Source organism: Frieseomelitta varia, unplaced genomic scaffold (assembly GCF_011392965.1).
Source record: "Frieseomelitta varia isolate USP_RPSP 00005682 unplaced genomic scaffold, Fvar_1.2 scaffold_860, whole genome shotgun sequence".
Taxonomy (NCBI): domain Eukaryota; kingdom Metazoa; phylum Arthropoda; class Insecta; order Hymenoptera; family Apidae; genus Frieseomelitta; species Frieseomelitta varia.
Window position 1 is genome coordinate 34884 of NW_025110657.1, and position 143129 is coordinate 178012.

General features: G+C 34.9%; 12 protein-coding genes, 2 long non-coding RNA genes, 1 other non-coding gene and 1 pseudogene across 25 annotated transcripts; 9 read left to right on the plus strand and 7 right to left on the minus strand.

The window, feature by feature from the left end:
* Positions 1–20448: 20448 nt before the first annotated feature.
* Positions 20449–22190, minus strand: LOC122536652 (protein YIF1B). Of its 2 annotated transcripts, none has more exons than XM_043669153.1 (4): positions 21971–22190; positions 21569–21672; positions 21176–21493; positions 20449–21106 (listed from the first exon to the last, which is right to left on the minus strand). In XM_043669153.1, the coding sequence occupies exons 1-4, from the start codon at positions 21999–22001 to the stop codon at positions 20576–20578; spliced, it is 984 nt and encodes a 327-aa protein (XP_043525088.1). In that variant the 5' UTR covers positions 22002–22190; the 3' UTR covers positions 20449–20575. The 2 variants fall into 2 exon arrangements, with proteins under 2 accessions (XP_043525088.1, XP_043525087.1); XM_043669152.1 differs by having other exon boundaries at positions 21176–21496.
* A 470-nt stretch (positions 22191–22660) lies between these two features.
* Positions 22661–22732, minus strand: Trnac-gca. The gene has a single exon. It is a non-coding gene; the product is annotated as a tRNA-Cys (tRNA).
* Positions 22733–23275: 543 nt separating this feature from the next.
* On the plus strand, positions 23276–38662 carry LOC122536646 (ankycorbin). Of its 3 annotated transcripts, none has more exons than XM_043669140.1 (15): positions 23276–23466; positions 27929–28261; positions 28795–29129; positions 31107–31383; positions 31680–31928; positions 32889–33313; positions 33440–33698; positions 33872–34923; positions 35118–36026; positions 36083–36465; positions 36639–36977; positions 37055–37131; positions 37325–37479; positions 37811–37894; positions 38147–38662. In XM_043669140.1, exons 2-15 carry the CDS (start codon positions 28056–28058, stop codon positions 38194–38196), a joined length of 4800 nt encoding a protein of 1599 aa, XP_043525075.1. In that variant the 5' UTR covers positions 23276–23466; positions 27929–28055; the 3' UTR covers positions 38197–38662. The 3 variants fall into 3 exon arrangements, with proteins under 3 accessions (XP_043525075.1, XP_043525073.1, XP_043525076.1); XM_043669138.1 differs by having other exon boundaries at positions 37824–37894; XM_043669141.1 differs by lacking the exon at positions 38147–38662 and having other exon boundaries at positions 37811–38107.
* Positions 38424–45098, minus strand: LOC122536655. 2 transcript variants are annotated; one of them, XR_006308448.1, is made up of 2 exons: positions 44980–45098; positions 38424–39521 (listed from the first exon to the last, which is right to left on the minus strand). It is a non-coding gene; the product is annotated as an uncharacterized LOC122536655 (long non-coding RNA). The 2 variants fall into 2 exon arrangements; XR_006308449.1 differs by lacking the exon at positions 44980–45098 and adding an exon at positions 39604–39708.
* On the plus strand, positions 39820–49345 carry LOC122536651 (cyclin-dependent kinase-like 1). 3 transcript variants are annotated; one of them, XM_043669149.1, is made up of 6 exons: positions 39820–40123; positions 44991–45180; positions 47149–47496; positions 47803–48069; positions 48736–48894; positions 49083–49345. In XM_043669149.1, the coding sequence occupies exons 1-6, from the start codon at positions 40056–40058 to the stop codon at positions 49227–49229; spliced, it is 1179 nt and encodes a 392-aa protein (XP_043525084.1). In that variant the 5' UTR covers positions 39820–40055; the 3' UTR covers positions 49230–49345. The 3 variants fall into 3 exon arrangements, with proteins under 3 accessions (XP_043525084.1, XP_043525086.1, XP_043525085.1); XM_043669151.1 differs by lacking the exon at positions 39820–40123 and adding an exon at positions 41577–41856; XM_043669150.1 differs by lacking the exon at positions 39820–40123 and adding an exon at positions 43858–43971.
* Positions 48980–50079, minus strand: LOC122536654. Its single transcript, XR_006308447.1, has 4 exons — positions 49982–50079; positions 49673–49920; positions 49279–49366; positions 48980–49209 (listed from the first exon to the last, which is right to left on the minus strand). It is a non-coding gene; the product is annotated as an uncharacterized LOC122536654 (long non-coding RNA).
* Positions 50080–50286: 207 nt separating this feature from the next.
* On the plus strand, positions 50287–52674 carry LOC122536648 (DNA polymerase epsilon subunit 2). Of its 3 annotated transcripts, XM_043669145.1 has the most exons (5): positions 50287–50455; positions 50604–50835; positions 50946–51489; positions 51588–52271; positions 52347–52674. In XM_043669145.1, the coding sequence occupies exons 2-5, from the start codon at positions 50768–50770 to the stop codon at positions 52620–52622; spliced, it is 1572 nt and encodes a 523-aa protein (XP_043525080.1). In that variant the 5' UTR covers positions 50287–50455; positions 50604–50767; the 3' UTR covers positions 52623–52674. The 3 variants fall into 3 exon arrangements, with proteins under 3 accessions (XP_043525080.1, XP_043525079.1, XP_043525081.1); XM_043669144.1 differs by having other exon boundaries at positions 50287–50835; XM_043669146.1 differs by having other exon boundaries at positions 50287–50785.
* Positions 52665–66779, minus strand: LOC122536649 (egl nine homolog 1). Of its 2 annotated transcripts, XR_006308446.1 has the most exons (6): positions 66386–66779; positions 65456–66153; positions 55858–55977; positions 54604–54814; positions 54035–54167; positions 52665–53207 (listed from the first exon to the last, which is right to left on the minus strand). XR_006308446.1 is itself a non-coding variant. In XM_043669147.1 (5 exons), the coding sequence occupies exons 1-5, from the start codon at positions 66777–66779 to the stop codon at positions 54136–54138; spliced, it is 1455 nt and encodes a 484-aa protein (XP_043525082.1). In that variant the 3' UTR covers positions 54009–54135. The 2 variants fall into 2 exon arrangements, 1 of the variants encoding a protein (XP_043525082.1); XM_043669147.1 differs by lacking the exon at positions 52665–53207 and having other exon boundaries at positions 54009–54167.
* LOC122536647 (tetratricopeptide repeat protein 30A) lies at positions 66778–71546 on the plus strand. 2 transcript variants are annotated; one of them, XM_043669142.1, is made up of 9 exons: positions 66778–67011; positions 67875–67940; positions 68015–68353; positions 68422–68557; positions 68649–68813; positions 68899–69167; positions 70432–70839; positions 70928–71312; positions 71382–71546. In XM_043669142.1, exons 1-9 carry the CDS (start codon positions 66778–66780, stop codon positions 71513–71515), a joined length of 2136 nt encoding a protein of 711 aa, XP_043525077.1. In that variant the 3' UTR covers positions 71516–71546. The 2 variants fall into 2 exon arrangements, with proteins under 2 accessions (XP_043525077.1, XP_043525078.1); XM_043669143.1 differs by lacking the exon at positions 66778–67011 and adding an exon at positions 67290–67788.
* On the minus strand, positions 68751–70300 carry LOC122536653 (nucleolar protein of 40 kDa-like). Its single transcript, XM_043669154.1, has 2 exons — positions 70080–70300; positions 68751–69970 (listed from the first exon to the last, which is right to left on the minus strand). The coding sequence occupies exons 1-2, from the start codon at positions 70194–70196 to the stop codon at positions 69305–69307; spliced, it is 783 nt and encodes a 260-aa protein (XP_043525089.1). The 5' UTR covers positions 70197–70300; the 3' UTR covers positions 68751–69304.
* A 160-nt stretch (positions 71547–71706) lies between the features above and the next one.
* On the plus strand, positions 71707–72734 carry LOC122536643 (26S proteasome non-ATPase regulatory subunit 9). Its single transcript, XM_043669136.1, has 4 exons — positions 71707–71864; positions 72000–72099; positions 72178–72356; positions 72434–72734. Exons 1-4 carry the CDS (start codon positions 71754–71756, stop codon positions 72659–72661), a joined length of 618 nt encoding a protein of 205 aa, XP_043525071.1. The 5' UTR covers positions 71707–71753; the 3' UTR covers positions 72662–72734.
* A 41-nt stretch (positions 72735–72775) lies between these two features.
* Positions 72776–73740, plus strand: LOC122536644. Its single transcript, XM_043669137.1, has 3 exons — positions 72776–72988; positions 73064–73405; positions 73497–73740. Exons 1-3 carry the CDS (start codon positions 72908–72910, stop codon positions 73533–73535), a joined length of 462 nt encoding a protein of 153 aa, XP_043525072.1. The 5' UTR covers positions 72776–72907; the 3' UTR covers positions 73536–73740.
* A 1355-nt stretch (positions 73741–75095) lies between these two features.
* LOC122536656 lies at positions 75096–77396 on the plus strand. The gene is made up of 6 exons (XM_043669156.1): positions 75096–75160; positions 75913–76085; positions 76447–76532; positions 77055–77098; positions 77187–77254; positions 77336–77396. The coding sequence occupies exons 1-6, from the start codon at positions 75125–75127 to the stop codon at positions 77394–77396; spliced, it is 468 nt and encodes a 155-aa protein (XP_043525091.1). The 5' UTR covers positions 75096–75124.
* Positions 77397–81433: 4037 nt separating this feature from the next.
* On the plus strand, positions 81434–83612 carry LOC122536642 (probable methyltransferase-like protein 15 homolog). The gene is made up of 2 exons (XM_043669135.1): positions 81434–81660; positions 81920–83612. The coding sequence occupies exon 2, from the start codon at positions 82195–82197 to the stop codon at positions 83362–83364; it is 1170 nt and encodes a 389-aa protein (XP_043525070.1). The 5' UTR covers positions 81434–81660; positions 81920–82194; the 3' UTR covers positions 83365–83612.
* LOC122536641 (C-1-tetrahydrofolate synthase, cytoplasmic) lies at positions 82245–89256 on the minus strand. The gene is made up of 14 exons (XM_043669134.1): positions 89150–89256; positions 88530–88595; positions 87602–87937; positions 87105–87197; positions 86751–86892; positions 86523–86634; positions 85685–86250; positions 85212–85515; positions 84915–85132; positions 84370–84833; positions 84038–84290; positions 83765–83950; positions 83614–83703; positions 82245–82702 (listed from the first exon to the last, which is right to left on the minus strand). Exons 1-13 carry the CDS (start codon positions 89173–89175, stop codon positions 83614–83616), a joined length of 2856 nt encoding a protein of 951 aa, XP_043525069.1. The 5' UTR covers positions 89176–89256; the 3' UTR covers positions 82245–82702.
* A 36934-nt stretch (positions 89257–126190) lies between these two features.
* Positions 126191–127821, plus strand: LOC122536645 (annotated as a pseudogene).
* The last annotated feature ends 15308 nt before the right edge of the window (positions 127822–143129 follow it).

A 143129-nucleotide genomic window follows, 5' to 3' on the forward strand; every position in this document is an offset into this window, starting at 1 on the left:
TCTTAAAACAATTGTCCATACGTGGGCAAATATAAACATTAATAAAATACGGATATTTTAATGTAATACTTTATATAGTACAATATATGTAACATTCATGCTAATGATAATATAAAAATACTTCTTTACAATAGAAGTTTTATTAAAAAGATGAGATATTAGATGTTTCAAGATTTTCAAGCAAAAGTGTGCATATTCTGTCTGCAATGTGCATTTCATAGATTCTCTGTGAACAATTATGTCTACAAAAATACCGATCGTCGAAAGCGAGCAAAGGAGATCAACTATTGCTATTAAGATCAACGACCTGCTGGCTCGTCACATGCGACCATTCAAGATCTCGATGATGTAACAGAGTGAACTTGAAAATGCATCCCACAGGCATCTTAAATGCCTATTCAAATCTTCCATTCAAATCTTCACTCGAGAAAATATATCTGTACGCGTACACGTACGAGTATAAACGCAATATGTCTCTCGATGATTACTTCATTCCATCGTTCTAAATTTAATTTTCTTTTTATCTCCCGTTTTAATAATTTTATTACACAATAGAGTCTCATTATCTGAGTTTTACTATCTCAATATTTTGTTACTTGAATGTATTTTATTACTCATTTAAGATCTATTTTATTGCTACAATTTGTTACTTTGTTAGAAATTTACTACGCAAACGTTTCATTTCAACATCTGTTATTCAAATATTATACTATCTAAATACTGTATTGTTTAAACTTATGTCGTTCGAATCTTCTATTATCCAAAAATCCTGCTGTCCAAATATTTCTTTATTTAAACTATCTACAGTTTATATACTTTCGAATTATCAGAAATTCCTATTAAATCAGCTATTACAAATTCCCTCGTATATCTCCGAATTATTATTAAAAAAAAAAAATAAATATTTTATCCAATTGTAATAAAATAGCTCTGCAAACCCAAAATAAGACGAGATTTGTTTAAATCGCAACTGATCGACCGTGGGATCGTTTATTTGTTCGGCATCGACCCACGCAGTTACATGCACGCATATAAAAATGAAAGATTAAAAAAAAGAAGCGACGAAAAGGAGCGTCTAGGAAGTTTCTACAAACTTTCTACAACAGGTCTCTCCGTATTAATTCGATCGATCTTGAAAAAGAATACCTATACATTTTAACACTTCGTGGTGCACACTGTCTACCGTTCTGTAAAAGAAGAGGTGGTACGCCTATAATCTCGTGTTTCAACTCCATTAGTATACATGACACTTCAAAGGAGGAAAAGTGTCCTTCAAAGAACCGTGTATCAAGACCTTCTCTTATTATTAGAAGTTCCATCGATTCTCGACATGGTTCACAGGTTGTTTAATTTCCCGTTAGCAGGGTCTTTGTACACACGTTAAGTGTGCCTTTCAAGTAAAGCACCGATCGGCGATTTAGGCGTCGATGCCGAGTGCTCTCAAGATCACTGATCGCTTCTTTTTTTTCTTTCTTTTTTTTTCTTTTTTTTTTTAAGGACGAGGTCGAAAATCCTGATAATAAAATTTTATCGTGCAAAGTATAATCATAATCTCTATCGCCGGCTCTTGAAGATTCTCAAAGATTAAAAGAATTATTCGAATTTGATCAGGGTAGTTGTTAACTACTTGGCTACTTGCTTTGGAGTTTTGGAGCGAGTCAAATTTTATTTTAAAAACTATTTGGATCAAGAAATAATTTATCATGGAAATATTTAAATTTCTTTCAATTTTAAAATGCATATGTTACTTTAAAAAAAATCTCAATAAGCTGATTTGGAATATCTCTGCTATATGATCTGATAATGTTGATCTATGTAAATCGAAAAAAATAACAGTACTGAATCATCGATCGTTTGAACGAAACGTAAAATATATTGTAATTAATTAACATTAATTCAACACAGTTAATCAATTTAACAGTATGCTCTTTTAATTGTTGACAATCATCTGTCATTTTTTGTCTCGATAACTTTGACAAGTTGTTTTTTAAAAATTTAACTAAACGAAAATTTCAATTTACGAAAGATCAAGACTCCCTTCGTTTTACACATTTTCTTAGAAAGCCGCTGTCCAAAATCTTTCTTTTACAAATCTGTGAACTAAGTCGGTGGATGAATTATGATTACTTAAAAATAGAGACTTACGACCAGATCTGTGATTCCTCCGTAACTTACGCTATCCTCAATTCTTGGAAATTTACGTACGTGCAGCATATATAAGAAGTTCTCAGAAAAATAACAAACGAGTTGAAAGCAATTTCATAGTATGAATATTTTAGCAGCTTTTGAGTCGTTATACTGTCACCGTCGACCATGCAGCTATGCGCAGAGCATGCGAAAAATTTTACGAAAGCTCGGATAAATGACAGAAATTATTCCACACGATTATTCGCCGGTCTTTTCTTGAAATAGCAATTATTCCTTTCAATTGAATAGGATAATTAATCTTCGTCGTCCTGCAGATATCATAATTTTACAATATTAAAAAATAAAAAGATTAGAAATATCAAAGTATCAAAAATCTCGTTGATAATAAAACTTTACCAAGTAATGAATATAATTCTACGTACAGGAATAAATCACATTTTCTCGAACGTTAATAAAAGAATTTCCCAAGCAAATTTACGACTGAACATCTCTCCTCAAAAGAATTTTAATAAGAGGATCGTAAACCACGACACCGGGATAATATTCGAAAAATCCCATTTACAAATTTTCGTTAAAAATGTCACCAAGAAAAATAAAGAAAAGGGAACAGAACAAGCACGCGGATAAATGTAATTTCACTTTGTTATTATATATTCCAACAAAGAGAGTGAAAGATAATCACAAAACCGAAATCCGTCAACGTGTAAATTCACGTTGCGAAATCTCATTGAAAGAACAGAATAAGGCCAATCTCGCCAAGCGACAAGTTTCCACTAAAAAAAAAAAAAAAAAAGAAAGAAAGAAAAATTCCGCTTGAAGGGAAACGTAGAGAGGTAGAAGCAAGAGTGAAAGAAGGATGGAACGGTCTGTTCCAATTATACAACAGTGTAGATACATCGGAGATATACCCGGGCAATTTTCAGTCAACCCATCATCCGCAGATGTGTAATTTTACGATGGAAGGTGCGGAACGACGTCGCGGCCCATTGGCTCGGAGCGAATGTACAACTGTATCCGCGCGCGAAGCCTTTCAATGACTTTTTGCACACATCCTCCGGCAGTGCCAGATTAGGCATATTACGATAGAGATAGGTGAACGGTAGGCGTATCAGAGTCATTTGCATAATAACGACGCAGCTGCTTGGCGGGCGAGAGTCCGCAAACTGTGGCTCGTTACGTGGCTTGATCGAATGATACCGAATGATAGTCGAGCACCATCAAAATTTAGCTGGTCTAATGCCTAATGGACACGTCGAGATCCGAAATGATTCTCCACGCCGCGTTATCAACGACAATCTCCGATTGTTAGAGCGAATTGTCAAACTAATGCCAAGCCATTACTCTTTCCAACACGTGACACGTGTACGTGTACGTACGTACGTACGATAATAATACTCGAGAGTATTACATTTATCGTCGAAAATGATCAGTTTGACGATTGTTTGATGTATAATTTCATCGTACGTTCAATTTCACAGTGATCGACGTATTTTTATCAAATTTCAACATACCGATCTCAATATTTCATTTTAATATTCGAATCTCGAGGTTTTGTTTTAATATTGCGTGAAGTTTGAGTGGAAATGCATGGCAATCGTGTTAACGGTAGAAATTTATATTACATCAATATTCTGTCTCGTAAATTTTGCCTGGAACTAGCTACACCTTAAGTACAACATGTACTCACAGTAAGATTTCAAAACGCTCTGAATTTCCATTCATCGCTAGTTTCCTTTATTTTATATATATTTAGCTGCTGTGCAATTACAATTGCTTGGAACACTTCGTTTTATTATCAGACTGCGGCATTTTTCACGCATTTTTACATTCTCACGATTATCGTTTACACAGTCAAAGAAATGAATTTCACTTTCATTCGACACTTGCGTACAATAAATAAACAGCGGTCTGTGAAATGTTTCGTAGCAGCGCTTAAAATATTTCATCGTTCGTAGAATTTAAGATTCAATCCGATCGATATTCAATTTCGCAATTACGAACGAATGAAGAAAAATTAAACCCACCTCCGTGATCAAGAATGTATCTCAACTATCTATCATTCTCTACCTTTGATCAAACTGTATCGGAGCAAAAGTTTTCGACGAAAAGGTCGTGTTTTCCGCGGGAAAAGATTTCCACGGCTGCCGGGCCACCTTCCGCATTGCACCAGATCAGCGTTACGTCACTGTTTCACCCTTGCCAAGCACCCAAACCTCGCTCGGTTTTCCTCTTAAGCCGAGTTCCCAAGGTTCGGCGGCAACAGTTGCACGAGAGCCGCTGCAACGAGAGCTTAATTACGCCGAGTGTGTAACCCTTTCGTCGGCGTAAACAGGCAAAACGAAACGAACGAAACGGGACGCACTGTTTTTCGAAGCGGTAAAACACGACAGAATGGGCATTTGACGAGCGAGTCAAGCTCGAAAAACTAGCGTTTCCTTTTTCTTTTAACGTCACTGCGAAGAGATAAAGTTCGAGCACGATGACTGCGAGGCCATAAAAAAGCGATGATAAATGCTTGGCATTTCAGAAGCGTGCTTAGATAATTATCAAAAGTCGCGCGTCATCGCGTGCTACTTGTAACGATTTACCATTGTCTCGTTTTGATTCCGCTGGATAAACCACTTTTGCGTAAAAACCTAATCGATACTCCTTTTGATGGAAATGGACAATTCCAAGTGCGTGAATTCAGCTTACAAAGCAGAATTTCAATTTCGATTTTTACGAAGCTGAAGTCGCAGTATTTTATATTCATGAAAAAAACTATATTTCGTATTTTTATCTTTTCCTCTTTTCCTCCACGTTGTTTATACAAAAAAAAAAAAATAAAAATAAAATGTTGAATATTTTTAACTATACTGTTTAAAATGTAATATCCAAAAATTGCAAAATTTTTACTAACACGACAGAAATGTTAAATTATCGATTATCCATGTGGAGCAAGCGATTTACAACAATGATGAATAATAGATCGCAGTAAATCAAACGTTCAAAGTAACAGCGGTTTCGATAATCGATACTACCGAATTGTGTAACGAAAAAAGAAAAACGGCGAATCGATTTTCAAGTTCGAAACTATAACTCTGTTAGTAATAAGTATTCGAGCTCAAAATATACACGAAAGCGTGAAAAGATATTCATGGGTACTTTTCAAATAAGAATAACGAGAACAAGAAATTATTCGACAGAAAGTATTCGGAAGCTACAAAAGCTATAAAATACAGTCTTCTACCAACGAGCCTCGATGCTCAAAGAGAAGATTGATTTCTACAGAAACATTCCCAAAGTGTTTTGCATATTTTACGTAGAGACGGTTCAAATTTATTGCGACCGCGATTTATTTTACTTACAAACAGTTGCAATGTTTAGAATAATCAATAATATGCAGCTGTTGGCGTAGAACAAGAAATACTTCAAAAATACCCGTATCTACTGCAGTTACTAAAATAATTCTGTTCGATCTGATCCTCGCATATGATAAAAACGAACCATTATTACTTTAATCTTTAATAAATACTTTGATCTTTGTTATATTTATTTCTGTACATTATTATTATATATGTATTCTGTACCTACACATATTTTTACCACCTACGTACAGGTATTTTAATCTTTAACTCAATCATTTGACAATGATGAGTAAATTTTTCTATGATAAAATTTCTATGAGTAAATTTCTCTATGATAAAATTTCCATTTTACGAAATACATTTCTCATTTTTGTAAAGAAAAAAAAAATACGTTTGTACTTCTCCAATTCTTAAAAAAAAAAGATCGTAAATTATTAATTTTAAACACAAGAAGAATTTATACCGAGAGTTTACTCGTATGTGTAATTTCAAATAGAAAATTCAACGCTGAGAGTCATACAGAGTTTGACGAGATTAAATGTGAATTGTACATCGAATATCGCAACATTTCTGAAAGGAAGAACAGAACCGATTCGCGGATGTTTCGAATAACAATCAACCGTGATCAACATGTATGCAAAGAAAGATTTGGCCGTTTCCAGTGATTCGTCAAAGTCTTCGAAAGAATGGAACTCGACGTTTTGTAACACAGCGCTTTTTATATCTTCATTCCGGTGCTTTGGAAACAAAGAACGAAGTACAAAGAGTTTTGATTTTCAAATGCCTTTGTGAAATGCTGTCTATTGTCTCGGTGTGTGTCGAATCGATTCCGTAAAAGTGCTCGAACTTCTGTTAATATCGTAGCACTTTTGCGTCGCCGCCTCATAAAGGAAGAAAAAACACAATCTGTTTCAAGTCCGTTAATTTCAAGTTTCGCGGCAACTGATTGTAAATGAAGTAAAAAAAAAAAAAAAAAGAAGAAACAAAGTTTCACGAAAGAAAACCTTCGTTAGAAATTTGATAAATATTACTTTCTTGTTCTTTCAATACTTTGCAATTATTTTACTATTTTACAATTTCTCTATTTTTGGTTTTAACACACTGTCATTAATTTCTATTTTTGAAAAAGCCTGGCGGTTTAAAATATAAGCCAAGCACGCTAAATTTCACAAAACAAAGTCGAAATTTAACAGATAAAAAAAGATAAAAAGTATTTTAAAATAAACACTGTTAATGCCACGTTCTTATTGTGCAATTATTACTAAATACAGGCAGGAAAGATAGAAAACTGGAAGCTCGAAACTTATCTTATCAGCACAATCATTATCATTATGAAATGATTCAGAGAGTGTTGTAAAAATATATGATTTCAATGAGATATCGAACGCAGATTCAATCTGTCGCGACACCACGCATATAACAGAAATAAATCAAAAATAAAATCCGTATCCAATTGAAAGAAATGAAAAAAACTGCAACTTTTTGAAGTAACTCCGCAACGAAGTCAGAGGTTTGAAAACTTTACAAGTACGATCACTCCGAGTAAAAAGTCGTTCCTTTTTAAAAAGTTGCTCTAACTCGCAAAGATCACAATTTTTTCTCCACATTCGTCGCTCCTTTCAACAGAGGATCGTTGAAACTGCGGAATTAAAATCACCGGCAAACAGAGGTGGCAATTTCTTCAAATAACAATGAAATCAGAGAGAACGAGAATTCGTAGGAAATTTTTTCGCCCGTCTCTGGAGCTGAATTTTCCCCGAGAAGCGAACACGTCACATTCATATTTCACGAAACACTCTGAATAATGGGACGCATCATCCACGGGCGAGTTACAATTCCGCGAATAATTCATGAAGCCTCGCCGAACTTGGAAAACGAAATATTCCAAATAAGAAGAGTGCCCCTTATATCTCGCGTGTCTCCTTTTGTTATTTCGTTAACGACTAGATAACAAGCGCTTTGAGAAAAGTCTGCGAAAAACTCTTCTAAAGTAAAAGTTCGCCCGGAAAGTCGACGTTTATTACGGAAATTTAAGTCTCGAGAGATGCTTCCGCTTCTTTTCCGAAATACGATCGACGCTTGGATCAATTTATATTTATAAATATACTTGGCGAATGCTCGGACGGAGAGCAAGAGAAATTCCTCTCTCGGATTGAAAAACTGGCGAGACTTTCGAGGCTTCGTGAACAAGAGCTTTCCACCGCGGGGATAATTATCGGGGAAGGATATAAATAGAAAGTGGAATATTTTGACGATGGAAATGGCTTGATTAAAAGAAAATGAGAACTGAATCTGAAATGCAAATTATGAAACAAAGTGCGCAGCCTTCTGCAGCATAAATCAATGAACGGGTAAGTTTCATTTTTGCTGCAGAGATTTTTAATTTTTTGTAAATTTCAATAATAGAATAATAGATTTATTTGTGTCAAAAATTGCCCCTTTAAACGCGAAGAAAAGGAAATGAAACAAACGAAAACTCGCGTGTAAGGAAGAGGGAAAAATATGAAATACCCCGAGTGATAGCCAACAAATTTATGAATTGCTTTATCGTCACGTATAGAGAGCTCTACGTACTTTACAGTCGGAATAGCATTTGATATTTAATTTTAACTTTCAGAAACCATTCAGAATTAAAATCATAAAATAAATATACGTGTTAGTAAAAATATACGTAGTAACATATTTTCCCTTGGATTGTTATACATTAGAATAATTTAAAAGGCTTTAAGATATTCAAAAAAAAAAAAGAAAAATTAATGTAAAAAAATGAATACCAAATACCCAATTATTTGGCTAAGCCACGAATATATGAAACTACCCCGTGTTCGAGGGTTGAAAAGTGAAAAGAAGTTTACTTGATCAGAGCCCTTTGCATAATAGTTCGTACGTCATCTACTAAAAATCATGCGGCTCTCGTTCACTCTTGGAGAATCGCTGCGCAAAACCGTAATCCAGATGCTCGTACTACGCTTCGGTGAGTTCGACTATCGCCGCAGATAAAGAAAGAAACCATTCGTTCAAGCGGAAAAAACAGAGGCAAGTAAATCGACAGGATTAATCGATAAATCGGTGACCCGAATCGATCCCATCGCCGCGACTACCCGTTAATTTTTCGCCGCTTGCGGTCCCAATACGCATTATATATTGCTCTATCGATTCTAGTCATTTTCTCTTCCAACAGAACTGACCAACTATGAGAGAATTCTAAAATTCGCATTATCGGCTTTCACCGGTTTCAAATGAGTGAATTTTGAACAAACGTATATAAAATATCCAAGGTAAACACAGCACAAAGTTAATTTAACGTATAGTTTAAAGCCTAATAGACAACTTTATCTAACTCCCATTTTCTTTTTTAACGAAATTAGTAAAAGTATAAATCTAACGAATCAGACATCCGTGGACGAGAGGTTTCCTTCGAACTTGATCAACTTTTTATATATAGATAGAAAGGCACGATCGAATCGAAAATGAGGCAAGGGGTTAAGGCAGCGGAGTGAACCGTTTGCAAAAATAATTTTATAAAATTATCTCCAAACGACCCTGATCGTCCATCCTCCTTGTTCACCCTCTTATTCTCATCCCACTTGGTTTATCCCGGTTAACTTATAACGTCACGATCGTCCTAGTCACGTTTGTTTAATATCGAACAATTGGGTGCCATCGCTCTTGTTATCTATAAATAACCAGCGCTTTTCTGACGTAATACACCAAATATATATCACTCGGAAAAGACCGGGACGGTCAAATTGACATCCTAGATCGAGTTTTAAAAAATTCGACGCGTGAAGGAAATACACGTGAAAAAAAAAACGCGAATCACCGATGTACTGAATTCGAAAAATTTCATGATCCCCATTACATTTGACATATTTGAGTTGTTATTACAAATATGTTTACAAAGATATATCATAGATTATTAAACTGTGCACTTGTGGGAAATTTGAGGCTGCAGAAATACGTAAAATATCAAAAATATTAAAATATTATAGTTATGTTATAATATTTAAGAACTAATAGATATGTTTCTACTAGAAATATACCTATTTATATTTATGATTAGGGTCATTTTCTTAACTGTGTCCACGAAACTATATCAGAAAAATTGTAAAATAATTCAAGTAAAAAATTCTATTCTTTCAAACAAAAGAAAAGATACGTACTTAGGTACATCGTCATTGACATTTACGAAATTTAATTTAGTATTATAACGTACTGTAATCGTTGGCTATGAAGATTGGCAAATGTTATAATTAAACTTATATTATTTTCGCGAATACAATTAAAGAAATAAAACACCTGAGCAAAGATTTATTTCGTCTACTAAATCCTATACAAAATAATTTACATATAATTACATTTACATTTTGTAACTGCATCGATATATATTGATCCTACACCAGAAACCTGCAAGTATCCCACAGATGCATCAAATCGTCGCAGTCTGCTTGCAACGATTCAACGAAAAAAAAAAAAAAATAGTTTACAACTACCAAACATTGCGTCAAACCATGAGTTCAAACCGTGCTCGAAGAGGAACCAGATTCTAAAATTTATTCGCTCTAACGATCGCAATAAATTCCAAACGGAGCAGGAAAGTACAACGAAGCAGACAGAGAGAAAGAGAGAGAAAGATTCGTTTATGAGTGGTTAAAATGCTTGTTTTGAACGACGTCCAATACAATTCGATTATCGGTACTAACGAAACCGTGACCATCGCGCGGGCTAAGAGTGATCGAACATGCCAAAAACAGGCGAGTTTACCACGTTGGCTCTGGTGTACACTTCCGAGCTTGGTTTATTATTAGTTTAGGTTTATCTCGTGTGCCGTACGACGAGTTTGGCCTGCGTTTTAATGAAAATTCGAAAGCTACTTACGTCCTGACGTATTGGCTTGTTCGTTTGATCGTTCGCCAGACGAGCCTGAAAGGAGACTGTTTCGATCAAGCTACGAGCTGTGGCGTTTCTCTGATAATACGAATGCGGAAGGAACGATCGTAGAAGGACGCGACAGGTCGATGGTTTTTTTTCTTTTTTCGTTGGAAACATCGTTACCACGAACGTTGTTATCAACGGTCACGTTCCGATGAGGGCATGTTATTGTTATTGATAACGAGAGCGTCGACTTCGTCGCAAATCCATTTCTGCAAATGGTTATACGAAGCAACGCGTTACATAATACATGATATTACTTTAACACTAGAACTACCAGAGTGGTCATCAAAATGACCAATTTATAATTTTCTATGGAAATTTTATACGTTTACAACAAGTTTGCATTCTTTATAATTTCTTCTTGTATCTTGCACTTTCATTTCTTTGCCACAAATATTATGCGTCGTCGGTAGTTCTAGTATTAAAATAATGCGGATGAGTAAAAGAATTTGCAGATGAGAATACAGAGCTTCTTCGATACGTTGACTGGAAATTTTTATTAAAAATTAATAATGCAATGAAAGCCTAAAATCGTCTGATTTTCTTTTTTCTTTTATTTTAATCAATATCGTTTCTCGTTCTCGTTATTGTAAGAATAGAAACTAATGCGAAATAATAACTGACTTTGCAAAAGTGCAAAGAATGCAAAAATATACATAAAATATCGGAAAACGGATTTATATCTCTGCTTACAATATCTAATAATAGAAAGAAGTTTCTGCCGAGGTTTCGTTTCGTAAAAAAATGAAACTGCATGAAGTGATAACTGATACACTAACATACGATAAGTAGTACTATTGAAAACTAGCATATGAAATTTATTCGATAAATTCAGAACGACAGTCGTAATTTCATTTTAGAGAAACTTGATCACGATATTAAATATAGTATGTCGTAATTGTTAGTGAAATGATTAATGCTACAATTTATTGCCGATGAAATCATTTCGTCAGTTATTTTGAAGAATCATTTGTTCGAATCATCTGTTCGGAAATGACGATAACACACGCTTTATCACAGCTAAGAGCAATTTTTTTTAATAATAAAATATCAAACAAACATTTTGACATACACTTCCACGATCGTACATACCTATGTTTATAGGTATTATAAATAATTTGTACAATGACGAAATTCATTACGTAACACGGCGCCAAGTTATATCCAAGTTATATACTGTTCATAAATATACCGCGTGCAATGCAAAAATTAGCAACGACGATATATATCGCGCGAATATCACGAAAATAAATGGCATAGAAATTTGATCATGCATTACATTCCGCTGATACAACGATGAGTTTCAGTAATGTTATCAGAAAACGGAGCAACGATCAACCAGTAAAAACGTGATCGTATCTATGTGTGTATAATTGCGTTTTTTACTGCAATCAAGGTTAACTTAAGTATTTCGTATACACGAAGAAATCTACTATCTAAATCATAGGCAAGTACATAGAAACTGAAAAGAAGCAAAGGTTGACGATTGTAAAAAAAAGTAGAAATTTAAATTCTCTCGTTAAATTTTACCTGAAGATTTGATTTGGAAGTTTTCACAAATTTTGTACGTAATACTAACAAAAAATTTTATTGACAGAAATTTTTTAACCGATCTCTTTCATTCCTTTTCTCTGAATCGATCGACTTCTTGCAAAATACATACGGTATGACGGAGGTGAGCAGCCAGCAACATCGCAACAATGAAATATGTACTATTACAAACAAATTCCTGCTGCTGCAGAAAATAGAACCAGACAGATAAATCAGCTCGCATTTTTGATTGTGAAAATTTCTAACTGAGGGAACGCGACTTCTGTTTTTCTCTGATTGCGATTACATCGTTACCACGAAATGGAATATACTAAAATAATGGATAAACTGATGACAGACGTGTTAAAAGCAAGTTATGAGATAACTATAATCAAAATGTTATTATTATACTTTGAGAATATGTCACGACGTTCCGTGTTTGCCAACTACTTTCCTTAAATGTTACTTTTAAAAGCTTTTCAGATCTTAGCTAGTTTTACTGTTCCTCTTACGATCTATGCCGGCTACCCTTAAGAATATTCGCACATACATTACTGCTACAATTCACTTACTTTGAAGTACTTTCCTACATTCATATTACCTACTAACCGTACTATCTACTAACGTCGGAAGTATTTCTCTCAGTTTAGATTCATAGTCCAGAAAAATTAAAAAATTTAACGATTCACAATTTCAATTTAATCGTGTCGCAATACTTTATTATACTACCTGTAACGTAAAGATTTATTTCCCCCACTAATTGCAAGTAAATTCACCAAGAATGTTTTATACGTTTCGTTCAAATGTCCCGTGAATCCGCAATCTGATTGTACAAAATCAAATTATCGATATTCGATTTACTCGTAATTTTGTAGGAACAAACACGTACCCAGATACTCTTGAACGACAGTGTACTTCCTCAATTTCCTCCGCCTGTATCTCTCTCTAAAAAAAAAAGAGAGAGAGAGAACTGCTTCGCTTCACTCCTTTCATCCCTTAAAAACCACCCCTTGTATCCTTCCTATCAATCCATCAGTTTCAACTCAGTTACCGGTATTTCCGCGTTTCCCTTCGAATTTCCTGCCGCAGGAGCAAAAAAACTCGTCGTCCACGGGAGAAAGAAACCCGCGTCGCAAGTATTGACGTCAACTTCCGACCGCGAGGTGGAGACAATGGAGGAAACGCGGGCTACGAGCCTGCTCGTTCGGCGCATCGATGACGAATCGATTCGACCACCGCCAATCGAATCGAGCTGCTCCGTTGAAAAAGTTACGCGGAAGGCGAGGAAAGAGGTCGTGGTCTGAAATTTTGCAGGCGGATGCGACGCGAGGGATGCAACGTGACATATATTCGCGAACGTGCGTGTTCGCGTAACGAAAAACGTGAATTTATCACTGAAATTATCACGTTTATTTATATATATACTTGTAACACGAGCAAATTTTAAAATGCAAATTTCAACGTGTTTCCTGAGTCACGATTCTTGATTAAAATATTAATAAATATTCCCTTGGAGCAGACACTTACACGTCCTGATAAGGGAACATCTATTTTCTTTCGAACAGAAAGAGAGAATATAAAGCTTAATAATAAGGCTAAAATAAATATCCTGCAACTTCTATATATGTACATTTTCAGATTCGTTTCGTACTACACGTTTCATTGCAATGACATTACAAAATATTTCGTACTCCTTCGAAACTTTTTTAAAAAAAATTGTACGTCCACATAGTACTCTGATTTTGCTCTGTTCTATCATCCTTTCCGCAACGAGGTCGAGTAACTCCTGTTCCATTAATTCAAAACTTTTGTTCCTTAATTTAAAAATACCACGGGCGTGTACGTATATGTATTTATCTTCGAAAGATGTAACGTGGAGACTGGAACGAAGTCGTTACATAAGTCTAATACCTCTGGTGCAATCAGTCTCAGTACACGGAACTATGACCGCGAAATGTTCGCCGTTCGTTATGAATATTTCGCGTTCAACTGTGGGATCCTCGACGCGTATCCCCCATTGTCGGATGGCGATTTGCGATTAGTACACTCGTCCGGTCTGGGTAAACGTAACCGAGGCGAGGTCGCAGCGTATTCAATACGATTGCTGCGTGCTCCGAATCGACGAACGGTGTCGGTCGTCTCCCGAGCAGAAAGAAGAGGAAGAGAGGTCGAAAAAGTTCCTAAGAGAGGAGAAAACGCGATCGCTTTGTCATTTAAATGAACGAACGCTACGGATTGACGAGCACAGCCTACGGTGGAACGTTTTTTAACCCTCTCGTGACACACGTGAAAATTTCTTTCCAATTGTGCAATAATTCAGATTTTATATTCTGTTTATATCCTGATCCTCGAGAAAGAAATTTACTTCACACTTTGGAATAATTCTGACTTAGTTGGAAGGACAATATTGTAAAAATGATATCTCGTCATTGTTCCCTACAGTCTGTTCTTTTTATCAAAATTATGCGTTCAGCAAGCTTCCAAATGATTTTACCGCTTTTCCTGAAAAATTTATTCGAGAATTCTATCCGAGATACACGCGCGACATGTGTAAAATGAAATTTAAATCTAGCGAAGTATAATAATGAAACGTTAATTCAGATGTCCTGGTTAACAGAGTGCGATCGAAAAATATATTCTTGACGTTGTAGAAATATAATAAAAATAAAAATTAAATGAAATAAAGAATGGAACGTGGAAAAGTGATCGTCAATTTTTCAAGTAATCGTGAATTTGATTTTGAATTTTCATATTATAGTAAAATCAAGTTCGCAAACAGCAGAATTAAAGTCAATAGTAGTTAATGGCAAGTTGGAATTCTTCGCGTTGTAGTTCATTTATATATTTACACCGACTTCCAGTAAGATCTGGTGTTACAACGCCAGACACTTTCATACATAATTCCACAATTATATGCAAGAAATGCAATTATCTAACCCTCGCAGATTACTTGCGCCAGAGGATTACCAACAATGTACGGGGCTAATTAGAATTCAGATGAAACGCCTGATCCTAATAACGACGGTCAACCGCAGAAGACGATGTTCACGGCACGTAAGCCTTTTAAGATTTCCATTAGAATTGTAAATATTTTTCAAAGACCGGTGCCTCGCGAACACCGCGTGAAAGCTGGAATCCGTGAATAATTCAACGTTAAAAAAAAAAAAAAAAGGAAAAGAAAAAAAACGACACGAGACCGATCTTGCATCCGGATAAATGCGAGGAATTCGACACGTATACTTTCATGTTTCAGTATGTTTCAACCCTCTGCGTCGTTTGACGCAACGTCAGACTCATGATTTCGCAAATTTTTCATAGGAAACACCATCTGCATTGTTCGACGCGTTTTACAGTGGAACGATTCTAAATCGTTGGAAAATCGAACGAAATAGGAATTTTTAACTTTAAATTTTGAAGAGACTTGGCAACAAACTGTTAGCATTTTCGTAATTATGTTTTTAATTTTGTGACACTAGCCAATTATCTCCATTTCTTTTTTTTTTTTAAGCTACTCGTAAATTTTGAAATTTTTCCAATTGGAAATTCTTCTAGTATTTTCTTATTTAACATGCGTATCACTATCTCCAGTTATCGAATAATAAATGAAGATCGCAAGAAAGAATCTTTCCCTTGATTTTAAATATCACACGTAAAAAAAAAAAAAAAAAAAAAAAAAAAAAAAGAAATAATTTTAAAAATATCCCCCTCAACAAATCCTTAAGAAATATTCAACCTGCTTCGTTCACCTGACAGTTATTTGACCGATGCCGAAACCTTCTACTCAACTCGCCTCACCGTCCGTCCGCGCTTTGAAATTGCAACGATTCACGAGACGATTTCCAGAGCAAATGTATGTTTCGTCGTTTCAGTTAGCTTGTTTAAACGGCAAGCACCCGCATCTGTTGGAAACCAACAGGTGGACCACGTTCATTACGACTATTCTGCATTTGCCACAAAGCAGAGCAAATAATACTTCGTAGATCTTACGAAACATTGGCGAAACTTGACGTATCGACGATTTATTCGACCGAAGATAACTGCAATCTATGTTCTCGAGTAATTTAAACAGAGTATCAATTAAAACGACAAAGGATTAAATCTAGAGATCAAAACTCGTATAAATAATTGAAGAATCGACTACCCGAACAAACTAATCGATATCTTCGAAGGTTTCTTGCGTTATCACGTGTAAATTAAACGTACCAAGCGATATATTGAAGTAGTAAATAATAATAATTTATGATACGATATTGTACAATGATATTATTAATTTATAATATGCATATCACGTATATTACGCGTGGAAATGAATAATTCTCTAAACTGAATGAACGGCGACGATGCGTTTAATTAATTATAGTAATACAGAGGAAAGTTCACTTTATGCAAAATTAATTATACAAACGACACAATTTGTAACGCGTCCGACACGATGCATTCTGTCGACTGCCTTATATATTTTCTCGCATTAAATTCTTAGTTGAAAGAACACATTAAAAATTTTTCAAAAAGAAATTCAACAACTACTGAAACTTCTTAAAATTTCCTCCAAAAACTAGAAATAACTAAAGCTAATAACTAAGTTGCGGATTTTTATGCATTGTGGGAAATTGGAAGATACGGACATGCAATGTGTAATATCCAAAGTAGAATATTTATTATAATATTTTTCTACAGTAATATCTAATATTTAATGTAATTCTATATTAAATTCTCTAATTACGCTCCAAAAAATGTAAAAATGCACGAAAATCCACTAGTCAACTAAACCCTATTTAGAGATCGATGTGATCTTATACTTGAATTTAAAAAGAACATCCGACTTTTTCTAACCAACTTACGCTTTTCTCAGTACGATGTATTATTTATGATAACTTTTCCTACTGGATTTATTCCATTTTCATCGAGATTTCTCGAGAGACAACAACCTGATAAAACTGACAATATCTAGCTCAAGGATTAATGAATTTATTCTAAATAACTTTCTCCTACGAACGAAATAAAATTTTTCGTCTTATCTCCTTCGTGTAAACGCTGGTATTTATAAAGAAAGCAGAATAGAACAGCAAAGAAGAGGCACGGTGAATAATACATCACTTATGTACGGCGCAGATTTATACAGATATATATATATACAGTGTCGAATGAAAGAGTAAACTAGACGCAATTACGCAGATATAAATTACGTCTTAACAAACTGGCAGGATGAAGTGATTGATACGCAATAAGAACGCCTTTATCGCGAAGGCAATAAGATCTGTAACAGCCGGATATCATGTAGTTAAATTACTAAGTTATTGGATATCTTCGATCGATTATCCCGACGTCCAAAATACATCATGTGAAACGAACCACCTTGAAGATATCGTACAACCTTCCAAGGAGAGTTTATACGAAAAACTGAAATTAAAATACGCTCGACACGACTCGACGATTCAATGTTAATTATCAACTGACGAATTATAAAAGTAATTATATAAATTAACTAACTATAATATATAATAGTACGACACGTGAATGTGATTTTTATCGTTCACTGAATCATGATATTTCCACGAAACTTCAAATTTTCTTTGAGTTATGAAATTCCTTTCAAATAATTTTTACGTATTCCTAAATATGTTGAAATTTTTGACATCAAAAAAAGTTACGTAAAGGTAAAAATAATTCAGATAAATAACAGTAATTTTAACCTCCGTCGATACGTGAAATTCACGGCTGCCTCGTTGAAAAACAACACCAATGATTATTCAATAATCTTGGATTATTTTCTTGGATTCGCGCATTATATAAAACAATATTTCACAACAAATATTTGCAACGAATATATCTTCACGATCAAAAATTCTACTTTCTGAATAATTCAGTATTATTGGAAATTCCACTAAATTTAAGATTTTTTGAATTTCACGTTCGAAAGAAAAAAAAAAAACATTTCATATCGTCAGCACAGAATAGCTTTTCACGCAAAATCTTTCATAAATTTATAAAAATGCGGTTTTTTATTTAATCCCTTTTGCAAAATATAACTGTGCAATCTTAAAATAGTTACGTGTAATATTTAATCTGAATTTCCGTTTTAGTTACGATTCTAAGACTGTACGTACTTTTCTATTATTAATTTTTATCCTGCAACTATTTAACGACAACTGCAAAATATTCAAACTTCAGGCTCAAAAATTATATTCTCGAAAATAAAAAAAATTCTGCATGTCTATATTTCCAGGGATTTTTAAAAATTTTTTGAAATATTCTTCGTAATCAAATTTCCAAGTGAAGCTTTCGAATTAAGAACACACATAACACAGTTAATCTGAACTACTGTCGCAATGAAGTTTGCGCGCGAATTGGTGTGAAATTAAAATGTCCCCTCCATTAACATAATTGAGGCACACTTTTGCAAATGAACGTTAATATTTTTTCGTACGAAAACGTACGGGGAAGTTTCACGAAACGACAACATGAATTTCGTCAAAATTCAACGAAACAATTCACAATGTTTAAATAAAATTTCTCTAGACCATTTAATTAAAACCTCAATGCCGATCAAAAGAAATAGTCGCGCGAGCTCGGATGAAAATTAAATTTCAAAACTAATTTTAAATTGTACACTTCGTTTGTCGCCGTGGAACGAATTAGAGCAATTCAGCATACATTTCAATACATATATAACAGATTTCAATACATATATAAAATATTAATTCGAACATTATTTCTTTTATAATTTAAATGAAGAATTTAAATTATATTCAAATTAATATTTTATATAATTAAAAATACTTTTAATATATAAAATATTAATTTGAATATAATTTAAATTCTTCATTTAAATTATAAAAGAAATAATATTTACGAATGAATAACCTTCATTTATACTCGTGTAAAGATATATGTTATAATATATATTTCTGCGAATCGTGTAATTTCTTGTAAAATGTCTATAGAAAAAAAGGGATCGTAGATCGTAGATACGAATTTTGATTTCTTCGATGGAAGATTTTTACGAGAATCTCGTATGGAGGTTGATTCAATTCCAATTGAATATGTATCAATTTAATTGCGCATTACGTGTACACTATGTGAATGGAGGCTTCTGTTTACTTTCGAATGCCCATCAGCGTATAAAAACACGTAACGAAGAAAAAAAAAGATTCAGTGAAACGTTACATTGTGAAACGGTGGCTAAGGTCGAATTAACTCGCCCGTGAAAACGGACAACCATGACATTCGAACACGATATCCTAGTGCACGACAGCGAGAACAAGTTTGGCGAAACACACTCTAACCTAACGAGCGTGTACACGCACAATCGGCACACGGCTGTTTGTTTGACTTGTTTATTCGTTCGCGCCTAAGCATCTACCACGACTTACAACGTCGCAACAATTCTTCCACGGTAGCAATGTCGCTCATGGACTCGGGCAAAACTTTGAACTTTCCTTTTGTTTCTCTCTCTTTTTCTCGCACTCACTTTCTCTCTCTCTCTCTCTCTCTCTCTCTTTCTTTCTCTCGCTTTCCGTGTTCGATCTTTTTTTATTTACTTTTCGAACCGAACCGTGGATACGAACAAACGAAGAAAAAAAAAAATGGAGAATCGCCGGTATCGAAACGATATCGACCGAGTATCGGTGAAATAAAACCACTGTGAAGATCGAGAGATTACGATGCACGCACGTTCGGTGATCTGTCACATCCGATTGACAGCTAGCATCCTACAATGGGCAGAGCGCGCCACGCAGTCCCAACCTGACACGCATCCCAAATAACCTAACTGGTGTATGTTATAAAAGAAACACGTTGGTCCGACGCGAGGTCGGGGCAGCGCGCGAACACCGGTGCCCCTGGGGCAAGGGTGCGAACAGAAAAACGCGAGCGATCGTGAAAAAAAGGGCGTGTGAATGTCCGTCGAGTGTCTGGCGTCCACCAAGTGACAACGCGACGTTACAACGCGAATATCGGCGCGTAACACGGAAGCTGTGCGAAAGAATTAACAATCAATTATCGATTACCTGGGTATACAGTTCGGTGCAGTGCAATCCACTTCCCAGGAGGCAAACAGCTTCATGGGAACGGGCCGGGTGGCCGGGGCTGTCGTCTTCGTACGCTCCGCCATTTTTTGGCCCGTCGGCCCCCAAAAACACTCACTACACCTTCAGCGGCTCGCGGCTGACTGACTGACTAATCCCGCTCGTGGCGCCATACGAACGACCGTTTCACGAATCGACGAGCGGTTACGGAAAAGTACGAAGACACCTTTCGGCGGATAAACGAAGTAAACGAACGCGCAAGTTACGTGGAAGTGGCGCCTGCTAGGTAATCGCTCGGCCGATAACATTTCTTGGGTTAAAATTCACTTAAAATTGTTTAATATCGATTAATAAATATCACGAGACTAGATCTATTCAAAAACTAAATTTGTAAATTAATTTACACTAAAGTAACAAGATTCTGCATTAAACAGTAGGTTCGTTTAATAAATAACTGAAAATATTTGGAAGGGATTTTTATTACAAAAATGCACATACGATGTATGAATAATCAAATAAATATACCTCGTACATATTTCGTTTCTCATTGAAACGCATTTTCAATTTTTTTTTCTGTGTGATTATTACTTAAACCAAGTGATACGATAACCACCACATTAGTACAGGTTGAATAGCTGCTACAAATAATATGAAGTAGAGTCTCCTTTTATTGCCAGAAGCTGTGTACGGGCTATGGTTTTGTGGAATGACTCTTAATTTCAACGACCGCATTAGGAAAAATGCTAAAGACGCACTGCAGTACAACCACACTAGATAATAGCCAAATTTTCGAAATACTAATGAAATCAACAGGGCTGCATTCATACCGACGTATTTGTAACCACAGTAAGCTAATAAATCTAATGTTGAAAGACTCGTTTCAAGGTTCATCACATAAAGAGTTACAATGTGCACGATTAATTCTATAACTCCCCACGCAAGAGCAGTACTAGCCAAAATACTTAACTGTTCTGGGGTAAAACGTTCCTGAGTTCCTGAAACTAATACAGCTGAAACTACATATGTCAAAAATGCCATTGTTGGAATATACATGTCTGGTGCATTTGTTTCAAAACGTGGTTGAAGTGGAGCATCTTGTTCATACTTCACAGACCAGTCCTGTTAAAATAATTAATCATTTACTTCTATTTCACAATTAGGCTCCATTTACTAAAGTCAAGAACTTACTTTATGCGCGAACGGGAAAAACAACAGAGCTAGCTTCGCAATAACATAGTTGGTGTCAACAGCAAAATAGTATTTCAAAGCTGAAACTGGCACATATCTTTCAAATTGCTGTTTTCCAGATCCGACCAAAGCATTTCCATATTGTACAGCCATGTTTGTAACCATTGGCTGTGTCAATAATTGCGTAGCAAATTGTGGTGATGCATAATCGTCACCAAGATTTTCAGGAGGCTGATAATGTTGCATTGGTGGTGAAGTATATCCATATGGCTGAGGCTTAAATCCATATTCAGGTGCCATACCATTATCCATAGGAATTTGCTAGATAAAGGAAAAACTCAGATTTCTCATATACTATAACAAGTTGTAATAACTATATCTGTTAAACTTTACCTGCTGGTTATACATATAAGGACTTTGAGGCATTGGCATTTGCATTGGCATTGGTGTTGATGCAGATAAACCAGCAGATGGATCAATTAATCTCTTTGGCTTTCCTGTTGGAAATTTTTCATTTAAATTACATTATAGCAGATATTATTATAATAAAAACATAACTATTTCAATATAAAGGTTAAAAGGCTATTGAGTATGGTAGTCTTCAAGGAATCATAACCTCAATGTAATATTTCATAATATTATGTTGTATCTTACCAGGTTCTTTAAGAAAATATAAAAATATATAAGCAAATATTGGCTTCCTTTTTATTAAGGTTAAATCATTACGTCGTTAAATCTTACCTTCGAATAGATATGGATTAAAAAAATTAAACATTTATAAATCAACAAACTTACCTCGTCGTGGGCTTGAATGATTATAATTCATGATTTTTTTAATTGAATTTCTTGAATTGCTTATTCAAAAATACCAGATACTAATGAAAATTCTATAACTTGCGGGCTGAGACCCGATTATTTTCACAAAGAAACATAAAAACAATTCATGCTACACGTCCCTATACTCCGTCATTCGTTGCGAATACTCCCACTCTTGATATATAGTGATTTTATCATTCTGCAGCAGCTGTTTTTAATTTATTCTAATTAAAATAATAATTTACACTATGAATTTTACGACTTAAATAATTGAATTTGCATAAGTATAAAAATAATTCTTTGAATAAAATTTCTCGTAAAAATTGCTTATTCTTGTATGTTTAATCAATTTACCGATTAAACTTAATATTAAAAAAAAAAGAAAATAAAAATTTTCTATTTTACATATTACAAAAAATATCAAAAAATTATAAAAAATTATCAAATATTTTCAAAAAATTAGTTAAATATATAATTCAAAATATACATCTATAAAAACATATAACGTTTTCATAGTTGATTGATAATGTAGTTTTTATCATATTACGTGAATTAATAAATATCTTTGCATATAATATCGTGTGTAACAAAATGCAAGTATAATATCTTATAATATATAACAGGAATATCAATTAAAAAAATTAAATTTAAAATAAAAAATAAACGCTCAGGGGGCACCCGGGTTTGAACCGGGGACCTCTCGATCTGCAGTCGAATGCTCTACCACTGAGCTATACCCCCTGTTACAATGTGTTTTTTAGTAGTTTTATTAATTGCAGTGCTGTATAAATATATCTTATTTACAAATATAGTTATGTACTTCATTATTCTAATAAATATATCATGTAATTATTTCTTTTATTTTATAAAACAAAAACTCATCTTTTTATTATTTTTTTCAGTAGAAAATAGATCATTTCTTAATAACATTTATTACTAAAAATGTTTGTAATTTAAAATAAAAGTAATACATTAGAAAATAACATATAGAAGAAGATGATCATGATAAAATAAAATAGAAAGTAGGTGTTTATGTACGTTCCACGCATGTTTTTAATTAACAATTATACTGAATATTATTTACAATCTAGAATTAATCAGTATCATATCTTCACTGTTAAATTTTGTTATCGTTGGAGAAATTAAAAATATATATATCAATTCTATTAAAAATATAATTTAAACTAAATATAATAATAGACCAACTATGAAATACTAAGATCTAATTCCAATGACAAATATAAATGTTTCTGCCTCTGTTGATACGTTACTGAGACAGTGGTAACTAAGCAACCCTTACATTAACTAGCCCTGGTATCAAAGGGATGTCAGTGCGCGTCCCACCCTCGTGTGGTGCGTTTCAAAGTCTTTAAAACATATAAACCTCGTGGACTAAATCAGTGGCAAATAAGTCTTTCAAGATTATATCTCGCGATGGAAAATAGTCAAAAACTAACAGCGCAATTTTTCAGAGAGTAAGCTTTAAATAAAACAACATTTTATTCACTCTTCTAACACTCTCTGTTCGATTCAAATAATTATCATCAACAATGAAACGCACGTGCAATGCTTGGACACGTTGGTTTTCGTTTTGAATAACACGTCAATTCAATAGTATAGTAAATATAGATAATATATATATTTTCATACACTTCATAATTTCTTTTAAATTTCGTATTAAAACTTTATTAAAAAATGAAGTTAAATAATGTAATTTACGAACAACGAAACGACTATTACACTGGCAGATATGTATTTATTGTATAGGAAGCAGAAGTTTACACTGCTATATATTAATCACATACATTTTTTATAATACATATAAATAATGCTTATATAAAATAGGACATAGGATAAAAATATTAAAAAATTAATATTCATTAATCTTTATCCTTTATGCCACTACATTTTTTTTTAATTTTCCCGCATTTAATACTTATATAACACAATCTGTGTTTATAGTTTCATCAATCTGTGTCAATACTTTTTATCAACAATTTTTTCTTCAAACTAACACTTGTCACACGCTAAAACTGCTTGTCACACGCCAAAAATAATCGCATTTTCTTCAACGAATTATTCTACGCGTCATAAACTTAGATAACATATTCATCAATGAAATACGCTTACGATACGAGGCTTATCTGAAGAGGAGCTACTCGATTCAGTTGAAACACGCTAATACTACTAACTCACATTTATCCTCATTAATTTTCTCAAATAAGCATGCAATGAAAGGAACGAATATCAACGAAACGGAAGATAAGTCTCGGTCCTACTCTTATTCGTATTCCAATAGATAGACCAATTATATTTTTTTTAACATGAAAAAATCTCGTGTGATCTTCACACTTTAACATCTCAATTTCATTTTTTGCTAAAACAAGAGCGAGACGGAAATGTGTGTGTATACGTTTTAGGATCGCAACAGGACGAAAAATTCCTTCTTTTTTTTTCCTTCTTGCATCCTTCAGACCGATTTCATGGTTTCACGGTTGTTCAGACAATCGCGATCGTTTTCACTCTGCTTCCGAGCTACGATCGCGTTTATTGATGATCAACTTGACCATCAATAAACGCGATAAATCAAACGTCCTCATAGCGTTACTTGCGCAGCGCACGTAATCTCACGTGAAACTAGAGATGTTATCATTAAATATTAACGACGCGCCATCACGAAGGAACGAAGGCCTCCGCGAATTATTAAAGGAGCAATAACGATCGACGTGCAGTACGGTGAATCAACGAAATAACGATTTTCAGTCATCGCCGCGTTACGGCAACACGTGCACGTGGGTTCGTTGTACGTGTGTATAGATATCGTTTAATTAAACGTTTGCCATTTTGCTAAACGCTGATTCAGTGCTCCAGCAGAAACATTCTTGGAATTTAGAATGCACTTTTCTTAGTTTTCACTACATTCGTGCAGTTGTAAAGACATCATGCCTCTCGCCCCTTTTATTCCCTTCAGATTTCTTCTTGGTCAATCGCTTTTCTTTTGTGGAAACATTTGATGCCTTTGCAAAGATTCAATAATTTTGTTTAATGATGGATTCTTTGCAACCTCTTATATCAATGAATTAAATTAATGAAACTTCAGAAATTGCAAGTTGTAAATTTCCAATGCTAATAAATTATTTTTTTATAACCGAAAGAAGTTTGATAATGAAGAAAATATAATTTTTTTGAGACAATTTCACGAATTGTATATCTTAAGAGGATTTCTTTTTTAGTTTAAAGTCAATACGTTGCAATTTGTTGACCGATTAGAAATATAAAATATAATATAAAAAGTCTATTCTTGGCAATAATTATTCTATCAAGTTCTTACGATCGACATACTATGACAAATACACGCACCAAGTTTCAGTGCAAAGCTATCGTCGAGCAATCCTGTTAATCCCCTTAAATGGGAAAAAAGTTTTTGCAATATTGAAAAATGCCCATCTTACTGTTTTACAAATAATCTTTAATGTATTTTCTTATATTGCATATATATTCTGTATAATAATACATTATAATTTAATTATAAATTATAAATAAATCGTTTCATAAAGAACGATTAATCGGAGCGGATATATCCACTCTCCGTGTTTGAAGGATTAATTCATAGTTAATAAGAACGAATCCCGTCGGAATGGCGTAGGATTTTAGAAAAGATAGATCGTAACTTGAAAACTACTATCGATTCTTCTATGCTGTTACACACATTATAAACTGACTGGAAGTCTGGTTCCACGATAGCGTGACACGTGACGGGAAACAGCCAAAGAACGTAGACACCGCTGTTTAAGAACGATAGTAACACTGTTCGAGGTGCAGAGAAAATTGCTTCGATGATGCATACGTTACGTTACGAAACGATTTTCTCCATTTTCAGCGATTTCGATTCGACCCAAGCGTGACAGAACTAATCTGTCACAGTGATCCAATTCGGTAGAAACGTGTTTCATTCACAGCAGTGATCGAAGCAAAAACTCGAAACATCCATCTATCATGAACAGTGTTAAAATTTCGTTTTTCAACGATAGAGAAAAAAGATTCTTCCGATCTTCTACAATATCTGCGATTTATAATAATGTTGCTATAGAAAAGCGTTATTAAGAGCATTCGTGCGGCTATAATCTGTGCCATGCTGTGATCACAATCACGATTGTGTCGGTAATTCGATCGCATTTTGCACTTTCCATAGTCCACTCGAATTAGACTCCCCTATTTCACGGTAAACCTCAAGGACACTCGTCAACACGGCCGATAGAAGCAATTTCGTTTGGTACTACTGTGCCAGTGGCGTGCACAGCTGTCCGTCTTTAATTTCTTATCAAACTTCTTTTCCCTTGGAAATCAATCGATTTCATATCGCTCTATTTTCCACCAGAGCGCATTCCCCCTTTGATTACACCACGAATTTTTCGCCTCTCCACTCTTATTCATCCCACATCCTTCGCTTGTTCTTACAGAGTTTCTTAGCTCACGCAAGAAAATAAGCATCACACAGGCCGTTGAATGTTAAATAAAACGATTAAAATTTCAAATTTTAATATCGATTGTACTAATAGTCTTGCGATAAGCGAAAAGCAATTAAAGCGAATCAAATGAACGAGCTACCATATATATGTTATGTACGTGCTTCGTAGTTGCTTCCTCTCTCTCTCCGTATTCTCTTTTCCCCCATTTTTTCGCGACTTAATGCGACGTTGAAATATTATCAAAAGACAGAAGGAGAATCATTTAAACTTTCCTCGTTGATAAAGTTCATCGATCGTTTCCTTAGAAATCCGATGCTTTCACTCTCGCGGGGACAAGAGGAATGATACGAGGAAGAAAGAAACGAAAATCGGAGACACGTCGACCTTGCCGTGAAATCCGGCATAATAGTTCTCGACGAATGATAGGTGTTGTGGCGTTAGGTTTCTATGGCAGCGAGTGACCTGGTCAATCTACCACGTGGTCAGTAACCGAGCTTTAAATTCGGGTCGAGTTTAGTGATAAACCTTTGATGGGATCTGCGATCGTGCCGACTCTTTCTTGTAAGAACGAGGTCTCGGTGTCAATCAATTAATCATTAACTATTCGCTGTTCTTGCATTAGAAAAAAAACGGAACTCCTTCGGAGACTTTCCCGTACGATCGATATCGGTGCGAGATTCACTTTGAAACATTAAAGAAAACTAAAAATTCTCAGCTTTCTTCGCGTCGTTTCGCCGTGGAATTTAGGTGAATTTAGTTGTGCATCGTTGCTGACGTGCCTGAATATCTCATAGCGATTATTATTGGGATTGCTGTGCTGTACGATGTTCATTGTTAGTCACGCAGTGGCTGTGTTTACTACTGGCGCACAGTGGTTAAAGCGCTTTTAGTCAGACAGTAGTAATATTACGGAGCGGTAAAAAATATCAAGTTGAGAGACCAGACAGCCGGTGAAACGCCTTTATTTTACATTCATTCACAAGTTTTTATTCATAGTTTACTGTCGTACGTCGATATACACGGTCTATAATAACCGACTAACGGAATTATTAACGTTGTTGTTGTTCGTAACTTTTCCTTGTTTCGTAACTTTATAACAATTATATTTATCATCATGTATTTACCTATACGGAATGACAGTCATTTTACAATACCATTAAATTTTTAAATTACATTTCTTTTAGTTAAAACATCAACTACGTTCAACCAAATAAATTGATTCTAATAAAGAAATTTCCTCGACATCAAATATATAAATTTTCGAAATATAGAACAAACTTTAAGAGAGTTAAATTTACAAGCCACATAATACGTTTCTCTCGTTTCTTCGTTTCTCAAGTTTCGTGTACGCAAGTCATGTGTTCAACCAGGTACCGAAGGAAATGATAAAGAAAAAGATTGTGTTGTACCTGTTAAAAAATTCATGACTGCACCAACGAACAAAGTTTGCACTGAATCTTATTCGAAGGGGTGACCCAGTTTACGGGTAGAAGAACCGGACATTCTCTTCGGCGCGATGAATTCGATCCGCCGAGAGGGCGAAAGATGTTTCCACGCGAGGTCAGACCAGTTGTGAACCGGTGCCAGAGACGGGCATGGACACTAAGACTCCACCGATCCCGTTGAAGGTCCAGGAGAAGCCGAAACCGAAGCAGCAGGAAAGTGTGGCCGATGTGTCCTTGCCCCCGCTGACACCATACAAGAATCACCGACTGAAACAGAAAACCCCTGGAACTCAGTGGTCGCGTGATGTACCCAGTGCTACACGGTATCAGGATCATCAGAAAAAAAGGCCTTACAGGTACACTTTCCCCTCGATCGATGCATGCATTTATTCAGCCGCTGTTTGGAGTAGATTCTTACGCGTAAACTGAGGTATCATTATAAAATCGTTACAAGAAGAAGAATATTAGCTGAAGTTATAGGCAAAGTTCGTTTTCTTTGAAATTCTCGAAGAAAGTGGACGTTTATTTTTGATATTTCAATATAATTTTGAGAAGAAACGATGTCTCCAGTGAATATAGAAAACTTTTTAAAATATTGGTTTGCCTGTGTCGAATTTCACATTAAAATATTCAAAATTCTCTTATAATATATAAAAGACCTTATTGAACTCCAAATACAGGATCTTTGACGTTAAATTAAAATACCCTCGATGTTGAAGTTTCTTTGAAAAAAGAAAAAAAAAAAAAAATGCAAGAAAGTATTTAATTCTTTCAAAGTATCTTAATTTTTACATTCTCTGAAATTATATAATTGTAAGCGAGACCGAAGATATTTCTTTCAAATTCTTCCACCGGGTTTAAAAAGCAAAAGTTTATGTAACTCTTGCAGAGTGCTTCAAATCGGCGCGACGCCTTTGATGCACGCTTGTCAACAGGGCGACAGAGTAAGAGTTCTAAGATTGTTGAAAGAACAAGAGGAAACAATCGGGTATAGAGATCGCACTCTGAGGAACGCGCTTCACTATTGCATGGACGCTGGAACCGGAGGTGCCGTCGCTGCGGCGGCACCGGAACTAGTAAATGCACCAGATGCAGAAGGACACACGCCACTTCATTTAGCTGTCATCGCAGGTGATACGCAATTAGTGGCTGTTTTACTGGCGAATGGTGCTGACGTGAATGCCAAGGATCTGGAGGGACACAGCGTTCTTCATTGGGCTACCGGTATTTTCATTGTCACTGATCATTCGCGCCATGACGATTGATGATTACTAGACTGTGGATGTTTTTGTATTGAGTAAAATTAAAAATATATTCAGTTCTCTATATTTTTGAACTCTATTATTACATACTTGAAATTTCCTATAAATGCACAAAAATCCACTGTCTAATAATTTCATCAGTGTCACACGAGTGTTTACTATTGTTAGAAGTATATATGTCGTCGACAGACAACACAAAAATGAATAACATTTCGTTTGTGAAGTGAAACATCAAAGTTTCTCTCGAGGCTGGACTCTAATGCAATTCTAGTGTGATGATTAATAATGCGTAACTCTGGCCAAGGACTCTCGAAATAACCTTATTTGCGGTGTACTCATAGTTGTTTGATCGCATGGTACTTTTACATTGTACATACATTTGAATTACGTATTTTACTGAAAAGTTTAAGCGTGATTCTTAGAAATCATTTAGATACGTACATACTCCGTATGAATCGATCAAACTTAATCTTTACTTTATCTTTCCTGTTCTTTTCTAGCCATTTACATTTAATCTATAAAAATATCGTACGTTCCTTAGGAAAGTCCATTTAATTTTACACGACACACGCACGCAATAAATATTTTATCAAAAATCTTCAGAATTCAAAGATCAAATTCTAAATTGTAAAAACAGAAAGATTTGTTCTAAACAATATATTTCTCCACAATTGTGCCACTCCTCTATTAAATTGACGATACGATTAGTTCTTTTCTCAAAATTCGAGCCAAATTATTTGTTCTATACACTTTTAATTCATCGTCCCTATATTTCTTGTAAATCTTTCAATCACGCGCTACGTAAAATTCCTCTGTAAACCCGAACGCTAATCGCGTTAGGCTCCGCAACGTGCATGTAATATACAATTTACAAATAACTACATCTCGCGTGAGTGGCAATTTTACGGTCGGAGGATACGCCAGCGATCCTCTGCGCGAGATTAGCCAAACTGTCGTTCAAGTCTGTGATGGAAAGTGAAGGTAAATTGGCCGGTTACGTAAAGAACCAGTTTTAATTTTCTTGGACGAAAGGTCAAATTGCAAACGGCCACGAGCTCGGGTAACGATTCCTTAGAATCTGTCCGGGAACTGTGAATTACAGGTCGTATCTTTTCTACCGATCTCCGATAAAATAAGGGTGGTATTGGTCAGGTAAGGTTAGTGGGTCAGTCCTGGTGACGTCATTCCGGTTCGCCAAGGAAAACACGCGAGAACCACGCCGAGATCATCCACGAGATTGACCATAGTCGTCCTTGGTGTATTCAAATGACCCGCGATTTATAGCTGTACACCGCGATCGCCCGAGTTTCACGTCCGTTACAGTGGATTTTCTTTCGCATGAAAAAGAAAGTTCGTATCGACGGGTCGTATCTGTGTAATTCACGGAACGTCCTGAAGTACGGATGCAACTCGACGAAGTAATATTTCGACCTACTTACGTGTCGGTGTCGTTGCTTTATCGCTTGTGTAACGTTACTTGCCGTGTTCCGAATACGAACACGATACCATCTCGCGAGTCAATTATCAGAGACACCCAGGACTCCGATCAAAGAAAATCTATCTTCGTAAAGTGTGTTGAGTCCACAGCATGTACGATTTGTTTGGTTTATATATATAGAACGGATGTTACTTCCTTGTTGAAGATTTTTCCATGAAATCTGCCCGACTTCCTTCTTTAAATCGTCGTTCGTAGAAATGTTAGTTCTTCGTAAGGAAACTATGTTGGTGACTATATAATGTAGCAGAGATATCGAGAAACATTTTTCAGATATTTTAAAAATTTAGACTAGTAATAAAATTAGGCCTGAGGATAAATAATCTAGTTGAGCATATATCAGGAATATTGTTTCCTTTTTAATTGGTTTTGAACGAAAATCGTCACACGAAAAATGTAAGAATGGATCAAAAAAATAAGAATGCGCGTTCGTTTACTGTTTAGTGTGTGGAGAAGCAGAATGTGTTCGCTTAGTGTTAGCAGCGGGTGCAAGACCGTCGACGCCTGATCTTCGTGGCGGATCTCCTCTTCACTATGCCGCTCAATGCTGCGGCGCAGCTGCGACTGCCGAGCTTGCTGTACCAAAGAAAGTTGGTTTAAAAGTTCTCCAGACCCTTTTGGAATTCGGTGCCGACGTGAACGCGAAAGACGAGGACGGAAGACAGCCAATTCTATGGGCAGCAAGTGCCGGTAGCGTGGAAGCTGTGTTGGCTTTGGCTAGGTAAAGTTTGATTCGATTCAAATACACAATTGTTGAATGCCAACGGCGAGAAGCAATCTGTGTTTCGAAGTAAGAATGGTACCTGAAACTTGCCAGAAATAGTAGTTTCAACAATATCTTTAACAACAATAATTCAAGAAAGTAGCTGTTTTTAAAAATGTGTTCTTAACAGTATGTTTTCTTAAATTAAAAAAAAAAAAAAATTACTTCTGGCGCGATTTATTTTGTATTTTCTTTCTTTTTTTTTTTTCTAGAGGAAAAAATGAATGATTCTAAAAGCAATAATTAAAATACAGAGCCGGTGGTTCAGCTGCCGCAGGAGCTGCCGACAAGGATGGTTTGACGGCTCTCCATTGCGCCGCTTCCAGAGGTCACGCTAGATGCGTCGAGACTTTGGTGAATCTCTGTGGAGCTCACCCTGACCACGTGGACGACAATGGATGTTCGGCTCTTCACTACGCTGCCACTCTTGGCCACGCCGATGCCACAGCTTTGATTCTAAAGTTAGGAGCCGATCCGAATCGTCAGGATCGAAAGGGTAGAACGTAAGTACTATAGAAAGCTGGAACGAATATCCGTGGAAACGCAATTCAATTCTGTTAGTTAGAACCTTGAAAAATGTAAATATAATTCATTCACATTCAATAAAGTAACTAATACAAATAATTGAGTTATGATTCGATACGGTTTTCAAAGGATGTTCGTTCTATCTTTCTATGGTAAAAGTTTCGTAAAAAGAAAAAAAAAAAACAGGTTTTGTTGATGCATTTTAACATTTTCGTGCATGACAGGAGTCATGATAGAAGTTGAGATTTTTATTTTATTTTACTTCATTTTTTTCTCTTTTCATTCGCAATTCATCGTCAGTAAATTCTCATTGAATGTAATTAAAATTTTTTATGAATACTTGTGATTAACTCTAGATTTAAATAAAATAATAACAAAATACAATTTTATTTACATTCTGTCTACATTCTATGAATAACTTTAACTTTTGTCCGATTTTACGGCCTTATTGGCTATATCTCTTCTACTAACTATACTGACTATACTGACTATACTGTATCCATGTCAAAATTGATTTTATCGTGTTGGCAATAGAATTAGAATTCATAGGTCACAGAGTTCATTGACACTATTATCTTGCATACGTATACACAATACCAGATAGTCTGTACAGATACCATAGGCAGACTACCATTATCAATAATATACGTGTCATTTGAATGCCGACGTTGCCCGTAGATACTGAAAAGAATTTATTAATTCACAATACGATTAAATTATTAAAACACGGTATAAAATTTTTGACAACGATACTAGATCTTCTTAAATACTTGGACTATTATATATATTCGATAAATGAAATTAAAACATTTCGATGAATCGTAATTATGATAAATTAAAATTTCGAAAATTCAATCAAACATTCTATTATTTAATAATTTTAGAAAATAATTTAAATTTTCGTCTAAAGAGACGAAATTAAACGTGAAACATTTTAGACCAGCACTCTGTGCGGCAGCAAAAGGCCAACTAGAGACCCTGAAGATCCTTGCTCAGCACGGTGGTTCCCTTTACGCGAGGACTATACGAGGAACCGGTGTCGCCCACGAGGCCGTCGCTTCCGGCAGAATCGAGTTGATCAAATGGTTGGCGAAGAAACGGCCAAGCACTTTGGACGTAGCCACCCACGATGGCAAGACACCTCTGCACGTGGCCGCCCTTCATGGACATCTGGATGTGTGCAAAGCCCTTCTGGACAATGGCGCGAGAATCAATGCCGTCCTTCGAACTAGCAAAGGAAATCTGATGACAGCTCTGGACGCGGCGCTTTACAGAGGGCACCGAGATTGCGCGAAATTGATTCAGATGCACGGTGGTACCACGGCGCAGAAACTGCGGATGCAGAAAACTGTACCGAACAAAGGTCAGGTTAGGTACACATACGTTGATTTACAAAATTTTATTACTTCGAGTTTCCCTTCGAAATGATTTGACCAGGGACTTGAATGGACATTTTACAGATCTTTCATTTTTATCGAAACGATTTCAGTGTTCGCGACGAAGCTGCGAATGAGGCACGTCGACAGCAGTACCGATACGGAGAGCAGCCCTCGCAGACGTGATCGTGGCTGTCAGCTTCCGGAATTGTACTACGAGGAACAGTGGATTAAGAAGAGAACGCGACGAAGGGGTAATCTGAGGGAATTAGCACGTCAGGACAGCCGGAGCTTCAGCGAGGAGGAAGTTAGATTGTCAAAATCGTCTTCGAAGAAAGATCATCGAAGAAGAGCTCGCAGTGAATCGGCACGGTACGACCAAATTACATTCTTCATCTACTTTGTGAACTCGAGATTTAAATCGTTGAAATTTTTACGTTTAAAGACATGAAACTATGCAAACGTAGAAATTTGAAACTTTTAAATCGTTCGAGTGCAATTGTTAAACCAGTAACTAAAAAAAAAAAAAAAAAAAAATACTGCAGGTACGAAGAGGAGGATACCGATCGAAAATTGAGAAGGAGACGAAGTAAAAAACGATCGTCCAAGTCCAGACGCGATTCGAGCGAATCGTCCATAGAGTCGGACAGTTACGAACGCGTCGAGAATACATCGAGACAGAAGTTCGACTCGCGAAAGGACGAGAGGAAAATGGACAAAAGCAACGGAACGGAGAGCCGAGAGAATTTGAAAAGGGGCGACGAGGACGACGACGAAAGCGTGAGCGAGGATAGCCTGGAAGTGGTGGTGGTACGAAAATCTTTGGAGAGAAAATGCGAAAAGGTGGTGTCTGGACGAAGATCAAAGACGCCCAGGGAAAGTTCGAAGGAGACGAAATTCACAAAGACGCACAGGAGCACTAGAAGAAAATCGCGGTCCAACAAGCTAAAAGCGTCGGACAATGGGGGTAGCGAGGGTATAACCGATCGAGCACATTCGTTCGACAGGGAGCAAGGAGCGAAAGAATCCGCGCCCTGTGCCGAACGAACTCCTAGAACGTCGATAGACGAAGAGAAGGAAAATGGGGAGAGTATCGTTGAAAGTCGATATCGTAGAGACGTGACCGACAGCACCAGCCAAGAAACGGTGGAGCGTGTCGTTGTGACAGCGATGGTTCATAAAGATCAAGGACCAGACACGCCGAAATCAGTAGTTGAAGCATCGAAAGAAGTCACCTTCGACGATAGATTAAGGACGGAAGTAATCGAGGTGCAAGAGAAGGAAGTCTCCAGGGGAGTTAGTTCGGGCAAGATGGACGACATTTTGGAACAAAGCGGCGTATCACGCAACGATCTTGTGCAGAAAGCTACAAGTTTAAAGAAAGACGTGGAGGAAATGAGACAGCAGGCTGCACAGGAGAGAGTTCAACGGGAGGAAGATTCGAGGCAGAGCCAAGAGGGAAAAGACTCCAAGCAAGATCAAGATGTAAGATTAGACGAGGATAGAGATGATACGAACAAAGTAGATGATACGAGAAAAGATCAGGATCTGGCCGTTATCAGTGATGGGACAGAGAAGAAAGATGAGAGTGAAAAAGGTGAGACTTTAAACGAAATATTAACTACAATTGCAGTTAGAAAAACTGAGTCAAATTTTTGAACGTGAGGCATTGAAACGATTATTTCTATGAAAATTATATTGAATGTTAATTTTTTTGTTAAAGAAAGATCCCTGTCAATTTTCTATTGAAAGAAAAATTTCTGTCAATTTTCTGTAGAATTCTCTTTCCAGGCAGGTTAGACGTACGCGAGACGACCGAGTCGGAAAGTCCCACGTTGGATTCGCGGAGCGAGAAGCAACGACGCCGGAGTCGACAGGGAGACGAGCTCGTTTCCAAATCAGACGGTACGTCGTCCGAAGCGAAACCTGACGAGGAAACTCACAAAGAGAAAACGGACGTATCTGAGTCCACTTTGACGAAAGAGTCGGAAAAGACGAGCAAATCCGAAAGTCCAGAGAGCGAGAAACATTTACAAAAAGGAGATGCCACTCCGAGAACAGCGGTGGAAGACGTTTCACCGTCGGAAGGGGAAGAAAGAAAATCGACATCGGAGGAAATCAAAAGCAAATCGAAAACAAAATCTGGAACTGTAAGGAGGAAGCCGTCGTTGGACGAAAGAAGATCAAAATCCTCGTCCTCGAAGTCGGACGAAAGCCCGAAAAAGAGCGGCGGCGCTCAAAAGAGAAAAGAATTCAGCAAGAAACGCGAATCTTCCGCGAAGAAGATCTCTATGAAATCCTCGGCGGAAAAAGGGAGCAAATTAGGTACAGAGAAGACGTCAGAAGTGGAAAGAAAAGCTGAAGGAATTTCGGTCGACAGCGCACAAACGAGAGAGACGTCGACCACGTTAACGAAAAGCTCGAGCAAGGAATCGCCGGATGAAAAGGAGCAAAAAGCAGATACCGTTCGTAGGAAGTCGGTCGACTTTTCATCTTCGAAAGACTCTGCGTTAGTGGAAGACGATATCGAAGACAAATCGTTGAGCGGTGATACACCGACCGCTACGAAAAGAAAGATGGACGACGAGGAAAAAACTGACGAAGACTCGTTTCCGGCAAAGTCGAACCTAGACGATGAAAAGGAGGAAGACGAGGCGAAAAAAGTGAAGAAACGGCCCGTGGAGGATGCACTGGCGACAGGTGAGTATTGAAATCGTTGCACGGGTTGCATTTCACGTTGTTTCACGTGCTTTTAGAAGAGACGTTTCGATATATCGACGAAAGCTCCTCGAGTTCCCCGAAATCGGCGCAAACCAGACGCTCGAGACCGTCAACGGGGAAGATTAGAAAAACTGGACGACCATCGGCGAGGAAATGTTTGTTCGAAAGTTCAGAAGATCGTTCTCCAGACAGGAGCGCGATAGTGGCGGTGATCGAGAGTCCAGAGTGGGACGAGGAAGACGAGGAGATCGATAAGGAGATCAGAGACGCTATCGGGGAAGATGCGGAACACGAGACGGAACCTGAGGATGATAATGAAATGGGTGTCGTCAGAATGCTGCCAAGCACGAGCGAGGAGGAGATGTCTCGAGCTGGTCATGATGTTTGCAGGACTTCGGCGGCCGACTCGTTACCACAGGTAAATTCATTCTGAAAACTTGTTGTTACAAAAGTAGAATTTCAAGATATTTTAAACTTAAAGTAATTTTATACATCGCTCGGTTTCCTTTCGCGCGGTATAATTGGCAAAATATTTATCCTTGCAATTTTCAAAAGTTTGCTTCGAATTATCTGTTCTCTCTCCTCGCATAGGTGCAATCCAGTACTCGAACTCGTCTGACGCGAGTTCAGAGTCCTCAGGAAAGTAGAACCAGTCGATTGCAAGGGAAACAACGTCGCGATAGCGGCGGCAGGGACAGTGGCATAGAACCTAGCCCTAGGGTATCGAGGATACCGAGAAGAAGAATGATGAAGTGTTGTCCAAACACGGATAAACAACAGTCTCTTAACATGGATACTATAACAAGAGACGTGCAAATCAGTTTACGAAGATATCACCTGGAAAGGAAGATATTTTTTCAGCTGATGGAATTGAAAAGATTACAGATACGTCATGGCAGAGCGAATGAACAAGTTTTAGTTAAAAGACTGGTAATAACTTTATATATATATATATTTCTTTTGAGAGTAATACATAAAATATACATACATATACATATTTATTTTAGGTGGATGCTTTCCACAAGGCGGGAATGTCCGGACCCACACTTGGCGTGGCAAGATACGATCAGCCTCTAACGTTCAGGTTATTGTTTTCTAAATGTCAAGAACAGAATAATGCACTGCTTAAAATAATGAAAAGATTGTTTTCTTTTTTCTTAAATCTTTATTACGGCATCTCACTTGAATAAAATATCTATAATGTGGTCTATAGTGTTTTAAGTAGCGTGTACCTTAATAACTTTCTGAATGAAGAAATAACGAATATTTCTTCCTAGACACTTCGAGGCTTTCTTGTACGATCAACTGAGGAAACTTCAAAAAAGACCAGCGACTCCAGATTTTTGTATGGAAGCGAAACAATGCATCCAGAAAACCCATCGCTGTCACCACGCCACAAGTGCATACACTTCCTTCCCTGTGTACACATATCGTATGTTACATTACCGTGCATTGTCATAGAGTTTCAGGATTCCATTTCAGGCATTTAGACGTGAAACATTCAAATATCAACGATCAGTTTCTTGAAGTTGTATTACATCTTAAACTTTCTTCATATTTGTCACAATTCAATTAATTTTTACGAAGGAGAAATTCTTTCTTAAGAAATATCAAATATACTTTCTTAAAGAATAAAGATGTAACAGTCGTGAAGATTTCAGACATTTATTATCGTGATTAATAATCCTGAAATGGTGTGCTGAATGCGAGAATTCAATCCAAACGACTTTCAAAGGGAATCAGTTTCCCTATTGTGATTGTAGATTATAATTGCAGTAGGTGGAGGCGGCCAAGAACAAGCGGATCTTCTTCCGAAGATAGAGAGCCGTGGAAAGGGACAAATGACGGTAAAAAATTATGTACTTAAACTGAAAATAATTCGTCGAGAGATGCGTGAGTGTCGTGTCACGAATCTTGACACGAGTCGTACTTAATTGGACTTTAAAATTCTATTCTATAATTCTATCTACGATTACGACTCGAGTGTCCAATCGAATCAATTCATATTAAATGAAATTTCGACGTACCCGTCTGAAGAAAAATAGTATAAGTGACGTATCTGTTAAATTACAAAACTGCATAAAAAAATTTTGTCGCAGGTGGAAGTAACGCACGGAGAAGAAAAGCAGATAATAGCTCTTCCAGCTGAAAGATTGGATCGTTCGAAAAAATATTACGTAACGTTTACTGTACGAGGAGAAGCGCAACAAGAAACTGAGAAGCCGAAATCGTCGATCGGTATCCAAAGGAATGCCAAAAGCGTTTAGAAGCGTCTTCAATTATTAACTATATACATATCGAACCACTCCATCTTGGCGATTTTGGCTACGTTTTTTCTATTCGAAGCAATATCGAAAACGTTTCCTACACTTTTTCTACATAATCATCTATTCTACCAATCTTCGTACACGCAACTGTTTCACATTGGATTTTCTACGATTGTATAAATTGTAGTCTCACGACGAAACATTGACTCTCAATTTTCGTGGTAACGATTGTATTTGAAAAAAATCGGAAAACAAAACTGCCAGAGAAAAAAACCAAGGTTCATGTATGTATATACCCCAGAAAATCGAGCAGAAAGTACATATTCTGTACTCCTTCCATTGTAAAAACGTAACGTAGACATGTAAAATTGTATAATGTATTGCATTGGAAATGTTTTATGCATGAACTCTCAATTTTACGATACACGAATTACATTATAATGATTCAACTGTATTTGAGGCAAGAGAAGCGAATTTTGTAAAATAATCTAAGTTTGTTTCAATCCAACTTTGTCAAAAAGGTTCTCTCTGTCTCATTTGAACATTACATGAAATTTTATTCGTAAATGCTGGTCGAGGAAACGCGAATTTATTCTACGTATACAGTAAGAAATATTTCGTTCTTGCAAATGCAGGGACCACGTCGCGACTAACGCATACACGTTCTGTATATTTGTGTAAAGGGAGGCTCTAACATGTAATTCTGTGTAAAATAAAAAAAAAAAAAAAATAAAAAAAGGGTCACGAATCGTGCAACCCAGTTTATGTCGAACTCGGTTTTACATGTCCAAAATCGATAAGTATATTATAAATTTTCATCGTAACAACGTTGATAGTAAACCACTTTTTTAATGACACACGTAGACGCACGTAAAAGGAGTTGAAGAAAAAATATACTCCTTATTACTGAATTAAAAGTAGAAATAAAGAGTATTCATTTCTACTTTTATGGAAGCATTTACTTCCTTAGATTATTACACGAAAGTACAGACGTAAGACGCATTTTTGGTATTTCTTCATTCTAGAAACTCTAAATGTTTCTCTGTTCTTTCCTTGATACAAACAATCCTTGTGATAAAAACAATCCTCAATCTGTCTTTTTACTTGGCTCAATCATTACAAATGATAAAACTTTTGATTTCGAATTTCTATACACTTTTTCTATACACTTCAAATTCCTCGTCGGCGGTATATTATTTCAAAATTACTAAAAGAAAAAAAAAACACAATCAATTCAAAACAATTTCAATAAAAGCAACTAGCCATAACCATTGCACACGAGAAGTTACCATCAACTCGCAACTCCAATACAGTCGCATGTATTACTAAATGTCGCAGAATAAGTAATGCGCGTAATTACAAATCGAAATTTGTCCTCTTTTAGATCCTTTGATTTCCATGCAAACAGGAACACCCGTCACGTAATAGTGTCGTCATTAGAGTGCTGTATGTATAATAAACGAATTGGCAAGCGTAGTTATTCTCGAGTGAACTGGCAACTCGTACGGATTATCGATCAGACTCAGTCAGCATGAGTGACGTAGTTAAACAAATGGTCGAATGGTTAATCGGTTTGATTCACTGGTGAAACGTACTGCTGCCAGTAATACGGCTGGCACACGATCATCCTGGCAATAATGTCGACACCTCAGACGCGATCAACAAGAGTCAGACCGAGGTTCCCGACGATGCATCTTGAATATTCCATCGAACAGACGAAATACCTGTGAGAAACGTTCGCATGGACAAATGGCTTCAAGATAGGAAGCTTTGGCTTTTCGGTAGCACACTACCTCTGCTACCAAGGAGGTAAACAGTTGTTATATTTTTTGTTATATATATATATATATATATTATTTTTTTTAGATACTTTAATGTTTTAACCTTTGATATTTTCGACCTCGTCATTGTGATATTTTCGAAAATATTATCATTAATTGAAAAATGTTCTAATATCGAAAGAATTTTTGCTTTCTTTGCTTCTCTTTTTCTTGGGAGATTAGAAATTTGTTGCTTCGTGATTAGATAGAAAATTTACGACTATTAATTAAATAAAATTACTTTTTCAATTTTCGTCGATCTTAGAAAGTTGAATGAAACAATATTTGTGAAATATTGAATTGCTTCGCAATATTGTAACCTGACAATATCAGTGAATATACTCTTATTAACTATACTCATTTTTAATGGCTAGTATTTTTTAATTTATTTAATTGTTAATTAATCTTAGTTTCTGTTTATTCTGTTCATATTTAATTATAATTACAATTGCACTGTATAGAATTACTTTTCTGTTTTTTGAAATAGAAAATGATAGAAAAATATAAGAAAAAAAACGCCGTGGCCGGAATTTGAAGACTTATTTCTTTCCAGAATACGTAACTTTGACATTGAATCGAATCGATCGATATTTGTTACATAGTTTAAACACGCAATGTTGTATTATATATTATACATTACGAATGCCATTAAATGTGGTTAATGTACAACAAACTTTTAACATTAGTCTCAAAGTAGAATAATTTTCTTGGAGGAAGACAATAATTTGCACTAAATGTTCTAGTATATAACTCCAATAAACTATCTGTGAAAATGTCAGCCGGTGACGTTTGATTGTTTTAAAGATATTGTCAAATATCTACCACCATTATTGTCAAATATTACTAGCTAAACATTGATATAACAGTAATAATAAATAGCACTAGTGCAAAACATGACATAAAAATTGATTCGAGGAAATTTTTAAGAAGAATATTACCACATTTTAAAATTCCATTTCCACGTAATATTGTGTAGCTGGCTTTCAAAAAATAAAATAAAATTTCTGGAAAGTAATTTTTGGTACGATCTTATATATATATAATTATATATACATAAATATTTCTATGATAATAATAGTGAAATCTTGAAAATTTAAGTGACTCTTTTTATAGTTACTCCCCTACTATTGTAGTACATGAATATAGTTACTTTTATATAATGTAAGTGTGTTTAGATAATGTAATTGAAAAATAAATATTTCATGTATTATGTTTTACATATCATGCAATTGGCATTTTATTACATAATCTAATCTCTAAAATTTAAATCGTCTATTTTATTCAAATATTATTTAGAATCATTGCTTTATAAATAATAAAGTATTAAGAAACGTGGTCGTCGCCGTCACGTTATTAAATTATGAGTTCTCTATCTATTTAATGAATTTCTCCTTCATATATATGAGTAATCGATAAACACCATCACCGCATAAATCGTCTTTTCGTGTCTTCAACGAAATTGACAAAGTTCGCTAAACTCGAAGGAAGGTTGCGTAACATCGTCCACCCCCATTTTCATGCTAAAAACAACCTAAACCTGGTTCACGGTCATCATTTAAACATACACAATATGGCAGCTTCATATTGATTGTCAATAATCAAGAGTTCAACAACAATGTAAAGTAGTAAAATAGCCTTTCAGCGAGTTTAGTAGCGCTCGGTATGTTCGACGACAAGGGTGTTTCATCATCGAAATCCTATGAACACTATTCTGGGATTTTTGTACGTATAACAGCTTGAAATTTATTCGTTGAATATACAATGCTAACTTGCTGATTTGTTTGAGAAACTTTGCACAATATTCTAAATGAGGGAACCATGTGAATCAAAGAATTTTCATTCCTGCAATTTCGTAAAAGTATTGTCTAATATTTCACGAACCTATAGATTATAAGTTTAATTTATAATTTACAAAAATTATAAATCATATATTTAAAAATTTCATTCTTACAACAATATATGTAAATCAACAATATATGTTTTTGTCATTAATATTTTTTTATAGAAATATTATATAATACTTTATTCGAATAATACCAGTCAGAGATTTTTTATTTTTGCAATTTTACGCACTAGAATATTTCATGTCAATTTCGATGGTAACAAGTTTATTATTATAGACATTCAATTATTATCACGTTCGAAAAGTTGAATTATCAATCACCTCGAACAACATTTGCATCGTAAATTACCAATGAAAATAAAATACGTGTAATTTTCTGCGAGTCTCATCGATTTCTTTTTATCTACGCTATAATTGTAGGATTCGCGACCGACATTTGAAACAAGTAAAACTTCGCTGTGTGTACGATTTATAATAATATATAGTCTTCGAGCAAATAAAATTCATAATGAATGATGAATTTAACGCGACGCGGAAAAAGGTCAAAACAATCACGCGCTTCCTTCTGCAACTTAATTTCAAAGTATTCTAAGCGTTTTAAATCAATTCTATTACTTTTTACCCGACAGTAACACGCGACTGATTTAATGAGAACACTGACGGTATTCGCCTTATTATTCTTCAAATAGACCATACTTGACGACGTCATTCATATCGACGTAATTTTTCTAAATAGAAAAGGTTTCTTTTAAAGATTTTCTTACCGTTTCTCTATGAGTATTCGACACTTAAAATCTCGCGCTAAAGGTAATAACGATTTGTCCTCTTTAACCTAGAATCTTTTCAATATTAAATTAATTACAGTTGATAAAATTAATATATAATAATTTGTCCTGGCTTATTAACTGAAGTTAATATATTTTAGATTCTCATGACTCGTGAAATTAGCCAATTGAGCACAATGTAATTCCAGGTTGAAGCATTTTTTTTAATTAACATCGTTAACCTTTCTCGATGGCAGCAATGCATTTTCTGCCGATTTAAAGTTAATTCCGTGAATGGTTAACGGTAACACCGCTAAATTAACGAATACCCGGAACCACTGACTTTGGTGACACTAAAAAGACACGAATATGCTGATGAACTGCTTCCACCTGTCTCGATATGGTCAACGATTTAAAATTCGCAAATTATCGGCAGCATGTGCCGTTTTGGTAAGGCGGTTGATTACTCGTGAAACTCACGTATCCTACCCCATAAACTTTCAACGTCTATCGAATACAAAAATATCAAATCAAGAGTGAAACGTTTTCACTGAAAATTTATACGACTAATATACAAGTATTCGTACCTCTGTGATTATAGAATTCAACGATTTGTCGTAATTTTCACTTAGGTATAATATAGTGAAGTGTTATTCACTGAACAATATATCAATCGAATGTTTAATTACAATATTAGATATTCTTATTGGCAAACATTATTTGCAAAGTGTATATTGTTAAGAAATATTTAAAAATATTGTTATTAAATATTAATAATTATGAAGGTAGGATTACTTCTGTGCAAAATAAACAGTATAAATATGGCTCATTGTGTATGGAAAAGTACATCAAGATAACCAAGAGAAAAACTAGCAACCTAAATTTTGCACAAAGACTCGTGAAAAATTACTCGCGAACGTGAAAAATCTAATCGTGGTTTATGAAAGGAAGAGGAAGAATTTGCTCGAATATTCACTGTTCCGAAATAACGCCGAGAGACATTTTGACATGGGTACTGATCACATCAAACTTTCACACAAGCTGGCCGCGATATTACACGACATAAGAGCGCCTGCGCCTGCAGGTTCCGATTCAAATAAAGAGAAACAGGGGAGCTTGACCCTTGGTCATTGGCGAGAATACAGACAGTCTGGTCCGCAGCCTTTACAGTGATAGCATGCTCTTTACGCAGCAGTTCACCTCTTTGCCATGCCTTGCCAAGTATAAAAAGTGGGTACGAGCCCAGATATCGCTAGAAACTTTCGTTTTTTATACTCGCTGTTCCTAAGGAAAATCTCTAATATCTAATTGACAATCGTACTAATTGCATGCAATTTAGTCCCTCGCTTATTTCAATTGCATTTGTATAAGAACCTACGTTTTTTTCTCATATGAGAGTTCAGTGGAAAAGTGCAGAAATTTCTCAGAGAACAAAAAAAAGCATGTTTAGCACAAGCAAATCATTTACCTAGAAGCTTGTTATGAATTTTGAAGCTTTATGTAGTTATGAGTACTCATAGTGAAGCACATTAATGTTTGAAATTAAAAATTCCAGGTTAAAAGATTTTCCACAGATTGGAAATTTTCTACCACTTTCTCTTTGAACTTCTCATTTGTTATTATTCCAACAGTGTCAAAATAAAGAAGCAACTTTTGCTTTTTCTCTCACCTTGTTATTTCAGACATTAACAAGATTATCATCGAACTTAAGAATCATTTTTATTCATTCTCTAATCATCAGTGTACACTTTCTAAAATCGAGAGCTAGTAACTGCGTGCTATGCTGTTGATGGAATAAATGGTGCAATAAATGGAGGAATACGTTTCATGAATCGCGACTGTCATTGCAACCTCAATGAGAACACGCGTGCATTCGCGTGTCACAGAAGATAATATCCGTATCATACTCGCAACTGTGTCATATACATCGTAAAAAATATCCATGTCGCGACACTTTTCTCCATAATGATGCCATATGATCCAAGTACAAATTTCAAATTTCGCCCGATTAAATAATTAAATCACAATATCGCGAAGCAATGAAAAATTTGAAGAGAAAAATTACCTTGGAACATACATACGTGTGCGATCAACATTGTATTACTACCTATCGTTACCTATCGATGTCGACGTTATTACCTTTATTAGTATTTATGTACCGTATGGGATTGTATAGGTACACGATCGTATCTCGTGACCAATTGTACAAAGTGGTGTATTATTTATAAAAGAAATTACCTTTTTTGTAGGTCACGCGCGCCGAGCAAGGCGATGGAACGATACGAACGACTGGCGCGTCTTGGGGAGGGTAGCTACGGTGTAGTCTTCCAGTGTAGAGATCGGCAAACTGGAAAATTGGTAGCGGTGAAAAAGTTCCAGCAGACGGAAGATGATCCTCTTATACGGAAAATCGCGCTACGTGAGATAAGGCTCCTTAAGGTCAGTCGTTGAAAAATAGAAATAATGCGTCAGAAAATGTCCTAAATTACCTACGACGGTATTAATTATATTCTCAACAAATATTTTTAAAACGAAAATGAATTCTTAGATATTCCTTTCATAGTGTTTCATTACTATTCTTGGTTTACAAATTTCTCCTGAAATTTTTTAAGAATTCTAGAAGCATGAGCCATGAAGAAAATGAAACTAAGTCTAAATGTTCAAAATATGAAAAGTAATAGATAATGCGAATTAATTGTATATATTAAAATTTCTAAAACTGTAGCTGTCAAGAAAATAGGAGAAGATTGTATAAAATATTGTTTTATATTAATCAATATATTTTGAACATATTATCAATAATTCTTGAGTAAAAATATTTAAATAATATTATCTTCTATTTATAAAAACAACACACTAGTATTAGGAAGATTTAAGGCTTTCGTACAATATAATATATATACCGTATGGTATCATAGTAATACCATAGAATATAATAGAAGTATTTTTTTAATTCACAAAAGAAAAGATATCAGATCATAAAACTAGACTTGTCGGCAAATTACCGATATTTGTGGTATATTTGTTATTTTTATAAACATAACTAAAGAAATGGAATCCAAATTTGTTTCATCCAAATATGAGAATATAATACATATTTTTATATGGAAATATATATATTTACATATTTCTGAAACCTTAAATTTCTTAAATTGCATAAAAATCCGTAATTTGTTTATCAGACTATCTGAAAAACAAGTTTCGTGCGTCTAGTTCCTTTTACCTCCCACGTGATTCTAGCCCTTTACGTATATACCTCTGGGTGAACGACCCCTTACAACCTGAAGATACTAAAGCTCACACTGGTCACTCTTGAATTAAGAAAATTTCACTCGAAAAATAGCTAGAAACTTTAGAAAGTGCATATTATTAATTTCATTTAGAATATCGACATTAGATTTCTTTTTTTGACTTGTCGAAGAAAAAAATAGATCAACTGGTTGAAGAAAAATTCATAATCTTACAGAACAGTGTAGCAGTATAAATTCACCATCGACTGCAAGAAGTGGCCAACGGTCAATACCGTGGCGGTCAATATCTTAGCGTGTTCTGCTCTCAGCGACCTAGCCTTATCGAAATAATCGGAGAGTTTCCTCCGAAACATATGCGCATTCAAACGAGCCTCCACTCTGCTCTGACATTTCGCTTCAAGGATATTTTCCTTTGTGCATACAATAAATCCGGGACGTGATGCTAATGACTTCCTTACCACGCGATTTCTGATCGCGAACCCCACTCACTGATAACGAGCCGAACTAAAACATTTCGTTCTGAACTTTTTCCTTATCACAGATTACAGGATTTTTTCCACTTTATTTCTTTATTGAACCATTTTTAATAATTTAAATAACAAATCACAGTACATGATGTAACATTTAGTAAGTTATAATATTGATATTAAAAAATTTTCGGAGATGAAATGGAACTAAACTATAGATAAATAATTTTATAGTCGCCAGTTTTGGTTCTCTGGATTATTCAGGGACTTGGAATATATTTATTATATGTAGCATAGATCTATTTTATATAGATAAATTATGTTAATTAGAATTATATTAATATTATACCAGACTTAGACAGCAAATAATTTTCTATTAGCACGCTCAGTAGTGGTTGGATTATAATATATTTCTATGCATTTTTCTTTCTTTGGATATTTCTTATTTTTATACTATTCTTAATGACTAAAGAAATTAATATTATGGATGGGTGTTTAAATATCTTTTATTAATATTTTTAAATTTTTCTGAACTCGACCAATATAATCATCATAATTAAGTCTCAGTATAATGTTAATAAAATTTCGAAATATTTTACATTACAGGAGCATTACATATATATTTATAAACGTAAAAATGTTTGTAAGGATATTATATAATAACTGTAAGGATATTATATAATTTACAGAATCTGAAACATCCGAATTTGGTGAATCTTCTGGAGGTGTTCAGGCGGAAACGGAAATTGCACCTGGTCTTCGAATACTGCGAGTACACGCTGCTGAACGAGATGGAAAGATATCCGAGCGGTTGTCCAGAAATTACCACCAAGCAACTCACGTGGCAAATTCTTCAGGGCGTGGCGTACTGTCATCGGTTAGGTTGCGTTCATAGGGACGTAAAACCGGAAAATATTTTAATCACAGCCGATGGCGTAGTGAAATTGTGCGATTTTGGTTTCGCGCGAATGCTCAGTCCTGGTGAAAATTACACGGAATATGTCGCGACTAGATGGTATAGAGCGCCTGAACTGCTGGTAATTAATAATATAGTGATTAAAACTGCGTTCAAGCATATACTAATGATTTATTAATAGTTTGTGGATGATTATACATTTTTCGAGTATTTAAAGATAAAGAATACACATTCTGTAAAGTAAAAAATATTATTATTATATTTGGTAGATTAAATAAATTTCTATTTATTTTTCGTTTCTTTAGTTTATAAAGATAGAAAATTGCATAATGATCCGCAGACTTCATTAAACGATTAAACATAAGCATTGTTTATTTGTATTATGAGAATTAATTTTGAATTGTTAAGAAAAGGTGTTTTTTAACAGGTTGGAGATACTCAATACGGTACACCAGTCGACGTATGGGCAATTGGATGTGTTTTCGCAGAATTAATACGTGGAGAAGCACTGTGGCCAGGAAAATCGGACGTGGATCAACTGTACTTAATTCGAAGGACTATCGGTGACTTGTTACCAAGGCATTTGGCTATTTTTCAGCAAAATGAATTTTTTGCTGGCATTACACTACCGACACCTCAAACTCTTACCCCTCTTGAAACTACTCTCCCTAATAGAGGAAATGTAATTCTACAGGTAAATTTTTTAATCTTTCTCTATTTAAAATAAATGATTTTAACTCTTTCAATCTTTTTACATTAACTTTTTATATAACCTTTTCTTTAAATTTGAAATGAACAAAGTTATATATATTTCAAGTTATTTTCATTAGGACGATTAATTCATCCCTAAAAGATTCGCATACACTATATAGATTATTCGACATATGAATTTTGAAGTTAAAATGATACAAAATTGGTGCTTCAATTGGACAGATGTAATTACAAAAGATCATAAATTAATCCAAATTTCGAATATAATTTAGGAAAACGTAAATATTATTCAAACGTGTGCTTCGATTTCCTCTATTGAACAAAATTTGTAAATCTTTACAAAATTTGTAGAAGTATTTTTTTTTGTTCAAATGGAACATAAGAAGAAAGCTTAGAGTCTAATTTTGAAGATGCAACTGCAAAAGTTCGTAAATTAATTTTCTTAATTGATTTTTTTTGCAAATGAAAATTTGATCGATTCATAGGCACTAACGCCACGTAGCGGTCAAACGGTGAAATCAATTTCTATTACTTTGTTGCACGCCCTTTGTATAATATACACATATATGTTTAAGTTTAATTATTTATCATTATTTTATATATTATTATTTATGTATTATACATTAATAATCGAGTTTGTTTATTTCAGCTTGACTTTCTTAAAAAATGTTTGGACAAAGATCCTGATGAAAGATGGTCTTGTGAACAACTTCTACAACATTCGTATTTTGAAAATTTTCATTTCAAAATGCCTGAAGTCGAAATGGAGGAATTTGAGAAACTTAAAAAATATCGAGATCGATCACGAGTATGTACAATTGCTCAATAACAAAAATATATAATAATTACACGATATGATAGTAACAAAAAGTATATAAAATTATTAAACTTCAAATGTACAAATTTATTGCTACTATATTAGATAGTATTAAAATATGTCACTGGATAACATAATACATATGACAAAAGTAATAAAAATATCCTACTGTATTGTAGAATAGCAATTACAGTCAAATGGTATTACCTCAACTTCCCAAGGCTGGTGCTTCAGTACATAGTCAAAATGAAAATCGGCCGAAAAGCTCCTCCATGCATCACCAGCAAGATTTTGATCATCTACCTACTATTAAAGGTTGTAATTAAGCTCCTCTGTGATTGTAATATACTTATACATATATACATATATATTTACCTATTTATTTAAACTTTATAGATTTTCATGATATAAATTAATTCTTATTACATTTTATTTTTATTTTGCACGTTTGTCTTTGTAACTTCTGAAGAGATTTTGTTTAATTAGTATGATTTCCATATCATATATACATATTTATTGTATGTATATTGTATGTATATCTTAAAATAAAATTTTATACAAAATAATATTATATACTATTATGTCTAATTGTAAGATACTTATAAAGCAATTATTAATAATTAGCAATTTATTAATAAATCGTTCTTCTTAGAAGTTAATTATAAAATTCAACAAATATTTTTACTTTACCAAAATAACCAACTTTGTGTTTTTTACATATTTTATACAAACTTTATTACACAATATTACATACATACATGTTACCTACATTACATTTAATCATCACTTTTCTTCGTTAAGTTATAATATAGTTTTACGAAAGGATGTTGAACTTGATCTTCTTTTGGTACATTTTTATTTCGTATTTGGTACCAAGCAACATGAATACCAATAAAAGATAAAAAAAATATTAATGTTGGGCTAAAATTGGACATTTTTGGGTTAACTTTTTATTTACGTTTATGCAAGACAGAAACCAGTTTCTTTCATATATTAAAAACGTTTTATATTATCTCCCTGAAAAATTTATATAAAATAGATATATTTTATAAACAAAATATATTTTATTATTACTTACAAAATTTGTTACTAATATGTAATCTGTCGCACATGTTATAATATAAATTATAGGTTATAATAAAGATCCACCATAGACGAGGTATATGAATAGATCAAGCATCTTACAGGATTTCGTGGCCTATGATCTGAAATACCGACATAGTAAAAAAATCACTGATCTTTTAGCGCACTCTACTTTAAACAACGGTAAATTGGGGAACCAGTGAATGCGCTAGCAATATGATTTTTAAAAGCCATTAGATTTTCATTCTAATTTTCATCAATCGCTGATTTTATATCATTATATTTCTTCATTGATGAAGTATCACCACGTTCAATTCAATAAATAATTTTCTAAACACATCTGACAATAATGTTCATATTTTTTTATTTTAATTCTCACCACTAATAGTGCTGCAAACTGGAAAACCTAAATCGGTACAAGATGTGACATGAAAGTGATAAAGAGAACCTAAAAAATCTTCCGAAAAAAGTACATTGTCAAAGTCTATTTATATACCTATATAATAATCGTTATTAATTACTAATTATAATACTTTGTAATTAAGAAATTTTTCATAAGAGAAATTTTTGGATGATTTTAAAATAATATAGATTAATTATATATATACATGTTTCAGTAAAAAAGGCGGGAAATTTTTGTGATAATGTTTTCTAGGTGTAAATAACAATGTTAGAATGTGAAATTGTAATACATATTATTAATGTTCTTTATTAACATTTTGAATCAAGGAGAAATATTAAAAAAATATGTATATAAATATAATATAACGCCTTTATAATAATGGCTGATGAAAAATTGATAAATGTGATACGAAATACCTTTTCATTATATGGACTTATAATTTCAAGGTGTGTACATATATAATTATATTATATAATAATATTTATATAATTAATATTTTTTGACTTTTCTAACATATTGTACGCTAATATATTCTACAAAGAAATTTATTATCTAGGAAACTCAGTGTTTCACTTGCAAAGGAACTTCTAAACGTAGAAGAAAATGAACGTGAAATATGGTTGACACAAATAGCAGAACAAGTTTTATCTCAAGATTTAAGTGATACGCACGTAACTGTTGAAAATTTGCAACTAGCAATACAAGAGTGTATAAAACCCAATACATTAAAGAATACAGAAACAGTATTAAATGTCATAAATGTATTTGATGTTCCTAGAATTAAATATGACTTGTCTAAGAAAAAATTCGTTTTGGAATCTATAACACCAGATTTATATCCTGAAGCACAATATAAATCTACAATTTTTAAAGATAGATTTGAGTTGCTTTGGTACAGAACTTTGAGACATGAATTATTCATTCCTCCAATGCTTGGTGAAAAAAAAGAAAATTGGATTGAATTGGTACCAATTGAATATCTGTTGAGTGAAAGTAAAGAAGGAAATGTATATGTTATGGGTCTTCTGTCTCAATTAGTAGAGGGACAATATTATCTGGAAGACACAGGAGGTTCAATAAAAGTTGATTTGCGAGAAGCAATATCCTTTTTGAAACTTTAAGAATAATAATTATACACATTATTTTAAAATGTAGAATATTGTTATCTAAATAAATATTTTCCTCAATATTTGTACACAATTTTCAGGATGGTTTGATCATGGAATGTTCTATTGTAATAGCTAATGGAGATTTTCATGATGGTGTTTTATACGTGAAAAATTTAGGTTTTCCACCAGCAGAATCATCTAATAATGCACGTGTGGATTTTGGTAATGCTAATGCATTTGGTGGTCCAAGTGAGTTTTCTTTGAAACTTTCGGAAAAATTAAAAACTTATGAAGAAAGTAACAAAGATGGAATGATTGTTTTTGTATCTGAAATGTGGTTAGATGATAAAACTGTTTTACGTAAATTTAAAACTATGTTGGAAGGATATTCTGAATATCCACCTATAGCTTTCGTATTATGTGGACATTTCTTAAGTTTTCCTGCAAAATCATCGAGCGGACAGAAATTGGTAGAGGGACTTCAAAATCTTGCTGATATAATAATGCAATATCCAGATATAAAACGAGATTCCAAATTTATTTTTGTACCTGCCATAAATGATATTGGATCACCAAAAATTTTGCCAAGATTACCACTTCCAAACAACCTTACTGAAGATTTTAGGAACAATATACCTGGAGCAATATTTGCTACTAATCCATGTAGAATTCAGTATTGTACAAAAGAAATTGTGGTATTAAGGGGAGATATTCTAACAAAAATGTGTAGGAATACACTTCACTTTCCATTTCAAGGCAATATTTACGACCATGTAAGCTTTATTGTATTACAGATTGTTATATTTTATTTCATAATTATGTTATTTTATTTTTGTTAAATGTTTTAGTACGCTAAATCAATTATCTGTCAATCTCATTTGACTCCCTTAAGTCTTCCGATGTTACCGATATATTGGAAATATAATCATTCATTACAAATATATCCTACTCCGGATCTTATTGTAACTGCAGACAGATTTGAAGCATATGAAACTGTCTATTCTAATTGTCATGTGATTAATCCAGGATCATTTTCGAAGAACGATCATTCGTTCAAAGTATACGTTCCAGCACTAAATTTAATTGAACATTGTGCTATTCCCAAAGATATGGATAGTGTTTAATTATAAATTGTTTTTAATTTCTGAAAATAAAATATTAACAAGTAAAATGTAATAATAATAATAATTTACTCTATCATCCTTCTATGAACAATTGCATGCTTATTTTGTACAGTATTTATTTTCACATCGAAATTCTCATCAAATTTACAATACTTCAAGCTTTTGTAAGGTTTGTAACTTTGTCCTCAACAATCTTCATTAAAATAAGACCATATTAAGTTACGTTTAGTCATTGAAAATAATTTAATCATACGTTAGAGATATTGGATAATTTTTCGAGTTTTCATATCTAGTAATGTAACTGAAGAATAAGTTATTAGTGATGTTTCAATGACGATCAAATGTGTTTAATATTATCAACATAATATACCTATAACACTCTTCTTTCTCAGGTTTAACAAAATTGTTATATGGGACACAGGAAGTACGCATTTATTTAATTTTCTTTTTTTTCATTTTTTTCTTATCGATTTATATAAATAGATACATACAATATTAAACACATGTGTTTCTACCTCCTCTTCACAATGTACATAACAATATTACAGGTACTGACTGGGCCCCGGCATATCTCAATTCACTGCGCTGGAAGCATAAGTTAATTACTGGCCATTTAATCAAACATCGGTATAAGGATCGTAACTTTATAGAACAACGTATAACATACGAGATGCAATAAAACGCGATAGTACGTTCGCATTACAATTTTGTATTAATAACAAGCTGAACTGCTACCAACAATACCAGCTGTACAGAAGTTAAAGGGAACATATGTAGTTATGTAAATATAATAGTTAAGACACAATTTTTATTTAGCAAAGTTTATGATATATCATTATATATATATATATAATGTACATACAATTATACACATACACGCACGCGCACACACACATATATGTGTATGTATATATATACATATATATATATGTATGTATATAGAAACATTAATTTTCATTATTCAAATTGATTTTTTTCTCTAGCACACACAAACTTTCATTCTTATCCTACATACGCACACATATTTTTTTCATTCTCTCTGTACACTATATAATTTTAGCTTCGTATACGAATTACGAATGCAGCAGAAATGTTTTTTATTCCAAATATTGGAAGCTAGTATTGTATCGATATAACGAATTTTTAGTCGTGGCAAGCGAATGCTAAATTTTTATCTTTTAAATGTTCGATTAGAATGTGAGCATTAATGTTAGAAAAAACAGAGATTAATAATTAATATGTATAATTGTAAATTGTGGGCTGCGCACACTTACTCATCGAAATATGTTACAGTGCCGCTTTATATAAAAAAAGAAGAACGCGCTTATATCTATTGCACATCCTTAAATCTTTATATCTCCTACAATCTCAACTATATCATAATACAGAATAATACATAATAGTTTATATACCAATGCTTTTTTCGTGTAACTATGTACAGGTGTATAAGTTTAGCTAATAAAATTACAATTTCAGTCGACGGACGGTGTAACGGTCCTTCAGACTCCATGTCTCACGAACTTTCTTTCTTTGCGTATAATTCTCCTGAAAAATAAATAGTTAAATCAAAATTTGTAGTCTAGAACTCCTCCGGAACTGTTTCTCCAAAACTATGCAGATCGTTTATTGTTTAATAATTCGTAATAAAGATATAAAATAATTAAACACAGCGATTTAGGAAATAAAATTTTAATAACATATTATGTTTTAAAAAGTTATATTTATATAGATACGTACGTATAGATACGTACACATGAGATTATAAAAATTACACAGAGATTTTTCACATCTTATCTAATTTAATTATCCTTTATATAAAATATACCTTTTTTTAATTATATATATATATATATATATATGTGTGTGTATTATTATTATCTTTTTCGAGTAAAATGTAAAATGTACTATTACTTGAAATACATATGCTTCAAAACTGAAAATGAACGCCTTAATTACAATTAATGTAATACCTACTACCTACTTTCTCTCTGATATCTTCGGCAAGCTTGATTTCTTTCTTCCGCATCGAAGTACCATAGAGTGATTGCATATCTCGTTTTATATGCTGGCTGAACCTCGTGTGGATTTCTCCTGTCAGACCAGAAGAACAATATTCTGTCGAAAAGAGGTTCAATATCTGCTACTTGATCACGCCAGCCTTCTGGAAATATCCTCAAGAGGCCACCATTTTGCTTTAAACGCAAAAATTGTAAAATTATTATAAGTGATGAGGAACCATTGCTTGAAATAATAATATTAAATGAACAAATTAGAAAATATGTATCTTGAGAATTGTTCATTTATTAATTAGATATTTCAATTAATTATTACTGATGATTACGAATACTTATTTATTATCAAGCGTTCATATTAATATTCATAATATGAAATTAATAAAAAATGGGGAAAAAAATAACGATTAAACTTACAGAAGTGTGAATGAAACAAAACAAATCTAGGAACATATATTCATTATTAAAAATTATTCTTATAAGTTTCTCCGTTCTTCAAGTTTATTATCTCTTATAATTCTTTCGTTAAAGCAAAATTCGTAAACATTTAAAGATACAAAAATTCCGGACTCAAAACTTGTTTGTAAAGAGGCCAATAAGCATAAGAATTTTACGCCGGATCATCAAGTTTCTCTTTCGTGATATCCTTGTTTGAAGGATGTATTCATTCATTAGAGTTGAAGGTAACAGGCCCACGTTTTAGTATGAGACATTCTTACACATCCGGTGCTTTTATTTTCTAAGACAGCGTGTGTTTAAACAGCCCCTATTTATCGAGTAGGTCAACATAAATATTGCTCAATATGAGATTCACGTGCATGTGCGAGACGGAAGCGTTACATGGAGCAACTCACGTAGGCCCCCGATACCCTTCGTACTCTATTGCCTGCCCTTTTCCAGAGTGTCCTTACTTTTAAAATTCAAACAATCATGGTCGCACGTGCAGGGTGAACAAGACTTAACAAGGCAACTATAGGAACCAGTACCAGTCGTCACGCTTCCATCGTCATTTTATTTAAGACGAATAAAATATATTTCTCTTTAGGGTGATTTAACTGTTAAGTGAATGAAATTTTTCTAACAAAAATTTTATCTTCCGATTCTTATGTTTGAGAGATACAAATTTTCTTCTTTGCAAATTTCTCATATGTAAATTTGAGAAAACACTGATCTAATTGTAAAAACTAGTGGAACAAAAACGAGATGATTGAACTGATTCTTACCTTGATATCCCAATCTCGATTAAGATAATATATGGCTGTGATGCATCGTCCATCCCGATTTGGATTATCCACATGTTTCACGTAGTGCGAACCGTAGCCAGGATAACAAGCCACCATCGCCTGAAAAATAATGCATCGTGTCATTTTAATCGAAAAAATCGAGTGTCCTTGCAGAGTGCGACTTTACAAGTGCAAACATTTACGATTCGAGTAATCGTTAAGAATATAGATGGTGTCGTAGGATTTTTTATAACAGCTCGTTGGTTTATAACAGAAAAGACGCGTTGAATAATAATAATCATTCTAAATAAGCTAAATAAGAATATAAATCAAATTTAATAATTACTCATCGATGGTAAGTAGCTCTTTCTTTTAAATTAAAAGCGACAAAATAGCGAAGATAAATGGTCTCCGAGATGTAGTAAAACAAGCATAAGATATCGTAGCTAGTACTAATCTTGCATTATCAAAAGATAAATGAGCGCCTAATATATTTATGAAAGACCAACATGTTGAAAGTATTTTCCTCTACTATGTATATGTGTGGCTATATCATGTGTTTTTTTTATGTTCTTATTGACTTTAAATCATTCTATAGAAAATTAATTTCTATAGACAATTGGTAGTTGTAGTTATGAACGTAGGTGAATTGAACTTTCTAATAAAAATAGATCTGTGAATCCATATGAAATTTTGATTTATATTAACATTCTTTAAAAGTCATTATAATTATCAATTTATAAACTTACAATTAGAAAATAAAATTTTCAATGAAATTTATTAAATTTATCATTGTGTTTTATAATCAGCGTTCGAATTTTAATTTAATAGTAATTGTACAATTTTGTTTACGTTTCTACATTGTATATCACGTATATGTATGCAATTCTTGCAAAATATTTTCCGATGATAACGTTATCATTCTAAGAATATTATCGAAATATAATGATGTTATACCTTAAGAATTTTAATCAATTGATTAAATGAATAAAAAATAATAACTACCTGAAATCATCATATCTGTAATGCGAGATGGCCTTATAATACTACAATCACTTTTTACAAGAATAATGCACGTTTCGCTTAAATTTTTTTATCAGCAGAGACTTAAAATCGATTTTCAATTGTATCGATTTCTTGGTAATTGTTTCATTTAATTCTTGAGTAAAAGTAAATTATGTTTCGTGGCAATTTAATTACCAAGTTAAATTTTATTATTTAATTAAATACAGAGCAATAAATGTAAAATTATAAAAATTAATATGGAGCGCTTATTAAAATATTATATTATTTTATATGTGGATAGTTAAGGCATTTAAATTTCATTTGCTTCCAGTTTCTAAAAATATAACTGTGAAAAAAACCGAAAATTTTTGCTTTGTATGCACCTGAATAAATTGTATTATTAATCACAGTGTATGAAAGTAAGTGAGTAGTCACAGTGTATGAAATCTCAAGTAGGTTTCAAGCCTTTCCTGCGATGCATCACGTAAATAAAAGAATTCTGACTAAATACTGAATGACTCATCGCCACAAAAGTAACATCAAAGAATAACAGATTATTTCTGTTCCTTCGATTGATTTATATTCACTTCGATAATAATTGAATGAGTAATATTAAAAGAAAAATAAGGACTTTCTTAAATCAAAAATTGCAATCTTTCGACTAACGATATTTTGAAGCTCAATCTCACTTTAAAGAAAATTAAAATAAAAAAAATCGTATGAACTTGAAAAAAAAGACGAATTTTGGGTTCATCGTAACAATTTTCTACGATTCATGACCATGGAATATTACGCGAAGTCAATGATCTGAATAATTACTAAGCGTAAGACAACCGATCTAGTACCAAGGAATATAGTCAAAGCATATAGTGTAATAAATTGTAAACCTCTTTACACATAAATTCAGATCTAATAAGAACTTAATTCCGTATCGAAGTTAGAAACAATTTAAAATTTTAAAAAACGTTCACAAGTAATAGGTCTTTAATTTTTCGTTTAAACGTAAGATCATTTCTTAAACATTTAAAAAGAACTAAAAAATACTTTTTCTCGCTGTTTCTCACGTATACAAGGCGCAAACTATTTTAATTTATTTTCTATCAATATCAGACGACACTGTGTCTGTTATTGATTGGCACAGATTCACACCAAATGCAGTTTTCAGACAATTATCGCATATCCAGAAGTTGGTTCCAGAATTTTTCATTCCTCTAATGTAATATCAATAGTTCGAAATGTTAGTATATTCTTTTTCTTTTAAAATTTGCAGTTGTACTAACAAATACAGCAATATAAAATTACAATTCAGAATAAGAAGTTACAAAATTAATCAATAAATCAATCAATTAATGTGTGAACAAATTATTGAAATTACTATGAATAATGAATACTGTACACTTTTATGCATGTTGTTCGCATTGTTCGTTAGAATATTTAATAGATTACTTATATTCCATTATTTTATTTTTAAAATATAATTTTGCATAAATATCCACTGTCTAATAATCATATGTATATCCACTGATTTTACACAAATCATTTTATAAGAGATGTATAGTCTCAATTTCAGTAAACTGAGTTTCAATCTAACCAGACATATCAAAGAAGCGTTAATAGTAGAACAGCCAGAAATCTCATAGCGCACGCACATGTACGAAAAGGGCCGAGATAGTCACAAGGTCTCTTTAGAGGGAGAACGTACATATATATAAATAGGGATCACCTTTTAGCCTTGACCTAAATAGATTACTAACCTTGGGACTATATTCGGCAATGTGTATTATCACGTAATCCACGAAACATGTACACACGATTTTTTTATTTTTTTTCTATTGTCTTGTAATGAAAATGTCAGTGTGTGTGTGAAAATTATATCTTCAAGTTCGAAATATATATGTTTTTCTCTGCTCGTTTTCTTTTTGTACCAATTTTTTTAAAGCTTTGAAAATAAATCCTGACAGAAAGTGAAATTCCTGATTTTGTTGAACTTTTAGATGTTGAAAAATGTAGCTCGTACATTTGAAATTTTTAAAAACTTTTTAATAGTCATGAACGATAAATTCTTAATATACTTTTTATAAGAGTGGGAAGGAGATATGAAGAATCATCTTTTTTCTCATATTTTTCATATGTACTTTTATAAATTGTCCGTGAACTTTTAAAGAGATATTTAAGAAGACGAACTTTTATGGGAAGATAAAAACTGTGCTGAAATTCAAGATGATTAAATTAATTAATGAATTATTTGGTTGAAGTACAACAGATACGATAAATGCCTGAAGTAGACATTCTTTTTTCTAAATCTGAATTGAAAATATAAATGCAAACCACGATAAAAATGTACATATATTAAAAATAATAAGATTAGACTGTTCTTGTTTTGTAATACATCTCTTCTTCATGAATGAAAATTAATTTCAGTAAACCATCTTAGGAGCAAATAGTTCATTACTACTGATTAAATACTGTAACAAACTTGCTTTCAGATTCTAGATTAAATTGCAGTTAATTGATATAACTCGTTTTCTGGTAATTAGTCGCAAATAGCAATGAAAACAGAACTTTTTACAAGCTTCCATATTATATCGATTGATTTTTTTTAAATTCCTTTGGTTCTCTACTGTATTGGATAAAAATCTATGTTCAAATAAGACACTCGTGTCACGCGTTCTATAACAGTGATCCAGTATGGCAAATGCCTTTCACCGTACCAACTAAACAGTATACGATACATATGAAAAAGCTGTTCGATAAGAAAGAACAACCTCCAGCTACGTAGATTACGAGCGGGATTTCCGATCGAAAATATTTTTTCTTCAAAGCGTGTCGGCGCGATTTTACCACGTTCAATATTGATATCGATAGTATTCAATAACTATTGAATTGTGCACCATCGAATCACCTTGAGAGATGGACAATTGATACTGAGTTTGACGTCATACACATCGTTTTGTTTTAACGTTAGAGACAGCAGAGAAACATTCGTGCAATCAGTTAACTATTATCTTTCTCGATTTCCGCCGCGTCGATTCAATGACAGAAATTACCCGAAAATATTAAACATTCTTTCCTAACATGAATCACACTCGTATAAATCCAACGGTTCCGAATGTGCGACGTGTACAGCGCTTAAAGATGCGCACGTACCTTATTTGTAATCTTTTTTTATCTTTGCAGATAATTGAATTTATTAACAGACATCGACTGATATGATATAGATAGACTGCACCAGTGAGACAAAACGCTTTGATATCGTACACTTTACGTGCAATTCGTCACGTTCCTCAGATAAGGAATACAACCTGCCAAAAATACATCACTGCGATAATGATATAAGAATCAACGAAACCACAGATTACGAACAGTCGAGACACAAATGTGTGAATTCTTGACGTGAAAACAGTATCGTCTGATACGTGTTTATTAAACCGGAAGTCGAATGGCAGTGTGCGATCTTTGTTCTTTCGTTTGGTACAAATATCAAGAAAGACCGAAGAAATATACTTTCGTGCGGCTGGTTGAAAATAATCTGACAATAAGTTTCGAATAATCTTTCATAGTCTGTGAAATATTTGAGTTTTTTAAAATTTTGTTTTATATGGTTTATGATTAATAACTTATATTCAAAAAGGTTAAAAGTTTACATACATGTTTTGGAACATAGACTATTCAGTCCTGTTCAACACAAAGGATTGAAAAATTTGTATCTTTTTTGGACTTTTAAGTATTTTTTCGTACCTTGTGATGATCTATATAACAATCCTTTCTCTGTGTAAAACGTGAAATATGAGTGAAATTTTACATATTTCTTATAACAAATTTACTATATCAGAGGTCAGACTCATTTATCCTATTTTATGTGCTTTTTGTGTTCATTGTTTTGTTAACAAAAAGTTAACAAAACTTGGTTTAATGAAGGAAAAAATTGTTTTGCATATTTATTACGTAATTTATGACTGACAGTTATATTCGTGTCTGAAACGTATGATTAAGCTCGAATTATTATCAGGAGGTACTACGTCCACCCAGTCGTTTATATGTAACGCAGTACACAATATCGATCATATTCGAATATTTTTAATAATTTTTAATAATTTAAATTTTAACAAGTTGTTTTAACTCGTTTTCCAACAATTTTATATTGAACGAATTCTTACTTTATTTACAAATAAACCTCATTTGAGTTATACGTAATCTACGAGAGAGGTAATTCTCAATGACTTTCCTCACAATCGTTTTTGGACATCATGAATATTAAGCAAGGCTTTGGAGTAGAAGTGACAATTTAGAAAGAAGCAAAACCACGTCCAATCCTTTTCTAAATTCACATTACTTTCATATCGATATACAGCACCTACGTCATAATCAGATTTTTAGCATTTGAACAACGTCCAAGAATTATTTCAAATCTCGTCGAAAGGAATATTCATTCTAACTTGACAAATCTTGACAACTATAGCAACTGAAATGCAATTAATCAGCAACGAGCCGAAAGAAGAAGGAAAAACGTCGGTATATTGTTCGTTTAAATGAAACAATCAAGTATTACGTTATGTTTTCAGGGGAAAACCACTTTGCCAATATTATTACACGTGTTTCATAGAATCGGAAGAAAAACACACACGTCTGTTACTCTTCGAATACAGAAAATATTTCTGCAGCATGAGTCATCGATTGGAACCATATAATTCTATATTATATATACATATATAGTCCATTTTGCCTTCGGTAATTACACGAAATCTAACTATTGTAAAAATTCTTTATCAAAAGTGATTTTGTTCTAATACTTGATAAAACATACTAAAAGCATACTTCGACAAACGACATGGTTCGGGATATATCGCACATTGAATGAGGAAAACTATACTGTTATTTATGCTAAAAATATTTCATGTTTCTCTCATTGTAATGTGCACGCATGTGAGTCATATATAATAAATTAAAAATTTTCATCCCCAATATGTAAGAATTTATTGTTGCTGCACTATCATAAAACTCAATATTCATTGCGTTTTTCCTGGCAATCGAAATTCCTTTCCTACGAAATGTAATTTTTTTTCTTATTTTTAAAACGTAGATTTTATCCGTACGTGTATGGAAAAAATAATTAAATAATGAAGTAAATGTCGTCAAATATATTAGTGATCAGTAATCAGCATTGTAATTTCAACACTCATTTCAAAACTTTATTCATATCTTTATATCTATTTAATCTGGTTTAAAATTTCTTATTTCGGTAAAAGAAAATAGTCGAAATCTCGCAATGATGTCGTATCATAAAATAAAAAATTTTAAATTATCTGTTTCAATGGATTCTAAATGAATCTAAATGAAAATGTACGCATCTACCTACATATTTATATATTTGTATTTTTAAAATATTTATACTATAATGTGATAATTTGAAATAACAATTTTCTCTTTAAACTGTAAAGTGTTGTAATTATAATTATTTTACAAATGAAAGATATGTATGTCGAACCGATCAGAAAATCAACAAGCACCGGTAAATATCCTCGTGGAAACGCCACTACGAAGACGAATGAAATCGTCCTCAAACACGATTGGCACGTTCTCAACCATCTAACTATATGCACAAATGCATATGTATATATATGTATGTTGTACCTCGTCGATTCTTTCACCTTCACGAAGGTTAAAGAGCGAGATGTAGCCAGCTGGTTGTAAGGATTTAATCGAAAGTGAACGGCCTGACGCGAATATGTTGGTTATTGTCAACAAAAAACCTATTACAAAATAGACTTTAATATCATATTCCAAAAAACATTAGACTATTTTGATAATTTAGCAAAATCTTCGAGCATTTTTACACATTTTAAAAAAATAAAACCATTCTCATAAGATAGAGAAAAACTGACACTATTGATACTAAATTTCGTTACGCAACATCACGTAATTTTAACCATGCATAATTATCTAACGATGAAATTCTCCAAGATGATGTGCCAGCTTTCTCGTTATGCTAGTATAATATTGATAGCAGTCTTCTACGATACGTTTCAACGAATTTTAGTATTATATCATCATATGTTTTTCATTTATCTAGTCAGAATACAACACGCTATTGTTTTCCTCTTTATACGCGCGAACGAGAAGTTAATAATAATAAAATTAAAAATAATAACTAAGCGATAGTAATATAACAAAATGCTATGGAGAGTTTTATATATAAAAATATTTTTATATTTTTTCAATATTTTCATGTATTATTTAACGAACTACTAAATATTTTCCTTTTATTCATTTTACTTTATCACAATATAATTTTTGGTAATTTCAACTTTGCTAATTAAATAAATGCAGTTTGCCGGTAGAAGAGAACGCGCGCTTTTTAAAATCAAGGGACGAAAAGGAAAATGAAGAAATTTTTAACCAAACGATATTGCGTGAACATACTGCTAATTGGGCGTTCCAATTAGATGGAGGATTTGGCAACAAAAGAATTCGAAGTGTACTGAATATTTTCTTACGAACTATAAATGGAAGCAGTGACAGAACGGCGCGATATGTTTAGTTTAAAAATACACATTCGCTTGTTTCTTTGGAAGGGGAATCAATTGCAAAGACTTTAGAATCGACTTTTTTTCAGACTCTCAGTTGTAATAATTTTAGAATCATGTTCATTTTTCATTTTTCATTTTTATTTCTTTCTTTATTTTACCTATTTTAATTTAATATAATTATATACTTATTTTGCAATATCTAATATCGAAATAATATTTAATATCAAATGCATTGAATTCAATAATATATACTTTCAAACAATCTATTATGAAACATTGCTATATATATTAATGATAAATTAACTTACAATAGCGATACTTATAATATTATGCAAAATATCTATACATTACGGAAGACCATTAAAAAGAAATGAGAACCGCTGTTATATACCGAGAAAACAATAGCAAATGTATCATCAAAGTTTAAATTGTAATAATATTTAAAGAATTATTCAAGAATACATGAAATTCAGTAAATTTATTTTAAAACAAGATTAATTTATTTTAGAATTTTATAGAAGAAAAAACAAATTGAGATAACCTTAAAATCTTCATATCCAACGATCACACAGAAATTTAATTTTACAGTTTCGTTTTTTTCGTGGAATCGAATAAATGACAAGTAAATAACTTTATATTCTTAAATGCTCAAATGCTCACATAATCGAATGTTATATATATTATATAAATAAAGTATTCGCAAAAGCTATGTTTGTCAGCCGTAACTGACCATTGCTACTACATACTAGATTTGTCTTTATAACATATCGTATCGTTTCACTCGCACATGGTTTACATGTTTACGAGAAACAGGATGCGTAATCGGGAACATTCACATGTCTGCTTTCTGGCATAAGAGACGAAAGGGAGAGTCGGTGAAAGACAAGGAGAAAGAGATAACGAGTCAACCGTGCGGCGTACGTGACCGACTGCACTTCGTGCGTAGCTACTCTCATTTTAGTTCTTCGTTTAGCATACGAGCCACCCGAAAGATCGTTGCAATTTCGGGATCCTGACCTTCTCTGCTTGCCATCGCTTATTCTCTCTCTCGACCGCCTACAAGATTAAATACCGTTGCTTCGAGGGACGCGAGAGATCTACTTTTTTTTACCAATACAACGAATGCGCGTTGTCGATATTGTCCTTTGGAGTTTTACAACAAATCAGGAAATGTGGCATGCTTGTATTTCAATGACTAATTCGATTGCTATGGCTATTACGCGAAACAACAGATCATTTTTTCCGGTTTATGTTATATTTCTGCATATGCATTGTTCTTTCGATAATCAAAAAATCATTTTTCCATCACAAACTATGATTGGAATTTAATTTGACAGTTATTTGAAATTAACGAACATTTTTAATGTACTGTTACCTAACAATATGTAACTATGTAATAAATATAATTTCTTAAATACTCTTTTTTACACAATACAATATGCTGTAATAGCAGTACTATATATTTTTTATAATAATAAGTAAAAGATATAATTGTTTTGCAAAGACCATAAATTGTAACAATTGTATAGAAGATTAAAACTAAATTGTAAGCAATTTGTTTAAACATTTAATATTCAATTATTCATGGTATATGTAATTGTATGTTATATTTAAAATAAAACAATTTTATTGCCAAAGTTTATTTTAAATTGTAATTAGTTTAAATAATACTGTTTTAAGTATAATTAGGGATTAAATAAATTTATCATGTTAAATAAAAAAAATAAATAAAATAAAATAAAAAATATTTCCAATGTTTTTGAAATTAATTTAGAAATAAAAAAGGAATTATAGAACTTGTCAAAACTAGAGAAATACAATACAAACTCTAATGTATAGAGATTTAGAAAAACATATTTATATATTTACATGTTCTATAGACATTAATATACCAAATAATAAAATATTAATACATATCTTAAATTTACTACTTATTATTCAAATAATATAAACATAAACTTTGACAAAGTCAGTTTATTTGACACAATAAATTAAAATAAATCAAAATAAATGTAACTAATTATATTGAATATGCATCTAATGCTGATGAAATCATTTATTCTTACCTTTGTCCTTCCATTGATTGTGTAGTTTCCCATTTTCCCATTGTTACACATTTTATTTGCCCTCATAATGACAGCATCAACTTGGGATATGAGCATTCCAATATTTTGACATTGTTTTTCTTTTCCATCAAGCCACGTTATTTGATCACCACGAATTGTCTTTAAATCATTTGCACCTGCTTTATTAGAAACCAATTGTCCATCCTTAAATAATCCAGCACTATACATATTTAAAACTTCGTTTAACACTGCAAGACCCTTTTCAGTCCCTAGAAAATTGTCTACCACACACATACCATACTCATCCATGTCTCTAATCACATTTTTGCTTATATCGTCTATTAATTCTTCAAGATTATTTTTATTTTTATGAAGGAAAGATGGTAGAAATTCTTCACGAGTTAAACGAATCTCTGGGAAGGTCTTCATACCGTTATGATGTTGTATTGGCATATTTAATTCATTGTCTTGTAAGTTATCTAAGATTCTTGAACCTTCTAAGGCAGGATTCAATGATTCTGTTCTGGCACCTAAGATCGTATCTTCAGAACTTCCTTCATAGGTTATGGGAGAAGTCCATCCATCTACTCTGTTTGTACGAGTACCTTTTGTTTTGATGTTATTGGATTTTCTCTTGGAATTTTGGCTTTCCTTACGATCTGATTGTCCTTTTGCTTTTTCTATCTGTTTGTTGGTTCCTATAAACAATAAAATCATACAAAAATTACTTAAAATAAACGAGACGAAAAGATTATATTTATCTTATGAAGAAAGTCATGCAGCTCATAGTAAATAATAAACTATTAAGCTAGTAAAAGGCTACTGTTTTCTTTGCAAAATAAAATATTTGTTTGTTTAAATAGTTACAATCATACAATTCTAACAGTTTTGTGAAAAATCACAAAGAAAACAAGATCATGTTTCATATACCTCCAAGACGTTTCCTGTCATTATACACTGGAGCAGTGCTCGATTCTCGCGTTGTTTCTAATACCGATTTTTCGCTTAGGTTAGAAACCACTGGTACAATTGAATTGTGGCAGTTCCTTACGGAAGAATCTTTTTTAGTGGATTTTAAAATGGAATTTTGACTAGCAACCGAAACAGTATCCGATACGATCGATTCCACGGAATGAGTCGCACAAAATTCTTTGTGACGTTTCCAATCCCGCCTTTGATGTTCTTTGGTACAATAAAAGACGGCCTTGCACCGTGAACACCTTAACAGCTTGTCAGTTCTATTACAGATAACACAACCCAACGTTACACCTATTTGAACATCACCGCCGGGTGTCTGCGCACGACTGACTATCGGTCCGGACATGTTTCGTCGTTTATTTAGCGGCCACGAGTGCCGACGACATTTCTCCAACGACAGAAGTCACACACGCACTCAATCTGCGTACGATACTAGCGCGCTATCGAGACTCCGCATTGCTTATATGTACGATCGTCTTTGGTTTACATACTATATATACGTTATCAGATTTGCAAAATACCCATTAGTGAAACGACGATCGAAACACCAATGCTTAATGTTCTTTATTACTACTCGTGTAAGTGGTCGTGCATATGCATACTTGTGCACCGATATGTCAAATCGCACTGCGTCGAGTTTTTTCTTTGAAAATTCATTTAAAAGTTAGACATGCATTTACTATCTTGGTCGTCCTTAAGAGAGCGCCACTTTGTAGTTATATTTTTGCAATCAAGATTATTTCGTAATTTACAGCAACAATTTTTAAAAGCATACGTCTTGTTTTAAATCGCTCTTTTATACGTGATGTACATCATCGACACATAAAGATGTTATAAAGAATGGAAATTTATTATTTGATGTAAAATATGAACTGAATTAAATACAAATGAGAAGTCAAATACGCTGTCATTAATGTCATTTTATTTAAGCATGAATTACGAAGAAAATATATGAAAATTTGATGTATTTTTTTTGCGATTAACGTAATGTATAAATTCAATGTATATATAAAATGTAATAAAATGCTTTCGAAATAGCAAATTTTTATAAATGTTTATTATAGAAAAATCATGTTATGACTGACGTGGTATTTCTTGAATAATTTTTTAAATATAATTAAAAATATAATATTAAATGTCTTTATTTTTCTTAAGAAAAAGCAATTGTTTCCATAGTTACGATATTCCTTTTGTATCACAACATTACTGTATACATCACAGTTGAATTATTAAAACTTTGTGATACAAAGACAATTTGACTTTTGTGAGTAAAAAAATTATTTTAAAAAATGACTACTTTTATACCAAATGTGCACATTAAAGATGGAGAATATACAAAAACTATTTATTCAATGGTACATTTCACTTGTATTTAAAAATTTATTTTGTTGGAAGTATATTTAAATAATATATGTACATAATATAGAAATCAATTTTTCAGATCAAAGAACAACGATATTCAGAAACAATAAAAGTTCTTATTATTCTTTTAGATTTCTATCCCACTGTATGTATTACTACATTGAAATCAACTTTTTTATCTTCAATATCAATGTTTAATAATAATAAATTATTTCACAGTCTAGACCTTGTTTGTCTCTTCTTGCTCATTGTTATTTTTATACACAAGATTTCATAGCTTCTGCACAATGTTATGAAAAGTTAGTTCAATTATGTCCTAATGAAAGCATATATAAGTTATATCATGCTCAATCTTTGCACCAAGCATGTATGTATCAAGAGGCTTGGACAATATGTTCCAACGTCATTAATCAAAGCAATTTAGAATTTAAAGTAAAAAAACTACAGGCAGCAATAAAATATGGTCAAGAAGATGTTGTTGCTGCAAAAAATCTTGTAGATCAATGTCCAGCAGATGATGTTGATACAGAAATTAATTTAGGGTGTCTTCTATATAAGGTATGAAAGATATTAAGGAAATGTAAAATTTCTGTTTATGCAACAATTTATACTATTTCCTTATTTAGGAGGAACAATATGAACAAGCTTTAAAAAAGTTTGCAAATGCACTGCAAATTGTAGGTTTCAAGCCTCATTTATCATATAATGTAGCACTTTGTTACTTTAAATTAAAAGAATATGCAGCATCATTAAAACATATTGGTAAAATTTACATTGTTATTAAGCATTAAATTCGTAAATAAAATTACTTTAAAATAATATTTTATACTGATGCATATTATGTATATACTAGCTGATATTATAGAACAAGGAATAAGGGAACATCCAGAATTAGGAGTGGGTATGACAACAGAAGGAATAGAAGTGCGCAGTGTTGGAAATACATTAACACTTCATGAAACAGCTCTGACAGAAGCATTTAACTTGAAAGCAGCCATTGAATACCAGTTACAAAATTGTAATCATTTCTTATGAATTTAGTTTTTTATGATATATCTAATTACAAATAATAATATTTCGCACTCTTTATTTGCTATTTTTAGATGAATCAGCAAAAGAAGCATTAACAGATATGCCCCCTAGATCTGAGGAAGAGCTTGATGCTGTTACTTTGCATAACCAAGCTTTAATAAATATGGATACAAAGCCTAGTGAGGGATTTGAAAAGCTTCAATTTTTATTGCAACAAAATCCATTTCCACCTGAAACTTTTGCAAATTTATTACTATTATACTGCAAATATCAATATTATGATTTAGCAGCTGATGTTCTTGCTGAAAATGTACACTTGACTTATAAATATTTAACACCAGTAAGTATTATCTTTATTGTTATATGTAGATATTTATAAATGTAGCTCTTACAAGTTATCTGTTTGAAATACTTCAATAATTAAAAAATATACGAAATCAGCACAAAAATTATAGTTGAATTCTAATTTTCACGTTTTCATTCAGATTTAGTTTTTGAATATTTACACTTTTTGGTTCGTTTTTCTGAACTTTCTGTATACTTTCGTTTATGAGCTTTCACATCGTGACTAGAAAAGCTATCACTAGAACTCTTATCACTAGAAGAACTCTTGTACTTTTTCTTTTTCTTTTTTTGATCTTTAGAATATTTCTTCTTTTTGTTTTTAATTACATCTTTTTCATTAGAATCACTATCAAATGTGTCTTGTTTGATTTTTTTAGTTTTCTTTTTCTTTTTCAATTTCTTTTGTTTATGTTTTTTCTCTTTCTTGCTTACATCAGCTTGTGCTTGACTAACTTCTTCTTTTTCTTCAATTTCTGGGATCAATTCATATTTTTTTCCATCAGGACTCATAAAACATTCTTTAGATAAATGTCCAGCAGTACCACATTTTGTACATGTAGTGTTAAGGACTGCTTCTAAGTGAATAGTTTTATTTTCGTGTTTCTCCACAATTTTTTTCTTTTGTATATCTCTTTGTAATTGTACTCCATTTGGATCTAAATCTGTACCATTTCCTTGATTTACATACTTCATAGATAATCCTATTTTGCCATCATCTCCAATAGAAATAACTTTACACCATATACGTTCTCCTTTTTGTAAAACTTCTATAACATTATCTACATGAGCAGAGCTTACCTAAAGAAATATTTTATATAAAATATATAAAATACATAAAAATACAAATTATATCATTTTATTATAGAACATAAATAAGTAATTTATTGTGATTGTATTGTTCTCATACTTGTGATTTATGTATTAATCCCTGGGCAGAACATCCTGGAATTCTGATAAAAGCTCCATAATTTTGAACAGATGCAACTTCTCCAAGAAATATTTGATTTAATTTGCAAGTAGCCATTCTTATAAATGTATCTAGGCAAGAAGCAACAATAATAAACAAATGTCAATTGAATTTGACTTGAGGTTAGGTTTACTCCTACTTATGATGCTAAATGCAGGACTGTAGCAAAAGAATTAATTTAGGGTGCAGAGAACGAAAAATAATCACTTTTTCATTCAACATAAACTTATTAGAATTAAAAGCGAATAGTATGAAGAATTTCATTATAATCACAACAATATTTATTTCCCAGTATTTATATGATTTTCTGGATGCGTTAATTACACAACAAACTTCACCAGAGGAAGCATATCGCAAATTTGACGATCTTGGTAACAAACATATGGAAATTTTGCGAAAAGCAACAAAAAGAGTTCAGGAAGCACGATTAAATCATGATGATGGTGCTGTTAAAAAAGCTGTAAATGATTACGAAGAAGCTTTGGAAAGATATGTTCCAGTTCTAATGGCACAAGCTAAAATTTATTGGGAACTTGGAAATTATACGCAAGTTGAGAAAATTTTTAGAAAAAGCGTTGAATTTTGCAATGAACATGATATATGGAAATTAAATGTAGCTCATACCCTTTTCATGCAAGAAAATAAATTTAAGGAAGCAACAGGATTTTACGAGCCAATTGTTAGAAAAAAATATGATAATGTTAGTTGTGTCATTTTTAACTTTTTTTTAAATGCAATCTATATGTATATGTTAATATATAAATTATTAAATATTATCAAAATTTTAGATTTTAGATGTAAGTGCTATAGTACTTGCTAATTTATGTGTAAGTTATATCATGACATCGCAAAATGCGGAAGCTGAAGGATTAATGAAGAAGATAGAAAAAGAAGAACAAGTAGTTTCACGAGAAGATCAAGACAAAAAATTATTTCATTTATGTATCGTAAATTTAGTAATTGGAACATTATATTGTTCCAAAGGAAATTATGAATTTGGTATATCCAGAGTAATGAAAAGTTTGGAACCCTATAATAAAAAGTTAGGAACAGATACTTGGTTTTATGCGAAAAGATGTTTTCTCTCTCTTTTAGAACAATTAGCTAAACAATTAGTAGTTTTAAAAGATACTACTCTTCAGGAATGTATACAATTTTTGGAACATTGCGAAGGTATTTTTAATTTTTTTATATATAATAATATAGTTATTAAAAGTTGTTAAAATATTTTTTTCTTTTTAGTTTACGGAAGAGATGTGGTAACAGTAGTAGAACAACCTTTTGATATGCTTTCTATTACTCCACATGGCAAACAAACAGTTGTTTACGAAGCACGATACTTGAAAGCCTTATTTTTAAAATTACAGATGTCTTAAACATATGTATAATATGTATAAAATTTATAAAATATTTATGTATAGAAATACATTAATTACGACATTTCAATATTACATAATATATTTTTTTTAAATGTTTAGAAAATGAAAGTTTGACATGTTAGCTTTTATAAAAATGAAATTTTGGAAATATATTGAAAATTTAAAAATGATTACTCATGTTTTTATTTTGAAGTTACATACCTGATGATTTACTGCATACGTCAGTCTAGTGAAAATGGTGGTCGACATGGAGCTACAGGAAGCTAAGGATTATGTTCTTCAGCTTATGAAAGACAAAGATAAAATTGAATCGGATTTGGAGGCTTTAAAAGAAATCTTAGAGATTGTATGTAGATTGATATATTTTTAACTTGTGCAGAATATGTTTGACAATATTATCGGAAATATATATATTATATTTTATATTAGAATGATTTGTCAAATTTTCGAAGGAATGATCATATATTGGTATGAATTATAGAATCATGTTGGCATGGAAGATTCATTGGTGGACTGCGAAGGATATCCACGAAATGATATTGATGTTTACCAAGTGAGACATGTGAGACATAAGATAATATGTGCGTTTAGTTACTACGCAATTTTCTCGCATAAAATTTTACTAACTTGAACTTATTAGTACATTATTAAGTGACTAGGTCTCAGAAATGATCACAAAGCATTGATGAATAAAATAGAAGAAGGTTTACACAAAGTGCATGCTCTAGCAAGAAACCAAACAGAAAGTCCATCTCCAACTGTTATTCAAGATAATGTACAGTTGGATCCTTTCTTAAAAGTGAATTTAGTATCACCAGGTTCTCCAGCAGATATAGCGGTAAAAAATTGATTTTGGATTTTTATAATATTTATAAACTTATGCATCTATGATTCATTGAATATTAAATTATATAGGGAATCCAAGTTGATGATCTTATCTTAGAATTCGGTTCTATTGATTGTCGAAATTTTAAGTCATTAAAGGATATTGGAACTCTGGTACAAAATAGCAGATATAAAACAATAAATATAAAACTCAAACGTGGATCTAATATCATAGCCTTGACTTTAATTCCACGTCCATGGATTGGTAATGGTCTTCTGGGTTGCAATGTAATACCTATAGAGTCAGTTGAAAGATAAAAGCTCCTGAAAGAAATTTTTATTTATATGTTGATTTTGTGTGTATATTAATCAATAAAAGAATATTTATAAATTATTGTGTTTATAATTATTATATTCATAATACACTTGTTATGCAATGATCTTAGTGTTGGCATTAAATAAATGTTAAAAGTATAATCCTAAGATGTCAGGCATTTAGACCTTGAAATTTAATACACATAATCTATCAATATAAATTCTTACTTGAGTACTTGAAGTGGTGGAATGACTATAAAAACAAGTCAAGATTCTAAGAAGCAGCAGTTAGTTTTGGAAAGCAATAGCAAGATGTATTTTCCATTCATTGTAAGTTATAACTTATTAATTTGTGTTATAATTTACATGTATATTAATTTATTTATAAAAATCTTTTTTATATAGGCAACTTTCAGCTTAATTCTCTGTGGATGTCAAGTACTAAGTCAAACTAACACTTATGAGTATTCTGATCAACGTCCATGGTCCTTTGTTTATACTTTATATCCATTCTATAATTCTGAAACATTGCTTGAAGTTTGGAGAGGAGACAAAAGTATAGATATCTCTACCAATGTAGTAACTATAGCTCCACATGAACAAGAACAAACAGTAGTCTTTTCTGATGATGTTCAACGTAATGGTACCAATTTAAAATCACAAGATAATTTATCTTATTTTTTAAGCGAAACAAAAAATATAAATGAGGAACAGTTATTAAAAAACAGACAGCGACTCTCTAATTATGTAAGCATTAATATTGTAATTATTATTCTTAAAATTCTATTATAATAAAAATTTTCTATACTATTATAAAATATGTATTTCAATATTACAGAGAAACAGACATAAAGATACAACTCTTCAAAATGAATAAGAAGATAATGTTTGGATATCAACTGGATTTTATGATTTGAAAAGATTTATATGTATATTTATGCATTAAAATGATGATTTTAGATAGTTAGTGTTGCTGTATTTTCACTATATTATTAAGAATTAAAAAATTATTTTGCTTGTAGGAAATTATATTAGTGTCTGTATTAGAAAATTTTATTAAACATGAAGTAATTTACATATAAAATTTAAATATTTTTATTTCCAATCCCTAAATTGAAAACTATTATACTGAATTTTTATTTAGTTTAATATTTTGTATTTTTAATTATTTACAATTATTCTAACTTGCAACAATGATTAATAATCAGAAATAGTTACGAAATATATAAAAATTTTGTTTAATAGTAAAATTAGAATTGTGTGAATCGTTTGATTCGATTATTTATATATATTTAATTGTATATTAATAATTTACTTCATACTTAACTATATAATGTTTGAAATTCGCGCTTTAACATGTATAATATATTCATTCTAAAAATATTTGCTAAAACATTTGTTTTTTCTTTTTGTATTTTCTTTTCAAATAAAAAATAAAAATTAAGTAAAAAATTTCTTATTGTTGAAATTTCCATAATTTATTTATTGAGGAGACTTTTATAATTTTTGAGTTTTTAATATTTCAGTTTTTCGCGCGTTTTTTTTACAAGAGAATCATGTTTTCTTAATCAATCAGTAGTTATATGAACTGTTGTCGGAAACGTGTTAGTTTAATGTCAAGAAGTGTGGTAGCAGGACGTATTACCGTTTGAAATGGTACGAGTTTAGTTATTATTTTTATTTTAATTTGATTAGATTTATGTTTACACGTTTTTTAAAGGTCTTTCATTTTATTCTGTACAGATCATTAATTAACTACAAAGATAACTTCCAAGAAAGTGGATGCTGGTAAGTAGTCAAAGAGAATCTAAATGAGAATAATCCATTGGAAAATCTTTCATGCAGCTTTGATAAAATTTAATTTATAGTGATTAAAACAGATATTTCTCTATAGATCTTATTTTGTTCAATAATTAATAATTTAATTATAAATAATTTTTGGAGAGATACTATTGGTTAGATTTGAATATGTTCTGCGCATTACGTTATTTGAATATTGCGCAGTTTTGTTTAACCAATAATAAAACTACGTTTTTTTATACATCAGCCAATCATATACGTTCTTGGTTGAATTCCCCTTCAAATTAGTTCGCAACTTTGTTGCACGGAGATTAGTCCATTATGTAAAATCGTGATGTTAAGATATCTCTTGTGTTGTGACATTTATTAACTGTGTAATATTCCTATATAGTTCGTACAACGCTATTATTAAACCTGTTTAATAGACATATGTTTTTAATTAATAATTTACCGAATATTATAATTCATAGTTAGATTCTCTCTTTTTTTTTTTTAATAATTATGTCATATTTATTGATAAGTCGTATTATGAATTTTCAAAATTGTATTTGATCTTGATTATTGTTACTTCGCCTCTTTTATGCATTTATTTGAAAATTTTGAGTTTTTTTTTGTGCAGATTACGAATTGTTCACGGAAGAAAGTTTGAAATATTAGAGAAATGCCATGATGATTAACGATCAATCTTCTTGTGGAAATACGGTAATATTTGATTTATTTTAATGAAAGTAGACATATTTGTATGTTCATTTTGTCATTTTGTTAAATAATTGACAACATTTATTTTTAACAAATAATTTTCGGAAAGGGACGCTAACAGTGCTGTCCCTCGAATGTGTTGTGCGCATTCCATTATTTGAATACTGCGCAGCTTCGTTTCAAATAAAAGTACGCCATATTTAATTTTCAAAGTACATTTGAATTTGTGCATATTCAGAGTGGTGTAATTTGAATGATATTTTTTTAACATAATATATCTTTATTTTTAATAAATAAATAATAATTAATTGCTAATTTTCATAAATAAACCCTTCTGAATAAAATTTTCTAAATAAACAGTGAGTGTTTACCTTGTGAGTGTTTCGATATTTTTAAAACAATAGCTTTCACTAAATAGGTTAGTGAACCTATGGCTATAGCCATCAAATGACTATTTGGTTGTAATAATCACACACAAAATTAGAGTTAATGTATTCGCTGATTATTGTTTAAACAGATATGTCAGTAATCTTTTATTTTTCTTTTATTGTATATATTTTTTTAAATAAAAATATAACTATTTTTCTATATTGTATTTTCTAAAGTTTTAATGTTGAAATAATATACAATAAATATACAATAAGTTTTAATTATTAAATTTTAATTGTTAAGCATGAATTTTGTGTATTTGTTTAGACCAGAGTTTTTTATTTTTTATTCGAAGTTATCATTTTGTGTGAAACGTGCGATTACAGCGCTCCAACGGTGAAATATGCAATACACTTCCTTTGATTCTCGAATATATCGATATTTCTCACGATCGATTTTTGAACGGGAAGAATGGCGGAAGGAAGCACACTTCGTCTCTAAAGAAGAAAGTATTATCCAGAAAGTCATCGAGAAAGAAGTGTTATCCAGAAGTTCTCAGGTAAAAGTTTAAATCAATAGTTGTTAGATTTGTGTTTGTGTTATAAATTTTTAAGATTAAACGTGCATTTTTGGCTTCAACTCAAAGTAAGATTTAACCAAATAATCATTACATATAATTTTCAACAATTAAAGAAATAGTAGCATATAAACATTTAAACAGAATATATCATGCTAAAAGTTATTTATAATTTTATACCAAGATTTAATTTTAATCAATGGAAATTGACTAACTAGTATATATATATATACTTTGTCTTGTACGCCTTTTTAATAGAATCTGAAATTGATTATCGTTTCACTTTTATATATTTGCCTTCATTTGAGACATTTGTTTTAACTTTTGGTTTGTTTTTGTGCAGGTTATTCTTTGGTTGCAAAGATAACATAGAATGCATAGACGTCACGATCATTAATGAACAATCTGATGAACTTTCACGGATAGTTGGTAACATTTTATTCATTCTAGTTAACAGAATCTAACATTTGCTATATAATACATATTTGAAATACAATTCACAAAATGTAATTTCGTAATTACAAATATTTCTGTCAATCAATTTCACAATCAATTTCTGTTTTTTCAATCAAATATTTCTGTAAATATTGAGAAATACTTTATAATTTTCAACTAATATCTTTAATGCATACTTAAGCTTATAATCATTTTTTAAAAAAAATTTTTTAAATGAACGTATTCTTTGCCCTTCCTCTTCTAATTAGTTTTATTTTCAGAAAATTTTTGTGATCGCGCGCAATGCGATCGGTAGAGTCAGTGTTTGTTGCGCAGTATTTTAATATTTTTCTGAGCAAAATGGCTTCTATTAAAATAAATTATCAATTCATTCAAATCATAATTCGCGAAATTAGAGTCAGTGAGTTCGCTGATTGTTACTAAAATGCGCGTTAACAGTCTTTTATTTTTCTTTTTTTGTATTTTTTCTTGTTCAATATTCGCTTTTGGTATTAGAGTCAGTGTTCAAGAGGATAAGGCCTCTCCAGGAGATCAATACTGTAAGTAGTTTTATACATTGTACTTTAAATCGTTCAATTTTTAACAATAATTTAACAATAAAGTATAATGTTTGACATTTTGTTATAGGCGCTTCACAGCATTAATTTTGTTGTGTTCTTTGGGGAAAATTCAACGGTGGCTCTAAAGCCAAGAATGTAAGAATCTTTCATTATCTCGAACTTAAAATTTTGCTTTGCTTTTAAATGCAAATTCTAATGTTTTATGTTTTGTTACAGATTCTCTACAGTCTCCAATTCCCCTTATCTTCTAAGAATCTTACGATGCTTCAAAAACTAAGAATGTAAGTACTTTAACACACTGTATTTGAATTAATTCTATTTTTTGCAGTTCTCTTTCTATTGAACTCTAATATAAAATTATAACTGTAATAATGTAAAATAAAAACATTTCAAATTATTAAAGTCTCAATTTTTATTATTATTAAAATTTTCACAAATAACATTGTGCCTTTATGCTTTTCAAGAAATTTTTCACGGCATTCAATGAGATTTGCTTGATGAGGATCTTCACGACGACTTTCCTTGGTCCAGTGCAGATGATATCGTTCTTCACTGTGAGTCGCATGCATTTTTGTTCCTCTGGTCACTCAATCATGTCGTAGGATGAAAGGTCCTAATCGGCACGGGTGACTGGTTGTATACGTAGAATTTTTGATGAGCATAGTGACCGCGGATATGTTTTATATCCGTGAGTAGTAACATTTTTTTAAGTTTTTTATGTATTAGATCAGGATAGGGCTTCTTGCACATCGCGATTTTAACAATTAGTTTGAAGTTTTATTTATAGTAATTACTTGTAAAATCAAAATATATTCAGTATATATATTTGCAAAAAGAAAATCCATATGAATATCCATATGAATAAATAAATATGAATAAATATGAATAAATAAATTATAAATAATTATTATCAAAATGATTTCATTTGAGCATTTCGTACTAGAGAAGACGGATACCCTCCGACTTCGTTGCTATGAAAAATGCAGTTATTACTTATTGATATACTGTAATATATCTTGTTACAATAATTAATAATTTGCAACTTTATTTTCCCTTTTATAGTAGTATTAAATGATTTAATTGATTGAATTTTATAATTATGAACTTCAATACATTTGAAATATATAACAGATTAGAATTCTTTTCGTAGAAAAGTATATAAAATTTTATGTGCAAGGAGATACTTCGCGACAGGCAGATTTTTGAATCAAAGTAACAAGTTTGAACATTGCTTTCGCATTTTCGAAAATGTGCTTTGATGAAGAAATCGCCTGAGATTTCTTATTATTCTTATGTAGAGTCAATTATTTGATGTTGATTATTTGAATCAATTATTAGATAGATTGTCCATAATATCCTTTTTGACAAATTAAAGACTTGTTCATTGTCTTTATTCTTTTGCAATTTCAATAATTTTTGAAAGAGTAGAGTCATTATAGTTTGAAATAAAATGATACAGTAGTCCGTTAGATACAAATTACATAAACTAATCATTTTTTTTAGTTCAGGATTTTCAGGTTTAACCCCTTCCGTGTTCATTGTCAGGATCTCACTCACGTGCCTAAGTGTTACTTGGGTGGGTGAAAGACATTGAGCACGATGACCATAGTCTGTAATTTTATAAAAAATGTCTCAGCGACTGACAGTAGGTTAGCGTATCGTGCACGACGTATTTTCCTCATGTGTGTGTGTGTGGTTAGGATGTGGAATTGCGTCGTTTTTATTGTTCCATTATAAGTTGAAATATATAAAATATTTATGCACTGATTTGAAGTATGAATTTATTGTATAATAATACTCATTAAATACACTATAATTATATTATTAATTATACGATCAGTTATAATAATGATTCCAAGTCAACTTGTTACAATTTCTATAGAAATTATATGTATTTTTTCTCGGTTATTAATATTTCACATATAGTTGTAAATATAAACGTGTTTTAATCGCGTTTTACGCAATGGTCGCTAGTCACTGTCAGTCGATTTCAGGAAAATGGTACGTAAATTAGAGTGTGAATGTTGTGTGTTAAGCTCGGGTGTCGGAGGCGTCCCGGGACGTCCTCTCTAGTTTAGGTCTCTGCGCCCGAGTAGTATGTGTGAGAACCGTGGAATGAATGTGTTGGTGTGCCTGTTTTGCCATTTTTTAAATATAGGGCCCCTGGATAGGATAGGTAGCTTACTTTCTGGTATGCCTGTGTTTAATTATAAGTAGGTAGGGCCGGGCAGGTTGGCACAGTCTCTGGTCGCGTNAACCTGTTTCAGGAAATCTAATTTGAAAAATCGACAGTGAAATTGGTACAAATGGAGCATGCCACTTGTTTCTGGTTTTACCCTTCGATTTTTCGAATTTAGTATCGCGGTCGCGGTCGCGGATAGGTCGCGAGTAGGTCCCGAAACGAACGTTTATATAGGTATTGCTCGAGCACGCACATGCGAACGGACAATGATCATTATGATCGATGGTCGTCCATGTGTATGGGGGTCAGTTTCCGCGGTTTATTTTTTTATTTCACCTTTGTAAGTTATTTTTTGGTTTGCGATTAGAAAGACTCAAGCTGGATGTAAGTTTCAGCGGGCATTGCGCTCGAAGAAAGAAAAGGCTAAAAGCTGAAGAGGCCCGGCAAACTGCCACGAAGAGGGTCACAACAAATGGTTTCTCATCCTCTGGATTTAAATGATTCTAGAGCATGGGGGGTCATTCTCGTTACTACTTTGTCACTATGCTCTTTTAGTATTTGTAGTTGTATTTTTTTTTCTTTTTCATTATTGTTCATCATCGTTTTGGGCAAAACGGTTTTTCTTTTTAGCGTTGCGAAATATTGATTACGGGTTGAATTAGAGTTGCGAAGAAACGATAATCGTGTTTGCTTTAGGGTTATGAATTGTAATATCGCGATTATTTTTTGCAATTTTGATTGTTAATTTTCATTGTCTCAGTGTTGTATAAATTTATCTTGCTTTCTGTTGTTTTAAATCATGTTATAGAATTATTGTTTTTAATTAATTTTAGAATGCTAGAATATCCAAAGTAGTTTTTTCTTCGTAGCTTTTGTATTGTTAATAATAATTTTCATTGAATTTGGTTTTAGAGTTAGTGTTGCGATATTATTTCACCGGAATTTTTAATTACTTTTACTCTTAGTGTTGCGACAATGAATGATCGCGTTTCTTGAAATAGCGTTGCGTTTACAAAATGCCCAAATTCTTCCACTGGATTTGTGAAAGGCTTTTCTTGTTCCTAGATCATCTGATGCAGCTATAAGAGGTGGTCATTCATCAGCAACCTCCAGTATGGTTGCGCTGGACGTAATTAGTGTTGCGTATTTCTAAATATGAGTGTATAGATTAATAGCGTTGCGTACTTACTTTTGAGAGTTTTAAATATGACGAAGCACTCTTCGCGTTTGATTTTGAAAATTTTACAATTAATGCTAGTGAATTAGTGTTGCGAAACAAGATACGGTTTGTTGCTCGGATTTACGTGGATTGTAGATTTGACAATAGCCTTTCTGGTTATTGTATTGAGTAGGAAATGTTCTTTTAGTAGCCCTTCTGGCTACTGTATCGTTTTTTTTTTTAATGGCTTTTCTAGCTATTGTTTTAGATTTTCTTTATCAGTAGCCCTTCTGGTTACTGTGTTCAGCATTCTTTTTTAACATTTATTAAATTTATTTTCAGCACTGTGTTTATTACTGAAAATACTGCTAAAAATATATATTTAATTTATATTAAATTTTATTTTAAATTTAATATATTCACATGTATGAAAGTGTAACTGATTTCCAGTGTCATATATAAAATGAAGTAAGAAAAGTATTGCAGCAATTAAATATTTAAATATTTAAATATATAATGAAAATTTGAAACTCTTTTATAAAATAATTAAATCGATAGTACTTTGTAGAATGTTAGCTTATTTTGAAATATGAATTAGTATCCAATTTATTGTTACTGCAGCCAATAATAATGATTGTTCGTTATCAGAGTTATTTTCTTATCATTTATTTTCTCTATTCTAAATATTTCAACAATAGAATAGAATTTTACTTATACTTGAATTTCGTATATGTAAATCCATTCTTGGTTTATTTATATCACAGACAAGGTATATGCCTCTATTCATATATCTTGTCTATGATTTATATGCCTCGTCTGTGTTTCTATCTACTGTTAATGTGACATTCTTATTTATCTTAAATCGATAAAGTCGCATGTGTTACGAACATGAAATGAGATAATTACAATTTCTGAAATTGTATAGCTTGATTGAGATATACCATATTTTATTTTTGTATATTCGTACATTTAAGTTGTAGGGGGCATAATCTTGTCGAACAATTGATATTTTAAAACATGTGAAAACTCTATAACCTACATTTAAAACCCTATAAAATGCTAGGTCTATTTCTTTTGTGGTAATACTCGATGGATAGTTACTTTTTGTGGATTGGTATCTCATATTATTATCATGGGCACATATAGAAATTATATGAAATTATTAGAATCTTGGCCCCTAGATAATTCAAAACCTGGCAGGTAATTTTATTAAATAAGTCAGATTTTTTTTAAATTCTTATATTTTTGTTATAAATACATATTTTTAACTTCTCTGTTAATACATCTTTCACGTTGCTTTAATTTACAATGAGGTTAGATTTAATATTTTGAAAGTTGTTAATAACTTTAGCATTATGTACAATTAATTATATAGTTTATAGTATTAGAATGCATCATTGATTTTACAATATTTGATTATTACAATAATTGTTATATAATACAATTTCATAATTTTTAGAGACTTAGCTCAACATATTCGTGATCAATTAAAACTTGCTTTTGCAAAGGGTGAAGCTAGTGAAGTAAACCGTGAACAATGTGATCGTTATTATATGATTTTAAAAAAAATTTCTACCAATCATTATGGGCAGATGTATAATCGTACGCTTTCAAGCACTGCTACTGGATTAACAAAAGATCAGTGTAATTTAATGCTTACCCCAGAAGCATTAGAATATTATTCAGAAGAAAGAAGAAACGTTTTTACGAATACATTTTTAAGATTATTTAAAAATGTTGTTAAAAAATAAGTTGATAAATAATATAATTCATGTACATAAATATTATAGTACGAAATATTTTAATAAAAATGTACATTATTTATTTTGGAGACAAAGTGACACAACAGATTTAGAAAATAGTAGAAGATATAGCGAAATAGCAAACAAAACTGATCATGATATTGACAATGTATCTCATATACCAGTTATGGTTAATGAAGTATTACATTATTTGGAGCCATCTCCAGGAAAAGTTTTTGTGGATATGACATTTGGGGCTGGTGGACATTCTAAAAGAATCTTGGAATCTTCATCTGACGTCAAAATATTTGCCTTGGATAGAGATCCTATTGCACACCAGCATGCACAAATTTTGTCAGAGAAATATCCTGGACAAGTAATACCTTTACTGGGTAGATTTTCTGAATTGCCACAGCTGCTTTGTAAATATAAAGTAAATGTAAATAGTATAGATGGCTTCTTGTTTGATTTTGGTTGTTCATCCATGCAATTTGATGTTGCTGAAAGAGGATTTTCTGTGTCAAAAAATGGTCCTTTAGATATGAGAATGGATGGTTTTAGATGTCCACAAGAACCTACAGCTGCTGAAGTTCTAGAGCAAGTAACAGAACATGACTTGGCTAAAATTTTAAAAATTTATGGTAATGAAAAGAAAGCTAAAAAAATTGCACGTGCCATTATAGAAGCTCGCTATACTTTTAGGAATCTAAAAACTACGCAAGAATTAGCTCAACTTATTGATTCTGTAGTTTCTGAAAAGAGAGTTGATCAACTTGGTAGACATGCTCATTGTGCAACAAAAACATTTCAAGCACTAAGAATTTTCGTAAATAATGAATTAAATGAGATTAACTATGGTATTGTTATGGCTGGAATATATCTAAAACTAAATGGTCGTTTAATAACTATATCTTTTCATTCTCTGGAAGACACAATTGTTAAAAGACACATGACAGCAAATATAACAGAAACTGTATCTAATATAAAATCATTAAAATATTCAGATTATGGCAAATATTACAGTTCATATGAAATGGAAGCTTTCAACCGTACACTTTGGAAAATGTTGCATAAACATGTAATAATACCTACACCAGAAGAAATAGATAAAAATCCACGTTCGCATTCTGCAAAATTTCGAGCTATTGGTAAAATAATTTAAATCATTAGACTTTAGAGTTGAGATTTTGAATATAAATAAATATTTCCATTTTTACTATTTTTTCCAATACAAAAGAATATTTATTGTATCTCTAAAATATAGATACATTGTAATATACATGTAAAAAAAAAGAAAAATAAAAAAAATAAAAAATTACAACTCATCAAAAATATTGTAATGATTAATACAATGTTTACTTATGTGAAAATATATTAGGAGAACATTTATAACATTAGAGACATAACATACTTAAAACAAGCCTTCTATTTCGTCTGTCTCATTATTCCAATCCATGTCATAAATGCTTGGTCTTGTAGAAAGACCTGGCATCATCATTATCTAAAAACACAATATTATGTAACAAATTATGTTGTAATATTCAAATATTTGAAATACTTACCTCTCCTACCATAGGTACTATAAAGCCTGCTCCTACTGATACAAATATATCAGTAATTTTAAGCGTGAAACCTGTAGGTGCACCTTTAATTGATGGATCACCTGTTAGGGAGTTTGATGTTTTTGCCATACAAAGTGGTAGTTTATCATAGCCTAATTGAGTGTACTTTTTGATTTTCTCTTGGACCTGTATTCGTAATTATTAATTGTACATATAATTGTATAGATTCTATATGAAACAACAATATTCTGAGTCAAACTATTGAGAGTTTACCTTGTCTGTAAGTACAACTTCTCCAGCTCCATACATTTCTTTGGCAATGGTATTTATTTTTTCTTCGATACCGATATTAAGATCGTACAATAATCTGAAATTATTAATTTTATTTGTAGCAGCTATGACTGCATCAGCAAGTTCTATGGCGCCAGCACCACCCTCCGCCCAATGATTACATATAACTGCATCAGTCGCACCACTTTCTATTGCTGCTTGTTTCAATAATTCTAATTCAGCTTGGGTATCAGTGCTAAAATAAAATTTAATGATTTTGCATTTAACACACAGAAGTATTTGTAAAGAAAATTATTTTTCTATGTAAAATTTACCCGTATGCGTTAATGGCAACAATAACTGGTATGCCAAACTTCGTTCCATTACTAATGTGTTTCTGAAGATTTGGAATACCTTTTCTAACTAAATCGAGATTCTCTTCGAGATATTCTTTCTTCAATGGTGCACCAGTTGTTACTGGTGGTCCTCCACCATGCATCTTCAATGCTCTAACAGTTGCAACGAGTACAACAGCGTTTGGCACATGGCCAGATGTTCGACATTTAATGTTAAAGAATTTTTCCATGCCGATATCAGAACCGAATCCAGCTTCGGTTACTACGATACCTTCTGGTCCAACTAATTTTAATGCAATAGTGTCTGCTATAATCGAAGAACAACCATGTGCAATATTTGCAAATGGTCCAGCATGAATCATTACAGGTGTTCCTTCCATTGATTGCATCAATGTTGGTTCAATAGCGTCTTTCAATAAAATTGCCATTGCTCCGGTCATACCCTAAATTAGTATGTTTAGCTTGTTATCGAATAATAGAATCCAACAAATATTTGCAATTTCATAATTAACAAATATACTAACGAAGTCTTCGGCAGTTAAGGGTTCACCATTTTTGTTAAAAGCAACTACTATGTTGCCGAGTCTTCGCTTCATATCGTCGACATTAGTTGACAGTGCAAGTATTGCCATTATTTCCGAACCAACAGAAATACGAAATGATGTTTCTAGCGTTTTACCTTTCTCAGTTGAACTTTGACCAATGGTAATTTTTCGCAAATATCGATCGTTTATATCGACCACTGAGTTAAATACATTTCATTTGTAAAAAATTTTTCTTTTAAAAATTTTCAAAATTATATGATAAATATTCCATATTACCTCGAGTCCAAGTAATGTTTTCTGGATCAATATCTAATCTTGCGAATCTGCTTCTTTCTTCTTCCGTTAAACTATTTGGATCGGTTTTTGCGATGCCCAATTTTTCTAAACGTCTCAATTGTATTTTCGAAAATTTTCTCTCATTTTTGATGGTTGGTACAAGACGATTGTAAAGAGCCTCATCATTTTGAGTACATTCGTGAAAATACCGAGTATCAATTTGTGCTGCTAACAGATTATTGGCTGCGCTTACGGCATGAATATCACCGGTCAAATGCAAATTAAATTCTTCCATAGGAATAACCTGAAAAAATTCTTTTTTTTCCAATGACTGATTCGTACGACTGTTAATTATTATTATTCTAACATTTATATGTTTTTACGTTGGCAAAAAATATGTAAATTACTCTATTCACATCTTTTAATAATCGTGTTTGTAATTTATTTCTTGAGGTTCTAATGATAAATAATACCTGCGAATATCCTCCACCAGCAGCTCCACCTTTAACTCCGAAAATAGGTCCTTGACTAGGTTGCCTCAAAGTTGCGAATGAATTTTTTCCTATATGCGCTGTTAACGCTTGCACCAAACCTAATGTTGTTGTACTTTTTCCTTCACCGAATGGAGTTGGCGTGATACCAGCAACTACTACGAGTTTTCCATTTGGTTGATCTTTTAATCGTTTTAGAACGTTTAAGTTGATTTTTGCTTTTTTACTTCCGTAAGGATTAATTTCATTAGGCAGCAAACCAATTTCTTCGGCTAAACTCGTGACCAGTTTGGATTCTTGACTCCTTGAGAGTGTTATGTCGTTAGCTACCGGTTTCTGAGGATTGATCTTCAAAACTCTCAAGTTCCACTTTGGGTTTAACAATTTTTCTGCTGCCTTTTGTGCGGATATTACCGTGCTCTTCATTAACATAGCTACGGTCATCGGACCAACACCTCCAGGTACAGGCGTGATATATGAAGCTACTCTTACAGCTTCAGAATATTCTACATCACCGACCAAACGTTGTCCATTTTTCTTTGTTGGATCTGAAAGAATTTTTCAAATCATTATCCTATAAATAAATTTAAGGATTGATTTAATATCTATTAATATCTGCAAATAATGAACAAATACTTTCTATAAACATCGATGGCGAATAGCATGAAAGTTTTATTTATTCAGGAAATAAAACGACTAAAAAAACGACTTAGGAACATCAAATAATGTAATAATTGTCGTAAGTTTAGCATTTAGCATGGTAATGCATAATTTTAAGTTTAATAATGTCAGAGAATACGATACGTGAAATTATATATACCTGGAATGGAATTGATTCCGCAATCGATTACGACTGCGCCCGGTTTAATCCAGCTTCCTTTAACCATCTGGGGTTGACCAATACCAACCACTAAGATGTCAGCTTGTGAGACCTTTAATCACAATCAAGTATTCGATATTAAATATAGTTATATTTTTTTAGCTCGGGTGTTTCGCGATACAATAAGAGAGGGAATATATTTTAATTTAACGAAGATACAGTACTTACAATTTGTGGAAGATTTCGCGTTTTTGAATGACATACTGTTACAGTCGCGTTATGCCATTTTAATAGTTCAGACACAGGTGTACCGACGATTTTACTTCTACCTAAAACTACAGCTTGAGCACCAGCGATCGGTACGCCACTCCTGGAGGACATTATTTCAATTAATATGCAATACATATTATTTATCTGTTATTATATATAATTATTTGAAATATTTTATTGTTATTTTACTAATTAATATTTATTCTTTTTAAAAAGTTTTTAATGTCTCTGTTTTAAAGTCTAAATTCTCGCGAGTAAAAAGCGCAACAAAATCTATGTTATTTGAACAGAGCAAAATTATTTTCAACATACTTTTTAATAAGTTCAATGCATCCATTTGGAGTACATGGTAAAAATCCCGTCATATCACCAACAGCTACTTTTCCTTCGTTGATTGTGTTTAATCTAAAAGAGGATAGAATTATTTATTTCTAGATTTTCTGTTTTGCAAATAGAAAGAATTATTCGTTATTTTTGATCGTGGATAAGAATTAATATTTCTTAATAATGCGTTGTGACATTTCGCAATGAAATTAATAAAAAAAAAAAAATCGTTATCGAGTTTGCAAATATTCAAACGATTACACTCTTATCATTTAATTCGAGATGTTTTACGTAATAGGTCACAGTAATGACGTTCTTTTGTATACATTACTTTCTTCTTTAAAAGCTTTTTTCGTAATTTCCTTATCTAATAACAAGCTTCTAGAAATTGATTAGTTTATACATGTGTGAAATATGTTTAAGACTAGTTACATGAAATTTTCGAAATTAAAATTAAAAGATATTAAGAGATAACAAAGACTTACCCATCTACATCCTTTTCGGGTGATACTAAATCGGTAACCAAATGAGAATCAATTTTATTAATACTATCAAGCGGCATTTGTACAATGATTCCGTGTATGGTTGGATCATTGTTCAATTTGTTTAGTTTGTTTATCAATTCTACTTCTGTGATGGCATTTGACAATTTGACATGATCTACGAGAATTCCAATCTCAGTTGCCGCTTTTATTTTCATTCTTATATAAACATTTGAATCTTCTCGGTTCCCTACTTGAACGATCGCTAAACCAGGTACATAATTTGGTAATTTTTCATTCAATGTTTTCACATCTTTACATAGTTTGTCGCGAATTTCCCTAAGAAAGCGAAAGATCACAATATTAATATAGCATTTTCGACATTAAATTATCAAATATATAAAATTTACGAAGGATAATGTATTAAATTGGTTAATAATAATCGGAAGCATCTCTTTCGTATATTTAAATTTGGCGGGTTTTAATGCGCACGTGTGTACCCATGTTTTTCAAAGAATAATATACAATTAATCGTTTTAGTAAACATTGAAGATTTGTTTTCTAGAATTATTTGTGTTACATTCTCTTACGATTATATAATCAGAGTATACATAACCTCACACAGAAAAAGAGGCATGCTTCTGTAAAGCGTATAATATAATTATTAAGAATTTATTTAAGTATTAAATTTCAAAAGATAGGAACGTCAAGTGTAATGAACACTATCGACTTCTATACAACTTTCAACAATTGAAAAATTAAATTGAATCGTTATTTGTATTTGGATAGTTTTCATTTTAAAATTTATTCCACATGGAAGATCAGAAATCGACAAATTATTTCAAAGATCTGTTCTGAAAGATTTAATATATTTCTATACTTTGAATAGTTATATGTAGCCATTTTTATAGTTTAAAATAATACGACTTACTTTGCCAATTCTGTACCAGATAACACAACTCCTCGTACATCCGTCGACATAATTCTATAAAAAGATCTACAATCACAAGAGAAATTACTGAATTATCTTTAACGATTGTACACTGCGTAAATTAGGATCTAAAGGAAATTAAAATATAAATTGATACGATCAACACCGATTTACTGCAAGACCGATACTGGTCGAATGAATGAGCCGACCGGTTTACAAGCAATTCAACTCGTGATGTGTGTATATGTCTTTGTAGTGATGGCCTTATGTGAGCTGTTCACACAATGAAGCGTTTATCGGGCATTTGAATTCTCATATTCATTCGATATTTAAACATAAACCAAATAAAATACCGCTTCGTATGATTGTTTTTTTTTTTAATTATTTAATTATTATTCAATTTAGTAATTTTTTGAAATACTTTCATTCAATTAAGAAACATTTATAACACGAATTATATGTATTTTTTAAGTATACTATATGAGTTTTCCGCGATATCTTCGCTTCTATTTTTTACATTTTTTTCCCATTAATATATTCGTGTTTTCATTCTGTTAGAGCAAGTGTGTTATAATATGTGAATGAATTAAAAAGAGTATAACAAGAAATATTGGTCTTACCTGAAAGTTTGCGGTATTCGTGTCATATCATAAAGATGATTCGGTGGGAACTAATGATTCATTAATAAAGATGATCTCCATGGGGGGCAAGAGAATGTTGAAATGATAACTGATAAACTTTGACATCTCTATTTAAGATACACGCATGAAGAAAATATTATGTTTACGGGACATATAGCATTTATAAGTAAAATAATCTCTTTCCAAATTATTTTATGTTCGTATAATAATTCAGTAATAATTTAAACAACAATTTTAACTGATTTATAACGTGAAATACGAATAAGAATATTCTCTTTATCTATTGTGCTTGCACAAAAACGAATCTAAATATACATATTTACATTCGTTTCTAGTAAATAGTTGAAAGATGATTGACTTGATTTTTCAAATCTTATCAAGACAAGTCTTATAGACGTCAAAACTTTGCAATCAATTCTCATACTTTGTTGCTGAAAACGATTAATATTCTAGCTAAATGAGATATAACTGACATTTTAATATTTTTGATATACACAAAAGCTCGAGATTTTCAAATTCTGATAATGTCTTGAAAATCCATATATAATGCAATTAACAAATTTTGAAACTGGACTAATCGGAACGTACTTATAATATTTATAATCAATGAATTGTGGTTTTTATTTTAATTTTAATTTTAAATGCGAACAATTTTTCGAATCGTCACTTTGCCAAAAATGAAAAAATTTGATAATTAAAAAAATTAAATCACGTGAAAAGAAGTTGTGTCTTTGCAGAAAAAAGTAATTCGTTTTACTGATCGGAACAATTATTTTTTATTTTATATTTGACTTTGAGTTTAGTCATTTTTAAATAGTACACAGTTAATATATATATTTATGTTCAATTAGGGAAATTCAGGAAGGTTCAAACTTATTTATATCGAGCATTGAGAACAGTATAAATTACAGTACTGGAACTTTGTAGAGAATCATGCAAAAACAGCTTGCTTCCCTCATTCCCTTCCATGTTTCAAAACCCACGAGTCGATAAACTCATCTAATTTACTGTGGACGTTCTCCAAGCTAAGCAAAAACCGAATTTAAGCTTCTTGAAGCTTTATGACGATTAATTTCACTGTCGCAACGTTGAAACAGTTAATCTATGAGCATCTTTCGGGGAATTGAGATAAGATTCATGTAATCATTTCTAATCTGAATAGATTTAATAAGAATCACATTCAGTTTTTCTTTTTGAAATATTAAAACAATTTGTCATTTAAAATTGATCTGTAAAATGATTTTTATTTTTCATTAAATAGTTGTATTAGGAAAACAATAAAATTTATTTTGCGTCGAGTATCATCGTTCCGTGCGTATTATATTTTCAATGGACACTTAAATTTGATTTTTGTAAAATATTGTAAAAAAAAATTGTTGCGTCGTACTTGAATTAATTCTTTGAGAGCTTTGAATATAAAAATTTTAACTATTTTAGTTCAGTTTAGTTTTAATTTTCAATCTTCTTTCATAAAATGTTTAGCTAAATTAGCTACGGTATATTATATTATAAATTATTTTATAAATATTTCTAAAAGTTCTTCATCCATATTAATTTTCTTAAATATTTTTTAGATATTTACAGAAATAATTACAGGCCAAATAAAAGAGCATGTAATACATAACGGTTTCAGACAATTTAACAATATAATAGAATAAGTAATAGTGTTTAACTAAAATTGATCGTTTTAAATTTACACATTGTCACTTGACGACAACATTGAAAGTTGTTTAGATAGATGATTTGATTTTTTAAAGCTAGAATTGACATAACTAATCAAATCAGATGAAACGATCAATAATTAACAGATCATAGTTTGATGTGATGAAAAAAATCTTCAGATAATTTATAATCTATTTTAGTTAATTAAATCATAGTTGAAAAGTAGAATTTCAATGGAAAGATCATTATTTGACGAATGATCGAAAGCTCGTTAAAACACATCTAATGGCGCTTGTTAGTGATTAAGTTCCTTAATCAGTGTCTCGATAATCTGAAAAGACTTTACGTCCGCTTGAAACGGCTCAATGAAATTAAGCATAGCATGTTCTACGTCCTTTATCCGGTCTTCTCGTTGATTGGGGGATCTGCAATGTCGTTAGGCCGTGGTTTTCAACCGTTCTGCCGTTTCGCCGTTCGAGGTCGAAGCAAGCGGCGAAGATTAGTAAGATTAACCAAGATCCTCCTTCTGCGTGGCTTTCCGCGTTTTCAGAAGGGCGGAAGTCCGACAAAGGATCGCGTTTCGTGGCTACGTCTCTGATGCTTCAGATTCCCCCCGTGTTCGGGACAAACCGATCCTGGTCCACATCTCTATCTTTATTTCTCTCATAGTGAGTTTAATCCTTAATTAGTATCGTTCGTTCACAGATGATTACGGTAATTTAGTTAGATCAGTAAAACACTTGAAATATTTGATTTTATTTTGTATTCTCCATGATAGAGATTCGTAATGAAATACAATTGAATTAAAAATTCTAAAACTAAGTAATTCCCAAATTACTATTATAAAAAAGCCAATTATGTTGTTCCTAAGGATAAAAATTTGGCTAATACGATACGATGACGTTGTAATTTTTTAACCCTATACTACTTGCATCATTGTTAAGAAGTACATGGATACTTATTTTTAATAGAGTGTAACTTACAATAAAATTCGAAATTAGAAAGTACTAGGACGATTTTATCCTCCATCAGAGCTGTCGTAAGAATTTCTGTTAGGACGTCAGCAGAAACTACAAGATACGTAGTTCAGTTAATCGACAATATTTCATGGAACTTAGACGCACGTAAACGGTCGGATCGCTAACTGTTTAAGTACACTTTCAAGGCAATTCCCGAAGGACGCTCGCGCAAGTCTCAAATCTCGCGGGTCTTCGTAGCTTAAAGTTAATTAATATTTGACCGACGGTAGCAAGGTCGAAGATCACGTGGAAATTGGCGGTCTCCGTGAAATTACTGGATCGATGTAGCAATCGGCATCCATAATTTCACGACGATGTGAGATCCTCCGTTTAAATGCTCCTCCTACGTGAAACTATTTACCATCTTCGTGTCGTCGTGTGCGATTTACTTATCGAGTTAGCTTCTCTCCTTCTTTCACATGTCGATTTCCTCTCTGATATAACTCTGCAACTCAATCTTCGTTCGCAAGATTTGCTTAGGGCGATCTTTAGGGCAAAATCAATATTACTCTAACTTCTATTTGACTTTCGTGTTGTAGAAATTGTTTGGTCATTTTGATATTATTGACGAAGTAATCTCTTTTTATTAACGTTGCTCGACATTATCCAATAACATGTCAGTTACTGTTCTGTTCGTTCAGTTTGTTGTCATTGCTTTTCTTGAAAGTTCGAAGTTGATTTTTTGGCAGGAAGTGGTTGGAGACATTTGTAAAATTTGTACAACAGGTTCGGACAGTCCGGTTTCACCGGAATAGAAACCGGAATTGAATGGTATATTATATCGAAGAATATAATCTAAGGTGAACGTTAGAAAGTTTTTTTTGTATTTCTATTGATTACTATTTTAGATGAATAAAGCAACGACTTTCGTAAGAAGCATTATGAATAGAAAAATATGATACGAACGTAAGCCTGTAAATCGACTTCAAGGTTCATGTATCTTATGTTTCAGGATTATTAAACTAGTATTTTCTTATTCGTATCCCAATAAAAAGAAAAGATTATAACATATAAAATACAAGATATAAAAATTATTTTTTATATTAATCTTTGATTACCATAAAAATATAGAATAATTCAGTAACAATAATTTTTTTCCTATTTTTGTAAAGAAAATATAATACACTAAAACTAGGTCCAGTTTTAACGAAAACAAATACGGTCATTTGTCGTTTAATTAGATACTAAAGTTACGGTATGCAGTAGAAATTAATTGGTTTATGTATTCTATTTTTTTTATTATATAAACGAAAAATTATAGGTAGCGAAAAGAATCAGTTCAAACTTTTATTATGCGAACTCTGATTGTACAACCTCGTGTAAATAAAGTCCCACCACAGTTAATTTCCCTTTTGTTTTACAACCAACATTCAAATTACAAATATCGATACTAACCTTCTTTCATCCCTCTATCTTCTCATAGATCCTCCAAACACTCTCCGAAATACCTAGACCGATTTTCGTTTCACTTTCCATCTCTCGACCGGTTATTCCTATCCTCCGCATCTTTCGTTCCTTCTACCGACACTAATGCTATTCGAATCGGTACCGGTTGAGCGTTCCGTGTTCGAGCGAAGGGTGCCGCTTGATGGTAGAAGAGGGGGGTGGGTTTGTAGCTCCGTCGTGGAATAGGTACGTACAGATTCCAACTTCTGCGGATAGTTAAGCTTAAGGGTTCTACGGAGAAACTAGCCTTGGGGTGACTGGGGCCACGGATGATCAGGGCTGAAGTAAACTGGCGCGGAGGGGCGATAGCGGGGAGAGGGAGGGAGAGCGAGGCTGAAGGAAAGGGGCTGGATTGGGTGTTATAGGGTGGAAGATTTCTCCATCTCGGATAGCAAAGCAACTTGGACCGCAAATTCCTTTACGTGGTTCAGCGTGGAGTGCATCCGCTGCTGCAGAAATCAAGGAACGAACTCGATTTCGTTAATAGGTCGCGTTTAACTTGTGCATTTTATTCGCCGGATAGAGCGGAGGGGCTTTTAGCTTGTTTCTCGGACAGACTCTTGTCGTGGTTCCGTATAATTGGATAAGGAGTGAGAGACGATAAATTTTTTTCAATCTCTTTCAATGGGTCCCAGCTTCGTCTCGCGACGATAAGAGTCGCGTTACTTTTCTGTTTTTATTCTTGTTTGTCGTTGTTATCTACGTCCGTCTAGTTTACGACTGGGAAAATGAATATAAATTAATTCGTGATTTATTCATATTTCCCAAGTAACGAAAGTTTCCACTTTATGAATGCTTCTTGAGAGAAAAGATAAAAAGGTAGGAAAGATGTAAGAATCATAGAACTATGTTAAAATATACACCACTGATCAAAGTTTAGAATTATTATAGAATAATATCAATAAAAGATATCGGTTTAAAATCTCTAAGCTTAGAATACTTTTTAGTAAAAAATCTATCGCGATGAAAGAAATAAGTACCGATGTCTGTGCTATTAATTTTGAAGGAGTAATAGATTTAGTGTAGGTAGCAGGAAACCGATTTTTGTGCAATATATCAAATTTACTGGGAATGATTTTTTTTTTTTTTTTTATTAAAGTAAAGTATTTTACGGTAGGAAATGATAACTAAGATGTGACTTCCTTTAAAATGCAAGCCAGTTGGAGACGCAAATTACCCAATGAATCAAGTGACTTCGCGAGCTACTTGTAAACTGCTGCGGTCGTAAACCTACCATTACTGCACTCTACATTTACTGTACCTCTATAAACATTTACATTTACATTTATATTGCTTCATTCGACTGAACACGACTGAATTTCAAGCCGTGCAACAAGCGTGTTATCACACTTTTCTATCGGCGCTTCATAATTCCTATGTTTTAGTAAAAACTCACACTTTATGCAGTGCTTTGACTTGCAAACGTTAATTTTGCTTGCATTAGTGCGTCGAAAAAAAAAAAAGAATAGTTTGTTCTGAATTCTCATTCCAATAAAACAAAGCAAGTGTATCTCATATCCCTCATATTTCTATTAATTAATTAATTACTATACATTTGTAATTAGTGTATTTGTCAAACTTTCTATTCCTGCTTTAAAAAATTCTCAAATTTTAATCAAGATTAGTTTCTCTCTGAATCAGAGGGATGAAAGCATGACACTAACGTATGTATGTATAGAGTACGTACATACGATCATTGGCAGGACGAAATCTTGATGACGAAGGAATAGTGATTCGTCGGACCGTCGATAATTCAGGCCTATCTAACGTCTCTAATTTCCTTGATATTCACGTCGAAGGGTCCTTACGGTCGAAGAGCCTAAGGATGCCAGAAATACCTACGTGAAGGCAGAAGCGCCTTCCATGACAGGCCTGCAGGATGGAGTTGTATTAATTTCATATCCCTTCCGCCATCCAACACGAATGACTATGTTCAATCGTCTATTTATTGCCGACATATCCAATCTCGTGCCGTCTCCACGAGGTATCGCCTAGATGCGTAGGAGTGGCAACTGGCTATTAATTTTGATTAGTCTCGTCTAAGGATCCTTGATTGGAAGCAGAATTGCGTCCCACACCTGCATCAGGGCACATGCTCCAGCTTTACGCAAGAATATACACACTTGAATCACGCGATAGCTCAGGGGATCAGCAATTTATCCTGTTAGATTGGAAAAGAAGGCTTTCCGTGTGTGTTACATTTGCAGAGTTCAAATTCTTTAAATTCGAAAGCAGATGTAAGTGGACGATTTTATTTTTATCTGATTATAAATCTGAATTTCGAAGAACATAATCGATTCGATTGGTTTGCAAGGTTTGCAATTGTTAAATGAAATTCATTGGAAAGAAATTCCTCGTTGAATTTGCATCAACTTTAATTCATTAAAATAAGTTAGAAAACTTCGCTTGGAGAACTGTAGTACAGTACAGCAGAAGTTTTAAAGTTTAACGAGATTAATAAAACGCAACGGGTACGTTGGGCCGAGGTGTGGTAGAAGTTTATATGAGATAACTTTGCATTCGACTTCTGGAATGGAACCAGTATTATCGTTTCGAGCTTAGGTACTCTTGTTGATTAGTCGTAGAAATTCGACAGCTTCGTAATCGAAAGCATTACGCGAAAATTGTACGAAAGTACTTGGAGTAGTATTGCTACTATTTCTCATTTTGCATTATGCATGTGAAGTATTGCACCTGTTTAGAATTTTGTTTTAAATACTCCAAGAAATATCTTGAATATTCCGAGAAATTTGAAGAAAGAAAAGAAAAGTAAAGACATCATATATAAAACTTTATTTTAATCTAAATAAAAAATAAAAAGTTTTTAAAAACATGTTATATATTACTTATAATTTGGGATGGTTTTAACTTTTATTAATTTCAAATCGTATAATAATCGTGTTCTGTTACAGTATAATTCATGCATAATAACACGTTCATAAAATTTTCACATGCCAGGCATTCAAATACTTTCGCGAATCTCTGTAACTAAATTCCAACGAACCCCCTCGGCATCAAATATCCCCCTTTCGTTTATAACTCTCGCTCGCGAAGAATATTTAATCGAAACATGAAATTCATATTGCGCCTTTCTTAGTGGCACAAGTGCCGATTGATCGTAGCAATGGTCTGGAGTGGTTCGGTCAATAGTTGGGAATTTCGAGGGTGCTCTAACTCTGCACAGGGCAGGGACAAGAAAGATAACTTTGTAGAGAGGGTAAGACGCGGCTTGCTGGGGGTTGATTGGATGACCCCTCTCTGCTCACCGCTCGAGCATCACCCTCCATCCAGCATCTTGCTTTCACTGCGATCAAAACGATTTCACTCCCCCTTTCCAGTTTGCCCACCGCGTAAAAATATGGCCGACCAGACGCGGCTCCAAGGGGTTCAAATCCATCGTTCCAGAGGCTCGACGAGTCGATAGAACGGTGATTATCTTTCCTTAGAACGGTCCGCGTGTTTACGATCTTACAAAAACCGCGAGTGATTTTTCGAGTAATTAATCGAACTGACTGCGAATAATGAAGTATTATCTGCGGGGGTATTTATTGAGAGAATCATGAATTGTTCACCTTCTTCGCTAGTTCGTTATCGTGAATGGCGATGTAATCACAGAGAGTTTTTTAATTTAATGCGAACGTGAAGAAATTATGCGTAATTTGGTTGATTTTTCTTCTTTATATGACAGTATGAAGAAATTACCGTGCGAGCAGCGATTTGATCAGGCATTGATTACCTCTGAATGAAAAAAAATTAGGGACAGGATTGACTACTTATTAGGGATTAAGAATCGTATAAAAGAGACCTGACGAGATGTAACGATACGTGAATGGAGGATTCATTGATTGCCGTACACATCTCGGGAAATTTATTTTTGAGAAAAATTTCAACCTCTCTCGTTACCTATCCGTGATATTATGAAACCGTAGATAGCGAAGTGTCTTTGCTTTCTCTAGTATCTTGTTTTTAAATTATTGTAAATAGTTATTTATTCGATAGACTCCTAGCGTCTTTATGTTTAGTCCTAGTGTTGTTAGGTTTAATTATTCTACTCAAACATATGTTCATATATTCACTAAATTCTTTTGTTACCGGTTGTTACTATTTTCTTTCTTATCAAAGCAGTTTCGAATCTCTTCTTTTTCTATTCTTCTCTAATTAATAATACTTTAGCCAAGATCTATTCGAAAACCAAGTACTTACTATTTCCCAAAAATATCCTATTAAATATTTATTACTTTAAATCAGCTACTTGTTGAACTAAGAACGAACAAAAAAAAAAAAAAAAAAAAGAGGTAAAATGAAGAATCTGTTTATACGTGTCCAACTTGCGCGGAAGCTAATTGTGTGCAATTCAAAGGGATCAATCGTCCGGTACGCGGTTACGTCTCATTGTAACAAGGACTTGGCGGTAGGACCAAAGTTTGTCCAAAGTTTAAGGAGTATCGGTGCACTGAGGCTGAAGCATCGAGATCTCTTGGCAGAGAACAATGGTACACCCCGGATTCTCTTCTTAGATAGCATCTGTATCGAGGACGCGTGGTACAGAAGAGAATGAGTAGGAAGGTCTTGCAACCCATTCCCAAACCCTATAGAACTCCGCCAGCCCAGACCGTTTCGAAGTGCCTACCATCTTAACAGCCATATTGAATTATGGTTATTACGACGTCCTGTCCTTACGATATTTCCTACCCTTTGAAGTTCACGGAAATTGGACCCACGAGAGATGCGTGTCTTTTTTGTTCGAAGCCACTGGGGATCGTTTAACATACAGACGATCAAGAGTCGTTACGGAAAGTGGAATGCGTTTTTCATTGGGATGCAGCATTAAAACTTTAACTGATTGAATTAAAGTTAGAGAGGTATTGAAACAGTTTGATTGGATATGAAAACTTCGTTTCTTCTACTGGATTTTTTTCTTAAAAAGTGATGAAGTCCATAAATGTTTGAAATTGCAGCATTTATTTGTGAAACTATAAAACATCTAGGAGAAACAATTTTTAAAAAGGAGCCATAAGATTGTGAAACACAACAATTAGAACATTTAGAATTTAGATGAAAGATTTAGAAAAATAGATACTTAATCGAAATCAATTAAATTATCATCCAACACAGTGGAACTTGTACAATTTCCTGTTTTAAACGTAGCTATAAAATACCTAACTTAAAAAATTTTGAAAGTTCAACCGTACCTATCACTTGCGTAAAATAAAATAAATTGGTCCAAGTACGAATCGAGCGAAAAGTACGTCAATATTCTGTAGCGAATAAAATGGTCATCTCCTCCACGACTCTAAATATGAAAATCTTGCGATGGTTAGGGGTTCCGCGTGCTTGATCAGTAGGCAGCGAGGAATCTCGTGGGCACGATCACTCAACTGAGGATATCTTGATGCAGACGCCCACGATATCGACAGTGCATCCCTTAGGCCCGGCCCGGAACTCTCTCCTTATCCACCTTCCTGCGTACCTCCGAATAACCTTAGTTACTTTGCTCGACTGTTAGGTTGCTGAAGCCAGCGTGCGGCCGAAGTACGAAACTCTCGGTTCCTAGGAGAGTCCTAGGTAATCACCGAACTTCGCTGCTCCCTCAGGAACGGGCCACGCCGTATCACCCATCCCCCCTTTCCTCCCTTTTCGTTTCACCCCACGCTTGCTAGCACGAGCCGATATAACTTTGTTCCTGGGGGTGCAGTACCGTTCCAGGAGCCAAGGCTTGCCTCGTAGCTATCGCATGACGTTGGGCTTTTCTCGCCGTAGAACGTTTGCATTCTTGGAATCGACGTTATTATCATTCTTAGCAGTTTTTGATTGAACGTGATCTTATTTCGACAAAGATTGCGATATTTTTCGAGAGACTCGTCGAATCGTTCTTCAGGATATTTTTGAATTTTTGGAGTGAAGGATAGTATAGAATAATCGTCGATGTTAAATAATACCTCCTGGTTCAAATGGTTTGGATAGATGTGAGAAATATGTACGCAGATTTTTTTAATATCAATGCACATTTTTAGTATCAATTTGCATTCATTTGCAATCTACAAATTTTTCATACGAAATTTAGAAACGCATGGAATGCACTTTTATGTATTAGAATGATATACATTTGTGATGCTAGAATGATACTTATGATTTATAAAAATATATAAATATCCAAAATCTTCTGTCTAGGTCCCACTTTTCTGATTATTTTTAACAAATTTGAATTTATATAAAAATCTGTGGTTTTGTGATTTTCTTATTTGGACTATTTTAGTACATTTTGCATATGAAATGAACATGTCAGTCGTTGTATTGCCAATAGGTATAGCTAAAAAATGTATAGAAATCGGCATACAGTGAGATATTAAATTTACCTAAAGTGTGTCCAAATATTTGACTGGTGCTGCATATTCTTTAAACAAATATATATCTTGAAGATGTTCAACTATTTTCTCAAGAATATGATGTAAGAAATTTACGTAGAATTTTACTTGGTTATCTAAAATCCTACTGTTAGGCATTTGCAAGATTTAACAAGATCTCTTCGACGTGAATTGATGCACGTTTGGTGCTTAATGTATAGCCCGCAAATCCACGTGGTCCTGAAAATCCTAAACAAGCCGTCCTCTGTCTGGCTTAATTGGGTTCCTAGAAAATCCTGTAATTGTATGTTAATACGCGTTCAAGTCTATTGTTTCTCTCTTTCGATGTTGCAGCCCCCGAAAAAGTAATTACGTCACGCCATACTTGCAGTCTTACGAAAGATTGTCGATGTTTCTTAGAAATATGATTATCCTCTTCATAAATTCAAGTTATATCGAATCATAATATCTAGCAAAATTTAAAGGACCTTCCTTTTCGATGCCTTTGAGAAAAACGGCTTTCTTCTTATAATGTAAAAATATTTTCAAAGTGACAAAATTTATTATTATCGAAGACACTAGTACGTTTTCGGGAAAATATTTCTATTTAAATTATTTTCCTCTCATATTACTGTCTCATCGATCAGCAGCCAATGATCTCTGAGATTTCAATTCTTCGAGATCAAATATTAGAAAAATTACTATCACGAAGATTGTAGAATTATAAAATTATATTTCTTTAGTGTAGTTTGTTTGGATAGTGTAGAGGTGTGTTGTGGTAATTTTCCTGGACCCTAGGCATAGAATCTTTTCCATATCGCGTGGCAGATAACAGCTCGAAAATCAGTGGTCAGACCAAGGAGGAGGGCCACGTTGGTCGACGACTTCACGAGAATTTGACTCTTATCGCGAATATTCGAAGCAAAGCGGGTCGATGGACAATAAGGTCGTTGGACGGATCCACCTATCTCAACAATGGTGGCTTATTATCTCGAACAAAAGCAGAGTTCTAGCAGCATTGAGGGGGTGGTGATGGTTACCCTAGGAAAGATGCCGACGCCATAAGCCTACTAATGGATTCCTTCAGCAGCAGCTGTCGCCTTAAGATTGACCGACTTCAACTAAATTAATCTCAGCGTCTATGCCATGCCACTCTCCTCGAATTAGGGATCGAAGAAAATCTTCGACACACACTATATCGATAGTTACCGATATTTACGTCGTACGATTTGCCACGAATCGCGACTCCATCTCTCTAGAATTTGGGAACATAAATAGCCTTGTATCAGTAATCTCACTCTTTGAAATGACATAGAGTTTATTTTAGTTTTTGCCTTGTAATCTTACTCTCATTTCAGCGAACGAAAAGATTGAGAATGTTGAGAATTTTTTATGTATAAAATTGGAATATGAAATTTTGTCTTCAAACTTGAGAAATTTTTACTATAAAAGTGAAAATTTACGATAGAAAAGTAAAATTAAGTTATAAATGAAAGAATAAATAAAGACTGCAGCAGAGTATATTTGTTTGATGAACAATCATAAAGCGATTGAAGGTTAATAATAATTGTAGAATAATACCTTGATAAAATACCTTTAGAATTTAGTAGAAATAAATAATTGAGGTTAACTTTCATTAGGTAAAAATAATTATAGTTTTTTTTTTTTTGTATCGATTTAAAGATAGTTGTCTAATATAGAAATGTCATTTCTGGAAAGTTATCAGTAACTAAAATATTTTTAATAGATTGATTAGAAAATAATTTATTTCAAAATAGATAAGTATTGGCAAGGTATTTACAAATAGTTGGCAATGTAGTTAACAGTTTAATACGACATTAGATCAATAGTTAAATACGATATCAGATTTGCAAATTAGTTTATCAATAACGTAATTATTATCAGCCTTCTTCAGAACATGTAATTCCAAAACATGTATGCGATAAAAAGTATTTAATTACATTCTCTTCTATTTTCTATTCTTAATTATTTAGAAAAATTATTTGAGATACTATTTTTGACATTGCTGTTTGTTAAAGTAAAATTCTCACAGTTTAAATAGAAATAAAAAAATTTATGTTTCGTTACTGTTCAGCAGGAAAAATTTTCAGTTTTTTCAAACTGCTTGACAAACGATAGTCACTGTTAGAATACTTATTGTAATTTACAAAAGGTTGCATTTGTTAATTAAACGAGTAAAACAATAATCGAGCACACTGTCCAGCAATTTTCTAAGAGATGGCGCATACTGCCATTTTGCGACTAGCTTTCACGTGGGAGTGAGTAAATTATTGATCAAACCAACCCCATGACTTACTAGAGCCACCTACGCGAGAACAGGGCAAGTTCTACGATTATTATTCCCAAAGGGGTAGGTTAATGAAGAAATTTGTCGGTAATCTACTCATGTTTCTCTGGTTATAAATCAATCACTGATTAATTGCTTCGAACAATTAAAGAATATCATATTTTAATTGCTTCGAGCAATTGATACGATGCGAATTCAATGTATTTTATAAGTTGAGCATTTAGTACAAATATTATTACTGTAAATACATGATGTATCTCTCATAAATGAAATTCATCATTCTTCGTAATTATGCACATATGCAACATGCTCGCTGTATTGATCAATATATTATACTGATAAAATATCTTCTATTGCCTCGTTTACGCAGACACAATCTGCATTCTAATTTCTCTTTCGGCTTTTCCTTTTCTCTAATTTAAAACTTGTTATACTCGTCTTTTTTTTTATACGAATAGTTCAATTAATTATTTACTTACTAAATTTTATATTACCCTTCCAAATATTATCCTTCCCTCTATTTTATCACAATACTAATAGCACCATACATAAATTATTTAGAGACTACAGAGAAATGTATTTACTTCATACAGTTTTGCTCTTTTTCGAGATAAATTTTAAAATAAAAAAAGAAGAGAAATTTTATTTGCATCGTTTTGAAATATAAAAAACGTTTTTTTAATTTGATTTTTGTGTTTTTGCATTTCTTCCGTTTTTCTGAATATTTTACAAGTAGATAAATACTCACTAAATAGAAATTCTCTTGTTCTTGTTTTTTTTTTTTTATAAAATTTCTGTTTTTCATAAAAGTGGTATTAAATTTAGGAAATGTCGTACAAAATTAGACTTCAGTTACTACGATCTTCATTCAAAAGAAAGGAAAAGTTAACGAGATTACGGATGATGGTTTACTCACCTCGTGGAAAAATATTCAGTGCCGTTCCCATTCGCGAGCACAATGCGAACTGTTCACGTGTCTCGCGCGAAGACGCGACAATCAGAGGAGATACAGCTTTTGAAAACCAGTCGTCTCTGTCGAGGGGTGACTGGACGATCGAGCCGGTACCGGACGAACTGGTCACTATACATAGAACCCGCGGCGATTCTTCCAGCATCCTGGTGGACCAGTCGTGGACCGGTCGTTGGTCAACAATAAAAAAGAAAGAGAGATAGGAAGTTCCGTTGCAAACTGGACATCGCGCGAGATGACCAACCGGTCCGGCAGATGTTGGTCCAGCTGCAGTTTGCCCAGCGTACGATTATCGGGTTTAGAGGAAGAGTGCTATAGGCTTGGAGGGTTGAATTGTCCGAATGATTCTTTGTGTCGGTCAGTTAGATTATTTTCATGCATATCTGTTTATAATTTGAAGACCATAGAACGAGGAAAGTGGCAAGTTGGACGCCATTTATGAATTTTATTGAGATGATATTTTAACAAGACACAATTGAAAAGGAAAGAATTTTCTATGGAAACTGTATGAAGTTTCGTAAAACAATTCAGAGAATAATTAATATATCGATGATTGATACTTTTAAAGTATTGAATTTAAGGGAGTAGTAAAGGCAAAATTGGAAATAACTCTAAAATTACTCTCCCATAAAAGGAAATGTTGTTCTCCTCTTGTGGTCTTCATATTACTCGAAGATATTTATAATCGTATTTAATTTCGGGGAAATTTTTTATAGGAAGATTTGGGTTAATATTAAGTAAACGTTTCTTATTCTTCGGGACTTTATTCTGTTTTCCAATTACAATTAGAATTTTACTCGGATTGTGTTGTTTTTGTGTCAACGTTAGCCAGAACTGTTGACAGTTCACGTTTTGTAGAATGCGAGGAAATAAACAGAGAAAATGCTGATTGATTTGCACAGATTGTTCACATATCGAATATTACAAAGTTTATGTTGTATAACGTTGGTAATGCGTAAAAGGTAAAACGAGGTGACGAAATCGTGTCAAAATATTGTCACGCAAAAATAATATATAACGCTCGTGATCGGACTTGAACATTAATTTTTGATCAAATAATTTCTGCACAATGATACGGGTTTAACTGTACACCGCAAAATTTCACGTTTATTCGCAGCCACGAAATATTTTCCCTTCCACCGAGAGGAGAACGACACGCTCATTAATGCTATTGAGTTTGTTTGAATGAACGAGATATTCGCGCTTCATAAAATTATTAAAACCGTCCCATCAATTAAAGCATTAATTTCCCTTTCGTTGACACAGCCACTTTTAATTATTTCCACTTTCATTCAATTGCTTTCGCACCAAATTATCGAAAATAACAGCCCGACGAATAATTTACATTCTTATGTTCAATTTTCCGATAGCTTCATGCGGTATTAATATTTCGTTATATTAATTTCTACATCAAACAATTATTTAATAACAGTAATTACGCGCGCGGATTCCATACACTCTTCTTTTTCACAGATTATCGTACCCTTGGCCGTGAAACGTGAATTATCGAATGAGTAGGATAATGAAATCATTTTTAATGGAAATACTGAGTTTATAGTACGATAACCGATTCTGAACGACGATTAATTCTTTAATGGGAAATGAAACATCGTTTAATGGATGGGCACGTAAATTAATTCCCTAAACAATACTCCAAATAATTATTCCAAATGAGAAACATAGTTCAGAAATGGTGTATTCCGTAACGAAAATTGAAAACATTTCGCTAACCATCGAAACCCACGGCTTATAGCTTTTAGAAAACAAAATACGAGTCATATAATATAATTTTACAAGACAATGACGTATAAATATGCAATTTCAGTCACGTTACAATCATAGCTCACAGCTCGTGTTTTATACAAACACGTGTAATTTTCTTCGTATCATTTCGACACAAGATTCCAATGAAAAATTTCCAAGTATCCCATTATCAGGCTGTAGCGAAAAGGAGAAGACATTTCGTTTGAACGGATACCCGGTTTGTAATTAACGCCGGACGGTGGTCGAACGTTTGTGCAAAGCGAATTGGCACAGTGCTTTGCAGAAAATGCGGGGAATTGTCTGCGCATGAATAAAGAATGGCCGCGTGTCGCGGTGTCGTTTAAACTGGCAACCGGAAGTTGTTTAAACCGTGGGTCCGCTGATTAGCGCGAAAAGGTCGTGGAAAAGGGTCGCTTAGTAAACAATTAGTCGGTCAGGTAGCCAGGTATAGGCGGCCGGTTGCATGCTAATAGGGCCGCGATAAAGAATGGAAACTTGCCGCGGTGGTATAATCCGGCGGAATGAACTTGGTAAATAAATAATTAAATAATTAGCGGTCCGCATGCTGGCGCGGAATTGTCGACGACTCGTGCGCTTTCTCGGTTTGCTCGCCGCTTAAGAGTCGCCCGGTGCTAAAGAAAAGGGGAGAAAAACGAACTGACGGCGCAAGGGGGGTGGCAGCGAAACTTTTGACCGGGCGTCGTTTCTCCTGCGAACCGTGAGCCGAGACACTGCTTTTTCGACGTCTTCGCGGCGTGAATTTCTCGCAAAGGGTTAAAAACACCGAGCCCCTCGCCCGCCGTGATTCTCAACCCTCGTCTTTCCAGGAATCACGTTTTCTTCTCTTGTCAGACGTGTCCGTTTCCTCAGTATTTGGTAGTCTTGAACATTGATTTTCGTGAAAATGATTTGTGTGAAACATTGACGTGAAACATCGAGCTATGGATGCATCTTATAGTTAGATAGTTTGCTTTCAGCCTTTTGATCTGATGTTTGGTCTGATTTGTTAAAAACGATGATTGGTCGTTTGAATGGTTCTAAGATGAGAACGACGTACGATTTATTCTGTACGATTTGTTTCAAAAACTTTTTTGTCCTTTCGTGTATTGTGGTTTTGATTTTTGATGTAAATTGATGGTCAAGTCTAATGATTTGATTGATTATTTTTAACGTAATTAATGATATTGTAATTTTGTTGCATTGAGATTTCATCATTTCCTGTTTCTTCGAAATTTTCTTTTCTTCAATGGAATCGTAAATTTGTTAGATGTACTCCTTTATCGCGACGAAGGATGAAATTTTCCAAGAAATACTAGACTAACTTCCGTCTATACTGTTTCAATTTTTGCTTCAATTATCCAACTTCAGTCGTTCCAATTCTAATAATTTGTCTGATCCAATATTTGTTACAAATGCTGTATAAAAAAATCCAATGCTGCCTCGTCTAAAATATAAATATTATATTTCTAAAATATAAATTGTAACGTTTTCGAATTACACGTTTTTACATTTGATATCCATGGAATCGTTCGTTCTTCCCCGAATCTTTTGCACCAGCAAAATTTAAGAAGCTCTTTACTTAGGACAGTTTTCTTCAAAAATTCAAAGTTCTCGATCGAAGGTGTTAATAAAAAATCGGCGAAAGTTGATTGTGGAAAGGTAGAAGAATTTTGAGAACCGTCTGCAGTCAGTCGACGAAGTGGCAAAGTGTCGGAGCAGCACGAGGAGAGCATTATAAACTCTTCTTGGCCGTGTTTCTGCCGTTTCTACTTTACCGCTTTCCACCCTGCCGTGCGAGAAACTAAAATGAAAAAGAAGTAGCTCTATGTGTGGGTGATATACACGTGCCAGCGGCGTTTTATCGCGCGGTTTATGTTGCACACTCGCCACCCCGTAAAGCCGACATTTGCCTGCAGCGGCAAGAGTAAGAATGCTAATTGGAAAGCCGGGGCTATTTCTTTCTTTCGTCTTGCCGAGGGAAAGATATTTCCTTCTGTCTGCCCTTTTTACGCCGGAAATTTATAGCGCGCGCCTTTTCAAATCTTGCCAGAGATGAATTTCGATGCTTTCGACTATAACTCTTTCGTGCTATTTAGAATTTTTAATTGGCTTTTTAAATTTAACTTATGTATCGCCAACTTTTTCCCCAACTATTTTCTAAGTCGTGTTGTTAAATATTTAGTTCTCTGCATGTTTTTTTTTAAATTTTCTCCATTTTGGCGTATTTCTTTTTTTTTTTTTCTTTTATGTGTATCCTGGCCGTATTGAATTTTGAGCGTTTGATTTCGCACAGTTAAGAGTTTTGATCAGCGCCTGTTAAACACAGATAATTATTTCATTTTTTGGAGTATTTTGCAGTTCTAATTGCTGATAGTTATTCTTTTACAGTCATCTGATTCTTGAGCATTTGGAAATTGTCGTCTTTAATTTTCTTTGTTTGATTTATTCAGTTTCCAGTCAATTTTCATTTTGTATTTAATAAATTTCTCGTCTGAGCGTGTGTCTACCCCAATAAAAAAATCCCGAATTTACATATTTTCATTCAGATTTAGATAATTTCATTTAATTCATACTGAAGAAGAACCTGGGTTGAACATTAATTTTTTTTCTTTCCCGCTGTTACGGCTGCGAACCGATTCCAATTTGTCCAACGAATATATTTAGAAAATGTACGGTCGAGAAAGATCGTTTCCGTCTGGAGGAACTTGTTTGAAATTTCACAGAGAGGTCGCGATGTAGTAATTTCGAGACGGTTCTGCTCTACGAAAGAAACTTCGTCAGGGATTGTACCGGGACCAGTTTATGAAACGGAAAAAGTTCTGACCATCGAAAGAACTTTAAACTTTGGACGACCCTGGATACAGGGGATGGGAGAAAGGTGGAGTATGCGATGCACATGGGAGCTTAAAGGGTTTATTATAGGTGGTGTCGGAAGTTAAGGTTGCAGCACAGGGGCGTGGCAATGCTGTAAGTAGCACAACCACAATTTATGCAATGGCGTTGTGTCAAATAAAGTTCTTTTCTTTCTAATAAATATCGCCTGGATTTTTCTCGAAGTTTTACTTGTTGCTCCTTTCGTTTTAATTTCGAATAAATTGTTATTGTTATTTTAATTCGTCCGAGCTTTATAACAAGAGTCATGTCTCAAGGGTTGTTTCAATTTGATGTTCAATTTCCTTGTATTAATATTTGAATTGTTCATGACAAAATGACGATCGAAAGGGTGAAGAATCTTGTGCTTTTCGTTTGTTGCCTTCTACATATTGCATTAATTTTTGTCTCTGAAAATAAACTTGTTTTCTCGTAATTTTTATTTCCTTTTTATGAAGCTGCAACGTCTCATCAAATATGTACCATTCCAAATTTCACTCTCTAGTTTTACGTATGTTTCATGCGTTATTTATAATTTACAAGTATTTTTCGCTCCATTGTGTTTGCTCTCCTGTCTCCAGTTTACTATTCCAAATTGTATGAAAATTTCTATGGCAGAAGGAGCCACGTACGTTTTCAAAAAATTTTAAGAATTCTTCATGGAAAATACTTTCTTTTTTATGTTTTAATCGCATAAATTTCGTTGTGTTTAAAATCACATTTTAATGTCCTCATAGCTTCTTCTTCTTAATTCGAGAAATATTTTTTGTGATTAGACGAAGAATATTCCTTATTTCGCGTTAGGATAGAACTTGTGATCTGGCCAGTTCGTCCGGGGGTAATTTTCGGAAGGGTCGCGTCGCAGAAAACGCTTGAAGTGGCTCCTACTTTTGCGCGGGTTTATGCTTTCCGGTTCCTCCGTCACTATTATCCGGCCTCCTCTGTTCTCTACTCGCGTTGTGCCTGAAACAATAAAACACGTTCATGAATGAAACCCTTCTCTACGCCCTCCCTCGCCCCTTCTGACACCCGTCTACAATTCTACACCCTCGACGGCCTCCAGGAGTAGACTACCACCCTCTTTTAACGCGCTTTATCATCCTCCTTCCATTCATTCGTAGCTTCAGGTAATAAACTTGGCGGCCACGGAAGGGAAGAACAGGAGAAGATCTTCGCTCGGTTACTTCGCCACGCGCACGCACCCATCAGGAAGCGTTGCATCCGCGTTTATTTTTAAAAACGGAAGGGTGGAGACGCTATAATTACCGTCTAGGAATCCCGGTTTCGAAGGTCAGCCGTAGGATTTCAAGGGCGAGCTCGTGATCCAAGAAACGGGGGGAAATATATTAAATTCTTTAGGGAGAAATTTGTCAAGGACGGATGAAAGATAACTTTTCTTTATTTTTTTTTTTTTTGAAGAAAATAATGGGTATAGGTTCACGTGACGAGGTAGCGTTAAAACTAAGGTGAAACTGAACGTTCTCCATATTGCATACTCGATACATTTATAGTTTAACATTCTTTATAAATGGATAAAAATCTGTCTTACGTTGAACTTCTTCCTTTCGTTTTATTTTTATTTTTGATGATTGGTTACTTTGCAACGAAACTTATATATATATTATAAGAAAAGATATAAAGAGGTTCTAATCACGAAAGTTTATAACCATTTCTATCTTTTCCTACTTTTTGCAATCGAATTAAAGAAAATAGATGCATTCTAATGAATCCTTTTACGTGTTTTAGCTTAAGACTTGGTTGATTGTTTCCGCGTATCGATGTATTTAGATAACCGATAACTTCTAAGTAGGCGACTCGCAAATAACCAAGTATAGTACGCTGTTTTGTTGTTATTTTGTTTGCACGCATTTTCCTATGTTTTCTTGTTCTACTTGCCGCTTCCTATAATAAACTCCTAGATGCAACGCAAACGGGAGCGTGAAGGAGTATCTTGCTTGATTTTTTTATGCACATGAACGCCCGATCAGAGTTTACATAATCTGTTATTTATAACGAAGGCTCGCTACCTAGGATAAATAGAGTCCCCGATCTAAAGGTCACTTTAGATCTTCTTCTTTGCACGTACGCCGTAAAACGTGAGACGCGCGATCTAGCCTCTTTCAAGTCACTCTCTGTCTCTTTGGTTATGGTAACGTCGAAGTAAATAATATACGAATATTATAGAAATTTTGTGAAATTTTTGCGTACACGTATGTATATGTGGAATAAGCGCTCGTCGTGCGTGTATAGGTAATTAAATGGTCCACGAAAGATAAAATGATTCACAAAGGAGAACTCAATAAATTTGAATTTGAAAAAATAATTTATTGTTTCGTACAGTTCTGTTGGAGTTCTTTCCCAAGGAATTTCGATAATTTGAGAGACAACGTGACTTAACGACGCGGTTATGAACTCAGGAATTAATTACCAAAAAAGAATGTCCTTTTTTATATCTCTTTGTCACCGGCTGGCCACGTACGGTATTTTAATTTTAACAAATATTCTATATAGCTTGCGTACAAGCTATTTTCACCTCCCTACCATTCTCCGCGTACGTATATAACTACATATATTTTCCACGAAAAAGGGAAGCACGAGAGAGGAAGATTATCTTTCTCAGCTCGGAGCCAAATTAAAGTCATATAAAAAGGGGAGGGGGGAGGCTGGGAGCCTGGTCTCCGAGGAGACGTGTAAATGCATTTAATTGTTAAGTCAGTCTCGAGACGAGGGACAGGAGGAGGAGGAAGAGGGGGGGGGGCGGGGGGACAGAAGTGAAATAGATCGGAGAAAGACGGGGAGACATGCAGACAGATAGAAGAGACAGACTGAGAAGGCTCCTCATTCGTAGCACAGAGCTAGAGATCGCAGTGGGCATCCATTGGCCGGAACTATGGGGTGGGTTGGCAGCGCTATGGGCTACTATCGGCTCCTTGGGGATGTTTCCACCCCTATTTCTACCAACTACCCCGCTTACAGTGTACACCGAATACACTAGTATAGTTATACAGACTCGTACGTGCCGGGCTGTTGGGTATTGATCGTCGTTGCCTCCAGAATACCACGTTCTACCTACTTCTCCTTCACCTGCAGTAGCACGTCCTTACACATCCTTGCTGGTCCTTCTCTGGCCGGAGGTGCATCCCCCTTGGTCTATCGTCCGATTTCTATCTGGCTGCTAGCCGCGGAGTTCGGCCGGAACCCGGTATCGGGATTCGTTAAGGGACGCCGCTGGTATATTCTCGTTATTGCGAGGAGATTCTTCGTCGAAGAAATAGGAAGCATTGTAATCGTAGTACGAACCTACATTTTAGGTATCGGTAAATCCAGGAAAGGCAAACGTGTTGCAAACGTGTTGCAAAACTTTTGAATAGAAGTAGAAAATGTTTGTACGTTATACCTTTATCTTTTTGAAATATTGATACTGGATTTTGTTATTCGTTCAAGTTTTGAATCAGCTGTTCTTTCTGTTCGTATCGTTCCTTTGTTTTATTACAAAAGTAACTAGATCATAGTTTTATCATGGATAATCTTAGAAGCTGAAATAAAATTCTAGAATTTGTAACATTTTTTATTTTATTTCACTTAAAATTTGTATTTTTTTCCATTTTTTTTCTATTATTTATGATTAAAAAAATTTCTCCTGTATTTTGTTTTTTTTAATTTCGTTCGTAAGCATTTTTGTAATATAAAGATAAGAAATCTAAATATTCTAATAATTTGATATTGATAATGTTTATATGATAAAAGGCTAAAAATGATCCATCATGAAGAATCATTATAAAATCAAATATAGAAACAGGCATGTTAGACGTTCTTCTAAATTTTATTAGGCAATCGATCTAAAAGGGTGACGTAATTTTATACTTGGTATGCGCACGAGAAGCGCATTCATTAAATTCTCACAGATCTATCCACGGCGAATACCTGTGGAATACTGAAAAAGCAAAAGAGACTAGAGCTAGAGGGAAAGAGAGATTCGAACGGAGAAAGGGAGGACGTGAAAACCTCCGGTAATCGAAGACTCTTATCTTTATTGCTAAAATTCCACGTATCTTTGGGAGCGAAAGGACCGATGGAAATGAGGACATTCCGTTCCCCGGCCGGATTGGGTTTCGACGATTAAGGATCCTTCTAATCCTTCCAACCTGACATTGTATTCCGCCACCACTATTTCCCTCTCTCCCTCTCCCTTTCTCTCTCTCTCTCTCTCTCTCTCTTTCTCTCCCTGTTTCTGCCCCACTCGCGATCTTTCTTTAGCCGGCCGTGCACATGAGAAAGTTGCTTACATTCGCAAATAAATTCAAATATGTGGTCGACACTGACGAGTTGCGAAACTATTTCGAGCCGTTCCTCGTGTATCCAACCGTGTAACTGAAGTTAATGTTTTTGTTAAATTACAGACATTATTAACGTGCAAACTTGGAACCGCTGCTGAAATTGTAATCGACGCTACTATTTCGGGGTTGCCAGCGTTTCGAAGTTTCTTTGGAACTTTAACTTTGACTGTGTGTGGCAATGGCAGTACGTTTTTACTTTTTACTCTCACGAATTTTTATCAATCTGGTCATTTAGACCAGAGTGTCGTTTAGTTGATGTGGAATTTAATTTGAGTAATGATAATAACATCGGTGTATCCTTTTCCTATTTAATCAATTACCATCATATTTGTTTGACTATTTATCTAATTTTTAATTACTAAAAAAGGAATTATAAACCTATATAGAGTGCGCGAATTTTTTTTTCTAAAAATCGTTGATATTAATTATCAATGCAATGTTTAAGACTTAATCTTTGCTTCTCTGGAAAACTTTCATTTCCAATAAAAAGTCAATTTAATCATCGTTAAAAAGTCATCGAACCATCGTGCAAGATATTACGTTCGGGAAGTGTGTGTAAATTAAATTTAAAGAGGGATTTCATTGCGAATAATTTAAACGAAATTGCGATATTTCCAATAGTATAAAATGAATCAAGGAGAAAAGTAAAAGCGGGAAAGCGGTAAAAGTAAAATGAACGCGGAGCTTTTAACGTAACACTGGAGGAAATTTCCGATACGATACTGTTTACATTGAGCGGAACGCGATTCGGTCGCCGGATCAGCGACGGTCTTTTTCTACTTACTCGATTTTCAATCTAACTGATCGATCAGCGGAACGGGACAATGCACGCGAGATTTTATCGCCCTGGGCGATTTCAACGATCTCCATATTTCCACCGGAGATATTCTCAGAAAGAAAAATTCACTTAACAGATAAGCTGCATGAAAAGTACTTTAGAGAAACGCGTTTACGGTTCGTTTCTACTAATCGAGGTTTTAACGAGTTAAAAATTTGTTAAGAAAATTCGTTAAGGAAATAATTCTTTTATTAAGAGGCTGAATTTTGAAACGTTGTTCATTCGAAAAGTCTATAAAACAGAACGACGAATCGAGTAGATTGCATTAGAAGCATTAATTCCACTTTTCTTAATGTTAATTCTTTCTACATTTACAAAATAAATAAAAATCTCACAATGATTTCGCTTCGGCTCAAAAATCTTCGATCACTTCGAGAATCTTTTTTTCTTTATCTTATTATATAACTAAATAAAAATAACTAGAACTATTACTAAATAAAGATAAAACTAAATAAAGATAAAAATGACAAGTAGAAATAGAAGAATGAAATCAAAAATAGAGAGATGAAGATAAGAATTCAATCACGAGATATATTCCCCATCAATGTATCTGCCATGGATTTGCAAATCCTTTCTTAAATAAATCTGCTCATTTATTCTATTACACGTCAAAGAAATGTGAATTCGATTCTTTTTCTACTTAAATAATTAGTACGTTTTCCTCCTATTACTCTTAGCTTTTTAAATGCCCCGCTTCTTTATGAGTTTCAGCTCTTTTAGCCGATTACTTTTGACTCGGGAGTGTGCTCGTTTCCGCAGAGCGCATTTCTTATCCTTAAGAGGGAAAGAAATTTACGGAGTGGTGATAATGCCTTTCCTTTGTTTGGAGGGGGTAAGTCAGAATGGTGGATGCAAAGGGTGGGGCGAGTGGTATGGGAAACCACGTTTTCCAGAGAGGGTAAGACGGGACTAGCGGTGGTGGTGGTGATGGTGGTGGTAGTCTAACATTTGCAGGGGAATATGAAAGGGGTTTTGCAAGGAAAGGCGGGGTAACAAGATGGCCGCGACCACCGACGTAGGGGAAGTAAGACATTTATCCGTAAACAAGACTGTGCTAGCTTTTGCTTCCACTACGTTGAAAAAGTAACTAACTAACATCGCTTAAGGATTCGTACAGTCGTCTTTCCCCACGATATGTTGTAGTTATGTGGTGTCTTTGAGAAATCGTACTGTAACCTATTGTAGTTCTGATGAAACTGTTGATGGTGATATTTTTAAATCGAAACGATCATTACAAATCGTTAAATCAATTCTGACGTAGGATTAGAAATTGGTATTTTTAAAGAGAGAAACAAACGAATGAGAGAGTATTATGCAATTGCAATATCATTGATACTTCTGAGTTTCTAGTTTTAATTAAATTTGGAAAATATTGCATAGAGTTGTAAATTTGTTCGAGTTTTATTCAATGATCATGTTTATGCGTTAAATGCAAAAATGATTGTTGCTAACGACATTTCAAAGTGTTCTGAAACAAATGCGATACTGTTATAATTAATTGTTTGCAAGTTAATTTTGAAACGTCCTATAGATATAGCGCGGCGTATCCCAGTTGTAAGTAACCCTGTGGTCAACTCGACACACGCTTCTAAATTAACTCCGAGGTCTATTCTATTAATTAATCTCATTACTTTAATATCTCTGCGGATCTGTGTTTCGGAATTTATATCTTTTGTCTCCGGGACATCCGGTCGAAAAATGTCGCGTACGATTCAACAACGACTTACGAACAGTTTCAGAAATCTTATTTAAAACATCAACATTTTGCAAGCACAAGTTTTATTATAAAATTGAATATAGATCAAATTCTAATTTTATAGTCGATAATAAACTTGAATTCTGAGTTACGGAAATTTCGTAGCATTGCGCTATCTGCTGAAAGACGATGAAGACTATTTCTCAAATATTTGATCAAAGTTCCTCCAATTAGTCACATTGGCATGTATCAAATCACCGTTAACTTATAGATATGTTTTCAATATTTTATAAATGTACATTTTTGTTGGAACGATAGAAATTTATAAATTCCTAGAAGCAACAAAATTTTCCTTCCTTTGTATCTTATGACAGAGTACTATCGCGCGGTTCTATCATGATTCTTCCACGACTTCTCCACGCCAGTACGGCGACGCGACGTGTCGGCGTTAGGACAGCGGTGGTAGTTTGCGTCGCGTCGGCGCGAAGATTACGCGGCTCATTAGGCAATTAGCGAGGGAACGAAAAGTCCGGCTAGAAGGTAACGAAAAGGAATCGGCGGTCTCGCGTCTTTCTTTTTTTTTTTTTTTTTTCCACCTTCGAACGAGCGATCGCAAAAGAGAGGCTGGCTACTCGGTGTTGGCGATCGATCCAGTAGTAAAGTGCCACCCGGTACTCGGGCGGAAAATAGCGTTCGGTGGATGTTGACTACAACCGCTCTACCCCTTCGACAACTCGAACGAGAATGCCCGCTGGTTGGATGTATATAGCTTTACAGGAAGTCACTCTGTACCTTCGTTGAATGACCAGTACACACGCTGGCACGCTTTACGTACTGCTACCACCGTTCGCCAACCATAAGTATACGCCCGGTGTCGTTGTGTCTTTTGCGTGTTCGTGCTGGCTATGTGTGCTGGTCTCATGCGTACGTGTGTGTGTGTGTGTGTGTGTGTGTGTGTGTGTGTGTGTGCGTATGATACGGACGTACGTAGGTACGGATGGACGGGCAGGCTGGACAGAGAGGGTGGTAGCTGCCCGGACAGAGAAATGAGAATAGTGTCGGTCTACGAGCTGAGTGGAGTTGGTGAGCAAATTGCTCAAAGTAATTAATCGCTTTTGCCGGGTTGGCTTGCCACGCTGCCGGCTGAAGCTCATCCAAGGGGTGGCACCAGGTACCCTAGGAAAAGCTATCGAGGGACTCGGCTAAAATGGCTGACTTAACGAGCCTGCTGTCTAGATACACCTACGAAATTTTCGAATTACGATCGTTGGCGATCCGAGGATCTGTTTATCATCCGGTATCCTCGAACGCTCAGTTCCAGGGCGAGAGAAGCAAGATGGTTCTTCGGACTGTCTTTCCTCTTGCTTCGGGCTGTCGCTAAAGTTTTCCAGTTCTCAATCTCGTCTTCGTGCATTGTATAATATCTTCTGCTTCTGTTATTAGATACAACTATATCAAATAATTTTTCGTTTCTCTCGCGTTATACGGTTGAACGCAGTAGATTAAGTATATCGGATAGTTTTCTCCCTCGATTTCATATATGGTACCAGATCTTTCCGTTTGGACTAAGAGAGGATTCTTTTGATCGATTGTGTTATTAAATCGATGTACGTATATTGAATAATTTTTGGTCCCCCTTGCGTCACGTTATGCGTATAGTCGAACGTACTGAATCCGGTATATTATTTGTTGGGTATTTATTTTAAGAGCATCATGCTATCGCAAATGTATGTATGCTTCGCGCAAATATTGAATCGTTATAATGTAAAATTGGTCGAACGTTATTACAAATTCACCGGAAAAGCGATTACACGCGACTGTGGAAATAAATTATGCGGTACGATTATTAAATCTATACACCGGTGCCGGGCGCACCGTACCGTGCTTATAAACCATGTACTTTACAGAATACCGTATTAAAATATTTCGCTTTCGAAACGGTACTTTCGATTCGTAAATTTTCTATATTGCTGTAATTGTTCGCGCTAATAAACTTCTGCAGCGCTCGGTGCTGATTCTCTTTCTCGAGTTCGTTAGAACGACATTAGCGGTCACCGTTTCATTCTTAAGCGAACATTCCAGTTCTCAAACCTTCGATTAATAACTTTCTATCGTTCTCATGCCTAATTTCGTGTTTTTTCTTCTGTTTGCCAAAGTAAAGAATAATCTATAGATCTGTGACAATTACGTAGGTTGAATTATTAAATTATTAAAAAGTTAAAATAAAGAACAAAATTCTTTAAAAGAATTTATCTCGTCAGTTGAAGACTGCAACCAAAAGTTTCGTTTCGCAGTCTCTTTTATCAAAGAGTTCCTCGCGACGATATTCCACGGTGAAGATAAAAGTTGCACGAATAGTTCTCAACAAATCGACATTCTTCGGAGAGACCGTCTCCGTTCTCTATCTGAAATACCGTCATATCTCACGCGAACGGGGCAGTCCGGAGATTGTTGCTCCTTCTCGCGAGAGGTTTCCGATGTTATGTGTGTATATTGCAACAGAGAAACTCACAGAAATTGCAACTAGCAGCGCTTGCGCCCCGTTAAACGAGAGAAACGTTTGGTGGAAAGGGGATGAAAAGCTGGAAAGGAAGCACGGGTGGTGGTGGTGCGGCGTGAACGGGGGATAAGACGCAGACAGGTTGCTTGGAGAACGACGGGGAAACGTTCGGGGAACGAAGATGGAAATTCGTTGAGCAAGCAAGAGCGACGAGGAGAGGCTGACTGTACAAAACCGTGTCGAAGAGGAGAACGAGGTGCCACAAGGACAGACAGAGAGAGAAGCATCGATGAAAGATGAAGACAAAGTCCATGGGACAAAGACGAGGCGCAGGCACTGGAAAGATACGAATGAGGTGATAAAAGGACAGACAAATTTAATGGAAGCGAGGAAGCGACTCGAAAGAAGAATTCTGCGGGGGACAAGGACGAATTGATACGAGAAGATAGGAGATGGTTGGAAAGCTCGACCGAGGGAACAAAAGATGGAGGAGGAAGAAACGCGGCGCACCGAGAGAAAGCGCCGAGGGACGAGACAGAGAGACGGGGGCGAGCATTTAACGAGGACGAAGATATTCTCGAGAGCAGGTGGTGAAGAGCAAAGGAGAGAGGTGCCGCGAAAGCTTTGGCGAAATAGAGAATGTAGGAAGGATAAGACGCAGACAGACAGTGGAGAGAACGAGACTGAAGGATCGGTTGGTGGTCGATGAAAGGAAGACGCAAAATAGGTGCAGCAGGGGTGTAGCACAGCGCTCTGTGTAGAAACGGGACGCGAATAGCCAAGCTTAACGGCAGGAACGAAAGAGGTGGGGAGACGGAGGAGAAGGGAGAGCAGCGGTGTTTACTGCGGAAAAGGAGGAAAAGAGGACTGAAAAGCACCCCACCACCCGTGGAAAATCTCGGTCGTTTAGGAGGCAGCCGTCAGGAGTCGACGCCACCTCGAGCTTTTACGCGCGCCTCGAAGAAGAAGAAGAAGGAGACGAAGAAACGACTTTCCACCTCCAAAAGGCGACCGCCTCGGGTCACCACCACCCTGCGGTGCCTAGAAAAGGGGTGGGTGCCTTCATCCGCGGAACTGGGCGCGACTAACCTCTATTGATCGTAAGAAGACTTGCACACCTACGATTCTCACACTTTCATGCGGCAGTCCGTACCGGGTGGTTCGCGTCTAAACTAATTCGTAAATATTTGAACGCGTGAAAGATTGTCTGTTCATTCAACCAATTTTATTCCTGCATTCGTTCTTTTTGCTTTTTTTATTGACTTTTATTGACCAACGTCGTCGAATATTTTACACTTATATTTGCTGTACATATACAAATTTGATTTGATTAATTAATTAATTTCGATTAATTGAATGTGTAACACGTACACGAATCCTTCAACAACCTCACAAGTTGCTATATTATTTTCATCAAAATCTTATTGTTTATGCGACAGGAGTGGAATCTTCCAACGGGTTTACGCAAAGAGAGAAACCAAAGCTCTGCTTCAGTTGTGTCAACCTTTTTTTTCGATGTCACGCCACTTTCTAAATTTTCATCCAGTCTTTGCACAATTGAAACGTTCTTTCCATCCTCGTCAATTTCTGGTCATTCGTCGCATATTCCACGTTTGTAGAGTGAAACGATCCATCTTTTCTGTAGCGCATCTATCAGAGAGCCACCCGTTAGATTTCGGATGTAGCCGGACGGGTTTTGCAGGTCCGTGGGTTCGTAAGAAGCGCAGCTTCGCCCGCGACATAAGAACATCGTAGCTGGCGGTGGTAGTGGTGATACAAAGGGGTTCGTCGGAGGTTGTCAGAGGGGGTGCAAGGAGGAGGGCGAGACGGGAAACTAAGTTGTATTGATCCTAGGCTGCAGGGGTGGAAAACCAGGCAGGGTTAGTACGTGTTCTTAATCGCCAAGTGACCACCCTCGCGTTTCTCTCTCTTTCTCTCTCTCTCTCTCTCTCTCTCTCTCTCTCTCTCTGTCTGTCTTTCTCTCTAGCTGTTTCTCTCTTCGTCTCTCGTTCTACTCTCTTGTGCCCTGGCTCCGTCTCTTCTTCCTGTTTCTCCACCTTCCACTCCCCCTGAACAGCGCTAACATCCGACCAGCTAAAGGGGTCTCGGTTCTCACCCTCGAGAACCGTACCCTCCTCCAACCACCTTCCGAAATCGCCGACGCCATTCGGCCGCGGCATTGTTTCAGGATTAGGTAAGGAACTGCGGCATTGTTCTCTGTTGTATGACGCATTGTTGGCTCGATGAAAAATCATGCTGTTATCGGATCTTCCCGTCTCCCGCGTCTTTGTCGAGGAATCTCCTTCAATTGGGAGAACGTTCGACTAATTGAGCAGTCGTTTATGGTGGATTTTATTATACCTTTCTTTCTCTTTCTACGTGTTGTAGAGCGAATTTAAATTTTGCATCTTTCCTCGAACGATGTTGGAATTTTTGCGCAATTGAAGTTGTTTTTCTTTCTTGATGTTATTGATAATGTATTATGATAATGATGTCCAATTATGATAATGATAATGTATGTATGATAATGATATTCAATTTTGGTAACGTATAAATCGTGCCTTCGTTGAAATGCTGATTCCTATAGATTTATTCTATATAACAGATTCTCATCCATTCAAATTTGTATCGTCCAAATTTATTGTCGACACTCAGATAGTCGATCTTCAACCGCGGTTTGACCAAATAAAATCCATATCACGATCGTCTTCTCAAACTACCCTATTCCACGACCATCATCATTTCCACTCTATTTTCACCGCGTTGCGGTTGAAATTCTTGGCAGGGGTGTTGGCGGGAAGAAATTCGACGGCTAGTAGACAATTTCATTACACTGTATCCCGAAACGATGTACGGTTTTCCGTTTAAGGACGAAACAGTCCGGTAGTAGTTCGAGAGGCTGACAGAACGTGTCTGGCAGCATATTACGTCGCTTAAAATTCAAAATGGTGAAAGACATCCAGAGAGGTGTCAACATTAATTGGATTCTCTTGAAATTCATATGTTACTGTCCGTGTCGACTGGAAACGTATGAAAGGAATGATGTGAACGGTCCGGGGGTGACAGGGGGTGGTTGGAACCGGGGGGGGGGAGGAGAGGCGTAGGAGGTGAAGGAGGGTTGAAAACACGATTAACGAATACGCTGGCCGCTTTGCTTAAATTTCAAATTGGCGAGGTCAGATCGTAGGTGAAATTGTGTACAACCGCGGTCCGTTCGGTCGCCAGTCGGAGTTAATTATAGAATGAAAATTTGAATTATGGAACGTAATTAAGCTTCGCTTTTATTCGTACAACGGGGAACACACTCGCGGACGGTATCGTTATGAGCATTCATATTAATGGACACCGAAAATGAAACGGCCGATTATTATTCGACGAATAATCATGGGAACAAAGACACTTCTCTAATGTCGAGCCGGGGAATTATCCATTCGATGGAGCTCGAATAAAACAATTTCCAATCGGCGACGCGCGGATGTCAAACGTATAGCGCGCGTAGCGTACAGGGTTCGAAGATATTATGGACCAGTTTTCCCAAAGAGGAATTCGTCCCACGACCTTCGAACCCCACGAAATTCTTCCCCTCTCGCATAAGAGGAGCTACCCTCTTCGAAATCCGGATTCTGCGGTCCAGGGATTCCAGTAGCAGAAGGTGTCCCGTGGGATTTTCAAATGCACGCCGGCAACACCGTTGATTTCCAGTTTTTGTGCTCGCTCCTACGAGGATTTCTGGTTTTGCATTTATCCGCGAGACTGGTTGTATCTCTGGACTACGAAAGATTGTTCTACTTTCATGTTGACTTTCATGTTGGTCCAGTTGATTGCGAATGAAATTGAACGAAACGACGTCTTTGAGTTTCTAGATCTGAAACTCTTGGCATTCTTTTAATCCTCCTTGAATCCGAATTTTCTCTTTCCGTTGAATTTTCATTTTCATAGAGGAGCAGCTTTCAAGCTTTCAAGCTTTCTTCAAACTTTAAGATTAAGTATTTTGTAACGTAGTAAAAGCATTGACGAGTGAACAGTAAAAAATTTGCCTCGCACCTGATGTACTTCGTTTCATAATGACACGAAAACTTCTGAAAAGATTAGGCAGCTTTTGACATTCGTTGTTTGATAATTAGTATTTCTTAAATTGTCAGATATGTTGGTAAATGTATTAACACCCCGTGTCAAGGTAGAGGGAAAACTACTCGAAATACTCATTTCATTAATTAAGCTTTCATTCTGAAGTTCTGTGTGATTATTGTTTCTGATTTCTCTGATGGCTTTACCGGGTAAATGAATCCTGGATTTTGTGTGCTTGTCTCGTCATTCTGTCTCGCATAGGCGTTTCTAAATTCGTGTGTTAATTAATTACATTTCGAACCGCGATGTATGTACATGGATTTTAAAATAATACTTTTGATAAATTTCAATAAAAGAGCGACGAATATTTAGAAATTTTTTGCTTCGAATTAAACATTTTGTGTATTAATATATAACAGGAAATAATTGACTCTCTAATTAGAATAGGTATTTATTCTGTTATAGATATTTCACCTGTTAACGATTTTGATCCCATTCCAAAGAAATTCCAATTTACTTCAAATTTTTCTGTACTTAAACAAATTTTCTTTAACGTTCTAGTAGAATGTTCTAATATTATTCTCTTTAATTTGCAAACTAAAACTGCCATTGTATAATTCAATTCAAACAAATAATACAATTCAATTTAACGAAAAATAAGAGACCTAGCGTCGTTTAGAAACCCATTACAGTAACTCAAGGATGAGAAACGAAGTTGATCCTGTTTAATTCAAGCATTTGTCACTTCTTCCACTTCGTCTTCATATTTTTTAGATTACGGATTCAAGATTCTTTGGAGGTAGAAATTCAAGGAATCAGGATAATTCTATCCTGTGGATTCATGATTCTCTCCCGTTGGGGGGGGGGGGACATAAACTCCGAAACATTGGAAAAATGCAATGTTTTAAGTGTTAATTCATGGTTTGTAGTGTTGCATGGTGGTAGCGAACGTTATGCGTCACAAGTGACCCTTTACGGCATTGGTTTCGCCGTGCGATTCAACGTTACATGATCCAGCGGCATTACAGCTACGCTGATTGTGTAATTTCTCGCGTTGCTGCGGTAATATTTCCGCGCTGGCTCATTGGGAGGCGCGGCTCGGCCGCAAACAAACCCCGAAACAACAATTGATTCCGGCAAACACGTCGCGTCGTGGACGCGTGCAAAACAGCGAACAAGGGATTTTCTTGCTGGCCATTGGACAGGGGGTTGGTCCGGTCACGAAATTTACGGGATTGTATCCGTGCGAGAGGCTTTTTGCCCGGCCACGACACGACTTTGCTTCGCCGTTAATTACGCGCTGATAAGTTCTCGACTGGTGGCGACAACTTTTTGCCGATGCTTGCCGGGGCCAACCGTGTTCTTTGCGAAACTTGTTGACCCGGTATCAGAGACCGAGAGTCTTTTCCTTTCCGCTCGTCCACCGTTTCTCCTCGTTTTGTTTCACGTTTCACTGTGATTTGTAGCAACGTTCGATTGAGATACGGGCCGAATTTTCGCTTATTTTGTCCCGATTGTCGAATTAATATCTCTGCCGGGTCAGGTTCGCCAGACTGTTGTGAATTAAATTTTAATCGATATGGATTGACTGTGCGATATGCGACTGTGACATATAGACAAGTTTGTTTTACAATGTGTTGTACAAAGCTGGGCAATTGAATATATATCACATGTAATTAAATTATTACGTACTTATTACGATTCGGAATTTGCTCTTTTCACATCTATTATTATTTACTCGTCGTTATTGTTTCTTTTGTTATAGAATGAATTGTTTAATTAATTTACGAAGAAAAATACTCGGCGATATAAAATTTAATATAAAACCTGAAGAAATTAATTTTTACAGATCATAACACATCAATCCGTAATAATTTATATCTCCAATAGGATCATTTGGCTACTATTACAAATAATAGTAGAGAAAAGACAGAGTAAGTAAAAACTGGCATTCTTTCGATGATTTTAAAAGTTTCGTTGCTAAAAATCACGTAAACGATTGAACGAACGAAAGGCCTTTGTATTTAATTCCAACGATCGTAACAGGTTCTTTCCAATTAATTTTCCGCGATTTCTTCTTCCGTTCAAGGAAATCGAATTACTTTTGTCGGAGTGTAATTTGGTTTGTACTACTTTCACGCAATCCGGAGCGGCTGGCGTGTAATTCGATGGTCGTTTTGCAGGTAATAGCTTGAAAGAAAGCTTGCTCCGTTCGAGGATCGTCGAGCGTTAAGTAAAAGTGCAAATGTGCTCGCCGGAAGGAAAGCAAAACGAGTTCACGAGCAGGAAATCTTCTTCAGCTCCGGCGCGAGAAATCCTCTCTTTTCGCGAAAAATTAAAATGTTTATCGCCTTTAAGCGTTTTAATTTCAATTCTACGACGTTGTTCCAATATGAGATATTGGATCATACAATGTTGTATTTTTATGGAATTTTTCTATTAGGTACTTTTATCGAACACCTAGGTACCTGTAAGATTGTTTCTTTCGTTTTGTTATTTGTAGTTTCACGAGAATAATTACATATATACGAATAATTGTGTTTAAGTGTTGCACCTTATAAACGCGTTTTCGGATTAAGCAACAGTGATCTCGCATTTCTGTAAGAAACTGTCAGCACATGGAGGAGGCAAGGGTATGGTAATTCAAGGGCAATTTGCCTTTTACGTTTCCCATAACAGTAAAAGCATAGCATTTACCGTTTAGATTGCAAATTATACGAGTGTGCGTTTACTGGACACGAGGTAGTTGTCGGAGACGTTTGAAAAAGACTATTGCCTATCGTATCGCCTAATTGTCGTGTAATTGATGAAACTCCAACGAAAGCTTTCATTCAGCAGGCATTTATGTGCCTGAATTTCTTCGTATCTTAACTTCTTTTGGGCTGAATTTTCGTTTTGGTAAAATAACATCGTAAAATTCAAGAAAATATATTTCGTTTAGGTTGACAAATTTAGTAAATTTTATGTAAAAACATAAATTGAGCTTAAATAATAATAAACGTAGATATTGTATAATTTCTGAAAATTGTAAGGATTCCCTGGCTATTAGAGCATATTTAGAGCATATTTTGAATGATTCTCAAATTATTTGTTAGTTACAAATTTTCTACACTGTTCTCTGACAAACAAGCGAGTCACACGTTTTTACATTTAGAATTGCTTAATAACAGTTCAGAATAACATTTATAATTCCATATATAATTTTTCTTTATAACTCCAGCTTTCAATGAATTCCACCTCATAACGCTAAACACGTAGTTACAAAGTCACCGTTGGAACGAGAAAGTTCCTATGATATAACACGTGCCAAAAATATTATAGGTAGATGATTATTAAAGTAATAATAATAATAATAATAATAATAAAATCACATACAATCAGATTTCTATTTTGTAGTTGGCTGAAGTTGACATCAATTTCTAGAAAAATTACATCATCTCGGATAGTTCTATCACAGTAGCAATCAAACTGTCTGTGTCGCGACAGAAAATACTCCTTGCCTCTCGATCCGTCATCATTATCGACTAATTCACGCCATTATTTCACGCGAATTCAATTTCTTCGCGCGACGAGCGCGTCCAGTCACGGTGTCTGGATTCCGTAAGAGGTACCGGTCTGCCAGAAAATCTCATTTTCCAGCCGAATGTCGGGCGAATCTTAATCGGTCGACGGAAATATGCTGCGAGATGTATAATGCTTCGTAGGAAATGACGTCATCATTCAGTGCAACGTTAGAGAGAGACAGGAAGAGGAAGACAACGCGGAGGTGGAAACGGTGTGAGGAACTGAAGGGGTTCGGCACGAGGGAGAACCACAGACGAGGGGGGAGGGAGGGAGAGGGCGTGGAGAATGAAATAGACAGAGATAAATAGAAGTGGAGATACGTGTACACGGATACACATATTGCGCGAGGGTGTGTACCAGAGACTGACGGAGAGGGACAGAAAATGCGTGACGCGGTCTCGCAGAGAGAATGATAGAGAGACAGAGAGAGAAATGGTTGGTGGATACAGAAACAGCGGGGACAGAGAGGGAGATTTTCGCGAAATCCCGGCAGGTAGCCTCGGTTGAGTTATGCTCGTATTTCCCGTCAACACATCCGATGATGTCTACGGTAATGTAACCGAAATGTATGAACGTTTCGTACTGCTACATTTGCACGTGTAAATGCCTACCCCGTTACGGACCCCGCGACGCTCTCCTCTCCTCTTGTGTAACGCGCCACGCACGATCAGAAGTCCGTGTCACGAATCGTACGATTTACATGTCGATAAGCTCGTTGATTACCTTCGTTGTACTAAAGTTTCCATAGGGGAACCGCGTACGCTCTGTTCGTTCGCTATAGGTTTTTTTTTTTCACCGTTTGACGGGATCCGAGAGGCAATCAACGCGGATTCCTGTTTGCCGGGCGGTTTGGTCTCGTTGTTTGTGGTCCATTTGTTCATCGGTTTGTGTGTCATACGGAGTTTTGTGTAACGATTTTGCTTGTCGCGGGGATTTCATGGTTCAGTGAATGAAACGTTTACGGTTAATGTTCGGCTATAGATCCTGCCTACGATTCTTCTTTTGTTTCTTTCAGAAAAATACAGGTAGATATGAATGCTAGCTTTTCTTTTTTTTTTGGAAAGGATGGATTTTATAGTATCTATACAGATTATTCTATTAGTTTCAGTTTTTCCTCTTTTATTGAAAATGTAGATGGTGGGATCGAAAGATTCTGTAAATTGAAGTAGCAAAATTGTTCATTCAATGATCAAATGAAAAATAAAAGAAACAGTTAATAGATGAGAAGCATCTATAGCGAAATAGTTATTGCGTAAAGATCTAGGTTTTCAAATGATTCTAGAATCGATCAAACGTACATACACTTGTCCGCAGAATCAAACACTTTTTTGTACAATCTATTCTCACATTGTTTAAGAAACGCCGGTTCGTTCGTCGTGATTCTAGGTCAGAACATTATCCGTTCCCTTTTTCGACGATTTTACTGCGGATCGATAACCGATCCGCGTCACCGGAGTTTCTCCAAACAAAAGCGGTCGCGAGAATCGAGGCCGCCGGGACGAAGGGTGGAAAACAAGCGGTCGAGTTCGATTCTCTTTTGACCCCCACTTCGTTGCTGCTGAAACGCCCGCATGCGCCGTAAAAAAGCACGGCTGCCACGGGCTTCGTTTTACTCTTCGAGCTTCGTCTACCGACTAGCCGATAAAAAAGCTCCGGCCGCGAGACTCCCGTTCGACGTTGTTCCAGACGCGTTGTTGTCCGCTCTCGGTTCTCGGTGCTGAATTTCATCGTGAACGCGCGATTCTCTTGGTGCGAAAACGGCCGGTTCAGTGGAGAGTACGAAAAGAACCGGCGCTGGCATCAAACGGCGGAGGCGCAGAAGAAGAAACGTTGCCCGTAGGGAGGAAGAGAAGAGAAATTTCATCGTGAACGCGAGAAGAAGATGCCGCGCGAAAAAGGGGGCGGAAGGAGAGCAGGAATAATTTTAAAGGATATTACACAACGGTTATCTCGCACGATCTCGACATCTGTTCTCGTGATCATTCTAGTTGACGTGCATGGCCTCCACGTCGGCTATAAGGGTTGCTTCTCCGTGGAAACCCGGGGGTGAGAATAGGAACAGACCACGCCTCTTGTCTAAGGTTACCCCCACCTTGATCCTCGAGCAGTCTCCCTCCGCAACCGTGCGGGAAACCTAAGATTTTTCCACTTCACCCCCTTCCATGCCTCTTGCCACCAGTACCCTCTTGGCTGCTACCCCCTCCTTCGCTGCTCGTTCACCCCTTGCACCCGCCCCTCTCCTCTAGGAGAGTACCAACCCCCCCTTCTTCTATTGATCCAGGTCTAAGGTCGTTTCTTGCGCTCCAGGAGCTCGGCTGGACGAAATCCCGCTGGACCGAAGAAAACCCGCCTTTCAGCTGTTTCTTCTTCTCCTTCTCCTTCTCCTCTTTCTACTTCTTCCTCTTCTTTTTTTACCCTCTTTCTCTCTACCCTTCCTCACCTCTTGCTCCCGAGCGTAACCTTGAAAACTTCTTTTTTACTCGACCACGAGATTTATGCCAGGCTTCAATGGGATTTCTCGCGCACGTTTGTCGCACTTGTTCCGCGTGCTACGTACGTTAGCACGTATGACCTTTTTTTTTTTTTTTTTAATGATTGTTACTTTTGCGACGATTTATTTTTGTAGCTGATGATTTATTTGTTTTATTCCAACTTCACACGTTGCTGAAAGGGTGGCTGATTTACCTCGCTTTTCATATTCTTTAATTACTTCGTTTTCACATTTCTTTCCCCCGAAATTGCAAGCGTAGGAGGATTATTTAGCGTTAATTCGCGACTGTTTAATTACCACGAAGTAGAAAATTTCACGTTCCCCGTGTGTCAAAAGCATCCGCTTTCGAGGGAAAGTCGAAAAGCATTTAGAAATCTCGCGTTTTCTACTCTCGGCGAGAGAGGATTTTCCACCGGGAGACCGCAAGCATGTCGGTCGTTTCTGACATCATAGCTGGAACAGTTTTATAGAATCTCCTTTGGTTCCGTGCGTGTATAGAATGTAACACCCAGTCTACGTCCCATGGTGAATGAACGTGGTGGTGCAGAAGAGAGCGCGGGGGTGCAGAAGCGGTGCTTTAGCCGGCGGCTGTTAAACACGCCGGGTCTTATCGGTAAAACTGTTCTGTACAGGACTACCACGTTCAGCCATTGGCCACGAGAGTATCTGTAGCCTTATACTCGTTGTCTGCCAGGTATGCATGTCAGTACATTATACAACATTAATGCCCGCTCGCTAAAATCGTTCATGCAAGAAATCCATGGTGAATCGTTAGCGAGATGTAGGTATCTGCGCGAGATCATTTTTCGCTGTTTCTTCGACTTTAATCGTCAATCTCTACTCGATCGATCGAATATCTCGTACGTGAAATTTCGCGATATTTCAATTCAACAATTTATTATAGATTGCGATTCTGTTGAAATAAATATCAAACTAGTTATTCACGTAGGATATATAAGGGATGTCTGTAAAAAGTAGACGATTAAAATTGCAGTTACTAATATTACGTCTAATTTGCACTGATCTGACCGCTATTTCTAATTTCATCGTTCTATCTCGATTATTCCAACTTCGTGTCGTCTATTGTCGGTCATCTATTCGATACTCATACTGTACGTTTGACTTCGAGGGGGCTCATCGAGGAGAGCACGGTGTACGCGTAGAAGAAAGTTCAACAAGTTTCCGACGAATTGTTCTAGTTCGGTCGATTGTTTCACTTCCATCATCGGATATTCGATACCTTGGCTAGTCCCGTGACCATTGTTCTCTCGTACCGTTCTGGGGGAGAATTTTTAACTTCCTTGCTAAACTCTCGCGAGAGCAGAACTTTGAGTTTCTCTCTCTCTCTCTCTCTCTCTCTCTCTCTCTCTCTCTCTCTCTCTGAATCCGATACGTGCTCACCGTGGACATCTATAGGCTTTTAGGGAACAGAATTCTCTGGTGGCGATTAGTCTCTTGTACCATTCCAGGTACAAGTACTTTTGACTTTCTTGTTAAGCTCTCTTTGCATTCTGATCCATCTTCCTCTCTGAATCCGATATTCCTCGGCGTTGCACGAGCTTTCACGCGACAGAATTCTCTTAAACATTAACAGTCTATTGTGGGATCCTTAGAGCCTAACATCTCCACGGGGCAGCAACATCATTTAATTTGCATCGATATTTGCTGCTTCCCGGTTCTACCCGATAGATAGGCTGTACTATACGAACAGATACATAGGCAGGATCACTTATAAGCCCGAAGTACATATGTATTCGCAGCAGCCTTTCTCGGCATTAGGTAGCCTGGCTAGGGCCTTAGAGGTCTCCTGGCAACCAAGCCTATCAAACTATCTTACGGTCTAACCCTTACCAGCCCTTTCGGCCAAAACCTTCCTCAACCCCTGGAATCTCACTTAGAGCCCTTAACGACTGACCCCGCGGGAGACACTGCGAAATTGAGAAAATTATCCTGGCCTCGATGTTACACGGAGACGATGACTGTACGGTTCTCACGTCCCTCCTGGCGTTGCAACTCTCTGTGACGCCACACCGACCCTCGATGCCTCGGCTGCGGTGAGCTTATATCGTCGCAAGAAGTCCTGGAGAGGGACAGCTAAACTAAATGGCCGACCGGCCGACTGCCATCTTAGTTGCGAATTAAGGAAAGGAGGGTGGCCGCTCGTCCCCTCGTGGCGCTGAAAGACCCACGCGAACAGTCCGTTGCATGGGGCTGCTGCGTTTCAGTATGATTAGCCTAGAGGCTTCGTACCCTCCATCATGCAAGTTACGCTAGCTCCGTATGCTTTTCTTTTATGTATCTGACGATCTAATTTTGATTTTTGCCATTGGATCTTCCTTGTTGACAGTTTTTTTTTGTTTTTTTTGTTTTTTTTGTTTTGTTTGTTTTGATAGTTTTAACTTTGTAGTTGCCGCTGTAGTGGTTTGGCATTTTTTGAATTTTAACAATTTGACCGCTCTTGTGTATTTAATTTAACTCGATTTTTAAAGATTTCAAAGATCCACAATCTTTCTAATGAAAATTCGAGAAAGTACTCGTTGTTTTGGAATATTTTAACTTCGCTATCATCTACAATCCTCGCAGTATTATTATTTTATTTATTGCAGCGTTGGCTGCAATAAAGCAAATCATCTAACAGGTTAATGGACAAATTGCAAGTTCTCTTTCACTCCTTTTTATCTTTCAAACTTTATCTTCGTCAGAAATCGCAAATGTCTTGAAATCTGCACGTCGCTTCTCTCAGTTCGAAATTTTCATCGTTCAAACATTAATGGGAACATTAGAAGCGATCGGATACTCGTTTCAGAATCGAAGTCCAGCCGGATTGCCAGCGATCAGGAAATTTTCGACGGACAATGAGGGTAATCGTTAATTTTATCGACGCGGGGAGCAAGGGAGGGGAGGGGAGGTTGAGGCCGTGTGCATGCACGGTCGTAAGGATGCAGTGTGGGTGGACATAAGTGTGCAGATCGTAGAGGGACACCGACGACCAAAGGGTCGGTCTGTCGTCATTCTAGTACGGTTACAGCGGCCACGGAGCTTGACAGAAGTTGTAAACTTTATGGTAAACCGTGGCGGCGGCGCCGGCCACGGCCAGTAAATGGGGAAGGTGCCGGTGCAGCCGTGTGCTTAATCCAATCCGGAGTTTGTTCTTTCGACGATCGACGTAATCACCGGCCGCACGTAGTTTCCAACCTGGCTTGACCGACCTAACACTTCGTCTAAGGTTCAACCCCCTTTCCGCGTATGTATCTAATTTGCCGGTGTTTGTCGATGCTCGCGTTTCTCGCGCGGTCTCGTGTCCCTAATTGCTTCCGATCGGCGACTTTTCCAAAGTACTCGCCACCATCTTTCCACGCCACGAGTCGTCTTTGCTTTTCAAAGTCGCTCGTTTACGGTGTGGTGCTTCTTCTCTTATTTTTGCAAATAAGAAGGAAACTGAACATGATATTTTCTGCTGATATTATTGAATATCGTGTTTTGTAGTCGAGGAATATATGAAGGATTTAATTTACTTTTAGATATTGTATACTATCGCCAAATTGTACTTTGTTTAACTTGTAATATGTCGTCTTCGTAAAACCACCCGGAAAGACGAATTTCTATTATTAATACTCATAAAATGCAGTTTTTCCTACAAACTAAAAATACGCGTGGTTTGAAAGCGAACAGACGTGTTCTCAGTGAGATTAAATTAAAGGACACGAAACGTCTGGATTTACATTAAATTTCCGCTAAATTCTTTTACCTGAGAAGTAACTCAGTCACGTATAAAAATCTTCCGTTACGTCTAGAATTACAAAAAGGAACGCTCATTCAGAAAGGCAAAGAGTTGAATTTAACTTCCAGAGAGAAAGAAAAGAACGGCACTCGAGTAATTTAAATAAAATACGCTTATGAACCTTGTTCTTTATCCGACAGGAAGAAAGTCAAAGAATTTCTCGGTTTTTTGTCTCTCTTAGCTTCCTTCTGGAAGATAAATGTCAGGAAATTGGGGTATTATCAAGCGTTTCCGTGTCATGTGTTTCAAAAAAAAAAAAAAAAAAAAAAAAAAAAAAGANAAAAAAAAAAAAAAGAAAAGAAAGAAAGAAAATGGCACGTGTACCATTTCGCGGGGTGAATCTCGAAGGAACTCTGATAACCATTTCAAAGATGTGATTTTATACGCCTGGGCGTAACTCTATAGAGAATCTATTTAGTGCCTAGTGACAGACTGCCTCTATTCGAGGGTGTTTCGCTTGGGACGCGATTAATTATTGGGTTCCTTTTGGGGGCTGCGAAGCTCGAGGCTTTGAGCTCAGTTGGGGGTGGTTGGTGGTATGGGAAATATAAGATACGTTCACGGCCGACGTAGACACTCGGCTTAGCTTCCTCAGAGTATTAGATCAATAATTCTAACCTTAAACTGGCTCGGTCACGAGCATCGAACACGGTACTAGCATGTAACGCGATATTGCTTTGCGTCGAATATTACTCTGAAGCACCTTTGCTCCGTCGGAATATAATGTTTCAATGGAGAGTTCGATATTTCGTTTCAATGAAGTTGCCTGGCCAATTTCTACGCCAAAGTTGCGAATTTCATTTCACCAACTGTCATTCCTTTTTGGTTTCCTCTTTTTCGATTTCAGGCAATGAATATCGATATCTCGTTAAAATAGATTGTGAATGACGTTGTTAACTACAAGCATGAGATCAGTTTCATTGATTTGGTTAATATGTTAGAAGTCATTGGTGGTTCATTAAATAACACTGATTTTAGTAACCACTATATAACAATCTCTATGTTAAATAAAATATTGCAAGAAGTAGGATTCTCGTTCCAAGTAAAAACACTTGAACAAACCAATATTTTTTTTGATCTCATAAATTTAGTTAATGACTTCACTCGAAAAACAGTAAAAAAAAAAAAGAAAAAAATACTCACCATTGCAGTAGCGAAGATGTAGAATAATCATCGAAGCCACAAATTTCTTCAAATACCAAATACGTCGTACAAAATCGTTGAAAACTTGAGACTAGGGAAAACTATTCGTTCGAAACTATTTTTTTTTTCACGGCACCGGAACGCATCGAGACGAGTAATAAAAATTTTTACGAGCCGAGAGATGTAATTCGATGGTCGAGAACTGTCACGAACTCTGTTGAATTATGAAAAATTACTTTCCGAGCAGGAGGGATGCTGCGTGGACCGCAGCATCCCCGATACTGACCGACAGACCCAGATTTTCGTCTCTTGAAATACGCGAAACCAGTTCTTTGCCGTTAATGCGCGCAATTAAGAAGTGGAATTTCCTTTTTCAAATTCTAAACATTCCCCACCCCGCGAGGACTTGCTCCCTATTCTCTTCGATGCACGGAGGATGACCATTGGTCCACGACGACCGTGAGAACACAGGGTGGTCCAGAAGAACAGGTTCCTTTTTATCTTTTGAGACGTGTCGTAGCATCGAACTATCGATGTTCCCTTCTCTAATTTCCGAAACAAATTGCCTGTTTTTTTGTTCCCATTCTCTGGCTTTTTCTCTTTCATGGGTAACGGATAACGCAACAACTCGTACTCAGCTGCCCGCGTGGACAAATGATCGAGAAGTTTTGCAATGTCTGCGGTGAGGTTTTCAGTAGGGATCATTTTTATACGAGTTTGTGAGTGCGGTTTGCGTTTCGTCGATGCATTATTTATGATAACAAGATTTACAGTTGCATACCCATTTGTAAAGAAGGATTTGCAAACTGCGAACTTGTACAATCGGAAATGGAGCTGGATTTTTGGTATTTAGCAAACGGAATAGGATGGTTTAACTTTAACAAAATTTTTATTGTCAGTTTATTTTAAGTAAATTTGTATTTTCCTTCTTTCTTGTCTAAATATCTTTTTGTGATTTTCTTTCGTTAATTCATTTTTACTTACAACGAGATACTGACAATATAAAAATCGACCGTTAATTATTTTTTTCAAATTTATAAATATAATGACACGTCTATTACATGTTTCCAACATTGTCAGAAATCTTTATTTATATCTCACTGTATCATGTTTTAGATGCAATTTTTTGTAGAAAAATTTCTTGTATTATTAATTTTTATTAATTTTTACGTAATGAAACTGTAATTTTTTTTATTTCACATTATTTTACACATATTTTTTATGGTAAAATTAATTAAACGATTAAAAATTATCTAGAATGTTTAAAACATTATAATAACCAGCAGTGACAAATGACATATGACAAAAGTATTGTCATAAGCAAAATCGTTAAAAGTTGTTAAATCTGCCCCGGCCAGTTTCATCCCTCCAAACTCGTCAAGGATTTATTCCACGCATCTCGTGCGCGCTTCGAAAGATGACCAGTGGTCAAATGCCGTGAGAAAAGTCCGCGGTCCAGAGTAGCTCCAAGTAGAACAGGTTTTCACGGAATCAGTTACGATGCGAACAGATCTGCTGATTCTTTGTCTGTCTCATGGACCTGTTTCGAGCAGCTTCATCATCTTGGGAATACGTGAGAAATATTCTTGTCTAGCGTGAAAATATTTTCAACTACAACAATTTGTTACTACGCTTATTTGCTGTTATTTTAATATAGAAAGTAAAACATTTTTTAAAATCAAATTAGATAATTTGTATTTCGTATAAGGTTACAATTTATACAAAGTGTATAATTTAATTCAAGTATTATTTTGAGAAAATGCGGATTTTCATTTACAGAAGATTTAAATATTCAGAAATGCGCATAATATTGTAAAGAACATTCGAAATATTCAAAATAAAATATCTACTAGTTATGATATTGAGAAGATGAAATAAATGTTTATTTTTTAGCGATTTCTTAAAAGTAAGAATTTGAATTCATCTCTTTCAAAGTGAGGTAAAATAATTAGTTAATTATCGTGTTTAGAATTTCGACGATTTTTGAGAAAAAACAATATATATAAAATAATAATAATTTCCTGTACGAATGATAAGTAAAAGATAAACAGGCAGCCTTTCTGTAGATTTGACGATTAAACGATTACACGCAACACGAGGGGTTGCTTTGTCTTTCTCAACTTTTCACCTCCGCTGCCCTCTCTCTCTCTCTCTCGGTCACGATCCTTTACGGATTATGCGGATCTATCGTTCGCAAAATCGCATAATACCACGATGGTGCTTAGGCGTGTAAGGGTTGAGACATGGGTTTAGGGTGGGCGTGTGCCGTAATGTTCGTATCATTAATCGAGCGTCAAATAACTTCGTACAAAATGGACCCCTATATTCAATGGAATTTTCCCTACAGACGAGTAACTCTGTAGAAATGTTATTGAAATAGAGCTCTGTTCTCTGAGTGTATCTTATCTGATTGAATAAATCTTTGTTTCTTTCCGTCAAATTGCGCGTAATTTCTCTGAAAATATATCTCGACTACTAACGTCGAATTTAAAAATTCTTCATTTAAAAATCATGAAATTTTTTAGGTGATGTACACATTGAACTAAAATATACTTTGTTAAATAAAATTCTCTGAACTTATATTTTACTTAAATTCTAAAAAATCGACATATTTTCGTAAAAATTATTTCTCAAAAATATTTATACACATACTGTAGAAAATTTGAAGAGTTATACAGAAGGATAGAACTTGGCCAGTCCTCCAAAGATTACAAAAATTGTTTTCGTTATATAATCTGAATTTCGCGTGACATTTTTCGGAGCTCAATTCTCGCGTTATACAAGGATTAGCTATATTTAGTTTATTCGTTCAATAGAGAGGATTTCTGTTTCACCTTCGAAGGTGAAGGTAAAAACACGTTCGTGTAATTGAATCCATCGCGCCCCTTGAATTTCATTTTAAAATTAATTTCGACTTTGCTACCAATTGCCTGGCGGTCTGCGCGCTTAGCTTTTCATTAAATGTCTTATTCCACGATTATGGCGGTCTTCGTGATTGCATAACTTCAACTACGATTGCACACGAATTCCATTTCGAGTCGATTGCAGTCACGACGCAGTAGCAGCCATATTTGCATGGGTTAGGAATGGTAGTAGCAGAGTCCGTTGATTTTCCGAGAAATTCGCACAGAGAGGGGAGGGGGGGATTGGTCGAAGACACAAACCGCAATTTCGTTTGTCGATATACGTTGTTTGACTTGAAGAACTCGATATCAATAACACGTTCGGGGTTTCTTCTTTTGAAAACGCTCGAAATTCGCTCGTTGCTGAACAATGCCTTTGCAAGAACGTTTTCGCATATATATGCTTTTATATTTTTTTTTTTTACCCTTTTTTTTTACATTTTATTTTCAAGTCTGAAATAATTTCTCATCTCGTGGTCATGTTTGTGGGATTAAGTTTTTATATTCGATGAACGATTACATATACATATTTAGTCAATGCAACTTAAACGTCAGATTTCTTTCATTCTCATTTCAAAATAAGTTTCAATAACAACACGTGTAATTAAACAAAGGAATGTAATGGGTAGTTACTTTTCCAGTAGTTTACTGGTTTTTCCGCTGAAGAATTTATACTTGTGTTTTTCATATTTTATCAAATCACTGAAGAACTGAAAAATAGCAAACGAAAAGAAATATCTTATATCGGCGCTCTTAGAAAAATCACAGGTCCAAAGAGTTGTGAAAGTAATCGTAACTTTCAAGATACTAAACCTCCTTCTGATGTATCTAAATGTATCTAAATTCCCTGATTCTTACACCAAAATTCAGTCCTGGACCCGAACTTTTTACCAGACTTGCCCCCTGAATCTTTCAATCCCTTCAAATCATCCATCTGGTTATTATCAGTTTGGAGAATCGTCGAAGCTCCCGAAGAAAGTCGCGATAAAGTTGCAGGAGGTGAAAAAGGGTAGGGTCGAGGGGGTCGGAGGAAGAGCACACGGAGGGAGCAACGACGTCGGCGGTTGGAGGACTGGTGGGGAAGACGGGAATAGAGGCGCTGCTGGAGGCCGTGGTGTTTGGAGGTTAGACCGCAGTTACAATATCGCTTGATTAGAAATGTACATAGCGTATATGCGCGGGCCGCATATCCAGATGGTAGGTGGTCGGGCTGGGTCGATGCCTGGGCAACTCCATAGTTTAATGCACGAACCGTAGAACTTGCAATAAGGAAGGGTTGAACGTTGGAAGGGGGTCTGGCTGAGGCAGAGGTGAACAAGGGGGGTGGTTCCTGGGGGTGTAGGGGGTCCCCGTACGTACCCGCGCGCACATGCACGTGCACACACACACGAGCGACTAACGGGAGTTCCAGTCTGCAACATAACGCGATCGTACTACTTGCAGCTTGCTTGTTGGCCCTCCAGAGAGAATGCTCGTGGTCTCGTATACCTTCGTATACCTTCAAATTCCCACGAAATGCTTCCGGTGGTACCGTTCTGACGTCAAACTCCCAGGGACGTTTCCTTCAAACGCTTGGGTCAACAACCGTATCTCCACCGCGATGTTTGATTGCATTCGCTGGCAAAGAGTCGTACGAGAAGTGGTTAATCCAGAGATTCGTGCGGAGGCGTGGTCTTGCTTTCGTTACGCTTCTTTTTTTACATCTTGGAATTGAAGTTTGAACCCTGTATGTTGCATAATTGAATTGGTGAAAGTTTGTAAAACGTTAATTATTAGTTATAAACTTTTTCACGTCAAAGTAGTAGATTTGATAACTTTTGCAAGTTATTTTATTATCATATTTATTTTTCACGTTTACTTGTAAAATAATTTACAACCTTTGAGCCTTGTCGATATTATTAGTGCACAGAAAGGATTAGTTTTGATGTATATATTGGTCGTACTATAATTACACTTTTGATTGTGATTAGGACTACTTTTTCTCGCGTGGAAGTAAAGAATAGAATACGACATTGAGGCATAAGACTTAAAACTTGAATAGATTTTATATCAATAATATGCTGAAAGATTTCTTGATCTGTATGTCTGAAAGAATCAAGTAATTTTATTAATTCATTTAAGAAATAAGTTTTAAAGTAATATTAAATAGTATTTATTTTGAGTGATAATCGCCCTGTTTTTATTGACTTTCGGAGAAAGACCAACCAAGTCTGAAAACGCTCGCTCTTTCAAACGCGTTTACCTTCCTGCTTAAACGTACCTTACGTCCTATAAATTAACCTGTCTATATATAAAGTTAGAAACAACACGTCCCTCTGTGCTGCAACTGCTATTTATTATTCAATCTGTTATTTCTGCTTACGAAGTAAATTCTTCATACAAACGCAGGGCAGTATTAGAACTTACAAAGTATAATTGCCAAAGAGGCATAAATAATTTCCAGAATAATTTCGGTAAATGCTCGTGTATAATCTGGTAAAAGACGCGTTTACAACCATTTGTATACGTACTCTGTGTTTGTGTACGTGTGCGTGTACGTGTACGTGTGTGTAGGAAGATAGCTGTATATTAGCGTTATACCTTAGTTCCTAAATCAGCGTGCGCTTAGACATCCATGCTACCGGCCACTGCAGGTCCGTCCTCGAGGAATATTCAACCATTCCTCCTGCTTTGCCCTCAGCTTTCTCGTTTCTCGGTTGCTGCTTCTCTACGTCTGTTGCTCCATCCTCGATTCGCCCAAAGTTTGGAGAGCTCACGCTTGAGAGGAAACGCTGAACGTCACTGCAATATCGTCTAATGTTCTCGAAGAAGATGGCGGTTGTAACGTTTGATACGTTTCGTGTCTACTCTACTAGTAGATACGATTTTCCTTTTGATGCCGGCCGGGGCAAATTGAAAACCGAATATCCGCCGCGTTGAACTTCCACTCGGCGAGACATTCTTTCGACGAGTTTTCTAATTCGCGCGTTATATCTACGGCCTTCTCGCAAGCGATTCTCGACCAAATGCATAGTAATTAACCGACGCCTGGTTTACTCGGATCCTTGTAATTAATATTAGGAAACATCAAAGCACACCGATCAACTATCTTTTACGCATATTTACTTATCGATATTAGTTTGCGCGAAACTTCACCGCAAATCCCCAGTAACGGATAACTTCTGTTCCGAAACCACAGCGCAGTCAATGTATAGAGGGGAAGACTGCAAATACAAGCAAATACAAGCGGACGGAAAATGATTCTCTTCGTGCTCTTTGTTCTCAAATCGCCGAGAAAACTTTTCTCTGTGCTTTGCACTACATATTTATTCTGACATTCATACATCTAATATTGCTATCAATAAATAATTCGTCACTCGTAAAATCTCACCACGTTGTACGTAAAAGAGCGACGAGCAAAACCAACGAAAAAGATAGTAATTCTACAGCGTCGCCCTAACACGTCTTTTACGTGTTATAACACGAATTCCCTTAAACTTTGGTTCTCCAGCTACGAGACTAAACCACGGTGTGCAAAAGCTGGCAAACACCTGCTGGTAACGGTCCACTAATCTCCGAACTTGAATAATGGAGATTGTGCAAACTGCAGCAAAATATTGCATCCCGAACAAGAGGAGGGAGGGGAGTGGAGGGTGAGGGGCAAGCTGATGTATCGAGTCGGTCGGTCGTGTCTTGAAACAGGGCGAGATAGCGGGCAAATGGTATCCTTAAAATATTCAATACGCCGGAAGATGTTGTTCGCACCCGGCCAGAAGCGAATCCAACTCGGCGCGGGCTGGTAGCCGGTCTCCACGTGTCGGTGTACGCCTCGCACACGTGGATACGTGTACTTTGGCGTGCGAACAGCGAAGCCCCCCCCGTGAGTTTGCCAGAACGAAACTACGTGCGTGGTCTGGATGCATGCAATTTTGACTAGATTAACGCTGCATTATTCAGCTAATTAACTGCTAGGAACGCTCCTCCCAGTGTTTTCGGTATCTCCCTGAAAACAACGTCGTTTGTCTTGCGCCTCCGCTCTGAGACACTGCGCCCCGGTTACGCTCCGTCTGCCGCTGTAGGCTCAAGGCTGGGCTTATTCCAGTTGCCTACGTATAAGTTGGCTGCAGTAAGAACCGGCGAGCTTTCACGCTTCAGTCTACACGACTAACTTGCCGCGCCGCGCCGCGCCGTTCCAGGCGATATTGAAGTTTCACGTCCCCAAAATGAAATAACTTTCAGTGGCAGTGCATAGAGTGCTTCAGTTGGAGATTAGTTTTAAATATAATTGTATTTTAGAGAATATACTTGAAGGAATAGGATAGTATCGGAAGAGGATAATTTTCATACGCTGTAATTTCGAAATGATCTATGTTTATAATCCAAGCCATTGATCCGTGACTAATTTCATTTATATTTATATAGTGTTGCGACAAATTGTCTAAAATGTCTAAATACTTACGAGTATAAACAGCGTACTTCAGATAGTATTAATATATCTTTAAATCTCGATATTAATTTGAAACATCTCGATATTAATTGAATTTGAATAAAATTATTGTTCACATAAATTTTTTCGAAGGGGCATTGCTCAGAAATATTCCGTCAATGCGTTACTTTCTATTTGTATTATCGGCAACGAAATTACAAAGCACACGAGTGCTATCGTAGACAATGAAGTATTTGGCGAATATCCAACGCTCTTCAAGAAAATGAACGCCATTCATTCGATTGGTCGATCCGTATAAATGCACGTTGCATTAAGCTTTCAAATTACATTGGTGGTGCGGGGCAGCATTTATTTAACAAGTCATTTCTCCACAACGACGTCTCGAGCAGACGTTAATTCGTTAACATTTAATTGCACACTTAGTTCCCTTCGACACTTGCCTACGCTGGCACGCAAGCCTCGACACACAAATATTCACCGGGGGTTGATACACACGCGTACGCACACGCGGACGTGCTAACCGAAGAGGCGACGAACCAATACCTCATGCAACAGCTTCGGGGATGTGCAATGCAATTAATATAATTACTTTCGATCACACTGCAGCTGCTTTGCTTTCACCGCGGATTTCGAGACTACGTTGAACGAAGGAGATTGAACATTCCTATCAGCTTGTATTTTCCAAAAGCTATCGCACAAAAGCGTCCGAATATTTGCTTATTTTCTATTTGCATAATACAATTTATATAATTAGAAGGTAAAGGGGATTATAACGTTCTCGAAAGACAAAAAATTGTTTTCATTCCAATTTTTCAAAAATAGTATACGTTGGAACTTTAATTTACTTAAACGAGAATTTTTTTCTGGGAGGATCTTCTATTAACGATATCTATCTTTAGAAACATTGTCTGTCATAAAGATTGAGCATAGTATTGGTTTTGAAATTGGCATAATTATCACACATACGAAAAAGCTAAAGATTACGTTCGATTCATCTCAGGAAATCAATTAATTTTCCTTAAGAACAAAAATACGCAAGAATTCCAATGATATGAAAATCATCCTTAAAACACAATTTCGACAAACTTCTTTTTAATTCCTTTACTGACAAAATTTCTTTGTCGATTATTTTTACAAAAAATCCTCTCAATTTCTCAAGAGAGTTTGAGAAAGACGATAAATATTGCTGGTTATTTCATCTAGTTCTTCCTCTGATAATCGGCAGAAGTTTCGCCCACGTTCTCGATGCTCCATACGATATTGCCACATTTCGATTCGCAAACAATGGGAAGGGAAGCGTGACCAAAGAGAACGCGAATCCACGCACGGGTCTCAATGTTGGCCACCACACAGGCAACGCCCGTCATTTCCTTATAATTACTCTATTTCCTCTTGCGCCTATAGTTATGCCGAAGCAGCAGCCCTGTAGGGTGGAATCGATGGTAGAAAACGGTAGATATTGGAACGCAACGTACGATCGTGCGGCCGAAACCTGGAGGAGGGGCTCGTTCGTTTCAAGATATCGAGGAAATGAATGGGATTGGCTGCTGGGCAAAATTGCACTCTGATAATTACCTATTAGCTGCACTATACCTGGCACCGTTTGCTATCCTAAAGAACAATACCTGTCATCCAATCGTGCAAATAATCGTCCAACTCTGGCATCTTTCGTTCATTCGATCGCATCTGGATCGAAATATTTGGAGATATTTCTAGATGTAGATATGATTTATATCAAGTATAATAGATATTTGTATAGATGGATTATATTACTGGAGAATGTTGGTTCGCGCGCGGGATAATGTAAATGATTATTACATTATTACACATAATCTAAAGTTTTTAAACAACTTGATCAAGAGCAAGACGCGCAATTGGATTTTAAAATTAGAATTTGAATTTATAACTCGAATATATATTCCAACGTTCAAGCACGCAATTGATATCGATTCTTTTGCATTTACCTTACTGGCATTTGAATAAAAGAAAATGAAAGTGAAAAGAAATTTCAACTCTCTAGAGTTCAACTCTAGAAACTTCCAAATAATATAAAAGGCACAAACTTATTCCAGGATCCAACGAGTAACATACGACAGACGTACCTCTCGTTACGTTTAATCAAAACCGTGACAAAGTAACCTCGTCGACATATCGGGAAACGGCATATGCGAAACGTCTACTTTCCGCACGGTGACGATGAGTAACGGAGAACTGGGTCGTCGACGGTAGACCGATTCGGCCTTTCAATCTTCCGTCCTGAGGCCGATAGAGATTCCGGTCGGTGCCCGATGTTTATGCTGCCCCGGGTATGAGTGTGTGCGCAGCAACAGGGTTACCGCGGCTCCGGTCCGCTCGACCTCGTCTTTCCAGATAGAGAGACGTCTCTCTGAGGAGACTGGAAAGCCGCGATCCCTGGTGCGGACCGGTCGAAATGCCTGGGGGTTGATTGATTAGAGGGTACGGCGTACGGCTACGTACGAGAGAGCTTGAGTCCAGGCAGAGTTGTGCACGGTGCGGGTTAGTTCGGCAGGGACCCTAGGTTATTTGGGGGCGGTGTGTGGAGACGCGGCGTTGGTTCCAGCCGGAGGGTGAAGAGGAGAACGGGGCGCGCGCGGCGGTTGAAGAGGAAAAGTAGGTGGAGGCGGAGGAAACGGTGGGCTAACCGGGGGAGGAGGTCAGAGGGGAGGAAGAGAAGGAAGGCTGGAGGCGGTAGTTCGAGGTGCTACAGTTTATAATAGTTGCCACCGCCCTCGGGCCAACCGACCCTGTCCGCAACTTTCGCAGAGTTGCTTAAACCTAACCTTCTCTCCCGGCTGCTGGACGATCAAGTCTCGTCCGACGAGCGGGCCAAAGAATCGAGGTTATTCCAGTCTCTGCCGGTTGTAACTCGTTTCCGCTTCCCAAGATCCGCTCGGTTAGTCGCGATGGTTCTTTCTGTTTGCGCAGCGCTTCGAACGATCCATCTCTTTGGAAGGTAGTAAAGGCGAAAGTTCTCGCTGCCAGCCAATAGCATAGCGGCCAGGTAGGGCACGTGTGCCGTAGATTAGTTTGTAGTTCGTGTTTGAAGAAAAAGCTGAGTTATTAGTTGCGGCTAAGGGTCACCGAGCTGACGGAAAGATGACGTGGTCAGGTGAACGAGATTCGCAACTCGTTCGTAACTTGCCTGCTGCTGGTCGGTTTTGGATTGAAAAACTGAACTCGTTTGATACGAAAACGCGTCACTTGCCGGAAATACCAAAGAAGAGAGAAGAGGAAAAAGATTCTGAGAAAGAGGTGAAGGAGATTCAATCGAGAGTCAATCGCAATGAAATGAAAGAATCCAACCAGTTCAATTGTTTAAAATATGGTTTCATAAGAACTGTATATCGTTAATTTTTGAAATATTAAAAAGCTATATGAACTACATCGTGTAGACGTTCGTCAATAGTTTCCAATCATGTTTTTCTAGAAGAGAGACGCATGTGACTCTAATGAAATTCTTCGTCTTAGTAATGCAATTGGGACGAAAGAAGCAATTTATACGTCTACGAGCGCTCGTGTACTCAAAGCTGTATGCAGTGCAGTTTCTCGGTCCCGTGACAGCGGCCTCCGTTATAATTCTCCGTTATCTATGGAAATTCTAAACCGTACTAAACAACAATATATATCCCAAAACTATGTAATTCTCCGTGCGCGTATACACACCATGCAATATGCGCTAGCAAGGGCTGTGAACTGACCGTCGCTTTTTGTTCGCTTCCTTTTCTTTTTTTCATTTCGTTTCTTTTTTCATTTCGAGTTTGTTTATCGATTTTTTTTCTACCGCTCTGTTCAATTAGTCTTTTTATA

Bases quoted from the DNA above. Each gene is read 5' to 3' on its own strand.
- LOC122536642 (XM_043669135.1), top strand. From the start codon at position 82,195: ATGTTGTTAAAAAATAAGTTGATAAATAATATAATTCATGTACATAAA.
- LOC122536649 (XM_043669147.1), bottom strand. From the start codon at position 66,779: ATGTCCGGACCGATAGTCAGTCGTGCGCAGACACCCGGCGGTGATGTT. The intron at 55,978-65,455 runs GTAAGAATAAAT...ATTATTTTTCAG, and splicing joins CAATCAATGGAAGGACAAAG to GCGATGGTGGCTTGTTATCC. The intron at 54,168-54,603 runs GTAGGTAGTAGG...TTTATTTTTCAG, and splicing joins CCGAAGATATCAGAGAGAAA to GAGAATTATACGCAAAGAAA.
- LOC122536643 (XM_043669136.1), top strand. From the start codon at position 71,754: ATGGTGGTCGACATGGAGCTACAGGAAGCTAAGGATTATGTTCTTCAG. The intron at 71,865-71,999 runs GTATGTAGATTG...TATGAATTATAG, and splicing joins TAAAAGAAATCTTAGAGATT to AATCATGTTGGCATGGAAGA. The intron at 72,100-72,177 runs GTGCGTTTAGTT...TTAAGTGACTAG, and splicing joins TGTGAGACATAAGATAATAT to GTCTCAGAAATGATCACAAA.
- LOC122536648 (XM_043669144.1), top strand. From the start codon at position 50,768: ATGGCTGATGAAAAATTGATAAATGTGATACGAAATACCTTTTCATTA. The intron at 50,836-50,945 runs GTGTGTACATAT...TTTATTATCTAG, and splicing joins TATGGACTTATAATTTCAAG to GAAACTCAGTGTTTCACTTG. The intron at 51,490-51,587 runs ATATCCTTTTTG...ATATTTGTACAC, and splicing joins AAGTTGATTTGCGAGAAGCA to AATTTTCAGGATGGTTTGAT.
- LOC122536656 (XM_043669156.1), top strand. From the start codon at position 75,125: ATGATGATTAACGATCAATCTTCTTGTGGAAATACG. The intron at 75,161-75,912 runs GTAATATTTGAT...GTGCGATTACAG, and splicing joins AATCTTCTTGTGGAAATACG to CGCTCCAACGGTGAAATATG. The intron at 76,086-76,446 runs GTAAAAGTTTAA...GTTTTTGTGCAG, and splicing joins TGTTATCCAGAAGTTCTCAG to GTTATTCTTTGGTTGCAAAG.
- LOC122536646 (XM_043669138.1), top strand. From the start codon at position 28,056: ATGGACACTAAGACTCCACCGATCCCGTTGAAGGTCCAGGAGAAGCCG. The intron at 31,929-32,888 runs GTAAGTACTATA...GAAACATTTTAG, and splicing joins CAGGATCGAAAGGGTAGAAC to ACCAGCACTCTGTGCGGCAG. The intron at 36,027-36,082 runs GTGAGTATTGAA...ACGTGCTTTTAG, and splicing joins GGAGGATGCACTGGCGACAG to AAGAGACGTTTCGATATATC.
- LOC122536652 (XM_043669152.1), bottom strand. From the start codon at position 22,001: ATGAATTATAATCATTCAAGCCCACGACGAG. The intron at 21,673-21,970 runs GTAAGTTTGTTG...AATTTCCAACAG, and splicing joins TCATTCAAGCCCACGACGAG to GAAAGCCAAAGAGATTAATT. The intron at 21,107-21,175 runs GTAAGTTCTTGA...TTATTTTAACAG, and splicing joins TTTTCCCGTTCGCGCATAAA to GACTGGTCTGTGAAGTATGA.
- LOC122536644 (XM_043669137.1), top strand. From the start codon at position 72,908: ATGACTATAAAAACAAGTCAAGATTCTAAGAAGCAGCAGTTAGTTTTG. The intron at 72,989-73,063 runs GTAAGTTATAAC...TTTTTTATATAG, and splicing joins AGATGTATTTTCCATTCATT to GCAACTTTCAGCTTAATTCT. The intron at 73,406-73,496 runs GTAAGCATTAAT...TCAATATTACAG, and splicing joins GACAGCGACTCTCTAATTAT to AGAAACAGACATAAAGATAC.
- LOC122536641 (XM_043669134.1), bottom strand. From the start codon at position 89,175: ATGACACGAATACCGCAAACTTTCAG. The intron at 85,516-85,684 runs GTATTATTTATC...GAATTTTTTCAG, and splicing joins CTGGTGGAGGATATTCGCAG to GTTATTCCTATGGAAGAATT. The intron at 85,133-85,211 runs GTAATATGGAAT...TATTTAACTCAG, and splicing joins AAACATTACTTGGACTCGAG to TGGTCGATATAAACGATCGA.
- LOC122536647 (XM_043669142.1), top strand. From the start codon at position 66,778: ATGTTTCGTCGTTTATTTAGCGGCCACGAGTGCCGACGACATTTCTCC. The intron at 67,941-68,014 runs GTATGTATTACT...ATTATTTCACAG, and splicing joins TTTTAGATTTCTATCCCACT to TCTAGACCTTGTTTGTCTCT. The intron at 68,558-68,648 runs GTAAAATTTACA...TGTATATACTAG, and splicing joins AGCATCATTAAAACATATTG to CTGATATTATAGAACAAGGA.
- LOC122536653 (XM_043669154.1), bottom strand. From the start codon at position 70,196: ATGGCTACTTGCAAATTAAATCAAATATTTCTTGGAGAAGTTGCATCT. The intron at 69,971-70,079 runs GTATGAGAACAA...ATATTTCTTTAG, and splicing joins GATTAATACATAAATCACAA to GTAAGCTCTGCTCATGTAGA.
- LOC122536651 (XM_043669149.1), top strand. From the start codon at position 40,056: ATGGACAAATGGCTTCAAGATAGGAAGCTTTGGCTTTTCGGTAGCACA. The intron at 40,124-44,990 runs GTAAACAGTTGT...CCTTTTTTGTAG, and splicing joins CTACCTCTGCTACCAAGGAG to GTCACGCGCGCCGAGCAAGG. The intron at 48,895-49,082 runs GTATGTACAATT...ACTGTATTGTAG, and splicing joins AATATCGAGATCGATCACGA to AATAGCAATTACAGTCAAAT.